Raw genomic sequence first — 139,028 nt, forward strand, 5'->3', positions numbered from 1 at the left:
TTGAAGATGTGATGGAACAAAGAGCGCTCCTCTTCCGCCGCGCTGCTTATGTAACTTCCATGTGAAAGGAGGGCGTTGGGTTTGTGTGTGTGTGTGCGCGCCCGCTCTCATGTGAAGCCCCTCTTTGTACGTGCGTCTCTCTGCGTTTCGGAGGTGACGGAGTGTGTGACGAGGACGGTTTCCCAACACCCTTTGCGGCGCTGCTCGTTCGGCCCGTGTCCGTTTGATCAGCAGGTGCAATCCCATCATGCCCTGCACTGTAGCGATGATCCCAAATATAGCTTCACCTGGAAACGTCGCTCAAGCTTGTTTTGCTTCTTTTGGAACTGAAAACCAAACAAATAAAGTTTTCAGGTTAACACTTGTGTTTAGCTTTTCACTTTCACTTCATGTCTTTAAAATATTCACACCACGTAATCTTGGATTTTTTGTTCGAGAGTTTATTAGCATCACTCTTGATTTAACTGTAGAACAAAAACCCAGCAAAATTACCATTCTTCTTCTTTCTTAATCTTCTTCATTTGAAACATCTCATCAGGTCAGGATGAGGTAAAAGTTAAGATCTACTAAAGCTCACGACGGCTGCCTTCTGCTCTCATTGCGTTCAACGTGTAGAACCTGCACATGTTCCTCAGGGTTTACGAGACTGTGAGTCATACACTAAAGTTATTTTGAGGGTTAGATTCAAGTCATAATTAGCTTGAAGTTGAAATTTTGGTCGGGGCTGTGTTTACGGTTTCAGTGGGATTAGAGTCGAGGCTCAAATATTCCGCCTTTTATACGCTTGAATTGCTACGTGCGTTTCAGTCGTCGTCATGCGTCACTGCCTTCACGCTCCTTTGCGTCCCTCATGTTTGTGTTGTTATCAGGCAGTACACCCAGTGGAGGGTCGCGCACGTTGCCGGTCTCACGTGGGAAGAACGTTTCTAATCCAAACGTCAAAGAAACGGGTTTAAAGATGCTGCAGCAAGATCGCTGCTGAATCTCGCTCATAATGAACAGAGGAGGCTCTGTCCGGATCCGATTTGAGGACAGGGTTCAGCTCAGGAGATCGGTTTCAGCAGCAGCGGGATCGGTCATGCGTTTCTGCCGTTTCCGTGGAAACAGACGTCATTTTCCAAATGTTGTCATGTAGAACCGAAGCTTTTCTGAAACAAAAAAAAACGGTCGTTTTATTTTTTACTTCTGGTGAAGAACAGAGCGGGGAAAGCAGAGGATATCTGTTCACCTCCACATGAACTTGAGGGAGATTCAGCTGCAGCTGTGAGAAAACGCCGTCCGGGCAAAGATTTGAACAGTGCCTTCAAAAAAAAAAAATAAAATAAAATAAAACGAAGCATGGTGGCTAAAACGCTTACACGGGCTTTGGTGGATGGTGGATGTGCATTCCTGCTGAAGGAAAAGTGTAAATCTCATCAAATCCCAGCTTCTCCCAACTCTCCCAAACCAAATCCTTTTCTTGAACAAATCCACTCCAAACCCCCCCCCCCTTCAAAGTGGAAACAAAAAAAAAAAAAAAGAAGAAGAAGAAGAAAAATCACTGCAGCTATAAGCTGTCTCGCGTTGTGCTCTCTCACCCTCGGACCCTCCCTTCCCACAATCCCCGGCTCCTGTTCTGGCTTTCTGCCTCTCAGGTTTCTCTCCCCCCCCCCAAAAAAAAAAAAAAAAAAAAAAAAAAAACCTCTACACCCCTGTGGCCCCCCTTTGACCCCCTGTTACCCCACATCCACCCCCTCGCCCTCCCTCTCCCCAGGGCAGGCCCACAGCTCCCAGTCCCTTTGTGCCTTCCTTCTCCCCCCCCCCCCTCCCTCCCCCCCTCCTCCACCTCTGCCTCCCCCAGCCTTTGTGTGAGAGAGGCCAGGAAGGGGAGGCTGCAGAGAGGCAGAGTCAGAACCGTGGCTCAGATAGAGACGGATCTTATAGATCCCAGTGAAACTAGACCTCCAGGCCTTTTTTCTTTCTCCTTCCTGCATGCTCTTACTTGACGCAGGTTTACTTACAGTAAGAATCCTGGGCAGCCTCACTGCTCCTTTGTTCACCCTTCATACATGATAAAACCTACAAAACATGTTGCATAATCTGATATGTTCATGTTTACTTTTTGGGAATGTGCAGTTAAACCATTTCAAAGAGCAGATTTTGTTGAAAATATGCAGAAATTCACTTGATTGAAGGTTTATATGTTTAATCCAAAAAGTGTTTAAATCAGTTCTGAGAGTGTGGATGTTTTTAAAAGTAAGAGTTCTTGTCAATGCATTTTTTTTTTTTTTTTTTGTTTCAGTAAAAATTCATATTTACACGCCTAAGTTGTGCCAACGACCTCAATAAGACCCCGGTCCTGGCTGCAGTGTTCTTCAAGCTTTAGACACAGGCGTACGTGCAACGTTTGCAGTACCCTGAATACCTCTGACCTGCCCTCCGCACACATTAAACACACGGGTTCACATGATATTGTAATAAGCTGCTACACAGAAATCCACTAAAAGCGGCGCTCTGTGAAATCACCCACACACACACACACCGTAAACACACAAAGCTGCATGACCTTGATGAACCTGTGCAGTTAAACAGAGGCTGTACTGTCGATCCCTATATATGAATATGTAGTTCATCCACCCAGGATGCAATAGGGGGCGACATGGAGCAAGATCAATATCAGAGAGGCCATCTTTCACACTATTAATATTCCTGAAGATGCAACAGAAATCACTTATATTTGATTCCAGTGTGTAATTACTGTATATACGCCTTTACTTCCTGTGTGTGTGTGTGTGTGTGTGTGTGTGTGTGTGTGTTTGTGTGTGTGTTAGTCACACATGCTTGGATCACGCCCGTTTGTTTTGCTGCGTTCGCCACCCCAGATGCTTTGGCGGCGCCGGCCTTTGGGCACTAAAAGCAGATGGTGGAGGATCCAAGAGGCTGCGAGCTTTTCCTTCCCCTGTCAACAGCTCGAGCTGCCACCTTGGTCGCGTGGCTGTGGGGGAATGTTTCCGCCGCCCAGATATTGAACTGATCGTGGTCGAGTTACTGTTCATTACTGCATCTGTTTCAGCTCCGACTGGAAATGCAGACAGGCGGGAATATTTATATCTGTCTCGCTTTGGATTTGGTGGCTGTAGCTCATCTTTTGGCGTTGGCACAGGTCCTACAGGTCAGTTAGGGCGCCGGCATGTGGTCATTACGGTCTTACGGAGGCTTTGGCGCGTGCTCGTGCTCACCGCGTAAAGTGGGCAGACAGCGAAGGCGTCGCTGACCTACTGACCCACCTAAAAGCGTCACAGACGGACAGACAACACGGGCAAATTTAAAGGAAGTGTGACATGTCCGCGCGTGGAAAACTGGAACTGATTAGACTTGTAAGAGAGTGAGTGTAAGCGTGTGAATGCAGCGATGAATGCGTTAATAGGCTTGTCTCCGTGTGTGTACATGCATTATGCATCCACTGTCCATAGACCCGCAGCACCACCCATGCATTTTTAAAACCCAGGAAGCAGAAAGGTAGGTCACGCTGGGTGCATTTCTGTGTGTGCGCGCGTGCGTGAGCGGGAGCGTGCTTATCTGCAAGAGAGTGTGTGTGTATGTGTATATGTGTGTGTGTGTATGTGTGAAATCCACTTGCTCAGAGTGCATGCTCAGTAGGAGAGTATATTCCTGGAAAGCCAGCTGCCACTCCTGTTATCACAGCTAACTCGATTAGAGCAGCTTCTGCCGCCAAGCCCTCTGCTCTGAGGGCTACACACACACACGCACACACACACACACACACACACACACAAGCGCACACACACACACACACACACACAACCTGGGAACTTGACTCTGGATTTAATTGAATCAGGAAAAATAACCTACAATGAATATCTAAGTAATGCAACATTGCAAGCATTATATACTGTAATATAATAGAAAACCTGTCCAAGATATCCAAAGTCAGATATGGTGAATTCTTTTTCATTTAAATAAACTAAAAAGCGAGTCATTTAAAAGAAAATTAAACAAACTTTCCAATGATTTATTATGTATTACCAATAAAAAGCATACCAATAACCAAAATAAAAGCACACATGCTCTCACTTTTGTGTCATTTTTATGAAACCGGTCCCAAAAAAAACACATGTCAAAAGCCAAACGCTCCATAAAGTGTATTTACGTTCCACAGCAGAATAAAAACTTCGCTTCAACCTTCCAGATCGTGTGGCATGAAGCTCTTCCAGGTTTTTTCCGAGATGGCATCTTAATTCGCACTCATCCCCGCCGTCATCGAAAACAACACTTTGCTACTGTTGCACCAATTAACGACAGCGAGGCGAAAACGCCGGTTGGGCGCCCAGCCTTTCATGCGAGGTGTTAACCTTTCCCAGTCATCACACTAATCATTGATCACTTAGATAAACACAAGCTACCATAAGGGCCCATTATTGTCCCTCCCCGAGCCTTCCTATGGACGGCACTTATAATTAGGCCCCGGGGTAATTGGCTCGCTAATTGCTGTTGGTGGGATACATACATCCCCTATCGTCAAAACCCAAAGGGAAGCTCTGCTATTACTTTTAATTACCTGCTGTTAGGTTTGACAACTGACCCCCGGAGCCGATCGGGCGCCGTTTTCCGGGAGGTGAAGGCGATACCCGATATCAAGCTTTTTTTTTTTCCTCCGAGTGTGGTCGCGACAACAATGGCCCAGATGGATCGCTGCCGCCAGGACACACATGCTCCCAAACGCACACACACACACACACACACACACAGACACACACACACACACACACACACACGCGGTGAACAGACACACTTCCCTTGTTGCCCTGTGAGCGCTGGTGTTTAGGCAGCAGACCCATTCATCATGTGTCTGTCTGTAGCGGAGCTGCTATTCATTGTCTCCCCTCCTGCTTATTGTCCAGGAGCCGGCCGCTCTCACACTCCTGCTCTCTACCTCTCTTTGTCCTTCTTCCTTCCTCTCTCTCGCTCTCTCTCTCTCTCTCTTCTCCTGTCTTCATATCTTCGGTGATCTCCCTCCCTCGCTCGCGTTGATACATCTCGCCTCACTCGGAGAACAAAGAGGACGAGGCTGGCGTGTCTGAAGTGATGTTGAGGATTCACCTCACAGAGGCTTCTGAGTGTTTTGTGGCGAAGGGTGTGAATACCGAAGGGACAATCTGCAGGTCACATCAACAGGTTATTCATCCGTAAATAAAATACATACCATCATAAAGCGCCTTATTGTTTCAGTTACTAGTTATTTATTCTCTAAAGTCTTTCATTTTGCTGTTGTAAGATGGATTTTCGTGCTTCATGGAGCTCAAAACTGTGATCAACAGTTGTTAATGGAGTGTGTTTTATTGCGTGTGTTTATCTTTTGGTCTGTTTGTCCATCAGGAATAGATTTGACCTATTGAGCAAACATTGAGTAAACACTTTATTTGGACTAATGCAAAATACAAAGGTTTCCCTCCTCAGGGAATCAACTGACTGAATGTAATTTGGAGTTGGTTACACCCTGTAACCCTGACCACCTGATTTTTTTTTCTCTTTTTTTTTTTTTTTTTATTGGTCTGAAGCCACAGTATTTCCCAAAGTGTTCTCCCTGGTGGAAATGAAATCAACGTGCTCCAGAAGGTCCAGAATTTTTGCCAAACCCCACTCCATTAAGTGTTCCATTCATAGACTGGTCCGGTCCAGATTCGCCCCAAAACAAAAGTTGTGATGTAATCCTCCACGGCGCTTTTTCCTTCAGCTCCCTCGTGAGTAACTTGATTACCTCCACAAAACTCCAAACTTTGTTTTTTTTTCTCTCTCACAACTCAGCACTCCGCTGCGTTTTCAGACTCTTTAACTCCGGCACCTCTGTATACTACTCCCCATAAACTTTTCCCATTAAATCATTTAAACTCTGCTGCTGCGTTCATGAAATACCCAGAGTGCTGCTGCTCTTTCACGCCCTTCGCCGTCCAGCTCCTCTGGCTCCAGATTCTTCTGCTTACCTTCAGATCTCCCAGCAGTCTGACAGCCTCCATCTTCCAGACCGAATCCCTTCGTACGCTCAAGCTTCCCCGCTGTCTGGCTTAGACGATTCACTTATTCTTATTAATTTTTACCTTCATACATGCGTTTCTATGCGTCTGCGATCAATTTAATCTTGATGTTTGGTGAAAATCATAAAAGAAATGCCAAAAAAAAAGGTTAACTGCTGCAGAAACCTTTATAGAGGTAGAAAAAAACCCCAGCTTGAAGTCGTTTTTAAAGGTGAGGCCAACATATAAATTTGCCAGAGTAATTGTACATGTGTGAAAGGAGGTTGGATTAATTCTTCCACCCCGCTCCGAACCTAAAGTCGATGTGAAGAACTGTGAGCACGGCGCTCTTTGAAGCTCCGGTTTGACAGTCTGCTTCTTTAATGTATTGTGAGATTCCCGCGTTGCCTGTCGGGTGAACTCGTTTTTTCTCTCTCTCTCTCTCTCTCTCTTTTTTTTTTTCCCAGCTCTTTGTATGCCTCACAGTGTGTAACACATGCAGTTACACATTCACAGGTGCTGAGCTGCACCACGGTTAGCCTGAATTAGCTCGTCTGAACGCTGTGAATCTCCTGCGCCGCCCCGCCGGAGCGCCGCCGTTTGTCTGAGCCCATCAAAGGTTCTGTCAACTTTGCACTGTATGTACAGTAAGGTGCGTTGCGTGTGTGAACGCAGCGCACAGGCCACGTCCAGGGCCAGGAGCAGGGCTGTGTTGCCATGGTGAAAATGAAATCCAAAATGCAGGGCTGCAAGGAAACCCCTGATTGGCCGGGGAGCCATGCATGGGATGGTGATGCATGCTGTCAGCCGGCCAATGGGACGCAGGCTGAGCCAGAGCTGTTGCTAAGGGGAGTAGCTTGGAAAAGAGTCAGCTGGGTTTTCTCTCTCTCTCTCTCTCTCTCTCTCTCTCTCTCTCTCTCTCTCTCTCTCTCTCTCTCTCTCTCTCTGTCTCCCACTCTGCTGGCTCGCTCACTCTCTCCGACTGCTCGCTCTGCCTTTGCCCTCATTGACTCCTTCTCCCCCTCCTTCCTGTCTCCCCACATCGCTCTCCCCTAACAATTTTTTTTTTTTTTTTCTTGCACTTCTACACGTGCAAGAGGGGAAAGAGCACATGTTGAAAAATTCACTGAATATTTCATGCAGCTTGTTGTTTGGGGCTGGGACCACAGCCGAACGGACGCAGCGCAGAATGTGACACTCCAGTGAAAGTTTGCATGTTTGCATGTGTTTATTTAACTCTGTGAAGAGCGTCTCTCCATTTTTTTATTTTTTTTTTAACTATCGGTTCTCGTTAGTGACCTCCCCAGGGACTTGTGGCTCTGTAGCTGAACTGGGGTGTGTGTTTGAACACGCGCCAGGTAGCACTGGGTACACACCTGCTCCAAGTGGAACCCCTGCTTATAGCATCTTTGCCCCGCCCCTTACCAAACTGCTGGATCAAAAACCACATTTGGCTGCTCCGCGTGTTGAAAATACATCTGTGCAGCTGCTCTGCATGGCTCAGCTCAGAAGAAATAAAAATAAACAGCAGAAACAATGGGGCTGTTGCTGATACAGGTAATAAAAGCATGAGTCCTTGCGGCTTCCAGGATTTGCACATCTCCTAGAAACAGTACATGCTGGCTTGTCTCCATGTGATAACTTGCAAGTGACCTGTTTCATCTCTCTTATCTCCCAGAATGCACGGCGCTGTGCGCTTCAGCGGTTGCCATGCCAACTTTTATACAAGCAAAGTGTGAATTGATGGTTCTGTTAGTTTTCATTATTATCATTTTATCATGTGTTTGTCATGGCTTTTCTTATCTACTGCAGTCATATAGGATCCATTATATATTGATGCATTTTTAATTTATTGGCAGTGGCATGTCTCAATAAAACTGGGCCCCTCGCAACATATGGCGAAAAAAATCTCCAAATTAAAAACAGGAGCGTTTTACAAACCAGTCATGTTAATCAGCAACAGGTTGATGAAAGAGGGGAAGGACCACCAAGCGTGTGATCAGCACATAGTTTAAAATAAAAACCTCCGATGGTATGAGGTCAGTGCTTCTGGCAACAAGTACATATAGATTTATGACATTTGCATGTTATTACGTTGAGCTTTTGTTTGCAACGAGCACATTGTCCAAACATTTTTATGATGGAAACAGTAGTAGACAGTTTGTTTGTGGCTTATTTTGTTGTTTTCCTTCAATTCGATTTTGACGACTCATCAAAAAAAATGTCAAACTGTGATAAACTTTTGTTTTATGGAAGTGAAGAATTGGCACCATAAGGATCCATTTATTCAAGGTTTGAAGTAAAATCAGCCTAGTGCTGTTTGGACATGTCACTTGCATTAACTAGTTACTTGGAGGACCTCTACTTTGTGATGTGTGTCGATACACACTGCAGAGAAGAATGCTGGCCATCATCACGGACTTCAATATTGCAGATGAGAAGAAGGAGATCTGAGATAATATACTGAGTCACGTTGCGCTCAGTCAGTGGTTGGAGTGTGCCAAGTGGCACAGCCGCACAAAGAATGCCTTTTTTAGTTTTTGGACAGGCAGGAACATGGTACGTCACCCGCCAGCAGACAGAGGCAGAAAACAAAGCATCCGCTCGCCACACACATTTTTCTGTCTCTCCCTCTTCTGTTTCCTTCCTACTCTCATTTCCTCCTCCCACATTTCCTGTTTCCTGACTCTCATCCTGTCTTTGTTCACTTTTTTTTTTTTTCCTCTCTCAGGCTTTTTTTTTTTTCTTTCCAAGTGTCCACTGTCGTTTCTCTCTCATCTACTCATCTATATGTGTGTGTGAGTGTGTGTGTGTGTGTGTGTAATGGATCTAATGCTGATGGCTGACAGGGGATTCACTGAAGTGAGGCTTCCTACTTATGAATCAAACTCCTCTATTAGAGCGCGGCTGCCTTTCAGATGACATAACACACAAAAACCACGGCCGTCCCATAAGCCCCCAATCATTCATTCATAATAATCCTCGCAGCGAGGAGAGACGGGGAGGAAAAAAAAGGGGAGAGAGTGGCACTTCACGTGAAAACAAAGCAATTACAGGCGTTATTAGTTGGTGTGTGTGTGCGTGTGCGTGTAAAGATGAGATCAAAAGCAGGAGCCGCAGCTGGCTCTTAGCTCTCCCACTGGTTTCATTTGGGTTATCACCACAGTCCTCTTATTGATACTTTCAGAGAGTGTGTGTGTGTGTTCCCTCTGTGTATTCACATGGCAGTAATGTACCAGCCTCACTCAAATGGAAACAACATATCAGAAAGACCACTTCAATGAAAGGTAGCATTCCACACACACGTGCACGATTCCCTCCTCCGGAACAATGGAAAACATTACACACTCGTGCTCGTGAGCAAAAAAAAAGTTTTCCTGGAGTGTGAGAGTCAGTGAGAGTTATTGAAACACCGGCAAGTTTAAAAATAGCAATAATACACACACATAGGAAATAGAAGACGCAAAATTGGCTGAGATCAAGCTTTTTCCCTTCTTCTTCACGGATGCTTTTCTTTCCCCTCTGCTTGTTTTTTTTATTGAGTGTTGAAACGTGCAGCAGTGCATCAGCTGTCTGCATCGCTGCTTTGCCACATTCTTGTGTTTCTCTGAATTGAAACGCTGAGACTCTGATGGAATTTCAACCATCTAAGAATGAGACAAGCAAGAAAGAAGTTGGAGGTTCAGAGAGAGAGACAGTTGGAGGGCAGAGCAGGTGTCAGGGTGAATAACACTGTCTCCGCCAATATTCATCTGTCGACACAGAAAAGTTCCCTCGCCGTCTCTCTGATCGCGGCGGCGGCGGTGATGAAGAAACAGAAAATTTGTTGTCGCAGAAGATTCAAGCGGAGGGAGGAGAGAGATGAAAGCCGAGGGGAGAGAGTTGCTCAGTTTAGGGAAATGTCGGCTTTGAAGAGGGAACGATGGGGGAGATGAAGAGAGGAAAAAGAGGAGGCTTTTCTCCACTGCTCCACCTGCACGTTTTCCTCGCGTCCCTCCGTCTCACTCTGATACTTTCCTCTGCGCTCTGCCTCTGGGTCCCTCGCTCTCTCTCGCTCTCTCTCTCTCATATGCAGTTATTTTTAACTTGGACTTTCTGTCTGGCTGCCTGTGAAGATTCCTCCATTGGAGAAAAGAGTCATGTATGGCATTTGGCTTCGCCTGCCCAAATAAGCCTCTGCAGCGACAAAAAGAAGATGAATTCAAGAGCAGATGAAACGGAGTGGCTGACGCTGGAGTTCAGCTGTTGGTGTTCTGCTGAAACTTGGGATTGAAAAGAATGGAATTAAGATGATATGAGAAGTAAATGCAATTGTTTTTTTGGACATATGAGTCTCTACAGCATATTTAGAAGGTTGAGATGTTTTAAAACTGTTTTTTGTGTATTACTAATGATACATTTTTCGAAAGTCGTACCGATATTTCTTCCAAAATGGCGATATTGACTTCTTTCTGCTGTCTCCTATACTTTGATGGGCTTCTAGATTAATAGATTATTCTTTAGATATTTGAATTTATTCTTGCATTTTCATTGAGTCCACAAGCCCACTTAATTCCTTTTAGATTCTGTAAATGTTAAGAAAACATTTGTTTAGCCAAGTTATTTGACACAAATCCTCAAACCCAAACAGATCCCCTTTTTTTGCTTATGTGATTCCGTCGTTTGATGCATTGCTTGTATTTATGATCCAACTAAATTTGGCCTGCTGTTTGATTGAACTGGTGGAAAGATTTAAATCGAACTGGTCTCAAATGTTGCACTTGAAGTCAGGAAAGCTGGTGTGCAATCAACTGGTCTACAATCGTCAGAAAGAATAAACTCTTGAGAAATCTCAAATTTCGCTCTGCAAATGGTGTGGTTACTGATTTGTAGCCTGAAGAAAGTTTCTTGCTGGCTGATTTGGTTGGATTAGCTTCCAAAAGGAGAAAAACACATCAAACACAGTGGTTGGTCCAACAGGGCTCCCATATAAGGGACATTTGTAAAGATCTGAACATCCGCCCAGGTTGGATCCATTAATGGAAGCCATTATGATCTTTATTATCAAGATCTGAGGGATGGAATAAAAACCATCTCGCAGCGTGGGAGATCCTTTGTACATCTTTGACTTGAGGCCCTGCTGCTTTGGCAGAACGCCAATACAGGTGGAGGCACAATAAGAAACTATCAGCCAGTGAATGAGTCGGCGAGGGTTTTGCTTTTTGTGCTGGTCAGAGCCGACAAAAGCCGAGCATTGCCGCACAGAGCTTTTCATACCAAATGAAGGCAACGAAAAACCGAACAATGACACCGGGAACCTCCTTTCAGCCTGCAAGTGGATCTACAGAAGAAAGTTTGGTAGATGGGTGGTTTACTGTTAATAATACAGGATAATAATCGATATAGTACTTTAGAAAAGCTTCAGTACGCCGTCTCTCTTGATATGCAGTGTAAATAGCTGACGAGTTCAGATAAACAGCTATTAAAGGCCTGACTGGAACCACAGTGTTGTGTGTGAAGGATCAGAGTCTATAAATAGCCACGGAAAGCAAACAAAGCCGGATCTGCGGTTCGACTTGATTTGATATGACGCTGATGACTAGCTGCTGGATTTTTCTTTTTTTTTTAATCTGCTGTTTTTGTGTGTTTTGAGAGAAAATCACAGACAAAACAAGCCTCTCATCGGATCTCACTGCCACTTCTCGTAAAAAAAAAAAACACACACACGGTGTCACACTGACATACATGTCGGGACGCTACGAAGTGCACGAGTCCTGCGCCTGAAGGAAGTTTGGTGTCGGACGTCTGAGTAATGCAGCCATAAGCAGCAGGACTTGGTGTTCGCCAGTGTTCTTTCCCAATATTATGCTGTCCTTAAAAAACTTTCCGCCCGTCTGAGGATTGCTCGTTTTCCTTTCGGGAGCCAGCACATGCAGTTCTTTCGGACTTGCGAAGCTGTGCTGTTTTCCCGTCCAAGAGCTCTCCCCTCGCAGTTTGACGGAGCCGATCTCTCGCTTGATCTTTCCTCTCGCTCCGTCTTCCCCCGCGCCGCTTTTTCAGTCTCTCCGGCTCTCCTTCCTCCGTCAATGGGATCTGACCTCTCGGCGAGCGACCTCATCAATACGGGGCTGGTTTGGGGGGGGGAAGGGGGGGGGTCAGAGGTAACCGTGTTTGTGTGAGCGTGACCCCCGACGGGGGGCCCCCCGGGGCGCTCTTCGACCGAGAGGAGCAGGAAGAGGTCGAGCAAGGCCCCGCGTCTTCCGCCGTCTTCGGTTTCCGTCCGCCGCCCGGCCGGCCCGGATCGGGTTCGTGTGCAGAGGTGGACAAGACAATCGCTTCTTCTCATCTCTCCTTCTTCCACTCCATAAATCTCCGCCTGTCACCCCCCCCCCCCCCCCCCCCATCCGGCCGCTGCTCTCTCATCCCTATATTCCTGCCTCCCTCTGGTCAGGTGAGAGGGATATGAGAGGCGGAGGAGTATTAGTCTCACTGTCTGGAGCCACTGGTAATCTTATATCTCAGCAGAGGCAGACAGAGAGAGGAGGACGGCCGGTAACTCGAGCCTCACTGATTCTACATTCAACACAGAGGTCATTTTTTCTCTTTTTTTGCAGACGCCGGGTGTGAGTTTACGCAGGGACTCCGCCCTGTGAGAATATATACGTGCAGCAGACACACATGCTAAACACAGACGTCGGTGATGTAATCCCGGTGCAATGTTGCCGTCGTCCTCTGCTGTCCTCAAGAAGCACTTTCTGACTTTCCTACCTGATTGGCTTGTCCAGGCAGCCGGAAAATGGAGTGCCCTGAAGCTGTTACAAGCTCACACACACACACACACACACACACACACACACACACACACGCAATAAATACAGAGGGATTTGTACCAAAGACCGGGCGGCAGACTTAAGTGAAAGTGTTATTTGGCCATTTCTCGTGTGAGTCTTGCGTGCTGACATATCAGCGAAGCGCTTCAGCTGATAAAAACATCTGTATAATAAAGAAGCGTCCAGGTGGAACCGAACATTGCAAATTCAGACGAGCAGAGAAGGGAAAGCATTCTCCGCTCTAACCTGAACAAAAAAGGAAGACTCTGGTTTTAAAGGTGTAGTTGCCGTTAACTCTCTTTCACCTGAAGCCTCGGCTCGCTCGCCGCTGCTTCTGTCCGCGTCGCCTGCAGCCTCCGGTTGAAGGTCTGCCACCGCTCGACGTGAACCTGAGGCAGGGTTCACCGAGGCGCCCCAGCCTGTCGTGATCCCTTCAGCAGCTTTGACCTGTTGAACTGTTGATCACTGTGACTTTCCCTTCCTTCTTTTTTTCGACGCTGGACCGAGCTGGTCGGATCACATTTGACTGACAGACCACTTTAGGATCACTTAGAGGGAATTCCAAACCTCTCAGCTGACTGAAGGCCTGTTTACTTGACACTTTCAAGTGAAAATGCAAACCTTTCGTTGCATTTTGGATGTCTGTTTGCCGAAAATGGTTCCCAAAGTGGAACTTTTCGAAAACGTTCCAGTTCCATCATTGTGTAAACAAAAAATAAGCATCCATATAATGGAACCTGCACCTGCTACCATTGGCAGCGGTTACATGGATTAAGTAATCTGGTTCAATGCCAACCTGATTAAATCATGTCATGAAAACATTTCTGTCTGTTCAGTTGAATTTACTGTCCGTCCTCGTAAATGGCACATCAGATTCGGTGTCGCCGCATGACTCTTGACATTTAGAGGAAAATGGCAGTGACACAACACAGCTAGGAAGCAACATGAGCATATTATATCTTACTAATCAGAGTCCTACCAACAAAGAAAACGTCTTTATTGTTGCAGGTTCAAAAGAACTTAAGCATATGTTGATTACTAGCAGGTATCCAGTCATCTGAATGATCCACTAAACCCACACATCAGTCTGGTCACTTGATCACAAGACAGAAACAATGAGATCTCTCACTCAGAAATCATCCAATCAGACTGACAATGTGAACACGGCTCCTCCTTTACTTTCTTACTTAGCGGAAATGTTAGAAGATTTCTCGTATTGATTTCTCCTTTTCTTGTTGATGCAATCTGTTCACTCTGAACACATTTTTTTCTCCATGCTTACCTGTCAAGAAGCCGTTGCTAGTTTTTAGAAAAGTGTTTTTTTTCCCCCCTAAACTGTGTGAGTATTGTGTGTTCTTTGGTTGCACTGTCTTTGGCATTTTATAAGAGGACGTGTTGTGGCTGCATTGTTTCTCTAGTTGGGATTTTAAGTTTCTGTGGCGTGATCGGCTCCGGTTCTGTCGCTGGCAGGCGTCAGGGTGAGCGAGTCCTCACCAGGCTGACGGGACCAGATGTGTCAAGTGGTTGAGCTGGGGGCCACAATGGCCCCCCCGGGGCAATTTCAAGTGCCGTTTGGGAAGGCCTGAACTTGGGATCTCTGGATCCCCCCCCGCCCCTCCGTTCCTCTCAGACCGGGGCTTTTCCTGGGCAGCGTGGCACAGTGTGTGGCCTGGCCCGGGGCCAGCACAGCCAGCCGCTGCCAGCCTCCCTCCCCCGGGACCGGAGACAAAGCTGGGACCCGGCCAGACACTCCACACTCTCTGTTTATCTCTCCATCATTTCACCTCCGTCTCTCACCACACTCCTGTTCTCTCCAGTCATTAAGGGCCACTCTGTCCTTTCTTTTCTTTTTTTTTTCTTCTTCTTGCTCCTTCTGTCAATTGTCCATTTAATTTTCTTTCTGTTCGCCTCAGCAGTGTTTGCTCCTTCACCCTCATCTCACCGTCTGATTTTATCTGCCTCACCTCTATAAAGACACACACACAAGCTGAACCTTCATATATATGAATGGGATTAACTTCAACTTCTCACAGCTCGACCACACATCCAAACTCAACTTCACACACACTCACACACACCCCAACACCGCCCCACCCCCCCTGCTCTCTGTGGTGTGAGTGTTACAGTTTGTCTGTCATCCTGTCGCCGTGTGTGGGCCCCACATCAAACCCGCCGCATAACCAATAAAGGCCGGCGCGAGCTACCAGACTCCGACCAGCCAGCACGGATCGCTCCGTGAGGGTGGGCGAGTGTGTGTGAACCCACTCCATCTTCCACAGCCACCCACGGTGCTACTGCCAACAGTTCTGGTCGGCCATCGCCAAGATGATTGATCCTTTCTCATTTCATCGCGCTTCTTGACTTTCATTCATTTTTCATTCTTCCCTTTATTTTTTCCCCCTCACAGTGTTTAACGTTATTTACTCTTTCTCTTATTCTTTCTCTCTTTTTTCCTCTCATGACTCTCTAATTGCCGCTCTGTCTGCCGCTCCGCCGTCTAACAATGACTCCCGACCACAAGCTTTACACCTCACATAAAAGAACAGCGCGCACGCTTGACGAGAGGCGATTTCATGCGAGTGTGTCTGTGCTCGCGATGAACTGGTGCCACACACTCTCTCGTTTCTCGGGATCGTTCCAAGAAAAAGAACAAAAAACTGTCACTGTGACCATGTGAGCTACAAAAATCACATTAATAGTATGAAAAAAAGTGAAAACTTTTACACACTCTCGTAGTTTTTTCACACTGAGGCCACATTGACACGCTTTCAAGTGAAAATGCCAAACTTTGGTTGTGTTTTGACTGCCTGTTTACACCAGGAGGGTGCTGGAAGACGCCGACAACTGAACTTTTTGAAAACACTCCGCTCTCAGTGTGAATTCAGCTTCAATTCAATTCAAATCAGCTTCATTTATATTCATACACAGTCACAGGGAATATGTACTTTTTCCAGAGTTGTGCACATGTGCACTGCGGCTGTAGTAAATATTTTTGGGTAGGTGTGGAACTCGTGAAACAAAAATGCAAAAATTATTGCCATTGTCATATGAATGGCGTTAGGATGCATCAAATTTTGACATTTTTCACACCGACAACTGAGCTGGTTGTAAAGCCTCGTTCAGTCAACGTATCAAGTGAAAATGAAAACGTTGTTGCAGTTTGGGTGTCTATGTTCCACTGAAGGTGATACTTTTTAAAAAAAACGCTCGGCTGAAGTTGCTGAGTTTGGATGAACTACCGTTGGCGCTGTTTAATAATCACATTTTGCAAACGTGGTTGAATCAAACTTTTAGGGTTGGCAATGGGTTAAACGGAACAGTTTAACTCACTCTGATTAACCATATTTAAATTAACCCATCAGGTTAGTGGGGTTAACAGGTGAGAGTGAAAATTGATTTTATCCGCCTTGAAGAGACTCTAAAACTCATCCTGAACTACCACCCTGACAGAACCATGACGTTAACCTAACCTCGTCCTTAGCTGCTCTACATGAGCGACGCAGGTCTCCATCACCACCTTGTTAACAATAATAAATCATTTTAGCACACACACGAGGGAAGGAGCCATTGTTTTTAATCCCACATTCCTCCCTGTGACCTGATCCTTTCTTTCAGGGTTTCACCCCCCCCACCTCTCACCCCTCGTAACTCTCACACCAAAGTTCCTAATTTAACCCCCATTCAAACATCTCCCTGCAGCTGAAGGCGCCGTTTCATTTCTCTACTTCGCTTTGCTATTTCACACCAAAGGTGATGAAAACTGGAGTAGCACTTCATTATTACCATAAAATCCTGTGTCTGCAGCTTATCTCACAACTGTACAACAATAATGAAGCAGATAGTTGAGCAGCTGCAACAACTGCTTCCTCATAACAGCCAGAAACCATATAACAACTTCCCATTTATTTCAGATATCTTGTCTTGTACGTATGTTGGACTGATTTTGGCACAAACTAATTCGGTGCTTTTGTTGCTTCATCAGCACTCAACACATCGACGCAGTGACCCGCAGCTTCACGTCTAGATGTTCCATCACAGCTCCGCTCAGTCAGATTGTGTGGCTGGAGTCCGATTCTGCTGAAGTTAACGTGTCTTCTCTTTTCACTTCAGTTCGCTTTATCTCAGTCCAGTTAAAAACACCTTTTTTGTCTTTGCAGCACAGACCGATAGATGAGAGTGTGTGAGGCTTCAGATGAAGGTGTGTGTCTCCCTGTCTGTTTCTCATATCCGTCCATTAGTCCGGGGCGGGCTGACCTCAGACCGAGGCAGAAATGTGTGGAGGCTAGTTTGAAGTTTTCCATCGGTTGACTCCAAACTTTAACATCAAACGGGCGGGTCACCAGCCCTCCCTTCATCTTTGCGTCCTCCTCTTCCTCCTCTTCCTCACATCACCCCTCCCCCCTCCTCCCCTCTCCGTTCCCTGTGTGATCTGGTCAGATGAACACAGGAGTGTGCAGCAGATAAAATAAGGGCAGGTCAGACGCACCAGAGTGCATTGACCAGCAGCAGTGTTTGTCCAGGGACTTCAGACAATGACCTTACGGGTGTGTGTGTGGGTGTGTGTGTGTGTGTGTGTGTGTGTGTGAGAGAGAGAGAGAGAAAGCGTGCACACAGCTGGCACAGCCAGTTGTTTCATCATCACTCTGCAGTTGTTTGACACACGGGGCTATTTTTACCCCACAATCCGACCCGCAACCCGCTCGATGACTCACAATTCGGTGTGTGCCAAGCACGCGCGCACACACACTCCGAGGATTTCCACCCAGATTCAGTGGTGGTGAAAAAAGTCACTCATTACTCTGCTGCCCCCGAGCTACAAAGAGTGTGTTTACCCTTTGTTGTTGCTATGGTTTGTGTGTGTGTGTGTATGTGTGTCGTGGTGCATGCATGCATATGTGTGTGTGTGTGTGTGTGTGTCTGTGTGTGTGTCACACGTGCCTTTCAGGCAGATGTGAACAGATGCATGTGGTTTGTGTTTGTGTATCTGGACAGCAGCCGCCTCCCTCCTCCCTCTCTCTCGCTCTAATCTCTCTCCTCTCTCTCTCTCTCTCTCTCTCTCTCTCTCTCTCTCTCTCTCTCTCTCTCTCTCTCTCTCTCTCTCTCTCTCTCCTCTCATGTCTGGACCCATGCTGAGCTGTCCTCCTCTTTTGCCAGCTATCAAAGCACTAACCAGGTCCCACACACACACACACACACACACACACACACACACACACACACACACACACACACACACACACACACACACACACTTCAGCGTTTACTACAGATACTACTTCTTTTGTGTCTTGGTCTAAGAGGAGCCAGATGCGAAGTAACACATGCGTGTGTGTTCCCCCACGCTGGAGTGCGAGTGTGTCTTTTGTGTGTGTGTGTGTGTTGTGTGTGTGTGTGTGTGTGTGTGTGTGGTGTGTGTGTGTGTGTGTGTGTGTGTGCCTTGTTTTCTTTGTTTCTGGGTGTTTCTGTTCCTGTGAACGTGCTGTGTGTGGGACATACTGTACAACATCATGGGGAAAGTTTGGCGCCGCGTGCTCCGTCTCCTGGTTACAGCCTCGTTGTTTTGTCTCAATCCTGGCGCTTTTTCTGTTTTTGGCATGCTGACTCAGCTGATCGGGAGCGTTTAATGGGGGTGTGTGTTGCGGATCCGGCGACGTTTAATGGGTCTGCGTGCTTTCTGGGCTCGGATTCCACACAGTGCAGTCAGCCAACAAGTCTCCGCACACTGTGCGTATCTTCTGCGATACCGCTTTAAGGAGTCATTATTGTGTGTGTGTTGGCAGAGGCATCTTAGAAAAGTGTGTACTGTATATGCGGTCTATAGGTGGACTTCACTGGTGTTTGTGTGCGCGCATGCACGGGCACGCTCTTGAGCATGTATACAATAATGTATTGACCTTGTCTCTCATTGCCAGTTCCCAGAAGGTTGATGAATAAATAAAGGCGTGACGCCTTCCAGCGAGCCTGTCTGCTGCTGGCAAGACAGAATGACACACACACACACACATACACACACACGCAGCTATCTCCCCCCACTGTTTGCAGGGACCATGTTTGCACAGTGGAATAATGTTGGTTCTCTGCAACAGTCTGACCTAGTATCCTACCTTTACGGCCCGTCTGGGTCAGAAAACTTCCTGTCCAGATCTTATCCACCGCACTGAATTTATTACGAGCGCGGTGTAACTTTCATTCATTTCTTTGTTCCACGGAATCATTGGAGGACAAAAGGACATAAGACAGATCAACCAAATGCGGTTAAACTGACTTGTGTACTGGTTTAGTGTGGGATTTCTTTTCAAACCTCTGATTTAGAAATAAACACTTGCTTAAAATTAAAACAAGACACATTGGGAGGACTCTCCGGTTTGGATCTGGGTCTCAGGAGCATTTTTACATCTATTTGAGGCAGACAGTTGACTTTTATTTGCCTATAGGTGTGAGTTTGAGTGTGATTGCGGTCTCAGCGTTTTCCCTGTGAAGAGCCAGTAACCTGTAAAGGGTTTGGTCAAACTGCACTGTAGTGTGCATGCAGCTCCACTAATAGGTGCTGTTTCAGCAGTGACATCACACTCCTCGTTAGTATAGTGGACAGTATCTCCGCCTGTCACGCGGAAGACCGGGGGTTCGATTCCCCGACGGGGGAGAGAGGAAACTTTTCATCACTGTAAATGTTGTTGTTTAAACGATGTTATCGTATCTATTATATCTTTTTCTGTCCTTTTTGCTTTATAAATGTTCATACAGTGGTAAATCTTGGGACTTCCTGCTTTATATTACCACTCTCTAATATCATTTCCAGTACTTCTCTCTCTTCTCTTCGATCCGTTTGCTGTTGTTTATTCTTTTCCTCTTCATGTAGAGAGTGAACAAAAGCGGAGGCAGATTCCTTGCTTGTGATGCACAAACTGTATAATAACTTGTAAAAATGTAGTCTCACTGTGTTTGTTTGAACCAGGGATGCCTTTTGAGTACAATATTGGGCTATTTCAGGCCATCTCTCTCTTTTTTCAAAAAGTGGTGGACAGCTGCAGGTTTTTTTTCTTCTTTCTTTCTTTCTCATGGCTGAGAAAAGTGCGCTCGGACACAGCTGGATTTTATCCCCGTCCCTTGGATATATCATCACCCACTGGGCTCCACTACATTTTTCATAACTTCTAAAGCCTCTCAATCTCTGCACAGTGTGTAATCTGTCAGATGGACGTGAAATATGTGTGTGTCGGGAAGGTGCTGTGTCTCAACTGTTTGCAGTCGTACTCTCACACAAGTCTCTGTCAGCCAGACACACACACACACACACACACATCATTTATGGGCAGTGACTATACAGCACTCGCGCTTTGTCTCACTCACTCATAAAAAACACAGTTTTTTTACGAGCAGTGGGAGTGGTGAGTAAGATGAAGTGTCTGGGCAGCGCTCAGGTCACAAGGTTAGCGCTCCGCGGGGTCGGAGGTCAGTCCAGATGGTAAGGCCCCTGCACGTGCCCTTGGCAGGTGTCCTAGCAACCGGATGGGAGGAGGCGAAGCTGAAAGATGCGCCGTGTAAATGGAATTCATGTAAAGGGGCATTTCAAGAAATGAGAATATGTCCAAAGTCCAACGCCGTCCAGATGCAGATCCAAACTTCCATTTTTGCGCGCGACTTTATTTCATGGAAGAAGACAACACGTCCTCCTTGAGTAGAAGTCTCATTAACAAGTAATGATCCGGACAAGTGGCTGCTGTAAAGCAGTAATGGTGGAGTTAAAGAGGAGGCAGCGCCGTAAAGCAAAGCTCTGCTTTAACTGGATCCCCACCCTTCACCTACGGTCTGGAACTCTGGGTGATACTGTAGCTGTCGCCTCCGTGACCCCTGTGGAGGAAGTGGTGAAGCCGAGACAGCCAGATGCACGAATTCAGAAGGAATTTGCCAGCTGTGCTCCACCATGTTGAACACAGTAGTGTGACTGTCTTTCCCACTCTGCTTCGTTTGGTCTTCTCCACCCAGCTGGAGGGAATTGCACGCCACCCTTTAATTAGTAAAACACAAACCCCTCATTTGCGAGGCAGCATCATCCATGTCACATGACGTGCCAGAGCACACACCACACCACCGCTGTCTCTGTCATTTCGTTTGTTTTGTTTTGGGTGAAAAACTATCATTAATAGTCAGGTTAGTTTGATTTCACATTAAACATCTGGAAAGGTTTTCACTTCCGACCGTTCGTTGTGTCCCTTCGCTTTTGTTTGCGACCCAGACGTGAGCCTCGGCTCTCATTAAGCCCACTGTAACTCATAATAATGGCCGCCATGAACCCGAGTGAGCCGAGACCTTATTAGCAGCCATAATCCCAAAGATGATGGGTCTGATCTGTATTTATAGCATCCGTCCGCGTGTCAAGAGTCCCTACAGAAACAATACGCTTCCTCTAAGAAATCTCGAAAGAGAATCCTGAAATCACAGTTGCTTGAACTGTGTTTTTATTTTTCAGATGCGTCTTTATTGCCAGCTGTCTCCTCGTTCAGTGGCCGTTCTCCTTGACACTTATGAAAACTCGACACATGGTATTCATAAAGATACATTTCTGGTTTCTCATTTAAAAAAGAGAGTCGCCACATGCAGTTGGTAGAAAGTGGACAGCTTTGATGTGGGCTTATTGGTTTAAGGTCAGAGTGATTTAAGTAAGCTATAAATTCCTTCATGCCCTGTCTGTGTCCCTGTCCGACACTCACTCACACACACACACACACACACGTATAATGACTTGTCCCGCTTGAGGTCAGGGTTGCACACATCAAAGCCAAAGCAGACAGCCAAGTCAGTAGCCACTTTAAGACGTGCACCTCACCCCGGGGATGTGCGGGCGGCTTTTTGAGTCCAGATTTTGTGTTTGGGGTGAGCGAAGGAAAAAAAAAAAATCTCAGTAATTCACTGTAGGAAGCCTCCTGGGGACAGCAACAGTGTAATCAATGATAGCTACCTGCTTTCAATTACACTACTGCATCACTAAGATTCATAACAAGAAGCTAGAGCAGAACTAATATTTATTTAACTCGCAATAACTCATTTTACATCTACATTTATTACCATAACTTACATCAGGAGGAGACGTTGATTCATAAACAGCATACAGTATTTTGGGTAAATCAGTTTAAGGGATGTTTTAGTCAAATCAAGGCCACATTTACAGTGTTTGAAGTGAAAATGCATTCGTTTTTGCATGTTCTGAGAGTGATGTCCATTTACTTAGGATCAGCAGAATAGCTGAAAATGATGTAATTATTTTCCAAAATTAAACATACACATGCACCACCGAGAACAATACGCTTGAAACATTCACAACATTGAGTACGCCGACATTGGTATGGACAAAAAAGTTGTTTGTTTTTTTTTACCCCTCCAGTCCAGAAATTTATTTCATCCATTCATGTTCGACACTGTGTGACCAATTCGACTGCGCTTCAGTCAGTCTCAGCTCCTCAGTCCACCACAGGCACAGAAATAAGGGAAAAAAGGCATGAAGCACCTCTGAAAAAGCACATGAAACTCATAACACAGAGAAAAAGAAAAGGGTCATTTGTTTGGACTAGCAATGAAATAGAACCAAATAATAAACCCAAAAATTAAACGAACATGTGACAATTTATCGTAAACAAGCTCGACAGTTCTTGTATTGTTGGTAGGGACGGGACTATGGTGTCAGTGATTCAGCATTTCTCTCAGTGAACGGTATCTGATCGATCCACTCCGGTTACCAGTTTCAGAAATAAGCGGTTTTGCTCTCAGAGAATGCCGACTCTGTGTGGTAAAACCACCTGTTCGATAAAAATAAACCCATCACTGGTTGGACGATGCCTGGAAGTCCCAGAGCAAACAAGACAGCACTTTTTTTATTGATTTGACAAAGTCAGTTTTTGTTGAGGGAGTATAAATGATGAAAATATCTCTATTTTGCCATACAATTACTTTGGGAAATAACTACGATCCCATCCCAATTTTGATGAAACCCTCTGGTGCAAAATACAGTGAAATGTCCCAAAACATTTCTCCCACAACTCTTGGATTCTTCAAGTTTTTACAAACTTGCCCTGACGATATCTCAAATAGATGATGTTAATCTCTTTTTCGATTGAGATCTGTTCTTCCAAATTAGATCAATTTAAATTTCTAGTTATTTTCAGAATAATTCTGAATTAATTGCAATAATTCACACTTTTCTTCTCCTTTTTAAAGTCCGGTCATACGGAATTTGTCGAGTGTGAATGCACAGGGCCTGATCACATCATGTATCGCAGTTCAGCGTCTCTATCTCAACAGTAATGTGGCCACATATTGCGCAACCCTGCCATAAACTTATTTTGTGCTTTGTGGCTTTGATGTCCTCCAGAAATATCAAGCTAACACTTCCACACATGTATTTCCTGCATTGTCTGACACTGTCACTGTAAATGCCTGGAAAAAAAGGTGGAAAAGGAATACAAGAGGTAAATAAGTCCAAATAAGTACGCCATAATCAAGATGGGGAACGGAAAAAACCGAACAGACGTGAGACTAGAAGGAATGGAGCATATGGATGGATCAGCGATAGAGCAGGAAGAGGGAAAACTAATTAAAAGAAGTGGAGTTTAGTTGGCTGTTAATTCCATGAGGAATATCGGTCCCAGGTGTGTGAGATGAGGAAAGGCGAGGGAATCTAGGTCCCCGTGTGCCATATGTTGTCTATCTTTCCTTCTTTCTTCTCGCTCTCTTTCATTCCCTTTCAGTCGAGGCTTGGGAGACGGGCTGACGTGGTGTTACTGTTATCCTCATCCTGCTCTCCTTCTCTGCTGGTCGTTCCAGTGATCTGCAGGTTAAGTAAGGTGACACACTGGTCGAGTGGGCGGCGCTCTGCCAATGGAGCCATTGTGTTGCTGTTTGCATAAGCCTTTGTGTGTATTTCAGACAGACTCCAGAGCTTCCATGATTTGTCTCCACCACTGAAGGTGTGTTTAGTGAGTGTTTTTGTTTGTTGTTCTCTCCGTGGATCAGGATTCCAGTGTTTGTCTTGCACATTGAGCTTTTGTTTAGCTGTTTAACTTCTACTCTGTTTACTTTATGCCGTGTTTGAATGCGAATTTCTCTGTTTGCTTTGCTTAAGTCCAAAACCTTGCCTATACTAAGTGAGACAGATTCTGGCTGCTTAAGTCTTCCAGCTTTTTTTTGCTCGGTCGTAGAGATTTGTGAGTACGGTACAGTCCGCGCATCTCCGCTCCCGCTACGGGCCTGACCGCAGTACGGGAATGTACCACCAGTTTAAATGACACGTCTAAAAATAGCAGCTAAACTCACTAAACTCAGCCCCACTCTGGCCGGATGATCAACACCCCCCCCCCCCCCCCCCCCCCCCACCTCCACTCCACTCCAGTGTGTAATGCAAGCTGCTCCCACTGTACATTCCACTCTAAGGAATGAGACAACTCCCAAGTAAATTAGACGGGGGGGGGCAAATCATTGTTTTCTGTTCAACACAAGCGGCAGGCAAATGAGAGTGGAGCAGCTTGCAACCGGTGGTTTGCTGGGCTTAACGGACAGAAGCTGCTGCTGCTGCTGCTGCTGCTGCTGCTGTGTCACCAGGTTGGAGTGCCTCAAGGCTCCGTCCCGGGGCCCTCTTTGGTCTTTTCTTTCTTCTGGGCCTCTGTTGTGACTGCGCGCCCATGTGTGGGCCCTCGGGCTGTTGTCAGGCGGATCACGGGAGCTGTTGTGAGTTACTAGCCCGGCTGTCTGCGTCTACCTTCATACCTCGGTTTCCCTAAAGAAAGGAGAAGAAGGAGAACGGAGGGGAGTCTGGGGATGAGGAAGGAGGGGCTACAACGGAGAGGGATCCGCCGAATTCCTTGACGTGCGCAAAAACATGTCCGCAGGGGGAACTGCAAGCCCAGCAAGATGCACAGACTTCTAACTTCTTACAAGACCACCCCCCTCCCCCTTTCTACACTCAACCACCTCCTCCATCTCCCCCCGTCCTCCAGGCCCTGAAGTAGTTTAAACCGAGGGATAATCTGTGGAGGAATTCCAAAAGGCAGAAATCCAGGGATTATCCTGAAGGAGAGAATGGCAGATGATGGAATTTTTAAGGTTTTGCCTGAAATGATTGCTCAGCTTTTGTCCATTGAGATATGAATTTGTGACAGTGTGACTGATTTGGCTCACAAACACATCGAGAGAGAGAGAGAAAAAAAAAAAAACGAACCAATTCATCAGCCTGAAGGGGAATGAGCATGATCCTCTTTGAGACACCCGGTGCGTCCGATTTAGCACCGGTTTTCACATTCAGACAGAAAGTGTTTATTTCTTGCATCCTCCTAATAAAGTAAATTTTTTTAACTTAATTTTATGAAATTTGAAGACAAATAGACTTAACAGCATGAGCACATATACTCCATCCAACCGATCCACCAAACTGTTTCTAATTGAGGGAAAAGGAAAGAAGGAAAGAAGGAGTTCATATAGTATATTTGGGAATTATTATACTTCCCCTGAATTATATATTGTGATGTTGTAGAGTAAAGATTTTCTGTTACACCTTTACTACCAAGTCAGTAAAGGTTGTTGATCCCCATTGAGAGGTATCATGATGACCGATTTTGGTTCAGTCCCATTTGAAAAAACACAGTTTGATCCACACGTTGATAGTAAATCCGGAATACCGTTGCCGCTGTGTTTCTGTAAACAAGCCGTGTCTTCGGGGCTGAGCTCTTCCTGTCCTACTTAACTGGTCGATAAACAGGCTTTAGCTTTAATTATGGGATGTCTGATATTGCGCCTTCTTACATCATGCCGCTTATCGTTGTTTGTGTTCTTTCTCGGCCCTCTGTTATTTTGCGCATTTGTGTTCGTCCGTTATTGTTTGTCCAAGCTGCCGTCGGCGTATATACAGTTTGGACGTCTGACGGCGCGATGGCCGTGGGTGTGTGTCTGGCAGCCGTGGTCGCTGCCACACGGCGCGCGTCGGTCAGTACATCGGGTTCTGTTTGCCTTCGTGTGTTTGAGTCTTTCTATTTTCAAATATACCAGGAGGGTTACATCAGATCTGTGTGTTTTTAACGCCACTACACATTTTCTGCTATTCTTTCTTCTTCTCTGCAGCGTTGATTAATATGTTGACTCTCTGAGCGCGCGCGTGTGTGTGTGAGAATGTGTGTGTATTCCTGTTGTGTGCCATATGTGAAAGTGTTTACAGGCTAATTATAGGCTAACCCCATTCACCGATGGCACACATATTAATATACCACAAATACTTACAAGGTCAGTTAGCAGAAATGGGGCATCCTTTGTTCGTTTGAAGATCTGCCATCACCGAAATACTTCCCGCTTCAACGTGGAAGCTGGTGGTCGTCTGTCGACATGATGGCGAGAAATCAAAATTTCAATTCATTTTGATGGCAAACTTTTGAAGCTTTCAATTGTTTAAGTGTTAGTTGGTTATATTAAAACTAAAGAAAACAGCTCTCCATCCATCTTCTGTTCTGTGTTGTGTTCACAGGCATCAACAGTTATACTATGAGCACTTAATAATCACTGATTCACACCAAAAGTGTGATTTTAGACTGTGACAGCTCAGTTGAACTCCATTTGAAGTTATTGTTGTGTTAAAACCAGCTTTAGCCACGTTTTCCGTCAACTTCCAGAAGTGTAGCCCCTCCCCCTCGTCCTGTTGTTGTCGTCTTGCTTCTGCTTTGAAGATGACCCCATTTTCTCTTTCACAGACTGGAGTTTATTCTCCTGACTTATGTGGAAATGATTCAGAAATATGCCATCAGGCAACGACATGGAGAGAGTTGTGATTTTTTTTTTTTTTTTTTTTGTTATTTCTCGGTTTAGGAAATATTTTTTCAGCTGTTTCAAAGGGATTTTGAACATGGCAGTCGCTCGTGCTCGACTCACATTCTCAGATTTCAATCAATCACGCGTGTGTCAATACGTCCTCCTGTTCCCTGCTGTATCTCCAGAGCCGCCGACTAAAGAGAACCATCTGGCTGTAGCGTTTTCTCTCTCGCGAGAACAGGTACCAGAGGTGTAAATTAATGGTTCCTAAAACATCTAAAACCCCAGTTACACGACAAATGAAAGTGAGCGCCAGAGATGCGTTTGTTGTCGCGTAAAAGGACACGAAAAACTGCTCCATATAGAGATCAATTCCAGTCACGGACGAGTGGAATGTCTGAGTAATGAGTCCGCAGCAGGATGATACAGTTCAATTAAAGTGCCACGTTGTGTAAAGCAGCCGTTTGCTCGGGTATAGCGCCACTTTTCACTGTGTGTGTGTGTGTGTGTGTGTGTTGTGTGTGTGTGTGTGTGTGTGTGTGTGTGTTAGCCAGTGCCACTGATAAATGGTGTGTGCGCATAATTTGTAATACTTGTTGTGTGCTTACTTTTCAGGTGCCGACTATGAGCCGCCGAGTCACAGCACACACACACCCGGTCTGCTCGCCAGTGGCAGGTAAGATAAACTAGAGAGCGTGTGTGTGTGTGCGTTTGCGTGTGTGTGTGTGTGTGTGTCTACCCTAATAGATTATCGATGCACTGCTGGCTTGGTGGCTGCAGCAGGACAGTGGAAATGGGCCCTGGGACTCCCCTAGGAAACAAGATATCTCCAGAGTCTACACACACACACACACACACACACACACACACACATACAGTAGCTGGAAACAGGCAAGATGTGACTTGGTATATAGAGAGAAGGAAGAAAAAAAAAATAAAAGCTCTCACGTGCAAGACTTTAAAGCACATTTTCCTCACACACACACACACTTATGTACAATTAGACACACCACACACCTGCTGGGTTTTCAGAGGAAGCCGAGCTCCACTCTGCCTGGATCTAAAGATGAAAGGAGGAGCAGGGGGGAGAAAAGGGAGGAGGAGGAGGAGGGATGTGAGAACAGAGGAGAGAGAAACAGGAGGAAAGAGTGAAGAGAAGGTTGAGGAGGAAGAAGGTAGATGCAGGACAAAGAGAGGGAGAGGAAGAGGAGGAGCGTGTGTGAGGGATGGTCGTCCGCTTTGTGAACAGATGGGCGGAGGTATCAGATTATAAAAAGGACGCCGGGACGGGACAGAGCGGCGTACACGCTGTACACACACCCCGACAGTCACGCGTGGCCGCGCTCACACTTCCACTGCAGCAGACAGATGTAACAGTTTACGGCCGCCGTCGCGTTTACACGCCACGCGGTCACGCCGTCTGCGTCTCGAGCCGCCGGGTCAGGCGGGTTCGAGGATGCGGCGAAGGCGGCGCGGAACATCCGCACCGGTCGGCGTTTCATCCAGAGGCGGGTGGGAAATCAGATGAATGAAGGCGAGGAGGAGATAAGGAGGGATGAAGTAAAGGCGGGATGAGAAGGAGAGGAAAAGGAAGGCATCAAACTCGCGAAGCCCCCACGGGGCTTTGCGTGCAGAGGGAGCCGTGGCTGAGAATTCAAATGTCTCGGTGTCAGCGAGTTCAGTCGGCGATGGATTCACTGCACATCACAGCGCACTGCTGCATGTGTTTGGACCTGATGACACCTCTGACTCGTGGTCTTGGGTTTTTAATGTCGCTCCTGCTGTTTTTCTGTGTCGGCATCTTCCGATGACGCTGCACTGACAAGGCAACAGAACCTTTACTACTTCACATGTCTCCAAGATTCAATAAACTGCACCAAGCTCTCAGACTCAGCAGGGAGGGACAGAGTTGAACCGGCTCCTGGTTTGAGAGAGTCTTGATACGAGAAATGCCTCGGTTGCAGCCCAGGTCTTGGATACGTCTGCGTGAGTGTGGCGACTCTTGAGCTCCAGTTGCAGTCCACTCCTTGTAACTATCCCCCACACTCCTGAAAGAACTTAACTCCAACCACACTTTTTCCTCCCACTTAAGTTTCCATTAACATGCTTGGAAACAGCAGACTGTGAACGACCAGCTTGTTTTGGAATGAACTTTTTTGTGGCTTCGCCTCCTTGCGAAGGCTTTCGATGGCGGAGGACGTCTTCTGGACGGCCGTTCAGTCGTCAGACTTTCCGATGATTGAGTCGTCTATTGAACCAGACCGAGAGAACATGTGTGTTTCAACAATGGGCTTTTTCACAGTATTCTAACTTTCTGAGATATTTGAGCAGCAGTCATCAATATATTGACTTGTGAGGTGGATAGTGGACGCCAGTATACACTTTATTTCAGCTTCATGCTTGACTCAAATGCCCGTGTGTGTTGTTCCATGTTCTAACTGCATTCTGCCCCGCGGCATGGCCTTTTTTAAAATTCTGCAGGGGTGTGGGCCCCCCCACACCTGACCCGCTAACCGTCTCCTGTCTCAGAGCCGGCCATCTCCCAACGCCAAGGTTAGCGGCCCGATGCCTTATCTCCTCCAGACCATATGCTGAAGTGCCCTAGGGCAAGACGCTGATCCCCAAAGCTGCTTTTAGTGAAGGGAAAGCACCTCGTGTAGCAGCTCTGTTATTTTGTGTTAGAAGACACCAACTTTGCGTGCATTCATGCGTCACACGGTGCAACTTTGATTTTCCAATGAAACAGTTGTTTCTAATTGATCCACAGCAACAGTCTCAAGAGACGCAGTGCAGCAGACGGGATTTCACATGCAGATTTGAGCTGCACATTTCACTGCATCTGGCACCAGGAAGCCTGGTTCAAAAATGTTGACATTGCACCTATTTTTCTTATAAAATACAACTAGAAAATTGTTTTTCTGTTCATCGATCTTCTATGAAACTTTATCCAACTTGGAGTGACAGGGGTCTGCAGCCTGTTCCAGCTAAATGTGGATGAAGGGTCTCATTTACAGGCAGCATATAGATATAAATTCTCCTAAAATGCATGTTTTTGGATTTTGGGAGCGAACTGAAGGAGCACCTGAAGAAAATCCTCAAGAGCATGCAAACAAATAGAAAGATCCTGTGGTACCACTTGAAATTTTTGAGGTTTTGTGAAGAAATTTAAACAAATGTGACGTGAAAAAGGGAAACATTTGAAGTACTTTATGTTTTTGTTGTACTGGTTTGGCCCACTCAAGATAAATTGGACCAGTATGAGTTAGACACAGCTTACCTTTTGGGTTCAGCAGGTATTTTTTTGGTGCAAACACTCCATATGGATGGAAATACTTCATTAAATACAGAAAATACTGCAACTTTTGATAAGAAATGATGTGCTCGTTTAGATTTTTTGCCTTTTTTGATCAAAGTAAGCAAAAAGTAATGAAAGTAAGTAGTAACTAGAAATTAAAACGCTGGAAAATGCACATATCTACTGTCATGCTGGAAGGTGAATTTCTTCTGAGGAAAACCACCGGCAGTGTATGGTATGGAGACTGGAAGCGGCGCGGCAACCAGCTGAGTTTTCAGGAAGCTCCCGGTCCAGGCGTAAGAAAAGCGTGACGCATTACCCGCCGTTAAAACCACAGCTTGTCACTTGTACTCTTCGTCTCAGCCGAAAGAGAAATGTGTTATTTTAGCCACGTGTTGCCGTTTGTTTTTACACGCCTGCGTCCGCACGATCTCCGTCATCACTGACCAAGTAACAGATTCAGATTCGCTTCCGTCAGTTTTTTTTTTTTTTTGTTATTTTAGTGAAGATTCAACAACAGAAATGGGAGGAGGAGGAGGAGGAGGCGAGATATCTGAGGGGCATAAAGAGGAAAGAGGGTGTCGGGAGAGACGGAGCCTAAAACAGTGCTAATTGAAGGCAGCTGTACCTTGTTAAACATTAATTGGCAATTAATCACCTCCCCTCCTGATTTGAATATACCTTTATAACTTCGAGCGAGGGAGAGAGGGAGAGTAAATTATTCACAGCAGCACAAGGAAAGCCTGTTCTCGCGCAGCAATCTCTCCCTCTGCACTTGTTCTCTCCTCCATCTTCTCACCCGTCCTTCCCCCTCTGTGCTCCATTCAGCCCATTAATCTAGTTTTCTGCCTTTATCTCCGCTTCCTTCCTCTCATCCGTCTGTACTTCATCCAGAGATGGAGGGAGAGGGAGCGAAAGAGAGATGTCACAACAAGGAGAAAGTGCCAAAGGGGAGAGTATAGAGCAGGAGGGAGGAGGAGGAAGAAGAACATTGTTAGAGTGTGTGCATGATCAGATCTGTTTGGAACAGAAAATTCACATATTTTATAAATTTGATGCTTTGCTATGAGTTTATGAATGCCTAATAATCTTAAGTCTGTTTGGTTTATTTATGATTTAATGAATTAAGTATACATACAGTATTTTTTTATTTTTCAAGAAGTCTGGAATCAAAGAAACAGATACGACATGAAGGAAAAGGTCTCAAATAGAATGAAACATTGAAGATAACAACAGAGAAATGAAGAGATGGCGTGACGTCCGGATGACTTTTAGTTTCCAGTCCAGTGACGCTCGGAGTTCGTCTATATCTGTAAAATGTTCATCATTTATGACTCAAATCTAACCGCAGCTGTTATAAATGCGTGATTAAATCGGGACCTGATTGAGATTATGTCACAGAAGTCGTTAGGTTGGCCTTATCTGAAATTACGACGGCAACCCTGACGCAACTCTGTTTACGGTTCAACCCGTCACCTTGGATCGCTTCCCACTGTCACAGCACTGAATGGGTTCAACCTGAGAGGAAAAACAGCAGTGGAGAAGCACAGCTGGTTGAAGTTTCAGGCATTTTAACCTGCTCTCCTGTGTCTGATGGTTTTCTTTTTACATACAGACCTGCACATCATTCTGTTCGCTGTATTCATGGAAATGAGGCAAATCGTTGTGATGCAGCTTGAGGCATTCAAAGAACTTCCGCATTAGAATTAAAACAACACAAAATTCCAACCAGGCTTTCTCTTTTTCCCAATGACCTCTCCTTGACTCGCCAGTCTCTGCAGAAAGTGCTCATGCTGTTTCTGAATTTTACACAAAGCGTGTTAGATGTTGCTCCCACTCTTAAATTCAAACTGTGTGAAGAAGGAGTTCACACCTGAAACACACACCAGTGTTTCAGATTTTGTTGCGTTTCTTTATTTGAAGCTCGGTATCGTCAGTAGAGCCAAGTGCAGGAGGAAAGGTGTATTTTTAAAACGCAACCAGTCAGAGGCAGAGCGGACTTGCTGTGAGAACGACTGGAGTTTTATATCCAGCATATGTGGCCACGGGCGCTTTCTGTTCCCACTGCAGAGTGTTTGAAGGCGCGCTGCGTTGCAGCGCAGCCGGTCCGTCCTGCTGATCCGGTGTGTCGGGCCGCTCCGGCCGCGGCCGCCCGCTCTTATATAACGCGGCTGATTACGGCAGCCGGGATAACCTGCCGTGCACTCACTGACACACATTCCTCTCCCTCGGCCCGCCCCTCGATCTGTCGCCGCCGCCTCATCCCGCCTTTTACACCGGTTTCGTCCTCGCCACATTTAGGCTGCTTCCATCTCGCTCGATTAAATGCTCTCTTAAGCGCTTTGTTTCCCCTCTGTCTCTTTTCATTATCTGCTGCTGCTTTCTCTCTTTGCTCTCTTTATTGGTGTCACTTTGGCTGGATCCCAAAATTCCCGGCTATTACTCACCCTTTCTCCGCTCGTACCTCTCTTCTTCTCTCTTTTTCACTGCCCCCTCTATCAGTCGCCATCTATCTCTGCTCTCTTTCTCTCTCTCTCTGTCTGGGCTCCGGCTCAAATATTACAAATGCTATTGCGTATTGGCTACGGGCCAAATCAGCACGGCGATAAATCAATACAGGGAGAAAATTATGTAACGTGCCACCGTATTGACCGGCCTCCGCCCCTCCTCCTCCCTTCTCCTGGGTGCTTTCCTCCTGAACTCCCTTCTTTCTGCCATCGACTCACCTTGTTTTACTTCCATTTACTCCATCCCCCCCACCTTCCTCTCATTTAGCAGATAAACTGTCAGAGTCTGATCCGGCCCCGGGCTGAGCTGTGAGGTGGAGGTGTGTTATTCGCAGAGGTGTGCGGGTTCACACGCGGCGCCGCTGTCATCTCTTCTCACCTGCGGGAGGCAACAACACATTCGCCGCCGAACATCAAAGTTTAGCCCGGCGTAGCGGCGCCTGATTACACGAGTGGCACATATGCTTTTTTTTTTTTTTTTTTTTTTTTTTAAACTCGCAGATTTCCTGTTTGTCTGTCAATTCAATAATATCTGCACGCTCAAAATTTTAAAAAATATTCAACATGAAGTGTCAGAGCAAAAGGAAGCCATCTTGAGCGGGTTGTTATTAGTGTAAACAGCTTCATTTGTTCTTGGGTAATGCCTAATTGCGTTCCACCCAGAGCCCCGGGCTCCACGCACTGTATGCCAAACAAACAGAAGCTACTGGTTGTTTTGCGAGCTGCGGCGTTGACGTGCGAGTAGAGCACTTAATCTGCGAGTTAAAGCTCCGTGCAGTAAAATAAACCCACAATGACCTTTTAAATTTTAATTTTAAGGCTTTTTTTTATTGTTGTGGCTCAGAGAATATTGGATGAAAATGTTTGTTTTTCTGCAAAACTAAACAATGATGACAAAAAGTGAAGACAGTCGCAATACAGTGCCAATTTTAATGATGCTTTGAGGTGAAAAAGTGATGCAGAATAGCGTCTTTGTCCGTTCCTGAACGCGCTCCTCAATGCAAGCGCTGGCTCGTGATTGGACCGGGGTCCCAGTGGGGCGGCCTGCAGAGCGTTACACTGGAATTAGACTGAGTAATTGCTGAGTAAAAACAGGGCAGATATGTGAAGTCAGCTCAGCCGGTGCGAGACTCGGAACAGGGAAGCCTTAATCCTCCGGTGAGCCGGAGAGCGCCAGGCCTGGCGGCGGCCTCGGGAGGTGGGGAATTAGACGTCGGACCGGTCGCTGCCGTCGGCCTCCTGCCACGGATCCGCCGGCAGGTGTGGGAGTCAACTTGTCAGCTGTCACGTCTTTTCCTCCCCGGCGCTTGGCCAACCTCAGACGGTGTTTGAAGAGGAATCAGATACGAGCTTTTGTGGCATTTAACCGTCTGCTGGCCTAATTTGACCCCGGTTGCATGAGAACCAGGTCAGAGCGTGAAAAACCTGTCTGCCAATTATTACAAAACCATCAAGAGGTTATGAAAGTCTTTACCTTGGATGGAAATCTAAAAAAAAAAAGGAAGGGAAGGTCTTGATCAGGAGGTTTAAAGTAATATAGGTTTCGGTGCCACACTTGAATAAATCCCTCAATGTAATTATGTAAACTTTCTCCGCTGGTTCTTTGTTGAACTTCCTTGTTGGATGGCGGCCAAGCTCCAGTGATATCTTTCCTTGCTCCACCAGTCAGTGTTTGGTAACCGCAGCGAATTCTTCTTTTGAAAAATAAGCTGTGTGTGTGTGTGTGTGTGTGTGTGTGTGTGTGTGTGTGTCTCCTCGATTCCTCTCCATCCCTGTTCCAGAGCCGTGTTTATATAAGCTGCTGTGCTTTTATGTGAATTATTTCACTGTATAGATTCATGTCGATGGTGATGGTGAATTCAGAAATGCAGAAAAATTAAAGTATAAATGTAATTTTTCCATGGAATGAGTTTCACATCCCTTATAAAAGCTAATCTTTTTAGTTATTACCACTTACAGTACAAACCACAGATGGCTTTTCAGCATTTCTACTGCTATTGTTTGAGTTTTATTGCTTGAGCGCAGGATGCACATGTCAACGGAAGTCGTCTTCACCTGAACTGAGACATGGAATTTCCCTCGCAGCTGCCATGATGGCAATCCTCTGAATGCACGTGCATCACATAATGCAGTTGTGTCTGCAACATGTAGGCGTTTGAGGTTTTCTTGTCATCATGGCGTCGTCAGAAAAATCTCAGCCTGGTCGAGGCTTTCAGGCAAAAACAGTGTGTTCATATGGAAACAGGAAGTAGTGACATCTAGCCCCGCCCACCAAAGACAGATTGTTTAACGCAAATGTTTCTTCCTTACTCGGTAACAAATAGGAACGTTTATAGTAAATTTCAGACTTATTGAACCTGTAATGTCGACAGCATGTTTGTGTGGTTTCATTATTAAAACAACCGTCAGCACCCACTAGTGGCCAGAGATGAAAACAACACCGTTTTCAGCATCGACGCTGCAGTGTAAACACTCAAAACGATGCGTTGACGTTGCGCAACGGGGGCCTCAGTGTTTCCCGCCGGTCAGAGTCCACCCGGTATCAGCAGACAGTCGGGCTCCTCGTGCCGACTGAACGCGTTCCCACCAGGACTGCTTAGAAATAGCTGTTTGCCGGGCCGGTGCGAAAACGACACCGGAGCTGTACTGATGCATTCTGGTCCCCTGTTCAGGTTCCGTCTCACACCTCTGCGTGTTACCTCCATTCTGGTGCCCCATTTACTGTCCAGACCGAGGGAGGGAGGGAGGGAGGGGGGCGGTCTATAGGAGTCAGAGTCAGCGAGTGCAGCAGTAACCGGGCCTATATTTCCTCCAGCCTGTGCCCTGGTCAGAGAGTGCAGAGGCTGCATGCTGTATTTTCCATACTGTCACCCCCCACCACCCCCCCCTTTCACGGCTTTCCGACTGTACTTTTTCTCTCCGCTCTGGAATTCCATCTTCCTGCACGTGGCCGGCACTCTAAAGGGCAAACGGTGTGTGTGTGTGTGTGTGTGTGTGTGTGTGTGTGTGTGTGTGTGTGTGTGTGTGTGTGTGTGTGCACTTCTGCGGGATAGTGTGTGCCCAAACGTGAGCTCTAGGAAACATCTTCCAGGGAAACACGGAGCGCATTTTTGTGTTGGTCTGCAACATGCCGACAAGTGGGCACCGCTCGCTCTCTTTTTCCAGCCCGAGCGCTGAGAGCAGCTCCGGTGTCTCCGCCGGACTGGAAATGCTGCACACTTTAAGAAGCAGACCTTTATTTGACTGTGTTAAGACTGTAAATGTCATTTTGAAGGGCTGGGGCTGTTCATTTGTCAGACTTGCACAGTATGTGGTATAGAACTGAAAGTAAATTCCCCACTTCTACCAATATCAAGTTATTTCCTGAAGAAATAAAACCTACAAGTTACAAGGGAAATTGATAAAGCAGTGCAGAAAGGACTCCCGTTCATTCTCAATGTGTTGCTGTTTGCTTTGGATTCTCTTCTGCTAAATACTAAACCTGTGGGTTAATAAATAAAATCAAAGGACAAACTATTAACATTGTTCATTGTAGCATCCCTAAGAGTGTAAGGCAGTCAACTCACTTTACAAACTAAAATAATGCATGATATCTTCTGCAGTGAGGGATCCATGTGAACTTGTTCAGTGTTCTCAATTTTACCTGCAAATAAAGGAAAACTCTTGAAGCGTAACATCAAATTATATAACACTTCATTATTTTAACCTAATTTTTAAGTTTATTATTGTATGATTGTCGTATTTACCTCAACCAAAAAAGCTTGAGGCTCTAAACGATTGATCTTAAGTGGATTGATCGTTACAGGGATCAGGTGCTTTGTTGACCTCGCTGCGCTCTGCCGACAAATTATGCATCGTGTGAAACGCTGGCCTGATTTCAAACGCGTGCTTCCCAGGTCGGTTTTTGTGAAAACTGTGTCAGTGGTTGTAATTTGACAGCAGCATCCTTTCAGCGACCGCTGTGGTGACTGAAGCTGAGGACAGTGTTATGACAAGATTATTCACAGCAAGTCAACGTGAAAATAGGTGATTTTTATAGACGGGAAAATATGTTTATGTTTATGTTTAATCGTTCGATCCAGACTAAGACTTAGAAAGTCTTATCCCGCTTTACCACATCCGGGTTCTGAACCTGGAAGCCATTGTTCTCGCTCAGCCACATGTTAGCCCGTCCGTAACACCGGCTTCACACATCTGTTGGTGCGAAGATGGCAGCGTAATAAATTAACATCTGCGTAGCAACGCACACACACACACACACACACTGCAGAGTTTCTACAACCCGACTGGAAGGTTATCTGCATGTGCTTCGATTTTCTTCCAGTTTTTTTTCTTTTTTCTTCTTCTTTTTAATCATCGGTGTGTCTATACTGTAGGTCAAAGCGCGTCTCCGTCAGGCTCACATCACACTAATGAAGAAAAGAAATCGAGGTAGAGAGCGAAACACAGAGGCTCCTTCTGCTCTCCAATCCCATCTGTTTGACACAGAGGGAGGGGAAGGATGGAGAGAGAGAGAGAGAGCGAGAGAGAGAGAGGTGGTAGACGAATGAGAACGAGGCCAGATCAGGCTGAGAGAGAGAGAGAGAGAGAGAGGGAGAGAGAGAGAGATGGGGGGAGGAGGAGGGGGGGTGTAAAGGGGGGAGGTGCTGTTTAGAGAAAGGCAGGGAGTGAAAAAAAAATCAGAGGGAGGCAGGCTGGGGGGTTGGGCTCCAAGCCTGTGCATGTGTATGTGAGAGAAGGAGAGAGAGAGAGAGAGAGAGAGAGAGAGAGAGAGAGAGAGAAAGCAGCCAGCAAATGTGTGTTGTATATGTCTGTGTGTGTGTGTATGTGTGTGTGTTTGTGCGCGTGTGTGCGCTCTCTCTGTTCCTTTCCTTTCTTTGTTTGACTACTGAGTGGGAAAAAAAAAAACGCGAGACAGAATATAGAGAGATAGAGAGAGGGTGAGAAAGAGGAACAGACAGAGGAGGGGAAAAAGAGGAGGATCTAAATCGAGAGTCACTTATATTAGAGAGAGAGGAAAAACAGACAAAGAGGATTTCATTTTATTTTGGGTTTTTTTTATTTTTTTTTTCTTCCTCTGCCTTCTGTTTTCTTCCTCGCAGGCTGTGAAATAAGAAATATACACAACAGCAGTGCTGCATGCTTTTGACAACAGTGTCAAATTGAAGAGTAGTGAGTGTTTTGTGTGCTGGCTCACTGTGTGTGTGTGTGTGTGTGTGTATGTGTGTGTGTGTGCTGAGGAGGTGGGGGGAGGCAGCCTGTGCAGTTTAAAGGGAAAATAGAAGGCACACACAAAGCTGGGAGAGCAGGCAGGGAAGGCAGGCTCGGGGAAGGCAGTGGGAATCTGCTGAGCTGGCTGACGCTCCGACCAGCAAACCTCTTTGGGATTTTACTCCGGCTGGCGAGCCGGTTCCTGCGTGTCTCCCCTCCTGCGCGGAGCCGGAGCCCGGCCACGGTAAGACCAGCTTCCCTCTCAGCTGTTTGACCACCGCCGCTCCGCAGACAAAAGCGGGGAGAAAGTTGCCCTGTATGTGTGTGTGTGTGTGTGTTTGTACGGATGGAGACGGGAGCTAAGCTAAGGCTAGAAGGCGTGAGGAATGCAGCACAAAGGGAGCTTGTGTGCTCCAGCTGGGGCTGTGTGTGTGTGTGTGTGTGTGTGTGTGTGTCTTTGTGGACAGGCTGGGATGTGTACGTCTGCAGGGCAACTCAAACTTTTGGATGTGTAGGATGTCCTGAGCTCGGGGCGGCCGAGCCCCTGTCGGGGAGCCGGTTGGTCCTGAACCTGGACCCTATTGAGAGTCTTGTACTGCTTTGCACGAGAGTCATCTTCCTGTAGTTGGAAAACAAAAGGATCCCGGTCCAGAGGAGTCCAAAAGGTCCCAGCGTGTGAGTTTAAAAGGCTGGTGTCACAGCGGGGGGGGGGGATCTGAACGCCTCCCCGGCCAGCTGCTTCCCCAACACAGCAAACACCACGCAGAAGTAGTTTCTCCAGCATTCCTCTGTCTCTCCCCTTCTCTATTCTGGATTCAAATGCCTCCGCTGAACACGTTCTGTGTAACATATACAGTAGGTGGCTGGTTTCCCTGCGCTGCACACGCAGATGCCGGCTCCCATTAGCCTTTAAAGCCCCTCACACACCAACCCACAGGGCTCAGCGGCACAGAGTGTGAGCTGTCCTGTCCGCTGAGTTGTGGTTTTGGGGGCTTACAGCTTGTTCTTTGGTCTGCGGTCAGCAGCCGTTTTGTTAATGCCCGTCGTCTCGCTGACATACTAAAGAGCTCGTATAGGAGCCGGCTTTCTGCCTCTGTGTGTGTGTGTGTGTGTGTGTGTGTGTGTGTGTGTGGATGTGTGTGTGCACCACCCTCTGTGAGTGTGAGAAACTCAACACTTGTGTCTGCCTGAAGCTAATATTGGTGTCAGTATGTGACGGTGTGTGTGTGTGTGTGCGCGTGTTTGTGTGTGTGTGTGTGTGTGTGTGTGTGTGTGTGCATGTGCATGTGCGTGAGTGCGTGTTCGTGCGCACGCGTGTGTGTGTGTGTCCCTATTCTAATTAAGTCCATGCCCCCTGTGTTCAAACCAGAACAAACATTCCTAGAAGAAAAGCCTGACTAGAAAGACATCTCACGCATACTACTGTAAACTGATCCCTACAGTACTCCCACACACACACATATACACACACACACATACACACATACACACACGTGAGCGCCCGGCCCGCACATGCGCACACACACATTTCCACACACAAGGAAAAAATATCACAGTTACTATTCTGTTTGTCGCCCCCACCCTTCCTGTTTCCCCCAGGGAATTTCCTGCTCTCTCTCCTTTCATTAGTTCATTACCGCCGGAAGTGGAGCATCTTCTGCTCTCTGACATTTCTTTATATTTTTTTTCCCTTTTTTTTTCCTCCCCCACTCCTTCTTTTTCATTCCTTTTTTTTTTTTTTTAAAATTCTCCACCACTTCCTGTCCAGCTGCGAATAGCCAATCGTGGCGTGCCAGGCGCGGTTCAGCTGGGGTCGCCTGCTGTGGGCTGGAAGACATCATAGCTTTGCGCTCTGGATCTGACATAGCCTTGCCCAATTAGGAAATACAGTATACAGGACCCAGCCTGCGCTAATGCTGCGTTAATCTGTTTATACTTGGCTGTTGGTTCCCATACAGGGCACGGCGTTCTACCCCAGAATGTGATATACCCACTTATATTGCATTAAGTTGTGGCAGAATCGATTATTGTAGGATGGATTACTCTCAGATGTGAGTCTGTACGTTTGATCGGTTCGGTAATTCGCCGTGAAAAAACGTGCAGCGCTGGAATATGGTGGATAGTTTTTGCCCAGTGAAAGACAAGACTGTTCAATCCACTGTACAATACAGTGTCTTGGATTTGAACTGTAGATATATGGCGATCAATACTGTGAAACATTGGACGACATGCTGGAGAACATAGAGTGGTGGTGGTGTTTCTCATATGGATGCGCCAGTAACCCTCAGGGTACCTTCAAGCAATACAAGGGGTGCTTCTAAGGTTCATTTTAAACTTATCTTGCGCGCATTCGTCAGTTCTTAGAAGATTCCACGCGTGTTTTGAAGAATGTAGAATGTAATTTTGAATAATTGCATTAATCTGACCATCGCAGAAGGGGGTGTGGAACTAAATCAATTGATGTGTGAATAAATTATTGAATGAAGCTTGGAAACCACTGGTAGACGGCAGAGCAGACCAGCGAGGCGACATAAACGTGCATCTTTAATGATTCATTTTTTTAGTTTATTCAAATACCAAACCCCGGAGTTTATTTAGATTCCCCCAGTATAGTGAGGCATCATCTGCATATGGAAACACCCGACTAAAACCAAAAGAATGTGCAGAGTTCTAATATTATGTGTTAATAATTGTCTCTGCGGTAACGCCAAGTCTGTGTCATTGAAATATCTCTCAAGATATTTTATACAATGAACACTTTTGATGTTAAACAATAAATGCAGCATGTAAAAAGCCATTCAAAGGATTGCCTTGATCTAAAACAATTCCAGATTCCATAACTTTTTTTTTTTTTTTATGGTGGCTGGTGTGTTGATGTGTTTTTGTTCCTCTGCAGGCCACAGTTTTGCATAGTCATTAGTTGGGGGAGGGCCGCCCCTGCCCAGCTGTGGGGGGAGCGTGTGTGTTTTTGCCGATGCAGATAAAATATGGGGATGTGGTCTGCGATGACAGTTGATTCTGGGGCCGTCTGCGTAGCAGCAAGCCATTTCCTGCGCCGAGTGCCATTAGGACACCACCCCAAACCTCCCCCCACCCCCAAACCAGTCATCCCTGTCTGCCCCCCCTCCCACACACACACACACACACACCATCCTGTGTTCCTGTGCAGATGTGCGCAGATACGCAAACACACACACAGCAGAGATGTTGGGGTGGAGGTGGGTGGGTGGGTGGGTGGGTGTGGGTGTGTGTTTTTGTGGATTGAATTTTTGTGTGCATGTGTATTGCTGTCGTCTTCACCCCCTCCTCAGCCCCAGGGCAGTCCCCCCCACCCCCACCCCCACCCCCACCCCCAGCTAAAGGGGGAGATTGTGCATTCATTGGAATGGAGGCTGAGATGGCAGGGGGGAGGAGGAGGAGGAGGAGGGTGGGGGTGATTAAGTGTGCTGCTGCCTCCAGAAGAAAAAGGGAGACAGAAGAGAGAGAAGGGGGGGAGGGGCGAGTCGCCTTGTGTTTAAAAACGGCGGGGGGAAAGAGAGGGAGGAGAGGGAGAGGAGCAGACAGGCAGGAGAGGAGGTGAGGGGAGGACGGCTGCTCGCCTGGCGCCGGGGCTGGGTTGTGTCTGTGTCGGAGGGGCTGGAGCTCCGCTAATAACAGCTCATGTTCAAGGAACAATTTCAGACTCCTTTTTTTTTTTTATGTAAATAAAAGCATCTTTGTTGCCTGTAATTGTTATTTAAACTTCTACTCTTTATTATTTGCATTTATAGTCTTGAAGTTTCTCAGACAAATCCAGCACTTTTCCCGAAGTCGGTTTCAAGTAAGCGATGAAAACCAGTGCATCACAAACTTTTGGCAGAATGTGCGTATTCAACATAAATGAGTCCAGACCGATGCTTTGTTTTTGTTTCCTGCCAAGTAAAAGTAGTTTGCTTTCAACACATGGTTTTGGTGGTAACAGCTGTGTTCCAAAACAAGGTGTATCTGCTGTTTGCAAGGAAAGTTCCGAACGGTATTTTCCTGCGTTTGCCAGAATGGGAGCCAGTTTTCAAAAGGAAACTGGCTCCCTGCTTTGGTTAAATAGTCCCATTCTTTATCTATCTTCGCATGAGTTATGATATTCAAAAGCAGAGTTAGTTGAGGCTCTGAGGGATAAGTCTTAGGTGGCTAATTCTATTATGCGGGGTCAAAGGACTCGGGCAGATTAGCTTTGGCCTTGGAGCTCATATCTACCACAGTAACGATTCTGTGTAGGTAGCTGTATATGATTAGCTGAGAGCAAGACAAAGACGGCGGCAGAGATGTGATGAAAGGCAGGGAGAGAGAAGCCAGCCAGGCGGCGGCGGCGGCGGCGTGCTGGAAGGTCAGATCCATGCGTCGTAACCTGACTTTCTTATTTATAGAGAGAGGTCTGAACCTGAGCTGCAGTCGGAGACGCTCAAAAGGAGAGAGAAGAAAAAAGGGACGGACGGAAGATGAAGAGATGTCTGGGAGAATGGAGGAAAAATAGCCATGCCGAGACTTTTTGAATGCGCGCGCACACACACACACACACACACACACACACGCTGAGAGAGACACACCGCTGGCGCAGGGAGTGTGCTGAGTGTGCACATGGCTTCTTTGTGTGACGGAGAGGAGTTTGGGGTTTGTTGATTTAAGGTAATGGCTTCCAGTTGTCTCAGTCAGGAGAAGGCTGTGTCACCACTGGCAGAGTGAAGACAAAATCCACAACCATACACACACACAGCTTGTGAGTGACTGACACAGGTGTGTGTGTGTCTATACGCACCAGTCTGGGCTGCACGGCTGATTTTATTACCGCTTCACAAAGGTCATCGGTGGAACTCTGTGTGTTTATAGTGTCTCTTGCATAAAGTGTGTCAAAGGTTGGCTTCTGCTGATGAGCGCACGGGTCCTAATGAAGGCTTCTTGCGAGTGAATCACTACACGGCATTCCAAATGTAAAAGCCGTCTCGTGTTTGTCCATAATGTTTGTCTTTGTTTGTATTTCTGCACCGAGCACACACACACACACACACACACACACACACACACACACACACACACACACACACACACAAAAATATCACAGATTCCTCCCCGTCTCTCGCATCGCCTGGATCCCTTGTTATATTAGTTAGATCATGCATCCAAGCTTATCCTGCTGTTGCATTCTGGGTAGGAGCAGCTGCCAGATGCCTGAAATGTAAACCGCACAAAATAGAATCCATAATGCACAAGCACTCAAGTAAACACACACAAACGCATGATAGTTGCTCCATGGCCCGTGATTTTACTGCTCTCTGTAATTGCGAGCAACAAATATGCAGACTCTTTTGAAGGTTTCTGCTCTGTCGTTGTCTCGGCGGCTGTTTATTTGCGGTGTCTCTCGCCGTGTGATGTGGTCCGGCACGGCCTCTCGTTGTGTCTGCGCGAAGATCGTTCCCAGTGTCTGCGAAATCCCGAGTTTTGGGAAGCGCGTGCGCCGGAGGCTGCTCTCGGCAGCAGAGAGTGTGTGTGTCTGTGTGTGAATGAAAAGGTGAGCGGGTTTGGCCAGAGCGATGATGCAAGAGTGAACAGCGTTCTGTCTTTCTCGCCTTACTGGTTTTTCTCACGCGAAAAATATTCAGACGGCGAACGCAGTTAAAGTCATTTCCTGGAAATGTAACAATCAGTTCCAACTGACACCTGTCAGGTGTGATGGATTTATTCTACTCTTACATGCAAAACTGCATCCTGCAGAGCCTGCATGCTGAACCAGTTGTGTGTGTGTGTTTAGCTCAGATAACACAGCAGCACAAGTCTTGAGCTCCAAAACACACACATTCATCAACGCAGTAACGTGAGTGACCCCGCGGCGACCTGCATTGATCCCGCCGATTGGCAGTAATGCATTAACCTGATTATGTTTCTAAGGAGACGCGGAATTAGGAAGAGGAAAGGACAGTATTTGTGTGTGTGTGTGTGTGTGTGTGTGTGTGTGCGTGAGTGTGTGTTTGACAGCAGTAATTAACTGATCAATGTGTACCTGGAAGTTGTGCCTTATACATTATTTGTTTATAGGTTGTTGTTTGCTTGTTTTTTTTTTTCTCGTCCTCTCTCATTTCATTTACTCTTCATTCTGGAACGGATAGGTTTTTTTTTTTTCCTCGCTCGCGATCGCTTATCGTCTTCCCTCGCTCCTGCCTGTGCTCCTGCGCGTTACGTCACTTGCGTGTTTCCTTAACCCAGTTCCATACTGAACCCTGACCCCCCCTCACTTGTGTAACTCCTATGATAACTGCGCTTTTGTGCATGCCATGCCCCACAATGCCTCTCGCTCCACTTCTCCTCAATGGGCGAGTCACAAGTCACAGTCAGGCCACACAGGCGTTGTTCTGTTCAGCAAGATTCCAGAGCAAAGCTTTGAAACTTCCACGTTGTTCCTAATTTTATTTATTTAGTTGATCTTTTTTTTTTTTTTATTTAGTGAATGTTTTAAGAAATGTGTGAAATCAGAACTGTCTGACTTGGATTGTTTACAAGGATATCTGTGTCTCTGCATGATGTGTCTGGAGGGCAGCGGGTGCGCCATGACCTTTATGTGTGTGAGTGTGTGTGTGTGCGCCCCCAGACCGGTAACATGATCCGTCTCAGAAAGCCGAGTCCTTCATCCCTCCTTGGCCTGTCTGCACCCTCCCTCACCTTCACAGCCTTCTCCCCTTTCCGTCTGCCCCCTTTCCTGCCTTTCATCCCCCCCTGTCCTTCGCCGGGCTCAAACCTGCGAACCTTGGTCAGCCGGGACCCAGAAGTACATCTGTCTGAACCCCACGGCTTTCGGCTTTCTCCTCTCCCCCGTCTCTCTCTCACACACACACACACACACACACACACACTGCGATCAGATGGCTTTGATTGCGAAGATCAGAGGGTGTCAGAAGCAGATGTGTGTGTTTTGGAGGGGCCGCAGTAACGTTGTAATTGATTTTCTCTGTTTTTCTTTGTTTGAGTGGTGTCGGATATCTGGAAGCACGCTGCCTACTGCCCATACTGTACTGCACTGACACGGGAATGTGTGCGTCTGCGTGTCGGGTTGGGCAGGAGGTCGCAGGACAGGCTGGGGCGGTCCCACCACATCGACGTATAGAGTCGCATGCTTTGTTGTAGAAGTACTCAATCACCTTGTTTTAGCTTCACGTTCTTCCTGTTCGCGCATCCGTGCAGACGCAGCAGAGGAGAAGCTTTAACTCCAGATGTAGAAATCCCAAGTAGCGGCTTTGGTCTTCGACGGGTCTTTCAGAAGAGTCGGCGGAGAAATTAAAAACTCCCACGCTTATCGGCTGACGGCCATAGGCCGCCGTGGAGGTGGCTTTCATACGCCGGCGTGGCGTTAAAGGCCGACTCCGAGTCCCCACACCTTCCCCCCCCCCCCCCCCCCCCCCGCCAACTGCCACGGAACACTCTCCCAGAAATTCCTCCTTTCGTCTGCGAGTTTGAAAAGCGGACCCACTCCTGCGAGGCTTTTTGAAGTGTGCGGTCAAACCGGAGCTTTTTAACCCTGCCTGAGTGATTTGTGTTTGGGCACCATATTTGCACTTTCCAGGTGTGTGTGTGTGCGTGCGCGTGTGTGTGTGTGTCCTGTGCTCTGTCGCCATATGGCAGCTGTATCAGGCCGCAGTGTAAACACAGCTGGCTGCCTCCCGTGGTCACATGGGTGAACAGCAGTCGGGCCCTGATAGGGGATCACATGCACCTCCGGTGCATTAAAATGGCTATTAGGCAGATGGATCCACGGCGGCGTTTGTTAGGTGCATTAGTGTCGATGCTGCAGCCTGATATCAGACCGGACTATTAGTGATGTTAAGCTGGTGATTATTTAGTCTCTTAGTGGCGGCTTGTGTTTACATTGCAGCGGATGATTACAATAAAAAAATAGAGAATATTGTAATCTGAGCATGACTCTTAAAGATTTTAATTAAAGCCGCAATCTTTTGAAATCGTGCATCCTTGACTTTTCTAATTACCCAGAAATCGGTGAAGGCAGAAAGCTGCACTCCATCAAATACCGGCGTGTCATTGGTTAGTAATTCATGCAATCTATCAAAGGAGCTGTGCATGTGTGTTTGTGTGAATCAGAGACACAAAGAGGGAGATAGAGCAGGGGAGAGCGAGCAGGTACCGAAACGGCGCACGTCATAAATAAAATGTCAGAAACACTGGTGCATGCTAGCCAGTGCTCAGGGTAGCGTGAAATCTGCTCTCGCCCCCTCCTTTCTTATCTCCCCTCCCCATCGCGCTCCCCCGCTCACTCTTTCGTGCATGTGTGTATGTGTGCGCGGGGTAATTGAGGTGTGTGACCTTGCTGTAGGCCTGGCAGGTGTACGGCAGGGGATGAGACGGACGGGTGGGGGTGACGGTGGAGGTGGAGGGGATGGATGGAGAGCTCTGCTATTACATGTTGGCAGGTTGATCGCCTGGCTGTGTGCGTCGCGCGTATACGTTTGGCATTTAGTGGTGGGGAAGAGGAAAAACCAAGCGATTGTGTACGTGTGGGTGGAGGAGGCGCGTTCTCCGGCTGCAGAGCCCTCTGCATGCGACTGGGAATTCTGATCATGAGTGTGTAGGTGTGCGTGTTGTCGAGGCAGATGTGTCTCCTGTATGCATCTCTCTCGAGCTGCATTTAAACATCAGTTTGTGCCATAAAGTATATTTACGACACAGCTTTGCTACGATTAAGACTGAACTTTTCTTTAATCAGTGCAGCGCTCTTCTGCTATAAAGATATATAACCAACACAGTGTTAGCAGTTCCTGTAAGATATCATAACCCAACAACGACCAGTTGCTCGGTATAATTGAAATAATTCAAACTGCAACGTTCCAGGATCGTTCGGAGGCGAATTAATATGCTTCCGCGTGAAAATCTGACTTTTCCCTGAGCTTTGCCTTCATCTTCCACATGAGGCGGCGAGCGCTCATGCAGCCCGCCTCTCCCGCTCCGATCCTTTCTGCACTGTGCACAGTAGCACCGCGCATCTGTGTCATGTCACTGGGTTCTGGCGTCCCAGAGTAACCCCCCCCCCAAACCCTCCCATAGCAGAGCAAGCTCTCTCTCTCTCTCTCTCTCTCTCTCTCCCCCTCTGTCCTTGTGTGGCACAGACTGTCATCTCCGATCTCTTCATCTCCTTTGCCTCATCCTTCCCCTCTCTGCTCTCTCTCTCTCGCTCCCTCCATATTTAATGTGTGTCACTCTTTTAATATTTCTCCCTCACTCCATCATGCAGCAAACACACCTTTACACATTACTGCTCTCTCTCTCTCTCTCTCTCTCTCTCTCTCCCTCTCTCCCTCCCTCTCTCTCTCATGGAGCATACACAAACATAAAACTGTCTCGGTGCATACATTAATAGATCCAAGCTTCTTAGCTGACTGCTGCATGCATAATCTATCTGCTCACAGCAAAATGTGCACACATTGTACTTATAAAGCTGTGTGTGTGTGTGTGTGTGTGTGCATGTGTGTGTGTGTGTGTGTTTGTGGCCTTAGGCTCCTCCCTCCAGAGAGAGCGAGACAGACAGGTGTGGACCAGATTGAGTTCCACCTCATTTCCTCTGCCCTGTGCAGCTGGTCAAGGACACACATTCACACACACACACACGCGCACACACGCACGCATGTACGTGCACGCACGCGCACGCAGACACCGGCATGTTCGACACATGCACACACACGCTCAGCGGTAAGGACGGGATGCACGCACACACTCCCAGTTCAGACACAATTCAAGACACAGATGTGAGAGGGATCAGATGCGGCGTGAGCAGAGAATCAGCGTGCTCGTGCGTGCTCGTGCATGCTCGTGCGTGCACGTGCATGTTCATAAGGCCACCGGCACTTGGATTCCTGTGGAAGAGGATTACAGCCGTGATTACACCACGATTGGCAGAGTATTTCCATGGAGACACTGACAGATTTGCGAATGGTGGAAATCCTGCTTCAGTAAAAAAACACACTAGTCCCTCCCACCGCATGTTATATTTATACTGTATCTGACACACATACAGAAACACACACACACACACACACACACACACACACACACACTATCATTCCCAGCATTTACACTGGCAGTTCATTCCTCATGCCGCTATTAAATGTATTAACAGCAGAGCCGTTACGACCGTGACACACTCGTAAAAACGCACACTCAGCAGCGCTGTCCGCCGACCTCAGCGCGCGACTCGGGAGCGCCGCCCGGCCGGCGCAGGATTTTCCCCATTTTTCACTTTCACTTGAGGACTTTATCTAATAAATTCCAAAGTGCTCCGGCGAAGTGAAATCCAGATCTTACATCAGCGGCGGCAGTGACGCACACCGGCAGTCAGACGTACGTGCGGCGTTGCAGCGGGCCGCTTCAGTCGTCCAGGACGCTGAAAGTTTAAAACCTGTGATTTGCTTCTTATCTCAGGCATCAAACACATTTCTGCAGAGCTTGATTTGCTCCGTGGCCTCATTTGACTGGGTTTCTTTAGGTCACTTCCACCTTGATAGATATCACATGCAGGGTTGGCAGGGTTTCACCGCTCACCGTGTGTGTGTGTGTGTGTGTGTGTGTGTGTGTGTGTGTGTGTGTGTGTGTGTGTATGTGTGTGTTACGGAACTGTGTGATTATTGCTGGATGTCTGACTGTGTTTGCTTCTACATGTGTGTGCCCGTCTGCCGTGGCGCCTGCCCAGCGCGCAGGAAGTGCGGGGTCACGGTGTCTGGAGGGCAGCCAGGCAGACTCCCTCCCACCGCAGACACACACACTCTGATAGGCCGCCTTTAAAATCTCAGCCTATGGGAAGAGGCGAGCAGGGCAGACGACGTCGGGCTTGACTTGGTGATGAAAATGATTGAGCACTTGTATGTGTGTGTGTGTGTGTGTGTGTGGTCCTGGGAAGATGGTATGAGCCGCCATGTGGAAATCACGTGTGCCGCAGTTGTATAAAGAAGTCTTTGTGAGTAGATGCAGAAGATGTGGCTCGTGTCGTTCTCACACACCCAAAACTAACGTGAGTATTGAAGGAGATATGTGGAATCAAATAAAATGATTGAAAAACATTTTCGTCGGGGATTTGGTTGGAACTGATGATAGAATCATCGATGGTTAATCTGGATTATTTTTTTCAGATCTTGTGCTTTTCACCATTGAATCCACTTTACTGATGAAGCAAGGTCTTCTACTAACTTTGCTGTTCCTCACCAAACTTCAGTTTTCCAGCGCGAGATGAGAAATTTGCATTTGCAGCCTTTTCATTAGAGGAGTCTAAAATCATTGTGGTTTGGAGCGGGCACGCACACACGGCACACACGGCTTTATAATGATAATAAAGTCCTGAGTCAGTCTTTTCGGTATGTGACGGTTAACTTAACTGGCATGGTGCGACTTGGATTGTACAGTTTAGCACCTCTGCTCAGGTATGTGGGCTTGGCGGGGCTTGCCTGACCGCTTTACAGCGTTACCTCACACACACACACACACACACACATACACACACACACACACACACACACGCACTCAACCCCAGCAGTAAGAGTGCATCCTGTACTGATACTCAGCCTAAAACACACCTTGTTCACAAACACCCCTGACTCCCACTGCATGCCGCATACTATCGCACACACACACACACACCTTGTACATAGTAACCTCTCACGGTACAGAGAGTACGGCTGTTTTGACTCATTATCACGGCTCCCACACTTTCATTTTTTTCTTTCTCTTCGGTGTTTATGCTGTCGGGGTGCCCGGGGCCATGTTTCTCAGACTGTGAGTTTGGGACGGCGAGCGAGTTCAGACCTGCGCCGCTTCGTCCCCCCAAATGTTGTTGTTGTTGTTGAGCGACCGGCGGTGCGTCAGCGTGCGGCGTAGACTTACTCCAGACTGTTGACAACAGCAGAGAACCAGTAGGATCTTCAGCACTTCTGCTTTTAAACACATTTTCTGAAGAAAACAGTTTTCAGGTGAAAACATCGTCAAGATGTTGAAGCACTCCGGTAGATGGAGTGCGTCTGTTTTTCTGATTTTCATGACAAAGCTGTATTATTCTGGTGGGATGACGTCGACAGACCATGCTGGCATCAGCTGCTGCGGCTCTCAGTGCAGCGGCTTGTGTGTGTATGTGTGTGTGTGAGATAGTGAGAGTGAAACTGGCGCCCTGTTTAAAGGGTTGTACTCATCAAACACCAATTTATGCACTCCTGCTCAAACATTTCACAAACTCTTACATACATAATCACACTGTTCGGTAGTTTTGGCAGCGGAGCTGCTTTCATTAGAGCCTGTCTAGACGCAATTTGTTACCAACTGTTCATTCTTGTCCTCTCCCCTGCTGTCTGTCTCGCCGTCCTCCTCGTCTCCTGCCGGACTCGGAGCTTGCGGGGTTTTCAGACGGTCCCCGTGTGTGCATGTGCGAGACGAGTCTGTCGCTATGTGGGTGTCGTTTTCTTACTTGTCCTCAAAGGGGAAGTCGGTCTGTGTGTCTGTGTGTCTCGCCATCCGTCTCGCGTGTGTGGGAGTCGGAGTGGGTGTGACGGTTTGTGAGCCACGCTCGGTTTTTGACCATGACCTTTCCACCAAAACCCATGTGGCAGAAGTTCAGCACAGTCAAACATCCCCGACCGCAGCCGGCCTGGCACTCCCCCTCACTGTCTGTGCGTCTCGCTTTGCAAACATATGCATATTTACAGGCAAATAACAGAGAAAACAGACCCGCCGTCTCTCCCGTGCATTAATTAAGAAACGGCGTGTCCTCCACCCAGTGTGAGTCCTGGATCTGTAGAAAGGTTCAGACGTGCAAGGTATTTAGGAAGATGTTTTCAGTGCAGTGAATAAGTCTCGAAGCCAGACAACCTCCAACCTCGTCACGCATATATCCTCGTCTGCCGCGGCCTCGTCTCACCCACACACTCAGGAAGTGGTGTGACAGGATTCCAATACAAGTCGCACGACAGAGGCGCTCCTGCAGCGAGTGCGTCGATCAGCCCCGACTTCACAGTGCTCACCAGGTATGAAGCCTGCGCTGCCCCGACTTGAAGAGACCCTCTGAATCAGCCGTGACTCAGGCCCGGAGCAAGCCTCAGAAGGGCGGCTCGACTCACGCCATGCGGGCTCACACACGCCGCGGTCGTGTGCGAGTTTGCCCATCGACCGGCGTGTTTATTGAACGCCGAGTCAATACAATCAGCAGAGCAGCGAGTTGATGTTGACCGATCCGCAGTTTGAACGGGAGATCCTGGTCGGTGTGTGTTATCTTCACCTGGTCGGCCGTTTGCCCCGCTGACCTGTTTGCCGCGGATGCACTTGGCACAGCGCTGCATTTTTTTCTGCAAGATTGCAAAGGCCTGTTTCGTAACGCACACGTAACGGCACGCAGCTCGGCGGTAAAACGATTATGCACTGTTGTTATATGCATCTTTAACAAAGCAGTTCAGACTCCACTTGCTTTTTTTTTTTTTTTTTGCTTTTTTTCAGCCTGTTTTTTTGTGCACCTCCAGGATCTCTGGTCCTCTCGCTCTCCCTGCCTCTTCATCTCTGGAGCCGTCTGGCGGTCTTTGTTGCTCCGCCCCACGGCCTCCCTCCCTGTGCTGGTTAATGTCAAAGGCAGACGCTCCCACTGGTTAACCTTTACAGATAAAAAAAAAAAAGAAAAATACCACTTTCTTTATCTTCCCGTCTCTTTCTTCGTCGTTCTCTCTCACCTCTCTCACTTCTTCTTTCCTTCCTGCTCACAGTTTTTTTTTTTTACGTTTTTTTTTGTCCTTCCTCAGTTCTCAGTCGAAGCCGTCTGGTTATGTCACACGTGGTTTTTCTCTTTCATGTCACAGTGCGTTTTACCTTTGCCCTCCTGGAGACGTGCGCGCTCGCACTCAGCTGTTCCACCTTTACAGTGCAGCCAGCTGTGACCCTCGAGGGAGAGCACCCTTTGACCTTGAGTTCAAAGGTTTGGGGGAGGTGGGGGGGGGTCCTTAACCACCAGTGAGGGCCTAGCCGGCTATTTCTGCCTCGTATTGACACAACTGTCACGCACATGCACGCCGCGCGCGCACGCTGGATGGGGAAACATATGGACGCCGCCGCCGTGTGTGGGCTTGTTTTATGTCGGAGCCCCGCAGGTAGAGGAGAAAGGCGGGTGTGTGGTCCGGGTAGATCATTCACCGATCAACAGGAGAGTTGTAGGAAAAAAAAAAAGTTTATGCAACTGGAGCAAAGTGGAAAGAGTCTCGTGCCTGGAGGTCAAGGGTCACATAACAGCGAGGGAGAAAGAAGTGATTGTATCATTTCCTGTCAGAACTGCATCTCTTTGTTCATTTCTGCGGCCGGTGTGTGCGCAACAACGCCACAACGATGCCTTTTTTTGTTTTTTTGCGTGCGAGCACATCGCAGGTGCTGTGTGTTCTCAGGGCATGCGTGGAGGTGTGTGTGTGTGTGTGTGTGTGTGTGTGTGTGTGTGTGGAAGTACACCAGCGTGCCACCTGTTCTCAGTCATGTGGCCCGGCACTGACTCCGTGAATCACTGAACAGGCGGCACACGAAGAACACACACACATACACACACATACACACACAGATGGCCACAGCATTGGTCCGCGGCCCGCTGTGCATTCTGGCTGACACACACATACACACACACACACACAAACACTGCGGTTTCATAAGCCCCAGCGAGTGACACATCTCCAACATCATGACCACAGAACAGTCAGCAGACGTCAAATGTGCAGAATAAGAGGAGTGACGTATTAGAGAGAGAGAGAGAGAGAGAGAGAGAGCTCTGGCTGGAGGAAGGTGTTGATCTTTGAACCTGTGATGAATTGACGACCGCTATTTCAACCCACGCTGGAATGTCACAGACGTCTTCAACCTAATTCTGACATATGGCGAAGACGGAAAGGCTCATTCTGACGTCTCACATCTGCACAGCGATCCCTCCTGCCGTCACATTGTGCAACGTCGCTTTATGAAAACTTGCATGCGTGCGACGTGGCAAGAGTCCGCCCGAAGTCGCCCCCCTTCTCCTCACTCCGGCGTGTGTGTGTTGTGTTGTTGATTGTGTCCAGCCGGAGGCTGACCTTTGCTCGTGTGTCTTGTGGTTCCAGGAGGGTGAAGGTGTCATGGTGGCCTGCGGCTGCTGAGAGAGGACGACTTCACCTGCGATCATCCGGTAAGGCCTTTCCTGTTTTTGCCCCGTTGATTCTCTCCTGGCTTCTCCTCGCCGTTTATTCCACAAACACGCCGCACCGATTCTTTAAAGCATCGTTATGATTTATGTTGTTGCATCATTCATGCAAACCGGCTGGTGTTTGAATGTAGGACAGGTAAGAAGGCATCAAGGTGAGCTGTGTCAACACAGCGTGAGTAAGACAGTCGTAGGAGGACACACACACACACACACACACACACACACACACACACACACACACACACACACACACATACTCATCACTTAAGAAGGCAGTGGGTTGAGAAATCCTGGGTGTGTGTGTGGACCACTGCTCCATCATAATGTCACACACACAAAAAAACACTATTTTTTTTCTTCTTTCGATATGTTTGAACGCGTCCTGAATGCGAGAGGAACTTTGAAGGCGTCTGAGTCAGATATCAAACCTCTCACTTCAAAGCCAAAAAAAAAGAGGTCAATGACTTGTTTGCTCATTCGTTCATCAAACAGTGTTTCATTGATCCATGAAGGGATGAATGATCATTCTTTAATCTCGCCTTCAGTTTAAGATGGCTTACTTTTCTCCTCCTGGATGACAATACAGTGCTGTTTATGGAGTGTCAAGAACGCCATCAATCTCTTTTTCACTATTGTTATTGATTCTGTTTAAATAGAGACCATTTCCTGAACTCCCTCTGCTCTTAACTGTCACTTTAGATCTGAAGTCGCTTTAGTAACTTTAGATCGCCCGATTAACCGCTTCCATTCAGTCGGTCACAGTATGAGACTTTCACTTCACAAACTCATGGGCAAAAAGAAAAAAAGTCTATGACAGAAACTGAAACAGTGAAAATATGTATTTTGATTGTTTTTACGTTTTCGTTTTGGAAAAGTTCGGTAACACTTGACTTGAAGCACCCCTGTATAACACGTTATAAGTACATTATAGCACTGTATAACTAGAGTTATAGACACTCATAAATGATCACAATGCTTTATAACATCAGGACCCATAACCCTAACCCTATGTTGTATAGTGGGTTATAAAGCATTGTGATCATTTATGAGTGTTTATAACTGCTTATAATGTGTTATACCAGGTGCTTCAAGTAAAGTGTTGCCAAAAGTTCCCCGCTTACATGTCAGCGTATTGACGCCGTTGTTGTTATTGTCAATCAGAGATTCAGAAAAGTTGCGTTTTCTCCCGTTTCCATGGAGATGGAGTCGGAACGTTTTCAAGGAATTGCATTTTCATCACCATTATTGTGTTAACGGACACCCAAAACGCAGCGAAAGTTTATTAAAATTCTTTTTTCTTCTTAAATGTGACACTAATCATCGATGCCGATGCTAACTCAGTCTGTCTAAACTTTACTTTCAGCCGCTGCTCATGACTTTGGGACGGCATGTTAAGCGGGACTGCGGTGCTTAGCTTATCGTGGCGCTCCAGTCGGGATTAGCTGGTCGTTTGGGGAACTGGGCGGGAAGCGGGGGCCTCTCTATCGGCCCCTCTCTCCTTGAATAAGAGCCCTAATTATCGGGGGCGCAGCGCTTCATTCAGCCGGCCTCAGAGCTGCTATATGTGGGTGTGTTAAGCCAGGCTGTCTGTCTGACTGCTGCCTGTGTGGCTCCGTCTCCTCAGTGTGTGTGTGTGTGTGTGTGTGGAGGTGATTATTATCGTGTCTGTCGGCCTCCCAGTGTACCCAAAGGCTGACTCATGTTATGCCACAGACACACACACACACACACACACACACATACAGACCCACACACTATCCTACATATCAGAGGCAGAGAAGTACCATCTGTACCAGGGACACAGTCTCCTACGTCTGTGCACGCACCACACACACACACACACACACACACACACACACACACACACACACACACACACACACATGCGCGCGGAGTCTGGACTCCATCAGCATCACAACTGTTTATTTTTTAAGTGTGTATATGTGTGTGTTTAGCTGGTATTACAGGAATTTTTGGGGGCTCATGGGAGAGGAGAGCGGCTATATATATTTGTGAGTGTGAGAACTGAGCTGTCCTTGTTCCTGATCTCTTTAATTACACACACACACACACACACACACACACACACACACACACACACACACACACACACACACGCAGCATATCTCCCATACATGATAGCCATACACAAGAACTGTAAGGACTTAAACACATAGTTCCTATCTGTTTGCCCTTACTGTTCTTTCCTGCACAATACACTCTGACACACACAGACACATACACACACACACACACACACACACACACACACACACACACACATCTGGGACCGCCGGGATGGATTATAAGGTTTTAGCTTCCCTTGTTGTGGGAGAGGAAGGACAGGAATTCAACTCTGACATATACAATAATGTTACTCCCATTATATACAGTAATTTGTATGAGAGGAGCGGTTGTGGGAGTGTGTGGGAGTGTGTGGTGTGTGTAGGAGCAGTGTGTAGGGTACTCGGTCCCGTCTGGGCCCACATCAGTCAGCACTCCTCTTCCTGTTCGCTCTGCAGGACTAATGGTCTCCCGCCACACTCTTTACCGTGCAATTACACACACGCCGACGAGCGTAAAGCCGAGCGAGATAACCATTTCTTAACACGCCCAATAGACGATACGGTGAAGGAGTCACACACACACGGCGTCTAATGAACGAGATAAAACAACAGAGAACACTCTGGGTGTGTGTGTGTCGGCTCTTTGTTTGCAGCGTGTCACACACTCTTTGGCGTTGGGGGATTTTAAAACTGGAAGCTGCAGTCAGTATAAATAGCGAGAATCCGGACACAACATGAATTCACTGGTTTACAGCTCTGTGGAGCGTAATTAAGGACCGGAGCAATTCAGACTATAATCGATCCCAGATGATGTGATAAAGCGCCGCTGCTGCTCACTTCATGTATTAAAACACACAGACTGATGATTACAGTACTTTTATTACCTTTTTTTTTTTCCCTTTAGCCATCTGCAGCAGTATAAACCACATTTTGACGTGATGTATTTCCATCAGTACAGTCTTGCTTTTCTTTTCTTTTTTTTTTTAATCTGAGCGACTATACAGCGCTGTGTGTTCGGTGTACGTGTCCTGATAAGCAGCTGACTCCTGTGACGGAGTGAAAACGTCCACAATATAAAGGCCATAAAGACCACCACTGTGCTGCGGCCCTCCCTCTTTCTCAAGGCGAACCACTGAGCGCTCGCTGTCACATGACAATAGAGTCCAGATCCACCCTGGCAGCGCTCTGACTTCATCACACACACCATCGACCACCCTGCAGATTATCTGCTTTAAGATAGTTTCATAATCCTATGGCTTTATTGTTTGTGTAATTTAATTTTTAATTTATTTCATCCATAAATGAAGCGTGTTTGTGTGTTCTTAAATCACCGCCTCAGCATCGTCCGTGACACACTCCCATCCTCCCCGTGGCGACTAATTTTGCCTCCTGTTTTCCTGCTGAGACATCGCTTTCTAAATATAACATGCTCCCGCATGTGTGTGTGTGTGTGTGTGTTTGTGTGTGTTACACGGCCGTACCAGCGTGGCTCTTTGGCGTCATGACAGAGTACAGGATGGCTGCTTTGGCGAGGAGGCGCTTTGACCAACGTTTCCAGCTTTATACACATAATTCTTGCACTTCAGTTCCTCGCAGTCACAATAACGTCAGCGGGCAGACAGGACTAATAAATTTCCCCCGACTCGTAAGTCTCAGATTTTTATGGAGGCCGTGTCACGTGTCTCAATGTTGATGTATTATCCAGCGATCAAACGTCCTCACGGCCTGTCAAACACTCATTACGTTTACTCAAAGGAAATAATTACTGCTGGACCGTGAATACATATATTAACTCGGCTGGAATCAAAAGTTCTCAGAGACGGGTTGACTCGCCCAGATAATGCAGCTGAAAGTGGATCCGAGGCAGCGTGATTACAGTAATGAACTGAACACACTCCCTTAAATATACCTGACCGTTCAAAAGGGCTTGATTGAGGTGCGCGTGTAAATTATATGGCCAATATTAATGCTTCGTGCACAGTTCTCACAGTCAGAGTGAAAGCTTGGTCCATGGAGGAGACGTAAAAGCCTCTGAAACTGGCTTTATGTTGAAATTGTAGTGATGTTCTGGCAGTAATTGTTTGGTTTTTGCAACAATATTGACAATTTCATCATCTACAACTGTTTACAAGCTGTGACTAATGTCATTATTGTCAGTAGGACTGTTGTGTCTGTGGCTGACACAGTATTTAGTGGAAGTAAATGAACAAAACCACAACCGAGAAGTCCTTTTTCTGTTTCTTTATTAGGCACTTGTTGTCAAAATGTGTGATTACCCGGTAAATGAATAGCACACTGCACATATCCTCTTTTACCAGCAAGTGATGTGTGTTGAAATATATAAATATGTATGTATATTGACGTTTGATAGAGAATAATAGAATGTTTACTTCTACTTATAGTGGATTTGACTTGTTAGAATAAGTTTTGTGTTGAAACTGGTGATAAATAAAGCCATTCATTCATGAGTTTTCCGTCTGTTTGATCTAAAAGTTTCTTGTTTTAGGCTTTATTAACCACAGATCAGAATCTGATTGGAGTTTATTGAGCTCTGTGTGGATTCATAACACTGCTCCACCGTGTCAGCCAGGAGGAGGAGGAGGAGGGGGGCTGAGCCTCGAACTCTTCCTCATCTGAAAATAGGAAACACGCTGCTGGCACTGTGCGGTCACGAGTCTGCCCGACATTGTTAAAAAAAAAAAAGAAAGAAAGAAAGAGACAAAGAAAGCGCCAAGGTGCGCTGAAATAACCGGGGAAGGCGGCTCCGGTACCGGGAGTCGGACTCGGTGCCGGTTTGCGCTGTCAGGGAATTCCGGGGCTGTCCGGTGACGTAACGTGCGTGCGTGCGCCCCCGCGTTCTCAGTGTGTGTGTGTGTTCGAGTGAGCGAGTGTGTGTGTGTGCGCGGCTCTGTCCCTTTAAAACTGCGCTCAGCGCAACTCGATCCCTGCCTGGCCGCTTCTGTATGAGAGCGCAGAAGGAAAAGAGGAGCTCGACGCGTAAAGAGCGAGCGCAGCCGAGCGGAGCCGCCGCACGGAATAAAACAAATATCTTTATCAAAGAAGAAGATTTACAAGGGGAAAATATACAATCCACGATAATTTATCAGCGCGGGACATCGCGGAGGATCCGTGGCCGTCTGGCAGCTCGACTTTCATGGCTGTTTTCGAGAGGAAGCGGCGGAGACTCTCCGGGATTATGAGGCTGTAGCGGCGCTGCGCTCCGCCGGCTGCCGCTCGGAATTTTTCTCCCCAAACTCGGGAATACGAGCACCGCGACGACCCGCTGGAAACCGCATACTACTTTATTCTTTTTTTTTTTTCCTTCTTTTTCTTCAAACGAGGATTAATTTATTTTTATTGGAGCGTTTATTTAAAGCCTCAATGTGAACGGTAAGTGCAGAAGAGGAGGTTATTATTATAAGGGGATGTTGTTGTTATGCATAAAATAGTTATTATTAATGAGATCGAGCTTTGTGTGCTTTCATGCTTTTACTGAAACAATGGCAACACTCACTCAGAACAATGAGTGAATTATCGTAATCGAGTAGTAATGAATGAGGTGGCTGCAACCAGGTAACTCTTTAATCCCACACGTGTTTAGGGGAAATATTCCCATCATATCCCCCCCCCCCCCCCCCCCCCCCCCTCCCCCGCCTGTTTAATCACTCAGTGCACATGAGTTTGGATTATTTTGGCTCCGATCTGATGATCTGTCTGAGTTAACTCGTTAGTTTAGTTGAAACTCTGCGCCTGTCTCGGTGGAGTTAATTCAGACATTTAAACGCGGCTTCAGGATGCGTTCAGGTCCCAGTGTGAACAGTCCGACATCACAGTTTTTAACATGTGTTGCCATGAAAACTCAGAGTCATCCCCAGGCTGGAAAAGGGGAAGGAGAGCTAGAGGACAAGGAGAGAAAATTGCCTGTGTAAGGAGATCTCACGCCATTGTGTGTGTGTATGTGTGTGAGAGTGAGTGTGTGTGTGCAGGAGTGGGTGGCTCTGCTGGACAGGGAGTGGGGGGTGGGCTGGATCACTGAGGTCGGCAGCCGTATAAAGTGAATGGATGGCTGCCGCCCCCCCATCACCCCCCAGTCAATCCTTACGCACACAAAGAGCCGGATTGAAAGGAAGTGATTTGCATTACTTCTCTCTCTGGGGGGGAGGGGCGGTGTTTTGGTTCTGTCCTTTAGGTCTGGGTCTCGGTGGTAGTCGCATCGTATTGTTTAGTCAGCATGGTCTGTCGCCTGGTAATCACTTTTTTTTGTTTTTTAGAAAGGCACTGGATTTGGTTGACTTTTTGACTTTTAACGTGGCAGTTTAAAAAAACCCCCACGATTCTGTCAGGTTTATTTGAAGAAAATTCCCCAAATAGCAACTTTATCCTTCCTTTTTTTTCTCACCCATCTCTCGGCGTGTCTGGACAGTTTTGTGCGTAAAATACGCAAAAACTCCGCGCACTGGTTGTCAAGTCACTTTAGGATTGTTTATATGAGCGATCCTTGTATCTTGACGATAATTGTCCTCCACTTTGTCCCCCTTGTCAGCGGGACAAGCAGTGGATGGGAACTTGTGTGTGTGGAAGGCTCATTTGTCACTTTATTGCCCGCAATAAACGTGCGCGCATCAGGCGCGGCGGAGTGTGCTGGCATGGGGTCGAGGGAGAGAGCGAGAGAGAGAGAGAGAGAAAAAAATCCCTTTGAAGGTTCACTTCCGATCAATCAGATCGATTGACATGGAAAACAGCGCGTTTTGTCCCTCCTTTTGATGTCGGGCTGTAAAAAAAAAAAAGAAAAGAAAAAGAAAAAAGAAGTGAGAGATCCAAATCACCCCAAACCACACACTCCTGACTAACGGCGTGCTGCCTCGGCTCTGCCCGCCTCCGTTTGTCCCGTGATCTCAACAGGAGCGTGTGTGTGTGGGGTGTGTGTGTGTGAATGAACAATCACCGCCCATTTTACTATGAGCGATGACGAGCATGGGGAATATTAAAGTGATACACGCGCTCCGGCAGGGAGAAGAGGGCTGAGCTGACGACAGGAGGGAGAAAGCTGCCAACTCAACAATTGTGCCTGACTCACAAATTGAGTAAGCAGAGAGCAGAGGAGTGTGTGTGGGTCAGGATACTTTCTTAACACACACCCCCCAAATTCATCCCCGCTCTATAACTTCAGATATGATCCCACTGGATCTTAATCGTTTCGGTCAAGTGGTTGAAAAGTGCTGACTCGTCTTTTCTTGGTGGTGAAACAGGAGTGTTTTTGTCTTTTCATGAATGGGATTTTTTTTAAGGGGAGTTAGAATTTCGGGACGCCGTGATGAAACGTCGCAGCCTTTCCAGTAAAAGGCGTCGCGTCTCCCGCTGAGAGCGGCGGGACATCTGCTTCGCTAAAACGCTCAGCTCCCGTCCCCCACCCTCCTGCAGGTCAGGTGTCAAAACATGACTTGCTTTACGAGTCTTGCCGACATGATCTTAGGAACCCGGCGAAGGAATTTCCCTTGACTTTTACTTCATGGCAGCAGAGACACTGAGCGTTGAAGTTAACCCACTTCCCCTACAGCTGCTGCAGCGACTCACCAACACCTGTATTTGTTGAATTACAGCTGTGCATAGTTGTGCGTTCATTTACTTGGATTAGTTCAAGTGGGAGTTCACAAGACCCGACTGGTGGAAGGTTTTTGAGTTCGTTCAGAGACGGTTGGCTTTAAAATCTTCGGTCAGCCGGGTGTGGAATTCCACCGAGCCTTGTGAGAAGACCCCGCTGTGGACCCAGCTCTCCAAGGCCACGTTTACACGGCGACCTTTCAAGTGAAAAGGCATCGTTTTTGTGTTTCTCATTCAGAAAAGTTTAATGTTTTGAAAAAGAAGTCATTTTCATGTTGGGCCTTGCTTTACTGCAGCTGTTGTTGTGTTTTCAGTGACTCTGAGCGCAGTTGTGTAAATAGTGACTGGAAGAAGCACCTTGCTCCACTTTTATAGCATCTTTTGGCTTCAAAACAGTTCAGAATTGGGCCAAATGTCATAAAAGTTTAGATAAATACATCATAAATAAATGTACAGTTCTGTTTTTCGGTGATAGTGTTGCATCGAAGGCTGTAGTTATACTTTTACATTTCCAATATGGCACAGTATTTTTGGATGCTTGATATCGGACTACATCAACATCGTCATCCGTACTGCTGATTCCCCACTAGTCTCCATGGACCGGTTGGGTTCTGCGGCGCCGCCAGCCTCAGTCGGCCTCTCCTCAGCCGTGTCAGAGAGTGTGGGACTGTTTCTGTTACAGTTTGAACCAGGGGGAGAGCGAAATGAAAGTTTCTCCCCATGAGATCACTTTCTCTGTTATCTCTGGCTCATGGCCACTGATGATGCCAGAGTGGAAGGGGTGTGTGTGTGTGTGTGACTCATAGCCAAAGCTGCAGGAGCTTCACACACCTTGGAAAGAGTTATTCTTCCTGTCTCCCACCTCAACCGTGCTGGTGGAAGACACGAGGAGGTGTGTGTGGCTCGTCGCAGATCCTGTTACGAACACGGAGCGGCAGCAGCGGCGGCGGCTGCGGTATCTGAGGAATCTGTAACTGGCCTTGGATCTGAGATGAATAAACTGCGGCGTCATAACAAAGCTGCTCTGCCTGCGTCACAGTTGTTCCGACCAGGTCAAAATCATCCCCCACCGTAAAAACAGTGCTGCACCGGCCAGCTGTACACATGCTGTTATTATCTCTGCATATAGCACACACACACGCACACGCACAGTCTTGTATTTCTATCCTTGTGGGGACCGTCCATTGACTCCCATTCATGTCTAGCCCCTAACCCTGACCCTTACCCTAACCCTAACCCACACCACAACAAAGCCTAACCCTAAAGAAATGTTTTTGCACTTTTACTTTTTTCAGTAATAACAACATGGTCAAGAAAACACTGTTTCTCCTACTTAGGACCGGAAAAAGGTCCCCACAAGGCACGTCGTTCCACGTTTTGCTATCCTTGTGGGGACATTTGGCCCCGACAAGGATAGAAATACAAGAACGCACACGCACACACACACACACACACACACACACACACACACACACACACACACAGACTGCTGATGAGACATAATGTGAGTCCAGGGAGGAAGAGGAAGAGGACGGTGTGTGAGGTCAGCCTGTCCTCTGTCTCAGTCCACATGTTGGTCAGTCATCTTACATATCGCTCCCTCTCTCTCTCTCTCTCTCTCTCTCTCTCTCTCTCTCTCTCTCTCTCTCTCTCTCTCCCTCTCCTCTCTCTCTCTGGAGCGTTTCTTCATCACTGTTGGTTGAAGACGCGGCCAGTTCCCCTGGCGACCGTTGCCAAGGAAGCAGAGTCTCTCGCCTTGCTCGGAGTATTTCTGAGAAGGTCTGCGTTTGTACGTTTGCCCTGAATGTCTCATCGAAGCACCTGGAAAAAGAGCGAGCCGTAAATGCGTTCATTTCTGTTGAATCCCGCGTTGGTTTTTTTTTTTTTTTTTTTTTTTTTTTCCTTTCTTAGATTTGTTATTGAAACTAATCATCCGAAGACAAAGCGAGAAACGCTCGGGGGCTTTTGAGGTTTTTCAGTTGTGTAAATCGAGAGTGTTGATCCACAAGCATTTTTTTCTTTTTTTTTTGACTGTCGGTGTGACGCCCACATCCTCTCGGATTTCGGGTTTGTTGGGATTAAACAGTTTGCTCCCTTTGGGAGTGTAGAGCCAGGTGTCGAGCCTCTTTGTGTCTTTCTTTTTTCAGGTCACTCACACCTCTGTTCAGATGTGCCCCGGCAGTGTTTGTTCAGTCTGAAGCAATGGAGACTGCTGTTTCCTCTGAAGCTTTATAGTTTCTCTGAAAATGGGCGAGGGAGAGGGAGGAGTCGCTGAGCACAAAACATCCACACACTCACCCTGCCATCACGTTTGCCACTCACTCTTACCAGAAGCTTGAAGAAACGGGGAAAACGAGACTTTTCACTCAACTCCCCCACAGAGCTGAGTAAATGGCTTCTGAAGTCGATTGACTGTCTTGTTTTTCTTCTGCTGAAGATGCTTCAGTGAGTCATGAGTCCAACACGTGCTGATCAGACAAGACGTCTGAAGTGTGTTTCAGGAGACGCTTGTGGAACAGGTCAGGGTGTGCAACTGACCCCTATAATTTCAAAGACTCAAATTAGACATTAAAGATTTTTTTTTTTTGTTTTTACTGTCAGAAAGTGAGAGCAGCTATATTTTGAAACAGTTTTTTTATCTTTTCCACAGGAAGCTTCAGTCTTCAAACCCCTCTTCACTACTCTACTTTCTCTCTCTCACACACCCCTCTGGGAGGCCTGTTTCCTGTGGTGTGACGACAGTTTCCGCTCCCCTCTGAGCTCGGTTCCCCTTCCCTTTAACGTCACATTGTTGCATCCGACTTATTTTTTTCTGCACGGGTGTGTGTGAGAATGTGATGCGCCGCCCTAACCAAGCCGTGTGTTGTCAGATGTCAGGGCGCTGAGAGGAGGGGCGAAAGGGGGCCTCAAGTTAGATTTTTTGCCCCGCATAGATAAAAATATGGTACAACTGCTGCTCGTCGGTTTGTCACAGACAGTCAGGAAATGTCTCGAACGCAGCTGTGACCTCCGACGGCGAGCTCCTCTGCTGTTGTTGGAACGTTCGGTGAAGACGCTCCGGCCCGCGGAGGAGTGTGTGGCTGTGCTCTCGGTCACGGCCTGAATGTAGAGCAGATGTGAGAGAGTTCACAGAAGACACACAGTAAGGTAAATAGGAGCTTTTATCTGGCCTGTTATGGCTGGCTGAGCGGAGAGGCCTGCGTGGAATTGGGTGAAGGGTCGGGTCAACGTTGCGCTGCTGAAATGGATTATTGTCCAGCGACTTGCGTCTGGAGTGTCTGCGCTCACGTCAACAATGTGGGCTCGCCGCGTCCTGAGCTGACCCCCACGCTCCTCATTCTTTGTGTGTGTGTGTGTATGTGTGTGTATGTGCCGGGATGCGGACGTGATGAAGCAAGCCCGCATCATCGTCTTGGACCGGCGTGCGCTGACGTTCGCGGACGCACAAACAAACACACGTGTGCACGCAGACGGCCAGGGAGCTTGGCAACCGGGCGAGGGCGGACGGATGCAGGGGCCGGCTCTTCCTCTGTTTGTCTGCGTATGAAAGGGAGAGAGAGGGAGAGCGAGAGGAGTGCACAGTCTCTCCTCCAGAACACGATCTCTATCAGGGGCTGGTTATGTAATGGCCGAAGGGAGTGGAAAAGCTGAGAGAGGACAGAGAGAGAAAGAGAGAGAGAGAGAGAGAAGACCATGCATGGCCTTTCCGCTTTCCTCCAGCAAAAAACACAGAGCTGCCTCTGAGCTGTTTTCTCCCATCAGCCCCTTCACCTTATCTGGCCTTTTTTCTGCTGGTGGTTCTGCACGTTGACTTCACTCCAGCAGTAACGCTCCCCAGCTGCCTGCTCGGACCCCCCCATACCCCCAGTGCTGCGGGGACTCTGGTGCCAGGCGAACATTTCAAGCTGCATGCAGTCGGATAATTGTTTTCTCTGTACTTATTGAGTAAACTACACAGAAAAAAGCTTGTTTTGACATCTGTTTCCTGCAGAGTGTTTCTTCTCCTCAGTGTGTTTCGCCGTTCTGGCCTCAGTGTGGTTTTCTGGCCAGAGATCAGCGCAGGCCGGCGGTTGGACAAATGAGGGACGGTGCACTGAAACAAACGTCATCTGACCGTCTTAATGTCAGCCATTTTTCTTCCCCCTCCGGCTCTTCTTGGTGACTCAGCAGTCTTTTCACCGCGAGAGGCGCAAGCTCGGGACTTCGGTTTGTGTCACGAGGCATAATTGTAGATGTTTTTAATGACTTTGTGCATATAACCCCCTTCAGAGTTCATGTATTTTTTTGTTTTTCTTCAGCTTCTGGGTCGATTCTGCTCGGTAATGGTTGACGCAGTTTTCTTCCCGACATTTCTACCAGCTGATATAAACAGGCGCGGCCCCACCTGCAGAGGCGTTGACAAGAAACCGGCCTCTGATGTGGGCTCCCTGTGCGGGGGGGGGGGGGGGGGGGGGGGGGGGGGTTCTCTCGAGCTGAATGTACTGTGGGGGATTTTTTTTGATTGAACAATCCGTTTTGTCATTCATCCTGACGTATCGACGCGACGGACAGATTGATTAGATTGACTTCACAGTTAAATTTCCCTCCTCGTTTCTCTTGAACCCACAGTTCAGTACTTTCATTGGTTTCTGGGTGATAAAAACCCCACATGGCTCGTCATCACATCCTGTTTGTGTGTCTAAACACACACACACACACACACACACACACACACACACACACACACACACACACACACACACATATACAAATTAACCCGAGCCGTGGAAGAAGCAGAAATGACATAATGCGGTCCGTGAAATTCCCACCGTTGTCTGGCTCCGGCAGCCGTGCAGAAACACGCCCCCGGTCACCTGACCGAGCGCGAGTCCCGGGTGGGCGGGCTCCGAGGCCACGCGGTTTGGGGTAAGCCCTTCTTTTCTCGCAGGGCGCTGAGTCACCGCACGGGGGTTCCCCGAAAAAAAAAAAAAAAAAAAACTAAGCAAGTGTAACACTCTCGCTGCTCCATCTATCGCTCGCCGTCACCTTACCCCACATTTCGCCGCTCCGATACGATCCGAACAGAACTCGAGCCTGCGTGTATCGCTGTCTGCGTGCGCTATCTGGTTTCTCACGCCGCGCTGGTAGAAAAGCTGTTAGATATGCGATAGCCGGGATGGCAACCAGAATAGATGAATGTTTGGTCACGGCAGACATAAACACACACCCTCAATAAAAAAAAAGAGTGGTAATTACAGCCCTGCCACCGTGTCCCTGTCTGAACTCCTCACTCGGTCTCGGCTGGGTTTTCTTTCTCTCTGTTCTTCACATGTTTCCTCACGCTGCCGTCTCTGTCATGTGTTTTCGTTTTGCTGTTTCTCTTTCTGGTGTGATGGTTGACTTGGCCTCTTCCTGTCAGAGTGAGTTCAGGCCTGTTTTTGTGTGTGTGTGTGTGTGTGTGTCTGCCCGCCTGCTAAGCTGCACAGTCAGTCTCGCCTCATTGTGTCCGGGGTGAGAAAGAATGAGCGAGCCGGCCATCGAGAGCCCCCATCGCTCCCATTGTGTCAACCCCCCCCCCGGCTGATTTAGCCCCCTCCGCCCGTCAGCCAAGTTCAGGTTTCTCACACTGCTCGGAAACCAGACGTCACCTCGGTCAGGAAGCCGGGAGGGGGGGGTGTGGAGGAGTGACGACACGCTGTCTCAAAAGTCAAAAAAAAGAGGGCAGGGAGGATGACGAGGGTCTGGGTTCATACCGAGACAGAAAGACCACCTCCAGACTCTGAATCACAGAGGCTCTGACTCCCAGCGTTGTTTACCATGACTTCACGTTGTTCCTCATGACAGCTTGACAGCAACGTGTCTCTGCTCTCTTTTCTTTTCAGGGTTGAGGAGACCCCAGAGAGATGATTGGCAGCTGAAGCGGAGACTTACCACAACTGTGAATCAATAACTTGGTGCTACTCTGAAAGGTACGCTCAGCGGGAGCGCACTCATATCGCTGTCTTTTGAGGCGTGCGGAGCGCAGGCCTGACGGTTAACCCCAGCCTATCTTCACTCAGCAGCATCTCCTGCTCCAGGCAGGAGGAAGGAGATAGACTGGGTGGCGTGTGTGTGTGTGTTTGTGTGTGTGTCGCCGTCCAGCAAACCCTCCCCTCACGAGCGAGACGTGCACAGCGATGGAAATATCCTCTGCCGGGCTTTAAATAGAGGCAGAGCGATTCAGAGTTGGTGGGAGGACAAAGGGAGGAGAGGAGGAACTGGTGGGAGGAAGTACTGCGTACGTCCAGAGCTAATTTGGGAAAACTCGTGGAAGAGTGCCGCGCTGAGCAAGAGGAATGAATCATGACCAGAGTGTGCAAGTCTGTGTTTTTCTGACTGATGTATTATGCATCACTTCTCAGTCTGTCGTTCCTCTTTGTATTACACCATCATCGAGGCTTTAAATTTGACCATCAGATGAAATAGATGGATGATTTTGGAAATTTCAGCTTCCTGCTGATTATTATATGACAAATGAAGGCGGTGTGTGTGTTTCAGAAAGCAGGAAGAGAGAGAGAAAGAGAGTTATCTCCAGGCTTCCTTTATGTGTTTTCCCCACCAGTGTTTTCCTTTGTGTGGTGTGTGTGTATGTGCGTGCGAGTGTGTGGGAAGGTGTGTGGGCGTTTCATGGCACAGTTCCCATTCTCCACTCCACCTCCCTCCATCCCGTCCCTCTCCTCCATCTCCTCTCCTTAATCTATCCTTCCATCCTGTTCAGACCGTCTGTCGCGGCTGCCCCCCTCTTCCTCTCCATCACGCCTGCCGTAATGAGATTAAACCTTAGTGTATCCACCAGGCACACACATGTACACACACATACACATACACACACACACACACACACACACACACACTCGTCAGAGTGCTGCAGTACACACACATAATCATCCACTTAAAAGAGAGCGCACTGTTCTCCCTCGCATGCACTGAAACAGCACAAGCCTGACACCCCTGTGCAGCTTGCACACTTGGATTGTTTCCACTTGTGCTGCTTCCAACATCACACACACACACACACGCACGCACACACACACACACGCACGCACGCACACACACTTGGCATGGGACCAAGGCCTCTCACTCTCCGTCTTTCCCTCTGTCTCTGGCTATCAGGAGGCCCATGGTAAGGATTACAGTAACCCCAGGTCTGTCCTCATAGGTGAGCTCCCCACTGAGCCATCTGGGCCTCGGAAATAATCTGATTCTGTGCCGCCTGCTTCATTATCGCCTCCTGCAGGCTGACCCATGCATAGCAGGCAGCAACACAAAGAAATGTAGCTATGTAATGAATTAGCTCTCACAGCAAGAACATCTCCGGTTTGGGTTTCTGTGAGGAGTTTGCATGTTCTGCCTTTTCCCAGGTAGTCAGGTTTCCTGAAAACGTACTTTTGAGGCTTATTGGTGACTCCTTAATATGTCTGTACATTAGTGTGTGTGTGATCTATTCTGTGTTAGCCCTGTGATTGGATGGTGGGTTGAATTTCAGCCTCCTTGGCCCTAATTTTAATAAAGTGGCAAAAACAATGGATGGATTCGATGAATTGAAGTGTTTTTGGTAAAAGGTGCCCGTAGAAAAAAACTTGAATGTAACAAAACCTTGAATTAAAAGCCGGGGAAATGAATTCAGTTTGCCTCCCCGGTTCTGAATTCGACCAATCAGCACCCTGCTTAATTTATTATTACACTGTCTATGCTGGCAAGCTTCCCAACTCTCTCTCACTCACACACACTCACACACACCATCATATGATGGGCCCAGTGGTCTTTGTTGTCTATTTAGTGTCTCCGTTTCACTCATTCTCACAGCAGCTTTTGTGTTTTTCTCTCTCTGCAGCCTGTCGGCTTTTAGACTCTCGGTGCTGAAGACAGAAGTCGGACGTTACAGATCTTCTCAGTGTTGGAGTGAGGCCCTCTCTGTGCTGCAGTGGAGGGCTTCACAAATACTCGCTAGTCTGGTAAGGATGATCGCTACCTTGTAGTAATGAGTTTTTGCAATAATTTTGAAACACAAATTACTTGTGAAGCTTTTGAAGGCTGTGTTGTGACTGAGTGACTGTTCGACGCAGGCTGGATGCATCACGCAGTAGAGCAGTTTGGCGGGCGAGGCACACGGGACTCCTTCCCTCTGGACGGACTGAACCGGGGGCCATGGCCTCCCGTGGGCGGCCGCGCCTGGCAGCCACCTGCCAGGTCTGTAGTCATGGCAACACAGTCAGAGAAAGTCACAACTTTCCTTTTTCGCTTGAGCCGCAAGGCGAAAGTTGCGTTGAGCCGTGAATTGTGGCGCTTCGTGGTAAAATACTCAGTCTGTTTGGAGAAACGGTGTGTAACTGGACTGCGTGTGTGTGTGCTGGATTTAGGTGTTCACCTGCAATGAACCAACACCAGCTACTTCCCCATCTACCTCCTGGACATATGGGTGGACTGAACCATCACAGTAAATACTTAAGCAATGGGTAAGTCAACTCAGCCACATTCAGAAATGAAACAGTGAAATGAAACTAGACGTTTGTGTGATATCTGACGCTTGTGTTCGGTGATTCAGGCCCATGCGAGGAGGCGACAAGCTTGAGCTCCCTCAGGCAATGTTACCAGGTATGCAGAGGGAGCAACAGAGACCTCCTCCTCCCCACCATCTCCATCCTCCACCGCCCCACAGAGCGTGGGAGCAACTCGGTCAGCTCTACGAATCCCACCTCCCCTCCCAGGGGCATCCTGTCATGCCCCTGCCCAACGAGCACTCACTCCGTCTCCACAATGGAGGTTATCCAGGCAGCGGTGGACCTCCTCCCAACCCGCATCACCCTCCCAGCAGGACAAATCAGCTGATGAAGGTGCAGTAGAAAATAAAAAAAAAACCCTATATGATGTGATTTCATATTTGAACGCATGTTTTTATCCCTGAGCAGTAGAGTTCACAGTTGCCCTGTTTGTTTTGCTTCAGTTTGGGGGTCCTCAGGAGCAGCATGTTCCCCGGGGTCCACCGCTGCTGGGAGATGAAATGTGGGCTCAGGTGCACCAGGTAGGAGCCCTCTAATGAGCCGGCGTCATGTTTCATCAGCCACATATCAGAGACGCAGAGTAGTCCATATCCTGACAGAGACAAACCTCAGTTCCAGCGACTGTCACTCCTCTGTGGTTGAATTTTTCATCAAAAACTCTTGAACGGATGCTGCAATCGTTCGTTTCATCTGCTGTAACACAGATCCCTTCATTTTCTGTTCACAGCAAAGAGCCTACCCTGGAAAGATGCTCGGCGGTCAGTTGAAGAGACCTGGCCCTCCGTTGGGAGAGCACTCTGTTATTCAACACACTCCTCAGCTCCCCCTGCACCCACCGCCCCGCCCCGCCACCGAAGACTGCCCCAGCCCCAGCAAGAGGAAGAAGAGCTCAGATCAGGTATCAGAAGGCCACGATGTCTGTCAGAATGATGCTTCTCTACAGTTTTGTTTTTGTTGAAGGGTAAAAGATGGTATTGCTCTGCCTGTGTAGGTATCGCATCCTGGGCTGCAGCGTTTCTCCGGCATTGGCCAGCCTGCGTTATCTCATCAGCAGACTTCAGGTCATCATCTCCCCCCAAAACCTGCTTTCTGGAACCCCCTTCACAAGGACAACAGCGGCCCCTGGCAGCCCCACGCCTCTGAGCGCAAAAACCAACAACCACAGGAGTTCCAGGTCAGACAAATAATGAAATACTCCCTCAGTGCATGTTTTGACTTGAGGTAATGAGTAAACATTTTTTAGGTTATGTTAAATAAATGTCTGCTTTTCTTTCTTTTTTTATGGTTTAGCAGAAAAACATCAAGCAAGGAATGGGCAGCCACATCCAAAAGTCCCCTCCTTCCTCATCTAGCCTCTCCTCACCACCAAACTCTTCTCCAGGAAGTTACAACCAGGGATGTGCTCCCCAGCTCAAGAAGGATGCATCACAACCGCAGGCCGTGAAGCATCAGTCTCCTCAGTCCTCCTCGGCCTCCCCCTCTTACCGGAGTCCAACTACCAAGCTGACTCCGCCCTACCAGTCCATAGAACCGTGTGGCCATGACAGCCAGAGAGGCCGCCTCTCCAGCAGCCAGGGTGGCAACCAGGCTACTCCGACCAGGGGGGGAAGAGATCATCAAGTCCACGCCCACTCGTCACCAGCAAACACTTCTGCAGCCAGCAGCAGCAGTGTGCCTTACAGCCACTTCCAGCCTCATCCTGGACTGGGGCACCAGGGTCCCCCTCCCCCTGCTCCTCCTGCTCCCCCTGCTCCTCCTGCCAGCAGTACCTCAGTTCCTCAGCAGCAGCAAAGTGGCCCCCATGAGGCCTGGAGGTACCAGAGCAGGCCCAGCAGGCACCCCCAGGTGAGTACATGTCATTCTGGATTTATGCAGGTTCACATCTCCGAGCAGTTGATTCTGGCTGGAAGCCAGCGTAGTCAAAGGAACAGCGTGAACTCATGAAACCACGTGGATACGGTTCAAAGCGTCTTTCCAAGACGTATAACCAGATCTGCTTTGGAATTCATCAACCTCTTCATTCACTATCCTGTTTGAAGTGACTGATCATTTTTAATGTTTTTTTTCTTCAGGAGTCAGGCATCTACAGGCCTCCAGGTCTGCTACCTCAGCACCAGCAGAGCCACAATCAGGTTGTGGATAGTCGGCTTCCAGCTCCCACACAGCATCCCCATCATGTCAGCCCTCCTCCGCCTCCAGCCACCTCCACCCGAACGCCCGTCATCATGTCCAACCTCCCCATGCCGCAGGCCCCCTGCTCCGTCGGCCGCTACGGCAGCGGCGTTACCATGGCGGCCGTCTCCACAGCGACCGCGTCACCCCCTGCTGGCTACCCTGTGCACAATGGCAGCTGGCAAAAAGTCAAAGAGCCAGGACCTCAAAACTCCACCAGCGTTGTCTCGAGCCCCAAACCTCAGGTGGAGGCTCTGCTGCAGCCCAGCTGTCGGAGAGACCAGCCTCCCCCCGCCAGGGAATCTCACCAACAGGGACCCGTCAAAGCCCAGTCCGCCAAGGAGAAGGCGTCGTTCTATGCTCAGGCCCAACTGAAACAATCGCCTCCCTTTCCCTCACCGTCTCCTTTGTTCTCCTCAGCGCACCAGAGGACAGGAGACAGTGTCATTACAAGCAGGGTCTCGCATCCCATTCCTCGCTCCGCCGCCAGCTCTGCCCTCCTGCCAACAGGCCCCGCCCTCTCCTCCAGACTGGGCCGTCCCGTAGAAACTCAGATGTACTCTCAGCCCCAGATCCACCCACAAGCTCCAAAGTCTGTCCCTCAGTCCATCGAAGAGGCTCTCGACAAACTCGACGCCGAGCTTGAGGGACATATGCAAGCTGAGGAGAGGAGGAAGAGGGACCGAGAGGAGCAGGAGAGGAGGATTAGAGAAGAGGAGAGGAAGAAGAAAGAGTGGGAGATGAGACAAATATTGGAGGAGGAGAGGAAGAGGAAAGAGCTGGAAAAGAGGAACGAGGAGAGGAGAAAGAGAGAAGCGGAACAACAGGAGGAGGAGAGGCGGAGGAGGGAATGGGAGAAAATGGAGCAGGAGAAAAAGAAGAAGCAAGAAGAGGAGAGAAAGAGGAGAGAAATGGAGAGATTGGAAAAGGAGAGGAAGATAAGAGAATGGGAGAGGCAAGAAGAGGAGAGGAAAAAGAGAGAATGGGAGAAAAAGGAGCAGGAGAGAAAGAAGAGAGAGTGGGAACGACAGAAGGAGGAGAGGAGGAGGAGGGAGGCGGAGCGGCAGGAGCAGCTGAGAAAGGAGATGGAGGAGGAGGAAAGGAAGAAAGAGTTGGAGAGGCGAGAGAGGGAGAAGAAGAAAATGGAGCAAAATCTCGAGGCGAAAGGAAAAGAACTGACCGCTATCGAAAACCTGGAGAAACTGCTCTGTGTCAACACCTCCACGGCGCCTCCGCCGCCTCCTCTCTCCTCCAGTACCACACCTCCTTCAGGTCCCTCGCCGCCCAGTTCTCATTCCCCTCCAAACTACCCCTGGCTGAGCCGTGGCGGCGTGCCCCCCTGTCCGCCAGGCCAGGCGCCGAGCGCGGCGATGGAGAGGCTGCGGCCGCCTCCGCTCACCCCTCAGACTGAGTACGCCCGAGAGAAGCAGAGGCAGAGGGAGATGTGGAGCAGCAACGGCGGAACGACATTCAGTCCCTCATCAACACACAATACCTCAGGGATGAACCAGCCGGTGTTTCCTAACAAGCCCCCGGCAATGCAAGCAGCACCCAACCAATCCAAAGACTCGGCTCGGGAGAGAGACGGCAGCCTGCATCCTCTCCCTACCGTGGCACTCCGAGAGCCCCCGAAGCTGTACCAGGCCTTTCCCCCACCTGCTTTGTCCTCCATCTCCACCAGGGTAATCCCGAGCAAGCAGGGGGCGGACGGCGGTTTGGAAAACGCCGGCAGCGCTCAGTTTGAGGAGGAGACGTCCGAGCTGTCCGCCCTGCTGCCGGACGGTCTGGCTAACATCATGGCGATGCTGGACGAGTCCATCAAAAAGGAAGAGGAGATGTACAACAGCGAGAAGACGAGGTCTTCCGGCCTTCTTGAGAACTTCTCGCCAAGCGTTGATCCCATCAAGAGCTATCTGTGCGCCCCAGACCTGATACCAGCGACAAAGCATCAGCCCAACCAGGAAGATTTCGGCTCCAACGCCAGCCCTCCTGTACTCAGCCGCCAAGGCTCTCTGGCGTCTCCTTGTAGCCGAACGTCGTCTCTGAACGAGGAGGACGAGGACTATCTGAAGCCTTCTCCAAACGTTCTGAATACGAAGCCGTCGATGGACATTGGATCGGGAGTGGGGAACACCAACTATCGCCACAGTGACTTAGCGAAGCTTTACGGCCTGCCCGAGCAGACAAAAAGCGAGGCGGACGAGGACGACGACGAGGAAGATTCTGAGGCTCCGTCTTGCTCTCCACCACCTCAAAGACCCCACCTCCATCAAACAGGGGTCAACAGCATGTTCAAGTCTCTAGCGACAGTCATAGAAAGCCAGAAGTACGCTTATCGTGGCGGGCCTTTCGGAAGACCTCCTCCGTCGGCTCTGGTTGGGGTCAAGTACTCGTCTTCTCTGTCTCTGGGCCCCGACATCTGCCGCCAGCAGCAAGGGGGTTCCCCAACCTCAGATTCAACTAATCCGCCTTTCAGTCCTGCTGTCCCACCGCTGAAGTCCTCTCCCCGTCCTGTACTGGAAGACAAGAAACTAAAGTTGGAGGACAGCGACGTCTGGACTGATGAGGGGGAAACAGAGGACAGTGTTTACCCCATCAAGAAGAGGAGCTTTCCCACCATAAAGCCCATCAAGGTGGTCAAGGAAGAGCAGCAGCTGACGACCATCTCGGAGTCCTCGCTGGCCGAGCTGGGCAAGAGCTGCGAAGTCATGCTCAGCCGGCAGTCGCTTCCAAACACCAGCAGCCACCTGGAAGACAGACACAAGCCCGAGAAGGTGAAGGAGCACCGGGAGAAGGACCGGAACAAGGACCGGGAGAGGGAGAAGGACAGGAAGAGAAAACACGGCCACGGCAGCAGCAGGAAGCACGAGGACAGGAAGGAAAAGAAGAAGCATAGAGAACGAAGGGACGAGCTGGTTCTCTCCTCTTCCTCTTCATCTTCATCATCCAGCCATTCCAGCTCAAGTCACAAGCGACACAAGGATGGCAGGAGCCACAAGGAGAAGAAGGATCGCAGGATTCTCGGTGACCTTAACCTCCAGAGGAAGGAGGGCTTGGAGAAGAATCGCAGCCATTACGATTCAGAGAAGAGGAGACACAAGGAGGCGTCGGGTTCCAGCTCTACCAGCGACGGGGAACATGCAGAATGGACCTCCAGTTCTAGAGACAGGTCTTCTGAGCATAGAAAAGGCTCAGATTCTGGTTCGCTGGGACCAACGGACTTCTTGAAGCTGAAGGCGCTGTCGGACGGGCCTCCCAAGGAGCTGAAGATCCGTCTGATCAAAGTGGAGAGTGGCGACAGGGAGACGTTCATCGCCTCTGAGGTGGAGGAGAAGAGAATCCCACTGGAAGAAATTTGTATAAAGAACACCGCAAGTGAAATTATCCGGTCCTGCAAGTAAGACTCCAAATTTAACTCCTTTTTTTATTATTATCACATCGAGTGCAATAAAAGAAATGATGTTTTGTCTTTGCATTTACATTTGCTAACCTATCTTCATTGTTTCTTTGTTGCAGGGGAGCCAGAGTTAAAGGAAAATTTAAAGAATCTTATTTGCTGCCAGCGTTCTCAGTGAAACCTATCATAACCACAGAAGAGCCCATTCCTCGAGAGAAGCTCAATCCTCCGACACCCAGCATCTATGTAAGTCAGTCAGGCGGTTCTCTGTTCTCTACCAGAAGCATCTAAAGTGATTTGGACTACCATCATGCACGTACCGCCCTCTTGTGGCGACTACCTGTATAACGTAATGAATTTTTTTTTTCTCTTTTCCAGTTGGAGAGCAAGCGGGACGCCTTCTCTCCTGTGCTGCTGCAGTTCTGTACAGACCCCAAAAACCCTGTTACTGTTATCAGAGGCCTGGCCGGATCTCTACGACTCAGTGAGTTCACAGTTACAGCTTTCTTACTCTAATTTCTGTCACTAGTACTTCTAAAACACACTTTTTTTCTTGTTTACAGACCTGGGGCTGTTTTCTACCAAGTCCCTGGTGGAAGCTAACGCAGAGCAGGCAGTAGAGGTGAGGACACAAGTGCAGCAGCCCGCCGACGAGAACTGGGACCCCAGCGGGACGGGCCAGACGTGGCCCTGCGAGAGCAGCCGCTCACACACCACCATCGCCAAGTACGCCCAGTACCAAGCCTCCAGCTTCCAAGAGAGTCTGCAGGTAACAGAAACGATCGATTTTTCTATTTCGAACACGGCATTAAACCAGATCAGAGTTCTAATGATGAACGTTTTGTGTCTTCAGGAGGAGAAAGGCAGTGATGAAGAGGATGACGATGATGAGAAAGAGAAAGAGAAAGATAAAAAGCCGCCAAGCAGTTGTGACACTCCCAGCAAGGACGGCTTGAAAGACAGCAGCAAGTATGTATGAAATAGTTTAAACTTTCAATCATCGCCAAAGTCTTTTCCGGTCTGTGCTAATGGCTGAATGTTCCATTAGTGGCGAGCAGAAACCACTGGGGAAGATCATCAAATTTGGCACCAACATCGACCTCTCTGATCCCAAGAGGTAGGCGACTTTAGCATCGAGTTTTATGAAATGCAGATGTTCAGACGAGAGCAGAGTTTTTATTCCACTCCGTCTCCGCCCAGGTGGAAGCCCCAGCTCCAGGAGCTACAGAAGCTTCCGGCGTTCATGCGCGTGGCGTCGAGTGGAAACATGCTGAGCCACGTGGGGCACACCATCTTAGGCATGAACACGGTCCAGCTGTACATGAAGGTCCCCGGGAGCCGGACCCCCGGTAAGACACACCCACAGACCGGTGGCAGATCACAGTTTATCTTCAATACACTTATTTATTTCTAACACATGATGTCCTGTCCGCCTCTAACAGGTCACCAGGAGAACAACAACTTCTGCTCGGTCAACATCAACATCGGTCCTGGAGACTGTGAGTGGTTCTCCGTCCATGAGAACTACTGGCAGGCCATCAACGACTTCTGTGAAAAGTGAGTTTGTCTTCTGGTATCTCTTGTTCAGTCAGTAGAACCTGGAAATAACCTGAAAGCGCTTCTCTGCTGTGTCTTCAGGCACGGAGTGGACTACCTGACGGGGTCCTGGTGGCCGGTGTTGGAGGACCTGTACAACGCCAACATCCCCGTGTACCGCTTCATCCAGCGGCCCGGAGACCTGGTGTGGATCAACGCCGGCACCGTCCACTGGGTCCAGGCCGTCGGCTGGTGCAACAACATCGCCTGGAACGTCGGGCCCCTGAATGGTGAGTCAGGCCGCCTCCTGCCGCCGTGAGCAGAATATATATAACATCCGGAGTTCATTAACGACGGCGTTTCTTATGTTCGACGTCAGGTTACCAATACCAGCTAGCCCTGGAGAGGTTCGAGTGGAACGAAGTGAAGAAAGTCAAGTCCATCGTGCCGATGATCCACGTGTCCTGGAACGTGGCTCGCACGCTGAAGATCACCGAGCCAGACACCTACAAGATGGTCAAGTACGTGTAATGGATTTCTCACCGGCCCTCTAATGAATCCCATGAGAGCGTATAGCGTGTTAAAACTCTACTTTTCTCTCCAGACACTGTCTGCTGCAGTCCATGAAGCACATCCAGATCCTCCGGGACCAGCTGGTGGCCGAAGGCAAGAAGATCTCCTATCAGAGTCGAGTCAAAGACGAGCCCGCCTACTACTGCAACGAGTGCGACGTGAGTAGCACCTCTCTTCACTTTCTCAGCGTTCGTATAAACCTGCGGTTCTAACGTCGCTCCACCGCTTGTCTCCGGGCAGGTGGAGGTGTTCGACCTGCTGTTCGTGACGAGCGAGAACAACAGCAGGAAGACGTACGTGGTCCACTGCGAGGACTGCGCGCGGCAGCGCAGCCCCAACCTGAACAACGTGGTGGTGCTGGAGCAGTACCGCATCGAGGAGCTCATGAGCGCCTACGATTCCTTCAACCTGGTGAGCGAGCGCGCACGATACTCTCCTAAAGCATCTATTTTATTTATTTATTTATTTTAACTCTGGCTCGTCCCTCGTCTCCGCAGGCCGCCTCCTCCCGGTGACACAGCTCCTCACCCGTGTCTCCTCAGCCATAACCAAAACTCCTGCAAGTCGGGACAAAAAAAGAAAAAAGAAAAGACAGCTTCACCTTGGCGTTCCAGCCTACCCTCTCATTATCCAGCATCTTTTTTTTTTTGTTTTTTTTTTTTGCTACTACTACTACTGCTACTACTTGCCGAACAGCCAGTTGAAGACGTTTACTCACGATTACTGTTTACAAGAAGAAATACCAAGCCGCCAATTTAAGGAAAAAAAAAAAGAACAATAATAATACCAGTTTACTCTCAGATGGTGCTTTTTTTCAACCAGAATCCCCGGCAGGCAGCGGTGCGAGCCGGGGCCCGGGGCCAGTCGGTGCTGCCATTGAACAAACTGTGGAGGGTAGTCGATGGTTTCAGCGGCGTGTTGCTGTCAGTACCGGGGGAAAAAAAAAAGAAGAAAAGAGAAGAAAAAAAAACACGTTTCTGTTGTTGTCTTGAATACTGAAATTTGTACATGCTGTTTGAAATTTTTTGTGGGGTGCTGTCTTTTTTAAATAATTTATTGTTCAGTTTTTTTCTAAACTAGATCAGCCTAGATATATACCACATTGGCCTTGTATTTAGAAAAGAGAGGAAATGAAAAATACTAATAATAGAGATATGAACATTTTTCTAAAGCATTAAGAATTTAAAAACAAAAATACAATTGTTTGGAAATGCTTCAAAAGATACGGGTTTTAGCAACTTTGGTTGTTTAGGGGGGCGTTTGATTTTTTTTTGTTTTTCAGAATCTTGTATGTGTTGTATTATTTTTTGTTTTTTTTTGTTTTGTTTTAATGAATTCTACTTTTATTTCCTCGTCACGTCATCAGGTCTTTTTGTTCATTTCTTCCTTTTTTTCTGTTTGAACTGAAAAAAAAAGAGAAAAATCATCGTCATCTGGTGTGTGTGTGTGTTGTACCTCTGATTGATTGTTCCAATATGCAGACTTAGTATTTCCTGGATTTTTTTTTTTTTTTTGGCATTGTACATTTAATTTAAAATGTTTCCTCTATTTATTGGATATCAATGTTCTCCCTTTTTAAGAGGGTTGTACAATTTTTTTGCTATGTTTTTTCTTTGTTTTTTTTATGGTGACTGATTGCTCTTTACGAACAGAAATGTGGAGGTTTGTATGTCCGCCGGAGTGGAGGCTGCTGTTTCTGTGGTGCTCGCCTCTCCGCTCCCGCCTTTTCTCTCCTGATATATATTAAATTATATCTTTATCTTGAATATAACACCACCTTTCCTGTAGACGATAGGCACACTGCTCACGTAGAGAAGAGGACTAATGGAATGCTGTGTTTGTATGCTCATTATGGGGGAAAAAAAAAAAAAAGAACAAAACGACTTTTTTTCCAAAGTGTTTTGAGAAATGGTAATTTTTTTTTTTTTACTCTGTAGGGGGCTTTTAGATAAGATTTTAATGATTTTATGATATCTGTTGAATATGATAACAGGATAGATGGTGCTAAATGTTCTCTTTGAACAACTTTTTTTTTTTGGTTTTTGTTTTTCTTTTCGTCTTCTTAAAAATGAGAATTCTATTTTTCCTGTTGCAATATTACACTTTTCCTTCTCTTTGTGGTCATTTATTTATAACTGCACTGTTTAGAGAATTCACACAGACATACTTGCAGACACACACACACCAAACTGAGCCAGACATGTCTTAAACACTTGTGAATTTGTGTGACATTACTATGACTATTAATAATAAACGCTTTTTGATAAATGCAGACGGCGGCGGCAGTCGAGTGATTGTTTTTTTTTTTCTCCTTTCTTATGATCTAGAATGTTCCAGATTTTTTATATATTTAATTGAAGCCAGTTCGCAGCCTGTAGCTGATATGAGAATTTCATCAGGAGACAAAAAAAATTTCCATTTGTGCTTCGAGATAAACTGAGGAAGGAGATTGTGGAAGCTGGAGCAGTTCATGGACAGCGGAGTGGGAAACAAGAACCGAAGTCCAGTTTCCTCCCTGATAAATCGGAGGGAAGTCAAGTCTTTGGAAGTTTAAATAAACTTTGATTTTCAGGCATTATCGACTCCACTGTCATTCAAACTCGGTAGTCTGAGCACTAATTTACATCATGCTGTGCAATTTTATAAAAGTGTTCCCATGCAGACTTTCCTTGGCCCGTTGGCCACATCCTCGGGTCAAACGGGAGGCAACAGGACAGACCGAAGGAAATCCTGCCTCCAAAACACACAGGAAGACCACCTTGGTCTGCCCTCTGCGCTGCAGTGAGGGAACGTCGTCCCATCCACCGAGACCAAATGCTGGGGCGATCCAATCAGCCAGCATGTGGCGTAATCACGATCAAACTTTGAAGTGTGTTTATGATGGAGGAAGAGGCCAGGGCCCGAGCTGAGACGCCTCCTTTAATGTTCTCAGGTTTATTGGGTGACTGGGGACAATGTTGGAAGCGAAGAAGGAGTGGAAGTAAATAAACTCTGAGAGCTCAAAGGAAAACGGGTGGAAAATCAGGATCAGACGAGGATAATTATTTTGCGTTGTGCTCTGATCTTTTATCATCCGATTACTGACTTCCTCAGACCCCAGGGAGCTTCTGCTTTCTCTCTCTTATTTAATTTTATAGAAAAATATCATAAGTTTAATCTATTAACCCTCCATTTATTGCTTTATTTTGAAGATCTCAAGTCAAGAAATCTAATCCATGCTGGGAAGACAGAAAGATTTGATTTTTCCAAGAATCAAATCAATGTCAGTATTTTCATGGACAGATTGAAAAGAAAATAGAGTGAAAATCACACATATGAGCCGAATAAAGGAGGTGATGCAAAAAGGCACGTTCTGGATATAATGACATCAAAATAAATAGACAAACTGGAAACACGCTTTTTTTTGTTAATGAGTAAATAGAAGGCATTATTAGTGACTATCAGAGTGCAACCAAGGTCCTTCATAGTGTCAAACCAGCCAAATAAAGCTAATAAATCCTCCTTAAATGAACTGTAGTCAGCCGATAGTGATATTGTTATTTAACCTTCATTTCATAATGAAGCCACAACACTGTCCTATCATTACTGGGATGCTCAAATTGATTTTTTTTTTAAAGCTATGGAGTTAAATCGACAATAGACAATAGTACAAGCAGTTATTAAGTTAACAGGGAACCAATATATAAAGAAAAACAGATTTATCATGCTTATGAAAGTTTGAGAATATTTATGTATTGTGTGATCAGCACAGTCCAATCAAAAAATATATCAAAAAAGCAAAATCCAGTGAAAATCAGTGGATCATAAAAGGATTCATAAATGCATGTAAAAAGAAAAATCCACTATACAGGGAATTTATAAAACAAAGAACCAAAGTTATTCCTCGACAGACACCACTTCACAAACTACAGACCTGTTTCCCTTCTCCCACAATTCTCTAAAATCCCCTAAAAATGTTTGATAATAGATAAAATAATTTCAGAGAAGGAATCAACTTACTGTCAGACAGTCAGTATGGATTTAGAGCTAAGCGGTCAATGTCACTTGCTTTAACTGAATTCATTGAAGAAATTACAAATTCTATAGACAATAAAAAACTCACAGCAGGAGTTTTCACTGATCTGGAAAAAGCATTTGATAATCAATAAACTGGAGCAGTACGGAGTCAGTATGTATTGAACTGGGAGAGAAGCTCTCTGGAGGACAGGAAACAGTTTGTGAAGTTTGGAGACTGTTTCTCTGAACATCTGGATATTGTGTGTGGAGTCCCTCAGGGTTCAGTGTTGGGATCTAAACTATTCATAATATACATCAAAGACATTTGATCTGAAATTTTATCTGAAATTGTGAAATTTACATTATTTGCAGATGACACAAATATTGTTTGAACTGGTGAGAATTTGCAGCAACTTTTGGAGATGATAATTTGGAGTTGAAAAAAATTACGGTTTGATAAAAACTACTTAACTTTAAATCTGTGTAAAACAAAATATACAATTTTTGGAAACATCTAAATCTAAAGAATGAAAAGTCATCATCTGAGGGGAGAGTTCCAGTTTAAAGTTAAAGTCCGAACCACCCTGAAGAGTTTCTGTGTCACGATATATGGAGGAAAATTATGGAACAAATCATCAGTGGAAACTAGACAAGGCTCAAATGCAACTGAATTTAAACGGACATATAAGGAAGTTCAGGAACTGATCTGGGTAAGATATGATGAGAGTGTTGTTTTGTTTTGTGTGCCACTGAGTGATGGGTGTTGCTTAACTGCAGACTTTTGGCTCATTGAGGCACTGAAACCATCGAATTGATGAAGATGGAATGGAGATTCAATAAGCTTTGGACTTCTTCCTCCTTTCGGACATGCATAACAAGAAGACGTATCACGTTATCAAGCAGTAATCTAGAGCTAAATAAGCAGTCTTAACATGCGTTACATGATAAATCACAATTAGTTTGCATCCCAATGGCAAACTTAAACAGTACAGACAGGGGGAAGGAATTGAACCAGCAACTTTTCGGATAGAAAAGGACTTTCAACAGTGGAAAATGTATGAAACTGTTGAAATGATCGAGCAATTTTAGGGGGAATCAGAAAGAAAGACGTCTGCATCAGTGTTTCAAAGAGGCAAAAGAAATAAAGAAGATAAAGAAATAAAACTTTTTAACGACCTCCTCTGTCGTCCAACATAAACTCAACAGGCTGAACAAAGTGAGATGTTTTCTGTTCGTCTGGCCGCCCTCCCCCCCTCGATGGAGCCCTCCCGAACCTCAACTTATCAGGCCCGCCGCCTGGCTCTGACCCCGAACGCGCAACACCCAGCCCCCACTGCGGCGGCGGCGGCGGCGGGGTGGGGGGAGTCAGGGGGGTGTAGCATGTCCTGGATAGGAGAGGTGGAATGTGTGCGCTGAGGGGAGTAGCTGGAGGGAGGCAGGGGGGCTGATAAGTCTGGTGGGTGGATGCAGGGAGTGCAGGAGGAGGGAAGAGACGGCACTCAATGAGATGGAGGGGTGGGGGGTAAAAAAAAAAAAAAAAAAAAAAAAAAGAGGAGGAGGAGGAGGGCAGACCTCAGTTTGACATACTTAAAACAAAGACCACAAGCAATTGCTGATTTTTTTTCACTCGGTCTGCCGCTGAGCGAAGAGGGTATCTCTGCTCCTCGGCGATATCAGCCAGCGTGTCCGTTTGATACCGACTGGAGGACAGGAAATAAAGGAGGCAATCAGCTCTGCTGACAACTGTGGATGTAAGAGAGGAGAAGCAGCAGGAGAGCTGAGCTGTGGGAAGCCGGCATACCAGCATACCACCGGCCCTACAGATAAGACCGCAGCAGGGAACGTCTATAAACACCCCGAAAACGTCCTCCGCTGCAGAGAGGCAGGGAGCATCCGAGCCTGAAGGGACTGGAGAGAGCCTTCAACCGGCAACCTGGAGGAGGAACAGCAAGAGGTCCACCGGGCCCCACAGCACAACGTGAGTACAAGAGGATCTGCACACACACTTCAGCTCAACCATCTTCCAATCTGAAGAAATGTGTCTGAGGAGCTCAGCTTCTCAGAAAGTTCTGAATTCCTCACAGAGATGGAGTAAAGGAGGAGGGGGGGTCTGCGGCCACATGTGTTCGCTCCATCAAGCCCACTGCTCAATATTCCTCCCATGCTTTTCAGAGAAATGCTATTCAGGCCCTAACAGGAGCGCTGAGTTAAGGCGGGCGGAGCGCCGCGGTGTATTTTCAGAAACCTGCACAATGAGTGGTCTCACACATGCACACTTTCCTGCCAGTCCTTCCTGTGTGACCTTCCACCTCACGACAACAATGTGACTGTGGAAAAGAAAAGGAGCGGCGCGAGCAGGAGTCGACCATAAATCTACAGTGACTCAGAAGCAGGTTCAGGTGCTTTTTTTAGTTACTCTGATTGCTTTCCAATGACACACAGGTATGTTTATACCTTCTGTGGTTCTTCATTTTGTACCATGTTGGCCGAATAAACAGACTGAACAGTTTGGTTGAACCTTTCAGAGGTGCGGATATCCTGGACCAGCTGCAGCTGTGCACCACATCAGGCATTTAAACCGGGTGTATCCAATGAAGATTTTTACCTATAACTCTGATTTAATATTGGTAGAAAAACATGATATGGCATACCAGATAAACCAGCTTGTATTTAGAGAAGGAAGCCAACAGTCAGCACATTTTCTGGAACTGTCCACTCATTATTCCTAATAACATCCCATTTTCATGTGGCGCCATATATTTAGGTGATTTTCCTGTTGATCAGGGGAGTAATGATGATAAATAAGTGAGTGAATTCCACTAACAAGCAAGAAGGTGATTACAGGGAAGTGGCTTGAGTCGTGTCCACCTACTGCTGATGACTGGATCAGCATCATATATGAAAGACTGTTTCCTCTCAAAGTAAAAAAAAATATATATTTTTTTCAATATTTGGACAAAATGCACATAGTATGTAAAAAAAAAAAAGATTTTTTTTTTATTTGAATGGAACAAGATGTTCAAATATTGGCTCACGGCTAAATCAATCTGCTTTTTCTATATTTTTTTATCATTTGTTTTATTTTATGTTACTTTAGTACATAATTTACACTAATATTTTGAATGTAAACCAAAATAAAAGGGAATAAAAATTGATGGCCAAACCAGATCTCCATCGATGCTTCAAATTAAACATGATATTAAATATTTAGGGGGAAAAAAAAAAATCATGTGAACGTCCGACCTTTGCTGTTACATAAATACACAACCACGTCAACAACAACGAGCACACGTGCAGAAAACACCCACTTTGATCATCGAGAGCCTTCATCTCCACGAGGTAATTACGGGCCCCTTTCCTTCTGGCCAATCAGCTCGCTGATAATCATCAGCATCACACAGGGCTCGCTTCCTGACAGATAAGACCTCTGACCTCTCCGTGAACCCTCCGGGGTTTGACCTTGACTCCTTCCTGGTGTGTGTGTGTCCGCAGTTCGCCATGAGTCTGAGCGGCACCCTGGAGAAGGGGGCCCACCACCAGGCTCTGGACCTGTCCGAGGAGCTGCCCCCCCACCACCACCACCACCACCACCACGCCAACCACCACCAGCACCTGCACCACTCCGGCTCCCTGGCCTCCACCACCGCCGTGGGCGGAGGCAGGGAGACCCCGCCGCGCGGCGTGGTCGTGCCCCCGCCGTATTCGGCGGCCGAGAGCGGCGGCGGGGGCAGCGAGGCCCCGCTGGAGCTGCGGGGGTCCCTGGACTGCTGGGCCTGCTCGGTGCTGGTGACGGCCCAGAACCTGGTGATCGCCGCCATCAACGCCTGCCTGGCCGGCGTGGTGTTCGGCACCATCCTGATCCCCGCCATCGCCATGGTCGTGTTCGGCTTCCTCTGCCACTCCACAGTAAGGAAAGAGTTCTGTGATACTTTAACACTTTTGTTTTGGCCTCAAAGTCATTCAGACAACATAAAACCTACTTTAAGAAATAAAATCATTATAAAAATAATCAGTTCTTCAAAATTCATGAAGATGAATGAACATCCCTCAAAATTTAAACTGTGGCTAGTTTTAATACATTAAATAAGACATGTTTAAGCAGTTATATTCCTCTCTCTAAACCATGTAAAACATAAGGCCCATGGGGCAAAAACAGCCTGCAAGACGCTCCAATCTGGTCAAGTAAATCATAAAAATTTTCGAAGAAAACACTGATTTTAAAGCTAATTCTTTGTGCCTGCCTCTGGGAGGGCACAAAGATTACTATCCATTAAAAGAAAAAAAAAAAACTTGAGAGCAGCACCACAAGAAGTACTTTGAAATGTGCGGGAAATTCGGGAATGGTGTGCGTTCCAGCAAAACACATTCCGAGAAATTCCCCAAAACTGGGCATTTTTACCCCATGTAAGCAGATGAGGGCCGATTGAAAAAAATTTAAAAAAAATTGCCCCGAACAAGTAAAGTAGCCTTGCATGTGTGAATTTTTGTCCTCTATCCAGATGGGAAACCTCATTTCAATATCTTAAAAAAAAAACATAACAAACATTTGTTTGAGGAGAGTGCAGGACTTCCTCCCATCCGCTCCAAAGAGAGAGATTTTCTCGCTGAAATCCAAAAGTTCACCCATTTTTACAAACTCGCTGTGGCTATATGGATGATCCTACAGACATTAAAATTTCAGGATGATTCCAAGAAAGGCTTTTGACGCTGACCGTGCAAAAAGAAATTTTCAATTTTGCCCCTCGGTTCTCGAGAAATGACATTTCTTCAACCATACAAACTGGGTAAAAAAACTGGCGATTCACTGTCATGGCTGCTGAGTGCAGTTGGTCTCGCCTCAAAGCCATACTGTCAGGGTGGATTTGTAAAAACATGCATAATGCAACAGTTATTGTGGAAGTTTTCACTGAATTTTGCATCAGAAAGTTTATCAAAATAGGTGTTTTGTTGAAATTGCAGCAATTTTGGGTACGAATTGTGAAACATATTGCAGAAACATCACAGACGTCAATGAAATGCGTTAATAATATATCTCAAAATTTAACTTTGTGGCATCTGCAACAACTAAGCAAGAGATAAGTGAAACTGGGAGACGGCTATTGGCATCAAGGAGTCCTAATCTCATAACTTTGATTCAGAAGGTTTAAATATTTGTGCTTGGGGCCGAGGGTGCGGCCGGGCTCCATCGCTGATGAGAGGCTTCGCAGGGAGATAAGTCCGAAGATCGCTCAGATGTTGAGAGGACAGAGAGGTCGAGGGTTCAAGAGTCTGGGGAGCCAAACTTTAAAAGACTATAGCACTTAAAGATGGAGTTAAACTAAACAGTCATGTGATGAGAAACAGCTTGGACTGAAGCGAAGTGGCATCGCGGGTCAGAGACTTTAATACTCACCGATGGCGTTTCTGTGGACAGACGACCGCCTTAACGACCAAAGGAACCTGCATTCTCCAGGCTCTCATATTCTCTCACAGTCGGGCCTCATGTGACAGCGGCTTAGAGGGGATTAGCTCGGCTCTGGAAGGACGATCTGAGAGGGAGAAATCACAGGAAATAAAAAGAAAAGTTCAGGTTTCATCAGACCGAACGGACAGCAGGAAAATATCTCACCAAACCAAAACAGTATAAACAGAACCTGGGTGTGTTTCACCGTGTGAACCAAACACACTCATACTTGTGTGAGTGTTTTTATCAGAGCTCCCCATCCCCCGTTGACTTTCAGTTTCTCACACATATATACAGAAGCAAAGCTGCGGTTTGACCTCTGCCTTTTCCAGGTCAATGATGATCACCTAAAACCTTTTAGTCTAAATTTTATATCAACTGGTGTCCGTCCTCACCTCACACATACATACCACAGAGGATACGTCACCTCCTGCTCTTATCCGCTCTCTGCTGCTGGAAGGGAAAGGAGAACTACTGACACTGAAATCCCTAAAGTTTCAAACATTTGTTCAGACTCTATTTGTCCCTCTCCGCAGGTCCGCCCTCACGGGACGACCCCCTACTGCTCGGAGCTGCTGACGGACGGCGGCTGCGTGGCCCTGCTGGTGGTGGGCTTCCTCCTGGTCACCCCGCTGCTGGTCCTGGCGCTGGCGGCCTACTGTCGCCTGGCCCGCCACCTCCAGCTGGGCCTGTGCTTCATCCCGTACAGCCGGGCCGTGTACAAGAACCTGCCGGCCACCCAGCACCGCGGCCTGGGCGGCGGCTGCTGCGGGGGCCGGGACGACGGCAAGGGGAAGGTCTGGGTGTGAGGAAGATGAGGATGATGAAGGGATGATGGAAAAGCTGATTTAACTTTTGAGCAAAACACTAAATTTTGAAAGGACACTCAAGTATTGAATATCTTCTAATTATCTCGTCTTTAAGTATCGACCAAAAATACACTGTAAATAACAGAATATACAGTTAATCCAAGAATTATTTTAATAAAGGGACTTGTGTTCAACAAGTAACAGTAGTAATCTGACAATAGGAATAAAAAAAAGGCGTTAGACTCAAACTACGCCATTAATTTTCTTGAAAGAATTACAGGAAGCTGGAAAGTTGAAAATAGCACAAGCGTGTCTTGATGCTAAACATAACTGTATTTCATCACATTTTATTATATAAATAACACACCGTGCCTTGAAGATCTTTTCTCGTTGGACACGGTGTTGTTTACTTTTTATAAATAAAGTTTTGTGGATTTTGCTGGAGTTTGTCTTGTGTCTACTTAGCAGAAGGGACTGTACAAGGTGGACAAGGAAAAGGAAAAAGTTTAACAGAGTCAACAGGGTTAAAGAGCAGACGCATGAAAATCAGATTAAAGCAATCATGTACTAACACTGAGATTCAGATAAATCCTTTATTTTAGAAGATGTTTCCACAACTAGTCCACAAGAGGCCCCCAACTGGCCTAAAGAGCCAAGCAGATTTCAGAAAATTCAGATAAAACATTCTTTTGAAAATAAGCAAAAAAAAATAATGTCTGTATTTCTGTATCATCTACCACACCAGAACAGCAGTCACGCTTAAAAATGAAGCCAAGAAAATACATCAGGAAACTATGTCTGACTGAAAATTAATTTTTAAACATGTAGGAAGTATCAACTTTCTGCTGGGATGTTACCTGAAAAATGTCCCCCTCAAATTACCTGTATTTCATCACAATACTGGGAAATGATCTATAAACAATTATATTTTGTTTTTCCTCCTGAAATTTAACACACATTCACAGAGAACAAACATGTCACTGAATCTCATAGATTGTAAAAAAAAGAAAAAAAAAACATCTTTCAAACAAGCGGTACATTTTAATTGTTGTAATCCATTCAATTATTATTTTAAGTGGAGCAAAAGTAGAAATCAAACAATAGTCCAAGGTCCAACTGAAGAATAAAATATACACAAATATATATACAAACTCTGTAAATGTCTGTTTACATGTCTACATGTCTGTAAACGTCTACAGAACAAAGCATATGATGCTCATGATTCACCTGAGGATAAACAAAGTGGTGATCAGAAGAGCCCCCTACTGGTGAAAACTCAATACTACATCTTCACAGCAGTCCTGTTTAGTCTGTGCTGAGAATTCCTCACTAAATGTTATGAAGTTAAGACGATCAAGAGAGGTGGGGTTCTGGAAAATACACCATATCTCAAGATATCTCAAGACCTACGGAAAGTAAAGTCAGTTGCATTAAAAGTTCATGATTCCAGTCAGAAAGGTGGAACTGAGTCTGACAGAGTGGTGTAGATTAGATTGAATGAGAAGCTGGACATTCACTCATTTTCTGAACTGCTCATCCTGTTAAGGGTCGTGGAGTAAGGGAGCCAACAAACAAACACTCTCATCTAAGAGCAATTTAGAATCACCAACTAACCTCTCATGCATGTTTTTGGACCATAGGAGGAAGCTGTAGGAAGAACATGCAAACTCCACCCAGAAATGCAAGAGCACTACTCACTGCACCGCTGTGCAGTCCTACAGTGAAAAGTATGAAAACCATTAAAAACTACGGTGAAGTAATTTTTTTTCTCAAGCTAACTAATGTAGTCGATCAATCAATCAATCTTTTTGTCATCAAGTTACTTATGTTATCGGCCAAAAGATACACTTTTTGGTCCTTCATCTAATTTCTTCCCATCTATCTATATAATTTGTCCTGTGCATGTCTGAACACCTAATGTCTTTCATGCCTACGCTTTTCATATTTTCAAGAAAATGTATTTCACTTAGAAAAATTCAGAAAACCATATACAATCACAAAACCACCATTATACGCATGACATTTTGAAATATATACAAATCAAACACCAAAATAATAAAACTATTCCCAACTATATACACATCAAAACAACAATAGCCCAGCTAAAGCAAGACAGCTTCATGTAACTCTTGGCATGTTTGGTGAAACCATAATTGTTTCCTGTCACAGCTGACATGAAGTTGAGGAAAAAAGGAAATTAAAAATAGAATGGAGAAAAGATTATACAACAAGCAATAGTAAATTTGCTAACTATTAGTTTAACTAAGGAATTATCCAGTTATTGTCGCCATCCTGTTCCCCACAAAGATGACACCGGTCAGTTCAGTCCTCTGCAGAAAAAGGTCTACATTTATTTTCTCAATACAACATTGGATTAAATTAAGAACAATTTAAATCATTTTATAAAATATATACAGCAAAACAAAAAACATGCTTCCATCCAGTCTAAAATGATATGATATCTACATGTAGAATGTTTTTATAAGACACTTGTGCTCTTGAGGAGTGCCTTATTCTTTAAGTTACCTTTCTGAGCAGTGGAAGGCGAGAGGAACGCCATCCCAGATGCAGCTACAGAACTTTCAATGAGAGAGACAAAAATCATTGTGAAACCACATTTAAAGCGATACTTCAACATTTTGGCAAATTGGCCCATTTAGTGCAATCCCTTAGGGCCAATCCCAATTCTACCCCTTACCCCTGCCCCTATGATATGCGTGTTCACGAGGCTTAAGGGCTATCCCAATTCTACTTTTTGAATAGGGGTAGGGGGAAGGGGAAGGGCTATTTCACCCCTTTCAGCGAAGTCTGCATCGATGCTCCCTATTCTCTATAGGGGTAGGCGGAGTTTCACATTGACCAGAAAAAAACAACATGGCGCCCACCACGGAGTCCCACAAATGTAAGCTTGCTTTCTGTATACTACTTAAAAAGCTATAAAAAGTGTATTTGCTTCACTGAAATTTATAGATAAACTAGCGTGACAGTGTCCCCGTCATGGATCAACGTTTAAGCGCTGCGTAGCACCGTTTCCAATCGTAAATTTGTAACTTCTGAAGAGCGCTAATCACTGTATTAACGTCATCTTTTATCATGTTTTTAATGTAATATGTTTGAGACAGGGTCCCCCGATGAAACCCGACTTCTGATTCAGTTTAGAGGTGAAAATGAAGAAAAGTTTTTGAAATCAAAATACAGCGCCAAAACACAATGGGAGTAAATTATATTATTCGTCTAAGCTCTAATATGTTAGTAATAAAACGTGTTTATATAACCATATATGTATTACTTTAGGAAATTCATAAAAGAAAATGGCTTGGAAGGGGAAGTTACAGCCCAGCAAGCTTCAAAAAAGTGGGAGAACCTCAAAAATAAATATAAGGTAAATAATTATACCATTATTAAAAAATAAAAGTAATTTGTAATGTAATTTCTATCATTTCTAATATCCATAATTTTTTGTTGTGATAGGAGTGCGGCGGGGCTTAAAGGGCCAAGGGGTATCCCAATTCATAGTGCTGCAAAGATAGCCCTAGCCCTCAGCCCTACTCTAAAAGGGGTAGGAGAATGACAGGGGTAGGGCTAAGGGCTAAGGGGTAGGGGTAAGGGGTAGAATTGGGATTGGCCCTTAGTCATTTCGAACAGCATACTTACTTTTTTTGTGAGGGCGAGCTGTTGTTTATTCAGAGGCGAGTCGGGGAAGGTTTTCGGGACGGACACAATGGAAGTGGATGGTATTTTTGGTTTCCCTTCGTCAAACTCATCAAATACAAACTCCAACAACCCCAAAACTCTTTGGTGGACACGTTATAATCCGCACATTCACTACGCTGTGGAACACCAACAAATAATATTGTAGCGTTACGACACTGAAGCAAATACTGGGAACTACTTTTTCTTTTGAAATCACTACGCCCAGACGCCATGTTTATGTTTAGTAAGTAGTTCCGTCTTGGCAATCTTCACATAAACAACTCAATCTCGTAATTTTGCATTAATATTTCACAGCGTAGTGAATGTGCGGATTATAACGTGTCCATCAAAGTGTTTTGGGGTTGTTGGATTGTGTATTTGATGAGTTTGACGAGGGGGAACAAAAATACCATCCACTTCCATTGTGTCCATCCTGAAAACCTTCCCCGACTCACCTCAGAATAAACAATAGCTCGCCCTCACAAAAAAAGTAAGTATGGTGTTCGAAATGACTAAGGAATTGTGCTAAATGGGCCAATTTGCCAAAATGTTGAAGTATCGCTTTAATGTTTTAACTGAGACAAAAACGTTGCCACACAATCAATAATGAATATCTATAATCACCGTTTCTGATTTGTGAAAACTTTATGGGATATGTGAAAATTAAAAAAAAAACCAGCACGTTACTGTGTTTTCGACATCTGGAACACTTTAGACCAGGGCCACAGTGGCAACCACTGGACCGAGACTTGTCAAATCTGGACTAGGATATTCCACAGATGTTAAACTTCCATTAAAACACTGATTCTTATTTGTGAAACCTTTTTTGGATTCATGAAAATGGATAAAGTACAAGTCTGACTGTTTTCCACATCTTTGAAATAACCTAGTCCAGATTTGAGAAGAGCAGGTCCAGTGGTTTATAGTCTGGACCTGGTCTTAAGTGGTCCAAATGTGGGAAAACACAGTCAAACATGCACTTTTTCCATTTTCACAAATCACAAACAGTGTTATAACAAAAGTTTAACATCTGTCGAATAGCCCAGTCCAGATTACAGAAGTCTAGGTCCAGTGGTTTTCGATCTGGACCTCCTTCAATGTGTTCTAGTTTTGTTGGCTACTGATAAATGTGCTCTTTTAATGATTTTCACAAATGTAATAAAGGTTGTAGACATTCAATGACGGTTGTCTGGCAAAGTTTTCATCTCAATTAAAATGTTAGACGTGGTTTAAAAGTAGACTAGTCCAGAGAACGGATAGCGCTCCAAATGCCTAAGTATTTTACCCTTCAATGCCGAAGCTGTGAATCGGAAGCTAACTTCAGCCTCGTGCCAAAATCGTTATTTCTTTTTGCAAACAATAATACTAAGGATTTCCCAGAGACGCACCTTTGCTGCTACCATGTACATACAGTTTTGTATATTTGCAAATTATGGCTGTAAATCCTGAGTCGCCAAACCGATGTTTGGCAGACAGTCGTGCGGGACCCTGCTAGCCTACCATGTCCATTTCCGGGGCGGGGGGGGGGGGGGTAATTAGTTGCAAATACACATATTGTCAGGATTTGTACGCAATAGAAATGCTAAAATATTGTGCTCAAAGATGAGAATATACTTACTTATAACTTTGTGTTTCTTGTTGGTTCATTTTCTTCCAAAATATTTGATACTCGACGTTTAGCTCAGCGCATCCGCGGATTCCGAGTCCGACTGACAAACACGACGGAAAAGGTTTTCAACCCTTTTATAGTGAACTGAGTGGACTGTACCAAGTATGAAGAAATTAGAGGGGTTTTCACTGAGGGTACACTGTTTGATTTCCCTGTATTGATGCTATTTCAAGATTTCAGTGCATGAATTTCTAGCTGACAGTATTTGTAACACATAAAAATAAGATAGAGAGGGTACAGGGGTTGTTTTTTATTTGTTTTTCTTCTTTTTGTTTTAAGTTATTGGATTTGCCAAAGTTGCTGGCCATTGCTATCGAGATATCATGAGTTATTTGGATTTGACTTAGTCTGAGACTTGGCGCCACCTGGTGGGAATTTGAAAGAAGTGCGCATCGTGGGTTTGGATCTGCTTCCTGGAACTTTCTATAAAATCACATGTAAATAAATAAGACTATCCTAGTTTAATTTTCATTGCACAACAGAAAATCAAATGGACATTTATCTTTCATTTTGAGGTCGCAACCTAAGACAAGATGCATTTGATGAATTCCTTCTCTAATCTTCCCAAAAACATGAGGACCGCTGACACTCTCACTTCTGATCAGATCATAAAGCATTAGTATTTGCTCATGTTTTCCAGTGAACAATAGATGTTACTTAAGAAATAAACTTGTTTTGCTTTTCACTGCAGGTGTTGAATGTGAAAGTGTGACTAAGGATCACAGTGTGAAACTGAGGTGCACAGTGCTGTAGTGAGTTGCACTAAACTTGAGTTAGTTTAGTCTGTTTTACTCATAAGTATGAAACTCATCACAAAGGGTTGCTGTGAACATGTGCGGCTCCTTCTAAGGAGGATTCATAAATCTGGGTTCTGAAGCACCTTCCCAAGGTCAATCCATCCAGTCACGCTGCTGCTTCACGTTGTGCTTTGTAATTGTTGGCTGCACGTTCGGCCAGGTAATTACCCACTAAGCCTCTCTGGTGAGCAGGAGGTCAAGAGGAGACGCAGAACCAGAGCGGATGTTGTGCCGTGCCGCCATTCACAACAGAAACAGAGCACAGCGCACAAAGGACCGGGAAACAGGCTGCAGTTTTGGCTTCTCTCACTGGATTTTCTGCTTTTAGAGGTAAGAAACTGAAGACAGAGATCGGAAATCAAGCTTTTCAACATGATTTTATTCAATCAGAATGTGTGTTTTTATCCAGACATTCATGCATGTGTAGTTACTAAGTTTGGAAACACTGTTTGTATGGCTGTTCACAGTATGGCTGCAGAAGGATCGAGGACTTCTTCCACATCTTCTGTCAACTCGGCTGCAGAGGGGTACATTCAGACACATCACTGGCTTCACATTTACAAAACGTCTGATGCTGATGCATGTAAAATCCCACAGTCTGCTCCTCATTTCATGATCTTTGTTTATTTTCTTTAAATTCTGCAGCAAAGATGCTGCAAAGGAGTCTCCATCGGGTTCCGTCTCCGAAGCACCCAAGAAATCTTCAAAGAAGTCCAAGAAAGGCACGGACATGAACAAAGTCTACAACTCTGTGATCAACAGTGTTTTCGGGGCGGTAGGTACACGGACACTCATGCACCATTTTGACAGTCCTTCACATCTTGCAGACCTCGATTCCTTTGCATGAATCTGAAATCAAAGTTGCAAAGCGGCGTGATAAAGTTCACCGGTGTCACATGTGAAGGAGTCAGAAGTGAGGCGGACGTCAGGCTGTGTCTTTACACATTTTGTTCCTGATCTCTGTGCTGCTCCCGTCACTAAGCCTGGTGTGTCTTCCTGCAGCTTTAGAGCCTCATTAGTCGAAGCTTAACGTCGTTTCTCATCAACATGATCCACATGAGGAGAGCCGCAAAAAAACTGGGGGTCATTCAACTTAAAATGTTTCGTTGCTTTTCTTTTTGGTAACTTTGTTCTGGTCTTGAGTGATAGTTTGAATTAAATTGTACTTTAATGACAATATTTGTTTGATTGCTGTCTATTGCAGGAAAGAGAACTGGCCCAAGCTGAATTAGATGGTGAGTTTTGATCTTAATAGAAAATTATTAACTTCAAAATTAAAAGGTTTTGTTATATTGCAGTCATTAGACAAGAATCCAGAGCCAAACTCTGCTGTAATCTCTTTCCTCAGAGCTGCAAGAGGCCTTCAAGGAGTTTGACTACGACCAAGATGGCTACCTGAACTACAAAGACGTGGCGGAGTGCATGAGGACGATGGGCTACATGCCCACGGAGATGGAGCTGCTGGAGATCGTGCAGCAGATCAAGATGAGAAGTGAGTGTGTTTCAGGAGCGCTCTCCTGGAGGACTCCGTGTGGCGTGGGGCTAAACTGTGAAAATGTCTTCTCCGCAGTGGGCGGACTGATGGACTTCGAGGACTTCACTGAGCTGATGGGACCCCGGATGATGGGGGAGACGGCCGGCATGCTGGGGCTGAAGGAGCTCCAGTCGGCCTTCGTGCAGGTGAGGAGATCAGCGTCACTAATACAGAATAAACATGTTTTTTTTGTATCAAAGAAATTAAGTTTACTAACATCTTATTAACCGTCACCTCCAGTTCGACCTGGATGGAGACGGAAAGATCAATCAGGACGAGATGAAGGAGGCGGTCAAGACGCTCCTGGGGGAGAAGCTCAAAAAAGGCGAGCTGGAGGAGATCCTGAAGGAGCTGGACATCAACGCGGACGGAATGATCGACTTCGAAGGTGGGAATCGGCAGACGAGGACGGCCGCTGCCGCGACAGCTCACGCTCACTCACGGCTTCCTGTCTCCTCTCATTCAGAGTTCGTGATGATGCTCTCTATTCGCTGACGCCTGGGAGGAGCGTCGCTGAGGAACGCATCCTCCAAAGAATACACATTTTACTCACGTGTTTGTGACTCCATAGACTTCTACCACAAGATGTGTGCCTATCAGAATGTTTCAGAATTGTAACTCTCATCCCTGAATGAATGCTGGTAGAACTTCCTGATGTTATTTACCATGTAAATAAGAATTAAATGTTTTGCTATTTTAATAAAGAAACCATGCTCACTTGTGTTTGTCTCTGAAATAAGAACAAGACATACATTTACCACTCAAACAGACTTTATTCCAAAATCTTTTATTCTCCCCAGCCATTGTTAGACAAAATAATAGTGTTTCTACTGTCATTTAGATCATATAAGTTAAATATAAATAATAACAGTGGTTAGCGACAATGCAGCTTTGAACTTTGTCAGGAATATCTGGCTTAAGAAATGGAATCAGAAGCAAGTCTGTCAGGAGAAATTAAAATTTAAAAAAAAAAAAAAAAAATCACATTTCAGAACCAAATCCCAACGTCAGGCCGACTTCAGATGGCGGCGCCGAAAACCAGCCATCAGGAAATCACCTCTCCTATTTCGAAAGCTTAACACTACTGGTAACTTCTTATCGCCGTCTTCCCAAACTATAACGGAACTCAGTTTGGAAAGGTGTGCAGCATGCAGCACGGGCGCTGGAGTTAAACTCGGCTCATCGTCAAGCAGGAAAAAAAAAAAAACAGAAGGAGAAATGTTCGGGACATGCAGTTTCAAAGTTAGGTTAGAGATCAGTCCCACTAAAAACACACAGCTTTTCACTTGAGAGCTTTTCGACTGAGTGGCCCAAAATCTCAATTTTAAACACGCTTCCTAATGTTAGCAGGTAGGTAGTTTGTGCGCTTTAACTTTGAGTTTTAAAGAATTTCTTCAAAACCTTCAAACCTCCCTCCGCGTCTCCTCACCGGGGAATGTTTCTAACTTCTGTAAACTTCGTGACAACCACAAATGACACTCAAAAAGTCGATTTTGTAAACAAATTCATACAGGTCCTTCTGATAATTTGACGCCCTTTGAGAGGCGCTCCCGTCGGCGGGGCTGGCTGTGAAGCGGCGTTTTAGGAAGCTGCTCTGGACTGAGGACTGGACCGAGAATCGGGGGACGCTGTACCGTCTGTGTTTGAAGCAAGAGGACAATTAACCACAACATGCTGCCAAACCACTTACTTCTCCAGCGTCTCCCAGGCGTCTCTTCTTCCTTCAGTCCCAGTCGATAGCAGATAGGTAAAGACGGACGAGTCTCCTTGCGTTTTCTCCTACGGCTTGCCGGTCGGCTCGTCCGCGAACTCGGCCATGATGTCGTGCACCCAGATGTCCTTCTCCTCCTGCGAGGTGTCCACCAGGAAGACGGTGACCTTCCTGTCCCACGGGCTGGCGGCGTCCTGCACGGCCTCCATCTGAGCCACCAGGGGCTTCTTCTCCACGTGGTTCCTGAAGACCATGGAGGCCTCCTCCGACCACTGCCGCTGCTTCACTCCTGATGGAGGGGGGAGGGGGGAGGAGAGGACGTCAGATTGGATTGAATTTAAACGCCCGCTAATGGCGCGGTCCGCACCTGCCAGCTGAGCCGTGACGCCCTGGACGGGCAGCTGCCGGAACTCCTCGATCAGCGGCCGGAGCTGGGTGCAGCTGACCAGCTCGTGCTCGCCGTAGTCCAGCTCGTACACCGACACCAAGCCGTTGTTCAGGACTCCCTTCAGCAGCACGCGGTACCAGCTGAGGAGGGGAAAAAAAACAAGCGTGATCCACCGGGAGGCTTCGAACTGATGGGAATCACAGACACTACATTGTACTGACCTGTTCTCTACTTTAGCGGCGTATATCTGGTTGGGCTCGATGTTGAGCGGCTTCTCTTCGGTTTTGTTGTAGTACAGTATCATCTCTCCCATCAGCACCACCAGCTTGTACATGTCTCTCCACGGCTGCAGCACGAAGTGGCCCGGGTGGCACGCCACCGACACGTACACATCCAGGTTGTTTCCTGACAGAAATACATCCCTCAGAGCGATGTAGATTTGACAAGCTCCGTCCAGTTTTCGTCGTTACCTGCTGGGGGCAGCTCCAGCAGCGGTGGCATCTGTAAAGAAGGGGAGGGAGATTTGGGTGTTTCCGACTGGCTCCTGGCGGCGGTGTTTCCTCCCGATCCGCCTCCTCTGGGCCCGGAGAGAGCCTTCCTGAGGTGAGGCCTGGTCGGGACCGGGTGTGACGTGGGGCTGCCGTCGGCAGACTCGCTATTGCTGCTGGACGTCTTGGAGGATAAGCTCACTGTGGAATTCTTGCCGGGGCTGTGGAATTAAAAATCAGTTTGATTTTAGCTGCGACTTTAAAGGAGGCAGCCGAAGTGAAACGGCGAGCGGCGACCTGTGGCTGGTCAGGAAGACGTCCGGCTGCTGTTTGAACAGATCGGTCTGAGCCATCTGGTGGTTGAGGCTGCGGGCCGGGTCGTGGAAGTTCTTGTCAGTGAACAGGTGAACGTAGACGCAGCGCTTGGTGTCGTCGACCTTCGCAACCTTTAGAGGGAAACCACATGAAAATAAATAAATAAATAAACATACATAAAGATGAAGGAGGAAGGAGTCTCGCCTTCATGCTGCAGTCTGAGATGTTTAAGACTTTCTCTCGAAGCCACTGGATGGCGTCCGGCGTCCAGGACCCCACACTGACCGCCAGGTCCGCCAGACAGCACTTGACAGCCTGAACACAGGGAGCGGAGGGTCATTTTCACACTTCCCGTCCAGCGGGCGGGCGTCCGTCGGCGCCGGCGCTGACCTGCGGGGGGATTGCCATCAGGTCGCGCAGGAACGGCGGAGGGATCTCTCTCAGCTCGAACACTTCCACAGAAGCATGAACCCCCACGTCGATGAACATGATGTCCAACACCCGGCTGCCGTGCAGGTTGGTGATCTGAAGATGCAGATAAAGACACGCGGTTCGATGATTCCAGCAGTGAGCTAAACAGGCATCAGTTTTCCAGCAGTAGATGTAAAGATACGTTTAATTACAGGCCTGTGAGGCCAGAAGTGTGACCTGAAGTCGCTGCCAAGAAGTTTAAATCATAATGAGCCGGGCAGCGTTGCCGGTTTGTAAAGGGATTAAATGCTTATTGCATTTAGGAATCCCAATCCAGGTCAATGTGCCAGCTGAGGTAATCGTGACGAGCATATTCTGTTGGTTTGTTTACATGTGAGGAAGAGTGACTGAGATCGTATCAGTGACGATCAGTGTGATCACATTCAGCTACAGAGATCTTTGTGCTCATGACCTCGATACTCTGATCTTTCGTTTCCAGATGTCCTGAGTCAGAAGTTAGCGTGACGCTCAGAAGCACAATGTGGACATTGATGGTGAGTAAATATAGCCAGTTACAGATACTGGAATCCCCCTTTAAGCTTCTCTCTGATCAGACAGTCACAGTACTTCAGATGGAGACACACAAAGATCAAAAGGGAGCTATGTCTGAAATGTATCTAAAGAAAAAAATACCAATTTAATTCCACCAATTCAATAATTCATGGCCTGCAGCGCAGGGAAAAGCTCCAGCCTACCTCCACACGGGACCATTTGCCTTTGTAACGAGCCAGACAGCCCTTCCCACAGAAGGGTTTGGACACAAGGAACTCGGATGTTACCTGGAATAAAACACATTTATTCAGCTTATTCGTAAAAATATACATGATATGAGAGCAAGAAGAGACGTTTTATTAATATTTCACTACATTCTGCACCACAGTGCAGCATCACAATGGGCTCTATGTAGAGACCATAGTCATTTTTCAGGAGTAACTGTTTGGTTTTGGCAAAAATAACCAACCAGAACAGCTTTGTTTTTTAATTCTTTTTAAGGTTTTAAATTTCTTTTGTTTGGAACCTTGAGGATTAAATCACTGCTTCTCTGTAGGATCGCAGTTGGCCTTCACACTTGCAGACTTTACGCCGTTGTTAACTGCAGCTCTGACGTCGGGTGTTAATGAGCTGGGACTACACGTTTAAAGGACGGCCAGAGTAGAAGCTTGGGCTCCTCTGCCGCCCCGCCAACATATTAAGCGGTTTGGCAATGTCTTAACTCCAGATTATCACCCTAATCTCAATCTGTCCACAAAGCAGCACGGCGCCGACGCATTCACAAAAAGTTTTGAAGATGAGTGACTCCTTATTCCTTTAGAAGGATGCAATAGTTTGAAAACCAGCGGTGTTCACCTGCGAGTGAAAATAGGTCTCGATGTTTTCCAGAATCTCGTTCATCTTGGCCAGACCGCGGGACGGCAGCTGACAGTAGATGGTCCCGTCGGAGCAGACGCTGCTGACGGTCACGTTCATATAAGCGCTGTTCACCTGGAGAGAATCACGGCACAGGTTCAGCGGGTTCCCGCGCATTGCCCGTGAACGCGCGGTTCCCGCCGTACCCGCAGGGGACTGGCGAGCGTCTTGTCGTGCAGCTCCTTCATGCAGGCGGCGTTGATGTTGACGTCGTCGTCCTGCGACGTGTCGTACAGGACGACCAGCGGCGTCTGCCGCCGCTCCAGGATCTCGGCCAGCAGGATGCGCCCGCTCGCCATCGCCTCGAACTTCTTCAGCACCGCGGGCTCCTGGCAGAACGGCTCCAGGCCTGGCGGAGGAACGCCCGTGTGATAAAGAGTGGAAGGGGACGGCGGGGGTCGAGAAGAGTCTCTTTAGCGTCTCACCTGCGAGTTTGCACTTGGTCGCCTGGAACGGCAGTTTGAAGAACTTCTCATGCAGCTCGAACACTTTCGTTTTGTTGATCACCTCTGAGAAGCCGTGATCCACGTAGTAGACCTAAAAAAAAAACAGCATTCACTGTATTTCTTTTCCTTCCTCTCTATCCTTCACCCTCTGTGTATGACCTCTCACCTTAACCTTGTCTGACATGACCTCGCACACCTGGGCCCTCAGAACCTCCTCCTCCTCCTCCGCCTTGACGGCAACGAGCTGGCCCGACAACGGAGACGACAGAGGAGTCTGGCTGCTTTTCTCCACGCCGTAAAACTCCCTCATGTCGTCCTCCATGGACTCCTGGGCCTGAGAGTAACCCTCGCCGATGTACCTGAGGGAGGAGGAGAGCCGGGCGGTGAGACACACCGGAACAATCTCTCTTATTCCTGAACGCTTCCTCCATACCTGAGTATGACGCCGTTGGTGTTGGTGGCCTCCACCACCAGCACAGACGGGTACTCCTCCTTGGGGATCTGCAGCAGAGGCACCTCCTGGCTGCTGAGCCGGCGGCCCAGCTCCTGCCTCACTCTCAGCTCCTCCTCACTGGCGGAGGAGCTCCTCCTGTTGCAGTTCTCATCGTCACCTCCGCCGCCGCCGCCGGCGCTGCTCCTCCTGTACAGGATGGCCCTCTTGGGGTTGTCGGGCATCGGGTAGTCGATGGTGCAGATGTCTGAGAGGAGGTCCAGGTTCTCCAGGACGTGTCCGGGAAGTTTAATCTGAAATAAAACGGCGTTACAGCGTGCCACTGATGTGTGTGTGTGTGTGTGTGTGTGTGAGAGACAGCGTGTCGGAGTGTTACCGACCTTGTAAGTGTCCTGGAAGAGTTTGGGCAGCGCGTGAGCCCACAGCCCGTTGGAGTACTTCACCAGCAGCTCCTCCAGCTTCTGCTTCAGATCGGGGCCGAGCGACGCCGGGGAGGAGGGCGGGCTGGGCGACCAAGACGACGGCGGCGTGGAGCGAGGGGACTGGGAGCCGGAGCGGGTCAGGGGAGGGTTTGGGGTCCTCTGCTGCGCCGGGGATCTCAGAGACTTGTCTGAGGGGATAACTGAAGTCGGGACATGGGCGGCGGAGGGGTTTGGGTTGAGCACGGGCGACACCGAGGACGAGCCGCTCTGTTCTTTGGCGGGGTAGAGAAGGAGCTCTGATGGGTTGCTGCTGCAAGTTTTTTCCACCTGAAAAGGAAGATACTGAATAAAACTGAACAAAACACACACCACACACACTGAAGGACACATCTACTAGAGCATGATCTGGAGGACATACGGTACATATGTGAGTCCAGGTGTCCAGGTCTTTGATGGCCTCCGTGGGGAGGTCCTGCTCATACAGCTCTTTGTAGATCTGTGGCAGCTTCGACACCCAGAACCCGTTACTGTACTTCCCCAGGATGGCCTTGATGCGATCCTGGACCAGCTGAGGGTTGTAGGGTTTTCCCTTCCCTGAACCAGGACTCTCATTTGGACTTAAGGGAGCTGCAAGAAACAGGATGTCTTTGTCACTGAGAAAAACAGAACTTTCAGAAGCCTGGGATGACCGGCTTCAGCAGTGTTTCTGCTTCTGCTGAGCTGCGCGGTTTATTAGAGGCCACTGTTTGGCCTTAGGCTGCAGACAAATGGCCTTCCTCAACAAATAGTTGAGTCTCGGCGAGGGGCTGCAGGAGAGGCATTCAGGAAGCAGAGGGCCGGCTCTAATAACAGACGTACAAATCACGGCCTTCCCTGACGCGAACTGCACTCGGAATGTAAAATAACAAAGGAGCCTGTCCTACTTACGTCTCGGAGCTTGGGCGTTTTTGGCGAGGTGAGCTTGCACCTCCTTCTGAAAACGAGACGGCAGGGGCATCCTCTTCTCTGGCCTGGACACGAGAAGACAGCGCATGCAAAAAACATTCTCTCTTAACCAGAAATACACACTAACTTCCCAGTCAGAAACTGTAGCTCTCGATCTTTGGTGTTAAACTCTCCAGTCTGCAAATGATCAAACTGTTTGTGACTTCTCCATCTGCTTCTAAACTGTCTTTAAAAGGCTTGATTGATTTCTACTTCCTGTCTTTGCATCTCAAAGTTCAGCCTGATACCTCATGAAGTGGTTGCTAAGTGTGTCTACTTTACACAGTTAAGGTAATCAGTGAAAACTGAATTTCCAACACACTGTCAGCGTGGTTTGTCTTGTTAGAAAGGCATTTCTCCACCTCAACCTCAGGCTACATATTGTCTGACTTGTGACCTGAATAGCATTTACAATCCTAAGACATTTTTTTTACACACAGAAGGATCTCAGACCATAATAATGGTGCGTGAATGACATTTGTTACAAAACAAAACATGTTGTGAACTCAATGAGTTATTGTAGCAGTTGCCAAGCCCATAAAGAGCTATTAAAATCTATTAAAAACAGACACAGAGTACTGAGACACCAGCAAGGTATTACTTCAGTTCAGTATGATCTGTGGTGTGGCTCTGTACTTCACATTATGAGAGGGAAACCTTGAAGCAGATAATAAATTCGGAGCACCTGTGTGTCAGCAGATCCAGGTGTAGATGAAGTTAAAAGATTCAATCTAATTCAAATATTGAATCACTGTTTATATAGTCCAACTCCTTCCTGAGGTGATCAAATTTGTGTCTGGAGTCCAAGTCATGTGACTCTGCTATGAGGCGGGGGTGGTGACTATTACACCGCAAAATTCAACTGAGCATTTTGTCAGATTTGATGAAATAGTTGTGGACTTTTCTGGGGAGTTGATTAAATTCAAACAGTGCAGCATTTACACGGAAAATTTTGCCCATCGTCGTAGCGACTCAGAAATGCTGCATCCCAATACTCAATACTCCAAAAACACGAGCTCTGATCTAATCAAGGCCACAGTCGACTGCTGCCAAAGCACTGATATGAAAGAGTGAGCAAGACTCATCTACTGACATGGACTCAATACCTGAATATGAAATGAGCTTTTCTAAAAGCTACTTTTCAAAGTAGACCTTTTTTTTTTCCTTTGCCAGGCACCCCATAGTACACTGGTCGGCCTGTGCGTGTGCACAAACACACCCTGACACACACACAATTGGCATATGCAGAGGGACACAGAGAGATGTGCTGATTCACTCTGTGTCGGTTTAGAAGTGTTAATCTACCGGTGAATGGAGCGGGGATTAAAACGGGCTCGCTCCGCTGCTCTCGTGCTCCGCTTGTGTCCCCCCCGCCAAAGCGCCGGCCTTCCCACCCCGCTGCCCCATTGTGCGGCGCGGTGCGGTGAGGACTGATGTCAGTTGTTTTCACAGCGGACGGATGGAAGTGACGGAACCAGCCAGTGAAATGGAATCATCTTGACTATTTGCTAACATTTGCAATGGACTTTTTTTTTTAATGACCCGAAGACACTTTATCTATACTTCATAACAAATTCAAAAGTTTTCACTTCCTGTTAAAAAAGGTATCTTTCATTAGTCCTCTGAAACAAGGGTATAAAACACATTTTAGTTCACATTTAGTGTGAAATTGTCTAAATTTTCAAAAAAACTGAAAAAAATACGACTGAAAATGACTTTATTCTTAACCTAAAGACCAGACTGGAGCCTCTGGTGGGCCAGTTTTGGCCCACGGGCCTTATGTTTGAGCTTTACTATCAAGATGTGGACTGTCGTGGGGCGACAGTAGCTCAGTTGGTAGAGCAGGTTGTCTTATAAGCAGGTTCGATCCTTGCTCCCGCAGGCGTAAAACTGTCGTTGTGTCCTTGGGCAAGACACTTCACCCACCTTGCCTGGTATGAAAGTTGTGAGAGTGAATGGTTGGTGGTGGTTGGAGGGGCCGATGGCGCAGATTGGCAGCCTCGCTTCCGTCAGTCTGCCACAGGGCAGCTGTGGCTACAGTAGTAGCTTGCCACCACCTGGTATGGTGTGAATGAATAATGCTATGTAAAGCGTCTTTGAGTGTCCTGAAAAGCGCTATATAAAACCAATGCATTATTATTATTATTATAATTGCAGCTCATGTCGCGGTGAACTGCATTGTGGTACCTCAAAGGAAAACACAGTTCAGTCATCTCTGTCAGGTTGCCTCACTCACTTGTCAGTCGGTGCGTTTCCCTTCCTGCTGGGCGTGTTCTGATTGGACATCTTGTTCGGATGCCCCCCGCTCTTGCCCTCCGACTGGCCATCCCTTATGTCTCTTGCCTGCCTGAAGTCTCCATGCCCGCCGCCGCGACCGCCGCCCCCTCCTCGACCGCCACCTCGCCCGCGGTGGTTGGGCTGCCTCAGAGAGGTCTGAGGTTTGGCTGTGAGAGAAAGAAAAGAGACAGAAGATGACTGACTCAGCTTGACCTGATGCTGGGACAAGTGACAGAATAAAGCTGCCACGACACAATCCTGCAAGTCAGAATATCTTTGTCTCGAATGTTTTGGGAGTGACCGGGTGAAACGTCCGTTAGGGAGCTGCTTCACTTAGCAGAAAGTCGAGTGCAGTATTAACCACGAGAGTCACAAATTCATTTATGACAATAAAATCAGAATTTGTCGTATTTGCTTCACCTGGGACACAGAATGCACTCAGGAAAATACACCTATGCTGATATTCAGGTCCCTTTAAATTCCATGTAGTTCGTGCTTAATCTCAGCTCGTCCTCTTCCATGTCTACAGAATTAAAAAGCTACTTTTTACTGTATTTTATGATGGAACATGAAACTACAAGCTTCCATGCAAAGAAAAGGAAAGTACATGTAACAAAAGTCACATTATTGCTTTAATGTGAACAAAAATAGCCAATAATACAGTTATTAAAAAGTAACTGTCTCATCTCTTTGTTATTACGACGCCTGACGTCACATTTCCTCTACCTGGCATCACCAGCTTACCTTACTGTGCACAACCATGAGTCATTTCCACTCCTACACACTGTCTTTTTAAGTTCCTCCTCCCACGTGTCTTCTCTCTTTTATCCACACTATTTTTTTCTTTTTCCTCGACCTTTTTCAGTCTCACTGAAATCTGGAACTTTCTCCTGCTTCATCATCCTCTCTCTGCTCTCGAAAAACGCAACAAGCAGCCTCATCGGGGCTCGTCTTCAGAAAGTCATCGACGGGCAGTTTTTGGTGACTCAGTCTCCGCTCAGCAGATATGAAATAACCAAACTGCGCTCGGTCATCGTGGAGAAACATGCACGCTCATCACAGAAAGTCAGCATTCACAGGCATAAATCTACATGCAGATAAAGGTCGAGGACAAGACACTCTCTCACACACGGTAAGAGCAGACGCCGCATCACCTCACCGGCATGGACACACAGTCCCTGGTCTGTCTGCCTGAGTGTCAGTGAAGCCAGGCGGCGAGAGAGAGAGAGAGCCGTGAATCAGCTTCCTCTTCGCTCGCAGCTGAGTCTCAGCTGCTGTAGGATGTATTAGCCTCAAATATCAACAGCAGCCCCTCTCTCTCCCTCTCTCCCTCTCTCGCTAACTCCCTCCCTCCCCGTCATCTGGCTGCTCCCCTCCCTCCTCACCATTTCACCATCCCAGTCTTCCTTTTCCTCCCAGCGTCTCACTGCGGCTCCTCCTCTCGCCTTTCACCCCTTTCTCTCCCACTTCCTCCTCTTGATGCTCGCAATGTTCTGCAGCATCGGTCTGGCTGAGGTGATTAGTATGCGGAACACAGACGCGGTTCCAGCGTTTCATTTGTGTGTCTGAACGTCCCTGTTCACATCGCTCACCTGAACGCTGTGTAAGCGTGTGTGTGAGTGTGTGTGTGTGTGTGATATTATTAGTGACAAAAAGACCTCCAGGTCCCCACAGAGCGACGAAAGAGGCCAGTCATTCATCCACAACCTGTCTGGTGGCGGCACACAAAGCATTCTGCTAATGTAGCACTGTCCCAGTGGTGGCACAGCCAGCCGACACGAGTTGTACTTCTCTTTTGCTGCAGCTCTGCCGCACTGTAGCAGCAGCAAAGTTTAGAGATCAAGTATGTTAAGTCTTCAAAGTATCTTAAGGAAAAACTCATTTCTTGGTCGTCCCGAATCGTACCGTTGAGAACGAGCGGGGCGGCCGGCTTGACCCGCATCTGGGTGTTGACCAGGTGGGGTCGCCCGGTCTTTTTGGAGCTTCGCTGGCGAGCCACCACCTTGGCGATGTGTGCCGTGTCACCCGCCCCGGATGCAAAGCACACCGTCTGCAAATACAGAGCAGGATGAGCACACAGTCAGATCAAGAAAAAAAATATTTGCAAAGCTGAAGAAGATTTTAACTCCACCAGTATAATCAGTCTTTTGATCATAGGAGTTAAAGGGGCCAATCAATATATCTTAAACTAGTGCCAACTCTGCAGGTGTCCTGCCTCAGACTCACCTCTCCTGACCGGCCGCGGTCCACGCGGACTAAAGACGGCATGCTGGCCAGCAGACCATCCAAGTGGTTGTGCCCCATCTGCTTATGTGGAATCTGCTCCCCTGTCAGCTCCTTGTACTCGGACTGCAGGCGTGACAGGGAGACGCCTCCTTTGTTGGCCTGGAGGACGGCCCGCAGCATCTTCTTCACCAGCTCTGCATCAGCCATCTAAGATACATTTCAAAAGATAAGACTCAAACGAAGTGTCGCCCTACATGGAGGGTAAATGCATGCTATACTACAGCCGACTGGTTAGGCAGGTTTTTATGCACAGTCGATCAGATTTCCAGACTTCATCTGGGTCATTGGTCATGCTAAATCCCTTTTATGGGTTGAAAGTGAAGTCATCTTTAGAAAAAATTGGATGAAATTGTGAGTGTACGTGCCGCTGAAAAGTATCCCCACCATACTTGCATTACTAGTAAGTTCATATAGCAAAAGCTCTGTCATTGTGAGTATGAAGAGAGGGGTGGGGGGGACAATAATGTGTAATAACCACAGTAATCGTGAAAAACTATTAATAACAGCAATTGTGAAGAAGTATCAACAAAGTACCCGTATAGCGAGCATAGTTTGTTTTATGGAATCACAAGTTTTGCTCTTTAGAGTGACCAAAACAAACACAGAGCTCTCAAAAGAAAGAGCAGATGCTTTAAATTCCACTGATGCTTTAGTTCATTTGTGTTTTTTTTAAGGCCGTGTGGTTTTATACAGAGTGCCACTTCAATTAAAATCACTTTCACTTTTGATATGACTTAAACAAACCTTAAAGAGATCACAAACAAAACCTACACCAGCATGTGCTCTTGTAAGAAAAATCCCATCATCTCTTTTATTGATCCATTTTAAACCTTCGACCTCCTTTTAAATAGTCAAAATGTGGAATGCATAAGCCACACTGTTGTTTTTAACAATGACAATGAAAATTCTAGATTGTAATGATTCTAGACTTCACCCCTTTTTTTTCTGTAACAGAAAATGTGTTGACACACCCTCAGCAGGCAGCTTCAGGCATCTATTCCAACACTGGTTGTAGCTTCAGCCACTTCTAAAATTATAATGCGATTTTAATTTAAAGACCTTCTGTTCAACTCAGGCTTTTTTAATTCATTTTTTTTATTAGTTTTTTTTTTTTTTTCTGAATATACCTCTTGAAGCAACTCAAAGTAAATGTTTAGATGAATTGCAAACCGAGAGAGAAACAGTGAAATTGTTCGCTCAGGCAGTTTCAGACGCAGGTCTGCCTCTGATCACTTGTTGATATCAAAACTTTGAACAGCCGAAGAAGGAAACTAAATGACGTAACGTGCCACACGGACTCCACACCCTCCACCGGGACCGGGCTATTTCCCTCACGTTTTCCTTCTCTTTCCTTTATTTTACCAAAAAATCCGCACCAATTTGCTAAAATCGCAGATTTAGGTCTCGGACTTGGTGTAGAGCCAGTTTATGCAACGACATTACACGCAACATGGAGTTAAATCCTCTCTTCATCCGAGGCGAAATTCAACAAGTCAGCGATAAAACTCCGCCGACACTCCGCTTCCTGCCTTCAAAACAAAACACAGCCCGCATATGACGTCGTGTTTTATACGTTCACTAGCGTTACAAAATTTTATTTTGAATTTTCTTACCGGAAAGGTCTATATATACAAACGCTAATTTGAAAAGTTTCGGACCATCCCGGTATGGAGTGTCAAAACAAATTTAAGAGCCGCAATGAGCGTTTAAAACTCCAATAAAGTAATAAGGAAAGAATTAAAAAAAAATTCTACCTTGCTCTAAAACGGACGCGTGTGTGAAGTCGAGACGTGGAGGAGCGGCTGTCAGCGCTGTCACCGCCACGGGGCTGAGCGGCGGCCGGAGCTCTGTCCCCGGGGGGAGCGTCTGCCTGCTGCCAGCCGGTCCGGGCTCGGCCTCTCCAGGCTCGGCCTCTCCTCCGCTTCCTGATTGGTCCGCGGTGCACGCTCCCGGATTATTGCACGTCAATCAATAACCCCATCCCGTGTCCGCCAACACCCAGTGAAACTTTTTTTTTTTCTGGGTTAATGTGTGTCAGATTATTCGCTACTGTTCATAGCCCCGGGAAAATGCTTAGAAAACGTAGCGTTTGAACTTTTTCAAAAAATTAATAATGACCTCCACACCAAAGTATTTACAACAATAAATGTGTAACCTTGGCATCAAGAATAAAAGCTTTATCAGATAAAGCATTATTAATTCTTAATTGATAATTAATAATAGAAAATAACAAATATCAGAAAGTTTGGTTGTGTTTAAAGTTTATTCATCCCAAACTTCAGTGATCAAGAGTTCAAATAATTAAAGTGCCTTTTCAGAAGTATTAAAAAAAAAAAAAAAAAAACTCAAGTGAATAAATATTTGATCACAAATGCAAATCAATATAGATCGATGACTTAACTAGTAAATCATGTCACTGCTTTATTATTGTCATATCAATGTCAAAGACAAATATTCATGAGGTTTTCTTTACACAGCCTTTCGTTTTCAATGAAAAGAAAGTGGAAACATTTCAAAATAATTTCAGTCAATGTAATTAAACTGAGATGTGCATTATTTATCTATTGATAAATGTATAATAAAAATCTATAAATGTAATAAATGTGTCTAAACTGGAATTCCACCAAACTTGCGGAATGATGGAAACAGAGAAAAAAACGTAGGAGCGGAGGAAAGTGCACTGCAACAGGGGGCGCTACTTCCGCCAACGTTCCGGAAGTGACGTATAAGAACAGGAAGAGAACGGTGTCAGAAAAGTGACAACAGGATAAATATTTGTGTGGCCGCTTCAAAGAGCTGAATACAAGGTCAGGAGTCTCGGTGTACCTCAGGTAAAATACTTTTAAACCAGGCGTTTGCTCCTTAGCGCCGCGTCTCTCTCTCTCTCTCTCTGCGCTGTAAGCCGGATGTTGACCACCGGCTAGCCGGAGCTGTAAATACATTAGCAGGAAAGGCTCATCGGTCAGTTTGTGCACAGAGAATCATAACAGATTGGGCATGTTTGGCGACGTTTCTTATTTTTATTCCTAATTCATGATGTTCGTGGAGCAGTGGTTATCGCTTTCGCTCCACAGCGAGAATGTTCCAAGGTTCGAAGACAGGCCGGGACCTTTTCTCACTGGAGTTTGCATGTTCTCCCCTGTGTGTGCGGAGTTTCCTCCCACAGTGGGAGCAGATCGGTGATGACGGCTTGTGTGTCTGTCCGTGTTTGTCCTGTAATGGACTGGTGATCTGCTCAGGTGTCCACAGATAGCTGGGACTGGCTCCTGCACAGTACACACAGCGATATAGAAACAGGGCTTTTTCAGTAAATTATGCAACCAATTTACCACCAACGTCACAAGAAATATTATTTCAGAAAGCTATCAAAAGCTCTCATCAGTGACATTTTTAGTTTTAATGACTGTCCATTGAATTAATAACTCATGAATTACAAAGAAACTAAAGCAGTAACCCATCTTACTCATCATTTCTTCTTAAAATGAATTTGTAAATGGGATTAAAGTATATGCCAATTCGCTAACGTTTGCATGAGCATTTCAGAGACTCAGTAAACTTAGTTTTCCCCTGTCTTAGTGTAAATGAGCTGGGACGTCCCTCCCTGAGATCCCTCCCCTCATTCTCTCCAGAGAAGAGGAACAGTTGTGAATGTAGAGGAAAATAAGCTCTGGACCTTTGTTTAACACTGAACTGGAAAACATTATAGTTTTTTAAATATGGCTTTGAGCAGACGGCACTCCTATACCCCCAGGGTGAGTAATACAGACACTTGTCTGCGATCATTTAGGTTAATGTATGCGGTTAAGGTTATATCAAATGACAACTTTATCATTAGAAGATAAGTAACTTTGTTTAGTCATTTACCTTCTCATGGATGTAGGAATCACCTCCTCGCATCTTGAAGCTTCTTCAGATGGAATTACGTAACATATCTATATCTTTAAGACAAATCTAATATACTGTCGAGATAGCATCACTGATTTAGTAGGTTTTGCCAATTTAAATTGTTTAAAAGTAGCATTTTCTCCAACCGAAATGAGCCAAATCCTGCAGCGCAGTCGCTGCGACAGCGATATAATCGACTTTTTCTGTCTGGTCAGATGCCCTCTGGTTTAAATTTGCAGGGAAGCATGAATTCACATGTTCCTGCTTCTCACAGTTAGGCCTAGTTTGTACTGAATGAGCAGCTTTGTTTGTTGCATGGCTGGTTTATTTGGAGATGTGTTGTGGTCCAGGACATATGACTACACGAGTGTGTTCCCCTGCGCTGCCTGAAGACTCTCCTGCTGTTGAATACAATTTGCTTTTATTAATGCTGCTCTGAACTGTTGGAGCAGGGAGAAATAGTGAATATTACTGTCACACATAAAACTAACCTTCTTCAGGTCTATTAAACATTTATCCACGTCTACTAGATCGAGGATGCCATGTCTTAGGAATTCCTTAAATTTAAACAATAAATTCTCTGGTATTCACTGACCTTGCCTTTCTTTTTTTTCCCTCCATACCTTGCGCTCCCCATGGTAATAAATCACCCCCGTCCTCATCTTTTCCCCAAATCCTGCAGCTGACCAGCCCACTGATCAGCAAAATGAGCAGCAGCGGAACAGTGGAGAGCGGTAAACCTCCGAAGGTCGGTCGGCGTTCAGTGAAGATCTGACAAGAGAGTCGGTTTTTCATAACTCACGGTCTTCTTTTCCGCTCCTCACCTCGCAGCTTGGCTCAATCGTAGAGGTGACAGGAAAGGGTCAGCGCGGAACAGTCGCCTACATCGGCACAACCCTCTTTGCCACCGGGAAATGGGTGGGCGTCATACTTGACGAGGCCAAAGGCAAGAACGATGGCACCGTGCAGGGGAAACGCTACTTCACCTGCGAGGAGAATCATGGGATATTTGTCAGACAGTCTCAGGTTAGTAAAATCTGATGAAATGATCAATGCATATATTTCTATTTCTCTTTATTATTTGTTTATCATGTCTAATGGCCATTCATAAGCTGCTCTTTTTGAAGATATATTACTTTAAATGCAGCTTCAGGTAATAGAAGATGCCACCTCGCCGGATACTCCTGATTCAGGCACGGCAAAGCTTCCGAGGCAAAAAGGTGAGCGGAGAAAAGACGCGCGTGAAGCTGAACCAGAGCATCAGAGAATAGATGATAAAGTGTAATTTGTGGTTTTTCTAGATATTCCTGAAACTCCCAGAACAACCAAGCAGGTATGTAACCAGATCTCGGACCTCACTGTTTCCGAACGATTCCCTTGGTTATTGATTGGTTTCAAAATGTATTTAATTTTATTTAATTTTTTTTTTTTTGCTCTTTTGTACAATACCACCGTTTTATTTTTGTTTCTCCAATGAATCTTTGCAGACACCATCGAACCTTAAGAAGGTAGAAATATTCCAATTCAGCACATTTGCTTTGCTGTGGTTTTTGTTAACTGCACTAATGCGACAAATCATCTTTTGAGTTACCCCTTTTTCCATCTGTGGCCGTTTGCACGGGACGTACAGACATTCCTTGGCTTTGTTAACACATCTCCAGTGTGTTTTCTTGGTGTATTATGTGCTTTTTTTTTATTCTGGTAAAGGCATCTTGTGTATTGTGACAGGTTCAGGTCACCAATGATGAGATTTCATCATTTCTTGAGTGACGGTTTTGGCATGAATTCACATTCTGTTTTGCTCACATGCCTGGAGTCAGCATTCATTAAGTCGCTGTTAAATGGTGCATGGGATCAACAATTATATAATCTAACCAGTCTGATTATTACGTGCTGCTAATCTCTTATCTTGCTTCACCGCTGAATGTGTTTGTGTGTGTGTGTGTGGGCGTGTGTGTGTCATTCCTCCTTTCTGCAACTTACCTCCTCCTCCTCCCCTCCAGTCCTCTACCCGCCGCTCTGGAAAGGTGAGCCTGGAGAGGTCTACAAATATCCAAATTAGATCATTTCACATTAAGTCAGAGTTTCTCGGCTGGTTTAGATGATTTTTTCCTGCTAATTTTGACCATTTAGAGCAGATTTCTACCAGAGGATTTAGTCTCTGTAAGCACATACTTCTTGTATTTTGAAATTTAAATTGCTAGAACTTAGTCTTACTAGTAATTTTAAAATAAATAGAATGTCTGGAAGTTTCAATCCCCCATTTAAGATTCACACGTAGCTCGCTGGAGGCCTGACGCAGTGTGTATGATCAAACTGTGACAGTGGGGTACGCCATGTCGCCTCGCCCCTGCCTCCTCCCTCCCCTCCCTTTTGGTGCGTACGTCCCGGCGCTCCGGCCACGCGCTCACGGTACGCTCTGTGAACGTCGCCCGTCGACTCACGGGGAGTGGTGTGTTGAAGCTGTTGCGGATCAGGGTAAAGGTGCACTGGTGTGTGTGAACACTGGGAAGGTGTATACTGTACTTAACCCTGCAAGGCACAAAGTCTCTCCCTCTCTCTTTTTTGAAATCAGACTTGCATGATCACAGTATCTCTTTTGTTCTTTGACGTCTTCCAATCACCTCCTGTCGCCGCCTGATCCCTCCTTCTCCCACTCGTCAACAGGCGTCGCGTGACAGCCTCTCGGCCGCTCTGCCCGATGTCAGCGAGGCGGGCCTGCCCTCCCAGCAGGGCGCCCTGGCGGCTCCTGTCGTTCCTCAGCCCAGCGGGTCCCCTGCAGCGCCGGCCGCCTCCGCTCCGGCCACTCCGAGCAAAGTAGGTCCCCGTCTGTTGGAAGAAAATCGTGTTCAGTGTCGGCGACGGAACGCTGTGGTTCACCGTCAGTCTGTGACGTCTCTGTTTTTGGCTTTATTTTATTTCCACCCCGCTCATCATTCGACTCATCTTTCATTATTTTTGTCCTGTTCCATCCTTGTAACTGTGTGACCAGGCGGAACCTGCCATTTCCAAGCAGGTAGAGTTTTCTCATGGCCACATGCATGCTGATGGCACCTGGCATGAGTTCACTAACAAGCTCAGCGTTGGCCTCTCCTCATCTAAAAACCACACTTTTGAAATAACTTCAAGATCAGTTTAATTGATGATGGTGCATGGTTTAAAAGACACTCCCACGGTGGATTAGGGAAGTTATTAATCATGTTTTTACATCGGCTGGTTATGGGTCTTTATTGTGGGTGCTTGATCTGTTTTGACATTTCTTTGGTATTTTACAATATAATCTGAGTAATTCTGAGTTTCTCACCCATCTGTCCTTCATAGGAGGAAGAATCCATGCGAGCCCAAGTCAAGGACCTGGAGGAGAAGCTGGAGACTCTGAAGATGAAGCGAACCGAGGACAAGGCCAAACTGAAGGAGCTGGAGAAGCACAAGATCCAGCTGGAGCAGCTGCAGGAGTGGAAGACCAAGATGCAGGAGCAGCAGGCCGAGCTGCAGAAACAGCTCAAAGAGGCGAAGAAGGTACGATGTTCGGTCGTTGTCTCGGTATCGACGGTCTGATGTTTCAAAGATAATTTTAAAACGACTTTCTTTCTCCGACGCAGGAAGCCCGGGAGGCGCACGAGGCCAAGGACCGCTACATGGAAGAGATGTCGGACACGGCCGACGCCATCGAGATGGCCACCCTGGACAAAGAGATGGCCGAGGAGCGAGCAGAGTCGCTGCAGGTGGAGGTGGACTCGCTGAAAGAGAAGGTGGAGGAGCTCTCCATGGATCTGGAAATCCTGAGGCACGAGATCTCAGAGAAAGGTGGGTTTGAAAAGGTAACTAGCGTCTCTCCCATAACATCTCTTATTCTAGACTAATCTTTCTCACGTTTGTTTGTGTCTTTCGCCGCCGCAGGCTCAGATGGAGCAGCGTCGAGTTACCAGGTCAAACAGCTGGAGGAGCAGAACGGCAGACTCAAAGAGGCCCTGGTCAGGTCAGTTAAAGGCACAGCTTTTAATCAAGGTTTCAAAACTTTCCCTGCCAAGAAACAAATAAAAAACCCACTTTCCTGTTTCTCCTCAGGATGCGGGACCTGTCGGCTTCAGAGAAACAGGAACACGTGAAGCTGCAGAAGCAGATGGAGAAGAAAAACACCGAGCTGGAGACTCTGAGGGCTCAGAAAGAGAAGCTGCAGGAGGAAGTGAAGACCGCCGAGTCGACTATCGACGAGCTGAAGGAGCAGGTAAAGAAGCCAGGAGGAGATGACGCCCGACAGTAAAATCTGAAGCCGTGTCTGAACATTAAACCCGGTGTGTGTTTGACTGTAACAGGTGGACGCTGCTCTGGGGTCGGAGGAGATGGTGGAGATGCTGACTGAGAGGAACCTGGACCTGGAGGAGAAAGTCAGGGAGCTGAGAGAAACGGTCACCGATTTGGTCAGTGTGTGTTTGGTTTATTTTTTTGAGCGCATGTGGTCGACTGCAATGACTTAAAAGGGAAGGGTCTAATGGACAGAAACGTTAAAGTCTGTTTTCCCCGTATCAACAGGAAGCCATCAATGAGATGAACGACGAGCTCCAGGAGAACGCCAGAGAGACGGAGATGGAGCTGAGGGAGCAGCTGGACCTGAGTGCAGGGAAGGTCCGCGAGGCGGACAAACGAGTGGAAGCCGCTCAGGAGACCGTGGCCGACTACCAGCAGACCATCAACAAATACAGAGAGCTCACCTCCTCGCTTCAGGTGCGTCGACAGGACTGATGCCGCGTGGGGTCTGCGGTTCGATGCCGTATAAAAGGATCTGTCTGTCCGTTAGGAGGCCAACAGGGAGCTGGTCAGTCAGCAGAGCGCGAGCGCAGAACAGGTCCAGCAGCCACCTGCAGAGCTGTTCGACTTCAAGATCAAGTTTGCTGAGACCAAGGCGTACGCCAAGGTGGGAGGGCTTCGCTGAAACGTTCACTTCTCGAAGATGAACGCCGGTTTGTAAAATGTCCCAACCTGTCGTCGTTTCCAGGCCATCGAAATGGAGCTGAGGAAAATGGAAGTGGCTCAGTCCAACCGACAGGTCTCCCTCCTCACCTCCTTCATGCCCGACTCCTTCCTCCGCCACGGAGGAGACCACGACTGCATTCTGGTGCTCCTGCTCATTCCCAGGCTCATCTGCAAGGTATTGGTCGGCGCGACACTGCATTTGAGTCATTGTGGTTGTCGTATTGTGGAATTAAAGTTTGTGTTTCCCTGCGCGCAGGCTGAGCTGATCAGCAAACAGGCCCAGGAGAAGTTCGACCTGAACGGGAATCTGGCTCAGGGAGCAGGTCTGAGAGGAGCTCCGGGGGAACAGCGCAGCTTCGCGGCCGGACTGGTTTACTCCCTCAGCCTGCTGCAGGCCACCCTGCACAAATACGAACAGTGAGTTCTGCGTTTAAGGAAGTAAAATAAAGCTAATTCTAAAGCTTTCCGTCAATTCACTCTTTGTCTCTCTGTTTCTGTCTTCTGCTTTCAGGGCTCTGAATAACTGCACCGTAGAAGTGTTCAAGCGGATGGGTACGCTCTACTCTGAAATGAGCTTCCACGAGCGCTCTCTGGATTATTTCATCGACTTGCTGCATAAAGACCAGCTGGATGAGACTGTTCAGGTGGAGCCACTGACAAAAGCCATCAAGTACTATCAGGTAACGACATTTTCCACCGCGCTGTAGCCTCTGCCTCGCTCGGTTAAACGTTTCTTGTACAGAATTCTCTGAAAATGCACAATTATATACAATTGTCCAACAGTGGTGAAAAAGTTAAAGTATATCCTGCTGAAAGTTTTGTCAAACATCTTTGTTTTCCAGCAACTGTACAGCGTTCACCTGGCGGATCAGGCTGAGGACTGCACCGTGCAGCTGGCCGACCACATCAAGGTGTGTGAGAGGCTCGTTCAAAGAATACACCTGGGGGAAAAAACAATCAGGGTAGATTAAAAGGAAAAGTTTTGTTTTGAACTCTCAAAGCACCAACAACCCCTTCCTCTCACCTCCAGTTTACCCAGAGTGCTCTGGACTGTATGGGCGTGGAGGTGTCTCGCCTGAGGGCCTTCCTGTCCGCCGGTCAGGAGAACTCTGGACTCTCGGCTCTCCTGAAGGACCTGGACACGTCCTGCTCTGACATCAAGCAGTTCTGTAAGAAGATCCGCCGCCGTATGCCCGGAACCGACGTGGCCGGCGTCCCGGCGGCTCTCAGTTTTGGACCGCAGGTACAGAAAGAAGCGCGTCACGGGAGTGTTTCGGCGATCACCGAGATGCGGTTGGCCTGACGTGTGTGTGTGTCGTCCGAAGGTGTCGGAGACGCTGACGGAGTGCAGGCGCCAGCTGACCCGCGTGGTCGCCGTGCTCCAGGAAGTGGCCGCGGCCGGCGGTCAGATGATCGCTCCCCTGGCGGAGCAGGAGGGTCTCAACGCTCTCAGGCTGGAGGATATCGTCTGCAAGGCTGTGGAGCAGGTGGCTGCCGCGCCGTTCACAAATCCAGAAGCTTCTGTCGTTGCTCTTTTGTCACGATCTTTTTTTCTTTTGAAGGTATATGGAACTCAAGGCGTGAACGGCCCCGAGTTCCTGCGGCAGTCCTGCAGCTCCGTCATCGCCACAATGAACAAGATGGCCACTGCCATGCAGGAGGGAGAGTACGACGCCGAGAAACCACAGGGCAAGGTACGGATGCTTTCAGCACGTTGATATTTTGCACTGTTAAGATGCTTTAAACTCGCCCTCCAATCCAATCCTGCCATCAGACGCCTCCGGTAGAGATGAGAGCCTCCACCGTCAGGGCGGAGATGACCGACGCCGAAGGCCTGGGAGCCAAACTGGAGGACAGAGAAACCGTCATCAAGGAGCTGAAGAAGTCCCTCAAGATCAAGGTATCAGACGAAACCGAGAGTTTCGAATTTTTAAGCTGAAACAAAAGCCGTAACGTGTCCGGGCGTTCCTCAGGGCGAAGAGCTCAGCGAGGCCAACGTCCGCCTCAGCCTTCTGGAGAAGAAGCTCGACACTTCCACCAAGGACGCCGACGAGCGGGTGGAGAAGATCCAGACCAAGCTGGACGAGAGCCTGGCTCTGCTCAAAAAGAAAGAGAAGTAAGAAAACTCTTTTCGATTCGACCCCCTGCCTCCCGTTCCTCCGTCGCACATTCACTTCCTCACCCGTCCCTCTCTGTTCTCTCCTGCAGGGAGTTCGAGGAGACGATGGACGCTCTGCAGGCCGACATCGACCAGCTGGAGGCTGAGAAGGCCGAACTGAAGCAGCGCATCACTAACCAATCCAAGATTACGATTGAAGGACTACGAGGCCAACCCGGCATGGGGATCGCTTCTATTGTTCAGGGATCTCCAGGAGGTGAACTCCTGTGGTTTTAATAATAATCTAGACGGTTTAAGAGGATCCTTGATTGTCACGGTGGAATGTCTCCCGCTCTCTTCAGGTGTGCCTCCGTCCATGGCGGGACCGCTGCAGGTGGTGGATTCCCCTCTGCTCCGGCAGCAGGTGGAGGCTCAGCGGCTCGGCATTAAACACCTCAAGAACGAGAACAACAGGCTGAAGGTACGCTCGGATCAATTCCCCACCTTCTTTCTACAGAAGACTGCTGTTATCGTGGAAACCAATCACCTTTCTCTTCCAGGCAGAGAAGATAAAAGCTCAGCTGGCCTCCCTGCCGCCGCTCTGCCCTCCCAGGCTTCCACAAGTGCCCAAGGAAAGCTCCATGCCTCCAGAAGGCCTCAACACGGGCATCTACCGCCGGACCGACCAGCTCCTGGCGACCCTGCTCAAGCTCAGCGCTGAGGTTAAGGTGGTGGACATCACCGGGAAGACAGCAGGTGAGCGCGCATGTCTAGCCAGGACAGTCTGGAGTTTTCCCCCTCTCTCGCCACATCGACTTAATTTTCCCTTGTTTTCGTTTCCGACAGTGAGCGCCAGTGCCCAGCTGCTGGAGCAAACCGCCCGCCTGCAGAGCCTCAGCGACGCTCTGGACAAACTCAAGGTCAAACACATCCCCCGTAACACGCGCACCAGCATTTACCCGAGCCCAGAAACTGAACCGACGCCGTGTGTTTCAGGGAGAAGTGGCCGAACACGTGGTGTCGTATCATCCCGGCGCAAAGGCGACCTCCGACTTCGCCACATTCCCCGTCTCCTCCTTTGTTAAGGTAGCTGCACTCTGCTCAGCTGTGATGCCGCGTTGGTTGAGTAGATGATCACACGCATGGCGATATGATTTCCAGGCGAAGGACGAGAAGCAGGGAGGAACAGTGTTCGTGGGACGCGTCGCCATCCCGTGCACCCGCGGCCAGGAGCAAGTCCACCGCCTCGTGCTGTCCCAGCAGCAGCTGCAGCAAGTGCACCGCCTCCTCATGGTGTGAGACGCAGCCGCGTCCACCATCTCAACTCTAACATTCTTTATTTAACCATCTTTGCTTTGCACGTCCCTCAGGAAACAGTTTACACATGAATAGCATTGAAGAGAGCATCTGTTGGTTTTGTTTCCATAAGTCCATGACTGTCACATTATGAAGGTAATGTGTTCCAGAAGTCTGTACCAGTTCTGCCACCTCTGTCTGGAAATGAGGAACCCCAACAAGTCATTTCTGTTGTAATAGTCTCCTCCCCCTCCTTTGTACCTTTTTGTATTAGTAATAATTCTGACAATAAAAATATGCATCACTTACAAATTTAAATCTAAAATCATTGAATCATCTCCTTGCGCAAATTACCCAATTTGCTGATGTTTCGAGAGTAACGTAATGATAAACCTATAAAACGACTTCTGAATCTATCCAGATAAATCCAAAGTTGCTGATGGTCCATTCTTGATCTCTTCCTGGTGCTTCTTTACAAATGACAGGACGTAATGAAATGATAAACAAACTTTAATGATCTCCAGCAACTGTCTAAAAGGTTCCATATACGTACTCGAACCAAAGCCAAACGTCACAAAATGACTCGTCTGTATCAGAGTGACGCGCAGTTAAAACAAAAAGCTGAGTTAGATGCAGAACGCTGTGGTGAAACAGATCAGGACGCCATGTGAAAGTGTGTGAGCTGAATCTGAGCATCTCTGAAGAAGAACAACACTTCAGTAGTTGTATCGGTTACGTCTGCCGGGGGGGTACGGGGCGTAGTGCTGCCTGGTGGTGAGCTGGTTCCTCAACACAGACTGCCTGAACGGCCTGGAGGCAAAGTCTGCAAAACACCAGGGGCTCGGTCAGAGGCTGAGGCAGGAAACAGACCTCAACATGGCGGCGCCGCGGCGCTTACCGTCTCCAACAGGCCTGTTCTCATATGGAAACCTGAAAGACGGTGAGGGTGGTGGAGGGAGGGGGATGCGTCCGTACAAGGGGGAGTAAGGTTGTGGCGCTGGTGGGGCATGATAGGAAAGAGAAAGAATAAACAGTATGTCATTCCCTGCATAATTATCTTTAGTCTTTACGTTTTAAAACCAGTTCAATGGAATTAATCTCAGCCCACACGTCGTCCTCATGTGATTCTTACCAGTGTATTTTGGAGCTCCGTTTCTGTTGAAGTGCTGAATCTCATCCCCATTGTGCTCTGAAAGCAATGAACAATACACGCTTTAATACAAGGAAAACACTTGTCAGAGCAGCTTCAGTACATAGAAAACTAGGGACCGACCGATATTGGCTTTTTTTGAGGCCAACGCCGATTCTGATATTTGACAGAAAAAAATTCTGATGTCCGATTTATCAACCGATTAATTTACAAATTATTTCATGGATAAAATTTGAAGATATAATGGTCACAAATAGTCCGACCTATAATATTACTGCATAACACACACGCGCGTGGATCAGTGCGCATGCTCCAGAGCGGACACGGAAACGCAGACACGTGAAGCGTGGACGAGCCCCTCCGACTACTGAGAAAACAGCAGTGAGGACTGAGGATATGAATGAAGTCAGAGCTCCCTCTGGTGGACAAACGGTGCAAGGACATTATTCTGCACGACTGTGGATGGTAGATATCCGTGCTAAGCAGGTTTGCCTTCAAAAACAGGAAGTGACAAAACAAGCCGTTTGCAAACATTATATGCGTTCACCTGAGGCACCGTCGCACCGACGTGAGTATCTGCAAAATGTGTCTCCTCTCAGGACTGGAAGTAATGGATTTTCAACTTTTTTTTACCAATAATAATGAAATCTACCTGCCTATTATTAGATTCATTTAGATCAGCTTTCTCTACAATTTTAACAATTTGCTTGGTGGGATCGTGGGCCACATTGAAGCCTCTTGCGGGCTGATTTTAGCCCACAGGCCTTATATTTGACAACCCTGATTTTTATCGGACTATAAATCTTTATGTATGGCATCGTATCATATTGTGACTTTCATGATGATCAAGCTTAAACCATGAGGGTAGGGAATGAAACTGAGTCTGGGAGGAAAACGTACCGCTTGGAGCAGGCCTGTTTTCATAGGGAAACCTGTAATGTGGGGAGGGTGGTGGAGGAGGGAGGGGGACACGTCGGTACATGGGGGGATAAGGCCGTGGTCCTGGGTGGCGCTGGACGTCGCCGTAACCCTGGGAATCAGTGAAGAAGATCTCCCTGTGGTCGCTGTAGTGAATCCTCGTTGGGCGCAAATCTGCCAAAGATGCCGAAGATTAAAGATCCTTAAAGATGCTTTCATACAAGATTTGTGTTCTAAATGAAGTTCAATCACAGTCTGTGTCAGTGCCCGTGAACATACTGATGTGTCCATGCAATGAAATGAAAGCAAACGGTTAAGAAAAGAATCTATATTCTTCTACTTCAGTTAGTCATTGTGTTGATTCATGTTTTATCATCAGCTAAACAGAACTAACTTCAGCCCACCTTCGTGTTTTAGACCACCGTTTTTGTTGATGTTGGTCGAGAGCTTGATCTCCTCCACACTGCGCTCTGGAAGCAAAGAACAACACACATTTTAGAGGAAAGGAAATACTTGCCAGAGCAGTGTCAGTATATAGAAAACATTAAGCCTAAACCAGGAGGATGGGGAGTCATATCTGGAGTATATTGTGTGTGTGTGTGTGTGTGTGTGTGTGTGTGTGTGTGTGTGTGTGTGTGTGTGTGTGTGTGTGTGTGTGTGTGGTCTTATTCTTGCCACTAGCATCCAGCGGACTCATCAGCACCACACCCCAGGCGTCTGCGGCGTGCTGCAGCAGTACGGATGTTATCCTGCGGTGGGCCACGTTGTCCCAGTGCACGCCGTCGTTGGTTCGACGGTGCAGGGAGAAGCGGAAATGGAAGTGGAGGTCCACAACATCCAGGTTATACGCGTCGGCCAGCGTCCCGCTGAAGAAGTTGGCTTCGATCACATCAAAACGCAGCTGCGGAGCCATGTGCTGAATCTGAGGGGAGTGATTCAGAGACATTAAAAACATTTATAAACACGTGAACGAAGTAAAAACCTTTCTAAATTGATGCTATGCCCCAGTAATAAGGGGTATGGACGATTTCTAAATACAATCAGTGTGAAGCTAATCCAACAAGAGCAGATTTCCGTAACCATGTCAAATGCAAATGACTGTGGAGGACGCACCTCGGGCACCAGGAACCCTCCTTTGATCTTCTCTCCTAAAGGCAAGGTGAGGTTCCAGATGACCAGCGTTTCCTCCGGCAGGATCGCTTTTAGCTCCTCAAAGAATGTGTGGAGGTTCTCCTTGTAATCACCGATCCAATTGCGGGAGTACCTAAAACATAAAAAAACTGCTACATCAGGTCCACTTGCACCATTTAACGGGATCTCGCACCATAAATTCAACAACAGTACAAACCATCTTCCCACCTTGAAATATCCCAAACGCAGGAGTTGATGATGACCACGTCTGGTTTCAGACCCTGCCGGAAGTCCTCCAGGACACTTTCCATGTACCGCGAGAAGATGCGCGTCAGAAAGTAGAAGCGCACCAGGTGGTGGTCTGACTGGAACTGCCGGACCTCTCTGTATGCAATCCCGTTGTGCAGCTTGTTCAGACAGCCTCCCTCCACCAGGCAGTCCTGCTCGAAGCTCATCTCCCCCTGGAGGAGGAATTTGGAAAGGTAAGGCCCAAAGGAAAAACAAATAAAGATGTGTAAGCTTTTTAAACGTTTGTCTTTTCGTCCTTGCCTTGGTTCGTAGTTGTTTCAGGGTGAGAAATTTGTCTTTTTGGAGCAGCAGAACAAGATCTTTATATATTGCTCGCTGATCTGATGGGGAAATTTCAAGAAAGAATTTAAAATCACAATAAGGAAACACCACAGACTCAAGCAATTTACTGTGTTAAAAATTATACCCTAAACAGAAAACTACCTCTGTGTTCTTTTAACAGTTCAAAAGATGTATGAGAGGTTACATTAATTGCCAGGAGGTGTGAATGCTGATGTGTGACAAGTTCAAGTATGATACTGTCCTTTCATTTATGAACTGAAGGTAATTTAAAATATTTTAATCCGAGCTGCTCTGAACAAATCAACACTTGAAAAGAATATTTATAGGAGGTAAATTTAACTAGTACTCACTGGAGTCTCCCAACACCACCACAAATTTGTTGTGGAGCAGCTGGCTGGCCTGCTTGTGGCTCACAAAGCTCCTCATCTCTGCCTGTTGATTTGGGGAGGGTGGATATTGATATCATTTGACTGTCAGGCCTTGATTCAGAATGAAAACGCAAATAAATCAACACATTTGAAAATAAAAACAGTTTCACTGCATTTGGCTGGTTATGTAAATTAATCCAGCAAAAATTTACCGCGCTTTCAAATTAACTGGCTTCCCTGTTAACTGGTGACCAACTTCCTGGTGCTAGCAAGAGTAGAACCTCAAACTAAAAACTCAACAGCAAACAAACCAGCAGCTGTACCAGAGAATGCTGTTTGGTCACATTTGCAAGAAAGGTTTGAAGTTTTATAGCTTTTGTGAGTCACTTTTTAAACAGCTGCAAAAACAAGACACGCTAAATGAAGTTAACACTAGTTAACAAGGAAACCAATTAATCTGAAACACCTACTCACGAGCGACTTGGTTCCCCTAATTTGACAATTGTTTGTTAGCTACCGAACAGTAAGATTTGAAGACTTTAACCATCAGCTCCAAACTAGAGCCTTCACCTATAGAATTTAATTTATCGAACTTACCATTATTGTACTTTGAAGCCGCCGCTCGATGAGCACTTAGCGCCGCTAGCTTAGCCTCGGTTTCCTCGCTGATGTTTATTAAAACATGTATTTTGCCAAGCGGTTGTCCTGTTCCTCTGAAGAGTGGGATCTTTCAGTTGGGCAATTAGCGACCAGGAATAGTCACTCAGGTCCAAAATATTTCGAAAAAGGAAGAAATTTTAAAGGCCTCGCGCCAACAAATGGAGGGGAAAAGACAGTCTGAGGACACAGGTTCCTCTGAGCTCGCGGCGCGTTCAGGGACTGCAGGAGAAAAGACCTTCAAGGTGTTTCTTTATAGAAACCTTGAGCTCAGCTTTCTCAAACCATCTCCCCTCTGTGTTCCTGAATTCCCGCAGTCTTTGAAGTATCTTCTTCTTATATTTCAATATGAAATAAACGTAAATTCGCATATCTTACACTCTGTCTAAAACAGTGAAATAAATATATAGCTTTTTGTTGTATATATATTTATTCAAAATTATATCACCCATTATCTGAAGATATCTCCACTTCTGGGAATCTGGACTTTAATCTGGACAAAGTCGAGATTTCAGTCATCCAGCAGCAATAATAAATTGTAACTCTGATGTTGAAACACTCATTTATCCGTAGACAACATACGAAACTATACACAATTACTAAACAAAAAACTTGCTCCTTGGTTTTTGTTTTATTAGTTAATTTAAGCATAAATAAAAAGACAATTCACATTTTCAAGTCCTGAGTTTGTAGAAGGAAAAGAAGATACACAGTAGGTGACCTGGATTAAAAATAAATAAACTGGACATCAAATTTATAGAATATTCAAACTGGTGCAAACAGCTATTTATGTCTGTCCAATAGATCACTTCCTTCTCTTTGGTAATACTTCTGAAGCTATGAATGCATAAATAAATAAAATCAGACAAAGTCACTGTCGTCATCATAATCTATCACTTGAATCTGATCTTTTTTCTTGTCTCTTCCTGGTTCTTCCCGCTCCTCCTTCTCTTCTTCCTCCTCTTCGTCAGTCTGGTCTTCCTCCTTGGGTTCCTCTCTGCGGTGAAACTCCTGGTATATTCCAGTCAGAGCCTTGGCTGCTTCCAGAGACACTTTCAGGTTTCCGATCACCTCCTTGTCCTCATCCACACTCACAACTGAAGGAAAGATTTAGAAGTTGTCATAAAACTCTCCACCAATTTATAAAATATTCCCAGCAACAATATCTGGAAAAAAAAAATCTAAAGCTAAATTGATTGATTGATATAATCACACAAACACAACACTTACTGTCAATTTGTTCTTCAATGACATCGTTTCCCGAGAGGAGGAGCTCCTTCAGGTCGAGGAACGCATGTCCAACGTCCACACACTCGTCATCGTCGTCCATCGGCTCACTGACCACGGTGAACTTCAACCTTCCGCAGAACACAACTCTTGTCATGCTTACAGTTTGTGACATTGAAGCGAGTTTGAAGTTAGACCCTACCTGCCCTGGTTGGGATCAGTTCCCTCCAGCATGGTGTAGAGATACTGTCTGAGCGGAGCGGCCTGGGAGCCGTCCACATAAATCACTGCAGCGGAAAAAGACGAAAGGGTTAATACCTTCAACAACTTCATTCACAGAAAAGAACATATCAGTAAATCTCACCTCGTGTGAAGTTGTAGTGAATCTCCTCCCCCTCTGTGGGTTTGCGGAGCGACATGGGGGTCTCTGTGGTCTCCATCGGGACCCCCAGCAGCCGGTACTCCACATAGACCCGCTGCACCGACTCGTCCAGCGCCACGTGTGACGACGGTTCAAACGTCAAGGACAGAATCTCAACTCGGAGCTTGTCACCCTGGAACGCATTTACATCGTTTACGCACAAATAACCAGACCTTTTCCCGCACGTTGTTCCGTGTACCGTACCTTCCGCATCTTCCGTTTTGGAGATACGATGATAACATCGCTCTGTGAGGAGCTTGACTCTGAAGAGTCAGGGCCTTCACCGTCTCCAGCAGCAGCTACAAAATGAATTTTGTAAATTCATGATCCATCAAGTCGTTCAAGAGAGAAATGGAATGTGTGTAAACTACTTACCACTCACACTCTTCTCCTCTTCCTCCAGCTTTTCAAACACTGACACCTGATCCACAGAGGGGAGGTCCTGAAGCAAAGCAAGTGATATTTGAGCCAATCCACCAGCAGGTTCTCGGCTGGATTCTTACAGTTCTGAATCACACATGTTGAAGTTTTTAAGCCTTTTCAGCGGCATGAATCTGACCTGAGCCCGGGCGTCGCTGGCGGAACTTTTCCTCGATAAAGCTGTGAGTGATTGCCTGGGAGATCTTCCTTCTGAGGATCTTCAATCAGATGAGATACGTTTTGGTGAGAAAATAATAATTCAACGTGACAACAAAGACTTATTTTCGAATTGTTTTTCATGAAACTTTGTGAAAATGGAGAAAATATTACAGGCTGAAAACCTACCTGGTGCTGTGTAAATGTGAGGGTGTGGTCAGCCTCGGCTCCGGTGTGAGAGTCGGTGTTTTCTGGTACGATCCAGACGAGCTCTTGGTTGATCTCTTCCTGTCTGCGGACTTACGAGGAGCGGAGACGCTTTGTTCAGGTCGCAGGTTCTGTGAGCTTTTCTGTTTGACCGGTGGAGGCCGAGGCTGTGAACGAATGGCATAAAAATCACACTACTGTGTCCCGAAAACACTGAATCACCTGTGATGCTGCTTGAAATTTACACGGCTTTTTACCTCTTTCTGCACCGCAGTAGTCTCCCTGGGCTCAGGTTGCTGAGTCTGTGAAGAACAGGTATCAAACTTGGTAAATAAACTGGGTTTTTTTTAACCTTTTCAAAGCATTACTGGTTGTTCCTCAGTGTTTTTAGATAAATGGCACACCTTCACCCTGGGTTTGGCGACCGGCCTCTGCGATGCCTCAGCCTCCTCCCTCCTGATTTCCATGGCTTTGCTCCCCTGTCGGCTCAGCGAGACGTCCGCCGGGGGTTGGAAGGGGTACTTCCACCTCATGGTGACCCTGACCATGCCCCGGGGTCCTCCGGCCGCATCTCTTAAAACATAATCGCCTGGACGAGTGGAGACGAACAGACACACCTCCTGGTTAGTTCAGTATAGATCGTCTGGTTCTGTCGACATGATTTAGAATCACCGTGAACCTTCTTTTCTCGACTCCTCACCTCTGATCTCTTTCCCTGTAGCCAGGGATCGCAGCGGGACGGGGGTCTTGGATAAATAAGCCGGCGGTACCTGGTCATCGCTGTCATCGAACACATAAACCCACAGGCTGCTCGACCTGCGCGATAAAGCAGAAGACCATTTTTATATAACACCACTTTCACATAAATTGTCACATAAACATCCCGCTCTGTGTTGAGATGATACCTGAGGTAGTGCAGCACGTCGGTGGTCACCGCCAGCGGGTAGCTGGCGGCGTCGTTGAACACCGGATCGGCAGAACACTGGACCGTCGGGGAGACGTGGGGCGGGAGGTCGTAGAGCCGGTACGTCAGGTAGGCGTCGGGGAGGACTCCTGGCCAGCGGGCACTGAGGCCCACGCAGTGCTCCAGCATCACCAGCAGCTCGTTGGGGATGCCGCCGCCGTAATCATGCAGCTCCTGTCGCGCACAGGAAAGGATGGTCTCGACACACATCGGCACACATTCAGGAAACTAGAAGAGGTTGGTTTATTCTCTGTGGTTCACCTCCTGAAAGCTGTGCTGCCAGCCGAGCGTCTGCTGCAGAGGACTCCTCGACGGCGCTCCGCTCCCCAGCAGGCCGCCCAGGGGCTCGGCGGGAGGGAACAGGCGCACCCAGAAGTCCACAACACCAACGATTTCACCCTCATGTCCTGAGAGCCAAACACAGAACATTTTTATTCTAACAGAAGAAACAAGGTCAACAATGAGGATTATTCAGTGTTTCATGTTTGCAGGACTCACCAGTGATGTTGACACGCCCACCAACGCGCTCGCCTCTCCTCTCCATCGCCCCCATCAGACCAATCTGCCCACTCCCGTGGGTGACAAATCTGACTCCCCCTAAAGCCTGGTGCATCTCCACTCTGACCCTTGACCCCTGACCCCCTAGCCTTCCCAGATCTCGCGCGGTCAGGGTGTAGCGGGACGTGAAGCCGAAGCTGGGCTGGCTCCCCAACACCAGAGGGGTGGAGTGAACCTCGAAGTCCAGCAGGGAGTAGGTGCAGAACGTCACCACGCTCTCCGGCCGGTCTCCTTCAGGACAGATGCTGCTCATGAGTCGAAGCCCTGCTGGGGTGAAGGTGGCGGCCTTCAGATGGATCTCCAGCAGAGACTCTCCAGCCCTCAGCTGAGAGAAAGACCTGTCGTCATCGACGGGCTGAACTGCCTCCTCGTCTCCAGCGGGCCAGATGTATTGGGTGGGAATGGTCCGCTTGGAGCTCCTGGCGCCGTACGCCAGCTCTTTCAAGTGGCCTTTAAATGTCAGAACATCAAGATAAAAATCCTATAAACAGTTACACTAATTTTACTTTGGTTCGTTTCACTACAAATACAGGCGTTATTTTATCCATACCTTGCAACGTGTTGATCTGTAAAGCTCGTTTAGACAAAAGTTTATTCTTTTCTGCCATTCTCCTCTTGCTCTCTTCCTGTTCTCTCTCAAACTTATGCTTGATGGTAACTAACTCCTCCTTTTATGTGACAAAAAAAAAAAAAGAAATTTTTGCAGTTTAAAAGATAAAATCCCATGGAAATATCATGTAAAAGACGTATTTAAAGTTTGGGTTGCACCTGCAGGTCTTTAGTGATTTGATGCTCCAGAACTAGAAGGTTTCTGGCTTTCTGCAGCTCAAGCACAGTCTCGGCGTGCGATGCCTGCAGATGGACCTGCTCCCGGGTCGATCCGTCCCGCGTCCCGTCAGCCTGGAGGAACTGCAGAGCCTGTCTGTTCTCCTGCTGGATCCTGAAGGCCTGGAGTTGGAGGGACAACGTGACATAAGGCTTTTCCAGCTTGTATCTTTAGTTAAAATACATAAATAAATACAGTCCAAACCTTGATCTGCAGGAGAGTCTCACTGAGATCTTCAACGCTCATGTCAAACTCCTGCAAAAGAGGAGAGAGGAGGAGAAAATGTGCTGAACAGGGGATGAAGTCTGCATTGAAACAGCGGCCCAGCAGCGTCTTATTGTCGTCAGAATGACCGACCTTGGTGACGGAGTCTAGTCGCTCCTGAAGAGCAGAGATCTGCTGCCTGGACTGGAAAACCTCCCGCTCCAGCTGCTCTTCTTTGTCTCTGGACAACACAGAAATCTCTGAAAGCAACAACAAAACACAGGAATAAATGCATAAAAGAGAATTATTGATATTGTAGTTACTGAAGAATCTTCACAGTTATCTACAGAAATGAGAGCACGCATAGAAATATCTCATCATGGAATTGACTGTCTTGATTGATTTGCTGCTCGCCTCTTTCTCGTTCTCTCTCGTCCTCCAGGATTTCCTTCTCCTGCCTCAGTCTGTCCCTCTCCTGCTCCAGCCGGACCCGCTCCTCCCTCTCTGCCTGCAGCGCTTCCTCCAGACTCTGGATATCCGTCCTGCAGACGTTTTCACCCACACTCTCCTTCTTCTGGGCCACTTCTCTTGGTTTTTCCACCACGTCGTCTTGACTGTTTCTGACAGATAAGGTTCTGATGGACAGAGCAGCATGGATTCCATTTGTATTTTGATTTTTACTGTTCAGAACATGGTGATAAGTTAAATGTTGCCATTTTACAAAAGCCTTTCTGCTAAATGTCAGCATAATAAATAATTAAGTTGTTTTTGTTTCTTACCTCTCTAATAAAGTGTCAAAGTTTTCTTTTATCTGATCCCTCTCCCCCTCCAGGTCTGAAATCCTGTCTTGGAGCTGAAAAAAAAAAGTGAATCTTCTTAAAATTTGACATCATGGTGTCAAATACATAACATTTTCACAATGAAGGTGTCTTTCTAACACATCTGGTCCAGTACAGGTGATATTCTACCTTATCCAGAGTCTGCAGAGACACCGTGTTGGAGGCCAGCTGTCCCTCCAGTGCCAGAGCTCGGTGTCTTTCCTGCTTCAACTGTTCGGCCAGCTCCTCCACCTTCTGCAGCAGAGCTCCCTGGCTTTCCCTCAGAGATCTTTGACTCTGGTTCGACACGTCACACAGTCAGATTTACTACAGCCAATGAAGGAATTCGTATGAACTTTCAATGATCATTTTGTGCATGAGCAAAGCTTTTACCTCGTCTAGCTGCGTCTCGTAGGCCTGGTGTAGGAAAGAGGATAAGAGATGGGGAGGAATGACTCGTAAACCATAAACACACTAATGTAAAATGACAGAGAAGCTGGTTTCCAGACCTCTTGCAGATCAGTGAACTTCTCCTCAGAAACTCTGAGGGCTGCGCTCTTCTCCGAAAGCTGCTTTTGCAGACGGATCAGATCCACATTCTCTCTGATGTTTATTCTGATAGACGGAGGAGATGAGAGTAGAAAATGTTAAAAACAGTCGCTCTGTGCTGGTTTCTGAGCAGAGATCTGAAAGCTGTTCTGTAGCTACCTGTGTCTGTCGGCCTGCTGCCTCTTCATCTCTCTGACCGTCCCCTCCATCTCCCTCTCTCTGTCCTTTAGGGTGTCTCTGAGCGCCTGGGCCGTCAGCTCCAGCTCCGCCATCCTCACCTGCTCGGCCACGCCGCACCTGCTGGGCGGGATCCAGTGTGGAAACAGTGGTGGATCTTTCAATGGGCTGTCGAGGAGGGTGTGAGCTCATGTTGTACCAAACAGAAAACAGTCTTACAATCTGTCCATCTCCCCCCTGGTGTCTTCCAGCGTGGGGCCGTATCGAGGCGGTGCGGTCTGCGTCGTCCGCCTGATGCCGCCTTCCCCTTCCACATTTTTACCTAACAACATAAAGATGAAGAAATAAGTACAGATTACAACAGTCTCTGTGTATAAGCTGGACTCCTCCAGACCTTTGCTGAGCTTGTATGGCGTCCGGGCGCCCAGGTCGACGATGTGCTGCTTGGCCAGGCTGAGTTTGTTCTGCAGGACGCCCTTCTGGCTCTCCAGCGTCGCCACGCGTGCCTCCAGCTCCTGTATGGTGGCCTCCATGTCCCGGTCCTTCAGCCCGCCGGACCCGGGACGGGCCTGGCGGAGACGGCTCAGCCTCGTGGACATCCTGCAAGGAGACGGGAGGTCAGCCCGGCCGCAGGAGGACTTTTTAGAATAAAACAGATGAGAAGATGAAGGCGTGTGTGTTACCGGCGGAGTCTCTGCTCCTGCGTACGCGTGTGCTGTTTCAACACGCTGTTCTCCTCCTGCAGCCGCAGACACAGGTCCTCCAGGTGCTCCCTGGGAAACCGGAACAGGCGCTGAGGATCTGCTGAACAGAGACATTCGGAGAGTGAACGCAGACAGATGAAGAACTCAATACAGGGATCTGATTAGCTGAAAACTGATTTAAATCCAATATGTCTACCTTTTGACCTGATGACATGATGCCTCTTCCATGACTTTACATCTCGTAGCGTGTCTGTAAGAAACAGTGGAATGCTTTTTCTATTTAACTGTCTCCAGCTCAACACCAGGCCTCTGTAAATATTCATTATTTATCTCAACGCAGAAATTGAAAATTAACCTCGAGAAAAATTACATGTATCACATGATTGTAAAACGCATAATGTCTTCACTGCACTGTCCCTCTGTTGACCAAATTAATTATGTCAAATCCTAAACACATTAAAACTAAGAAATAGATTTATGTAGCTGAGGTGAATTATCACAGAATTTTAGTATCGAAACAAACCTGGCATGGTCGGCATCAGTCCTCCTCTCATCAGCCCCACGTCCCTGACTGGGAGGTCCCCGGCTGTCTCGTCCACAACTGGAGACATGTTGCTCTATTCAGAGCCAATCGGACAAGCTCGAGTTTTACAATCTTTAAAAAAGAAAAAGGAAAAAAATCATCATCATTATTATCATCATCCACAAATTTACCTTCTATGTTATGAGTGACCAGTTAAGGGATGCTCGGCACTGTGTTCACACCGGACAGTCACACACACTTAAATTCACATCTAAAGGCTATTTACTGTCATCAGTTAATCAGAAATGCAAGTTTCAGACAGGAGAAACCTCATTTTGACCCCAAAATACAATAGAAGGTGATGAAATGTCTTGAATATTTAAATTATGCCTTAAACACACTGGAATAATAACCTTGCAGTCTGTCTCTTATCAGTGTTAAAGCAGCAGGAGGCTTCGTCTCTCTAATTTCAGCTGCAGAAGACTGATGTCTGTGCAGCTGCTTGTTGCAGTATTAATTCTACACAACGGCAGGATTGTGGCTTTTAGTGTCTATTTTTCTCTCATCCAGACACTGAATAAAAACAAAGCAAACTCACCTTCTCCTGTCGGCCATTCAGACAAATCCTGCCTCCAGTAAAGCAATGTGCAGTGTGCTTAGTGGCCAGTATAAGCTGCAGACTCAGGAAGTGTGTGTGTGTGTGTGTGTGTGTTTGTCTCCGCCCTGTGTTTAGATGACCACAGTTTTAATCCTCCTCCAGTCTTTCTTCCCTTCTTCTCTGTCTCTATTGTATGGGGTTTAAGATGTGTTTCTTCCAAGATTGTGCATCATATTTTGTTTTCTTTTTCTTTGGACTTTTTGTTTTTGTCTCGTATTCCCTTCAGCACGGCGACGTACCTGAGTGTATTTGTTCATAATGCCTCCCACCAAGATTCAGTCTCTAAATCTGCCCAACTGCTCCATCTGCTTTCAGCCTAATCCGATTTCCCTGCTAATCTGATTAACAAGCGTCAGGTTGTGTGCCACCCAAAAGATCTGTCCTGGAGTCAGTTTTGAAGTTCACACATAAAGACTAATTCTAGCCACTGTTGGAGTGAGGCTGGTCCATGATCTGTTATTATATTACACACACACACACACAAATTAAAAAAGCAAATAAGGAAAAGGGGGGAGGATGACGACTGTGAGAAGGTTTGAGACATGAGATATGAGAGGTTATTTGAAGAGGGAGGAAACGAGCAGGTGCATGAATATCCAATATTAACAATAGTTAATCTGAGACATATTTCAGAAAATATCATTTATTTTTTTCATACTGTATTTATTGAGGTGAAATGAGGACTTATTGATTCAGACCAACACTATGATTTGAGATTTTGAAGAAATCAAAATCTAAATTTCAACATAGAATGAATTCACATAGGTTTTGTTCTTGTATTTTTTTCAATTTAGAATACATTTTTGTGATTTTCACAATAAAATATGAACTGTACAAAGAGCTGACGTTAATTTTCCATCATATAGTAGCAATGTCTTCGTCATTATGTAAGTTTTTAAAAACGGCGCTGGCCGAGCGGATGACTAGCGGCGACTTGTTGCCGCTGTCGCTGATATCTGGGTTGAGGAAGGGAAACATGGCCTCGGTGAAGTGGCACTGCGTGAAGGAATACATGAGCGACTTTGCCGCAGCGTCGTAGAACGACACGGTTCCTTCCTCGTAGTCCAAAAACAGGCCGATGACCTGCGGCCTCTGAGGGAGGTACAGCAGCTGGGCCTGCTCGGCGCAGGCCCGGTACTCCCTGCCCCTCCTCAGGCAGATGGCCCAGTAGCCCTCTTCCGGGCTCAGCACCACCACTCCCTTCCTGGTGACCGACTTCCTGGCGACGCCCAGGTCCCACGCCGTCTTGTCGCCCACGTCCACCTCCCAGTAGTGCCTTCCTGTGGTGAAGCCCTGTACAGCCAGCAAGACTGGGATGATGCTATGGATTTACAGTGAGTGAATCTGGAAAAAACGTTGAGGATTACCGTGAGGGCGAGAACACAAGGAGCCGTGTCGAAACGCTCCGGGAGATCGGGAACTTTATGCTCAACGTTTCCATCCTGGACCCGTCTGCCGTCCTCCGAGAGAACAAGCCACGGGTTGGCTGTTCTGGGGTCCAGACGGACATCAGCTGGAGGACAGATAAAGGAAGATCATGAACTTTGGCAGTCTACTTTGGAATGATATTATTTTTTAAACTTGATTTTGTCATTTCGTAAAAATATTGAGAAACGAAAGTTTATAGGATGTTTTCATGTCTGTAAAAAAGATGTGAAGCTGTACCTGCATACTTCTGCATCCTCTCGTATTCTGAAATATAATAAACATATTTGCATTTAAACATTCCTTTTCCATGTGGATGTTTAGTGACAGCAGCAGTTTGATGATGTGGTGCAGCATTCACCTCTAAAGGAAAGCTTTTTCAGCTCCGACTGGAGCTGCTGTTCGATGCTGGCCACCGCTCTCCTCACACTTCCCAGGCATGTGTCTGCATGGACGACGATATCAGAGCAGGACCTGCCTGACAGCGCTGAACTCAGGGCAGGAAACCTCTGAAATCAAATAGGTGAGACGTTATTTAGATCCACTATAGAGTTTTCTTTGGAAAAAAAAAAACAAAAAACAAACTTCAGGTGTTATGTTGGGACATTTGAACATTTCATAGTCATTTTTAAACACCTTTTGGTTCCATGCATGTAAAAACATGCCTGAAAAATGCTGATTATTAGACATTTACATTTTATTTTTCCAGGAAATATCATCAACATTGGTTTTATGTTGAGATAGGGAGCTTTTTTTAATCTATGTGAAATATTTTGAAAGAACTTTTTTTTTCTTTCAAAAGTGCTATTTTAACTTTAAAGTTAATGTTTAAAAGTTATTATGGCACAATTTTACTGGTCGACTCCACTGTGATTGACACTTCCTGCTTTAAAAGTTTGTTTAATTCTCAATGGATTTCTATAAATGATGGCTGCATGCTATTGAGTACCAAAATCCTCCTGTATATTGTAGTATTTGTCCAAAATTTGCCTTTTTTATAGTTGTTTTTTGAATTCACTGGAAGGAAAGCTTGAAATTTAAGATGGCAATTTACCTACATATTTATGTTTGTCATCAGTTCAAAAGTAACATAAATAAATGAAAATGAAATCTGGTTAATTGTCCAATTGAGGGTTAGAAGCCACCAGGACAGGACATCAATGTGGCGAAACGCCTCCCATCAAAAAGGAGCGAGGATAATGATAATAATCCATATGAGTCAGAGGTTTCCTGACCTGCAGGAGGTGGAGATGGTCTTCCGTGTGAAAAAGCTGCTCCAGTTCACTCCTCCTCCTGTGAAGCTCTGAGATTTCCTGTTGCAGCTCTGAGATGAGCTTCTCCGCCCTCAGCTCAGCTGCAGCCTGCTCTCTCTGGATCCTCTGCTGCAGCTCCAGCTGGCATTTCTTCATGGCGTGAAACAGATTGGAGAAAACCATCCCGCTTTCCTGGATGTCCCTCTTTGAGTTTTCCTGCGGAACGTAATCCTGTCAATAATTATTCGGCTGTGACGTGTAAAATTCCCTCACCAAAAAATTTAAAGGAATACTTTGAAGATTTTTGACCCACACCCTATCCCTATCACTGACAAAGTTAGACAAGCTCATAAATACCTTTTTTGTGTCTCTGCGTCCAGTGGCTGGCTCCCAGCTGTTAGCATCGTAGTTAGCTTAGCTCAATTGCTGGAAGTCAATTGGAAACAGAGCAGGACTGACTAAAGTGGACAAAATACTCCTTCCAGTGGTCCAGGTGATGGCGTATTAGCATGTGAAGTAAATCCGAATGGTTATAAAACATTTTAAAAAGTGCTCCGCGGAAGGATATACCGGTGCACAGTGGCTGAGTCTATGGCTTCTACTGCTGTGCTCCGGTATATCCTTCCGCGGAGCACTGCGCATGCGCAGGTCTGTGTGTATCAAAATGTTATTTTAACAGATTGAAAAGATAACATGTCTTTTATAATGTTTGATAACCATTCAGATTTACTTCACGTGCTAATACGCCATCCCCTGGACCACTGGAGGGAGTATTTTGTCCACTTTCGTCAGTCCGGCTATGTTTCCAATTGACTTCCAGCAATTGAGCTAAGCTAACTACGATGCTAACAACTGGGAACCAGCTACTGGACGCAGAGACACAACAAAGGTATTTAAGAGCTTGTCTAACTTTGTCAATGATAGGGATAGGGCGCGGGTCAAAAATCTTCGGAGTTTTCCTTTAATCTGTTACGTGTTAGTTTTAAAAACTTAGTCGATGTTTCCACTGATGTAACTATTTGATTTTATGTCTACTTGCTTTACTGAGCTCCACAGAGTGTTTGATCTCCTCCACTTTCTGCAGTCGTTCCTGGATCATCTGCTGAACGCTGGCCTCCATTGATTTCACCTGGTTCTGATCATCAAAACAGAAATACAGGATTCACTAATCTACACAACAGGAATCACAATAGCAATGGGAAAACACTGGATCTCACCTTCTTCTCCTGGCTCTCCCGCTCCACCGGGACGGTGTCGTGGCTGCGGTGGTCTGTCTCAGTGCACAGCACACAAACACACCGCTGGTCGCTCCTGCAGAACAGCTCCAGCAGCCTCTGGTGCTTTCCGCACATCCTCTTCTCCAGCATGGGCACCGGCTCGATCAGCTTGTGGATCTTTAAGGTGGCGACTCGCAGGTGAGGCTCCAGGTGACTCTCGCAATACGAGGTCAGGCACACGAGACAGGATTTCAAAGCTTCGGTACGCTCCCCCACGCACACGTCGCAGCGGATCGCCCTTCCTGACGCTGACGGCACGCCGCCGTGCTTCCGGGCCCGGATCTGCTCGGACATTTCCTTGGCGAAGGAGTTCTCACAGAGTTCTGGGAGGCCCTCGTAGACTGCGTGACACTTGGGGCAGGTGACGCTGGCGCTGGCGTCCCAGTGCGACGTGATGCAGGTGAAGCAGAAGCTGTGGCCACAGGGGATGGAGACCGGCTCCGTGAAAACATCCTGACAGATGCAACACTGGAACTGCACCTCCGACAGAAGGACGCCGGGGGCAGCCATGGCTTCAGGCCTCAGGAAAAAAAAAAAAAAAGGAACATTATCCATGGATTAACAGTAAAAGTGATAAATGTTTCATGATTCTGAATCAGTGACCTTTGAACATCTACGTTTTGTCCTACAGCGGCCACTGTAAGCCCTGTGATCGGTCTTATCATTAACTGGAAACAATTCTGAACTGCCCACTGGCCAAAGTACAGCAGCAAGGCCACATGGGCCGGCCTGTCCTCCTCTCTGTCAGATAAAAACATGGACTGCATAACCATGACAGCTGAGACTTCCCTTTTCCAACAAGTGCAGCTCATCACTGTGTGTACACTTTGAGAGGTACACACTCCTTTAACACACCACTCACAGCACCGGGGAACGCACTCACGGCTTCGCATAGGTGCCTGCCTGCATTGTTTTGCAGATTTGTTTAATTAAAAACCAAACAGATATGTAACATAACTATAATCAATAATACGGAGTAACATTTTTATCTATGACTGCGTTTGGCTTACCTTTTTAGTAACCTGTAACTTGACCTTATGAGGCAGCCGAGGCAAACACTGGCATTGTGGTTGTGAAGCCAAAGTCCTCTTCATTCAGCTGTTACCACTCCCTCTGGGACTTTGTTTTCTTTTTCTTTTTTTTTCCTGCTCTGCAGAGCTTCAGCACATTGTTCCACAGTGGGAGGAGTGAAGCCGGGTTCAAGTACATTACTGCATTTGTATTGTCTCCAGTTACTTCAGATGTCATCCTTCACGTTTGGATTAAAAATGGTTACAGATGTGAAATTCACTACTTCACCTTTTCAACAAGATTGTACTCCTTTATGCTTTCACTTATTTTTTATTAAAAAACCCCAGAAAAGTCCCATTGACATCAAAAGTCTTATTAGTATGTAGTGAAGACAAATTCAGACAATTCAAATTCACATTCATTAACTGTAATCTTAATTACTTTAATATACACACAATAAAACACAGGAGCTACATTATTACACAACCATTTTGTAAAACTATGCATAAAAAATCTGAGCGAGAAGGCTTTAATATGGTAATGCAAATCAACTCTGTACGCCATCTTATTATTTAGGGTATTCTCTTCCTCTGAATTGACCGAACTCTCAAGGAGAAAGTATGTGGTGGCAGCCCAAAGGTTTCCAAGCTCTAGATCGAAAAGAACAAGACAAGAATGTTATACAACAGCAAATTAAATACTATTTCAATGTAAGATTCTTCTTGTTGACAATAATAAAAAAACAAAAAGAAGCTATTCTCACCTGGGCCACGATATTTTCAATGTCTAGATCTGACAGTGGAACAGAGGACTTTATTCCAGCATTTATCCCAACAAGATAATCTGTGTGCAGAAATACAGAATCTGTGACAAAACATACAAACACAGCTGTGTTGTGAAGAAGCTATTCTACATACGAAGCATTAAAGGTGATTTTGAGTCTTATAAGCACATACACCTTGTTTGAACTACAACATCATTGTGTGGCTGTAACACTTAGGAAAAAAAAAATGTCTGTCACTATGACAAAAACACACACACACACACACACACACACACACACACACACACACACACACACACATATATATATATATATATATATATATATATATATATATATATACAGTGTTGGGCAAGTTACTTTAAAAAAGTAATTAGTTAGAATTACAATTTACTTCTCCCAAAAAGTAATTGAGTTAGTAACTCAGTTACCTCACTGAAAAAGTAATTAGTTCCTCAGCAAAGTAACTGATGTTATTTTTCATGTTCTACACATTACCACATTCTATAACATCTATAACATCAAAGATGTTTATATCAACTGATTGAAGAATAAAAACACTTCATACAGTATTTTAGAACATTTAGTATTTATTTGAACTAAATTGCAGCCTGTTAAGAAAACACAAATGTAAACTTCTGGCCATTAAGTATTGCAAATCTCTGTAACTGTACATTAGGCCTACTGTGTTCCAGTGGACCTGCAGTCAGTGTGTTCAGCTCGGCTCTGGTCGCCTGCTGGTTGCTTGTTTTAACAGAGCGGCCCCTCTCCCACCTGCTGCGTTTGGACTCGGGGTCGGGTTAGCAGCAGCAGCAACAAGTGTCATGCTGGCATGTGGCAGACGTGGATAAAGTCTCCAGTGAGGCTTCCAGTTTCAGAACGCTACCTTTCTATGTTCTGGGCTCGAGCTCCACGACATTGTCTCTGTCTTGTGTTTACCGGTCAGCGCGTGCAGCGAGTGAGACACGTGGACAGGGCATGCCCGCCCACCAACCAATCAGCATCGCGTCTTCATCACCCCCCCCCCCCCCCCCCCATTCCCCTCTCCCCCGTCCTCCCTGCTCTCTCCTGCAGCTGATGTGTGCGGCAGCAGCGGACACTCGCGCTTCATTCAGTCAGTAGTAACGCGCCACTTCATATTTTTAGTAACGGTAACGGCGTTGCAACGATGGGAAAAGTAACTAATTAGATTATTCGTTACTGAAAAAAATAACGCCGTTACTAACGCCGTTATTCCCAACACTGTACATATATATATATATATATATATATATATATATATATATATATATATATATATATATATATATATATATTCTTTAAAAACATTAATACTTTAAGTATGGATTGTGACTTTGAAATCACAATTTTATATTTACATGTACCCAACAGTAGGAAAATTTCAACTTACAAGGTTCTTTTTGATGTATGAGGCAGAGTCCAAGGCATTTTTGAGAAAATGAGGTAATTTATAGAAAGGAAAAAAAAAAAGAACAATTTTAGAACTGGTGAAAAAGAATTAAACAT

At 46.8% G+C, this 139,028-nt stretch overlaps 8 protein-coding genes across 16 annotated transcripts; 4 read left to right on the plus strand and 4 right to left on the minus strand.

The window, feature by feature from the left end:
• The first annotated feature begins 27,235 nt into the window (after positions 1–27,235).
• On the plus strand, positions 27,236–78,894 carry kdm6ba (lysine (K)-specific demethylase 6B, a). 3 transcript variants are annotated; one of them, XM_030088280.1, is made up of 24 exons: positions 27,236–27,278; positions 52,738–52,802; positions 66,349–66,435; positions 68,340–68,460; positions 68,572–68,695; positions 68,866–68,961; positions 69,051–69,339; positions 69,450–69,527; positions 69,734–69,904; positions 69,998–70,180; positions 70,300–70,851; positions 71,079–74,575; positions 74,695–74,821; positions 74,954–75,059; positions 75,139–75,344; positions 75,429–75,544; positions 75,624–75,692; positions 75,776–75,924; positions 76,018–76,132; positions 76,214–76,401; positions 76,491–76,632; positions 76,716–76,842; positions 76,925–77,095; positions 77,182–78,894. In XM_030088280.1, exons 5-24 carry the CDS (start codon positions 68,577–68,579, stop codon positions 77,197–77,199), a joined length of 6,519 nt encoding a protein of 2,172 aa, XP_029944140.1. In that variant the 5' UTR covers positions 27,236–27,278; positions 52,738–52,802; positions 66,349–66,435; positions 68,340–68,460; positions 68,572–68,576; the 3' UTR covers positions 77,200–78,894. The 3 variants fall into 3 exon arrangements, with proteins under 3 accessions (XP_029944140.1, XP_029944142.1, XP_029944141.1); XM_030088282.1 differs by lacking the exon at positions 27,236–27,278 and adding an exon at positions 37,348–37,859; XM_030088281.1 differs by lacking the exons at positions 27,236–27,278; positions 52,738–52,802 and adding an exon at positions 57,594–58,276.
• A 3,429-nt stretch (positions 78,895–82,323) lies between these two features.
• On the plus strand, positions 82,324–87,376 carry tmem88b (transmembrane protein 88 b). The gene is made up of 3 exons (XM_030088324.1): positions 82,324–82,658; positions 84,173–84,586; positions 86,660–87,376. Exons 2-3 carry the CDS (start codon positions 84,179–84,181, stop codon positions 86,930–86,932), a joined length of 681 nt encoding a protein of 226 aa, XP_029944184.1. The 5' UTR covers positions 82,324–82,658; positions 84,173–84,178; the 3' UTR covers positions 86,933–87,376.
• A 6,362-nt stretch (positions 87,377–93,738) lies between these two features.
• Positions 93,739–95,132, plus strand: LOC115386109 (calcium-binding protein 4-like). The gene is made up of 6 exons (XM_030088325.1): positions 93,739–93,866; positions 94,296–94,326; positions 94,440–94,583; positions 94,662–94,771; positions 94,866–95,013; positions 95,092–95,132. Exons 1-6 carry the CDS (start codon positions 93,822–93,824, stop codon positions 95,118–95,120), a joined length of 507 nt encoding a protein of 168 aa, XP_029944185.1. The 5' UTR covers positions 93,739–93,821; the 3' UTR covers positions 95,121–95,132.
• A 259-nt stretch (positions 95,133–95,391) lies between these two features.
• tdrd7b (tudor domain containing 7 b) lies at positions 95,392–112,145 on the minus strand. Of its 2 annotated transcripts, XM_030088294.1 has the most exons (20): positions 108,026–108,159; positions 106,212–106,418; positions 105,891–106,035; positions 103,945–104,152; positions 101,652–101,734; positions 101,143–101,351; positions 100,683–101,051; positions 100,285–100,595; positions 100,018–100,210; positions 99,831–99,942; positions 99,552–99,754; positions 99,346–99,480; positions 98,694–98,777; positions 97,918–98,052; positions 97,732–97,842; positions 97,510–97,658; positions 97,195–97,433; positions 96,946–97,129; positions 96,704–96,864; positions 95,392–96,625 (listed from the first exon to the last, which is right to left on the minus strand). In XM_030088294.1, exons 2-20 carry the CDS (start codon positions 106,416–106,418, stop codon positions 96,405–96,407), a joined length of 3,459 nt encoding a protein of 1,152 aa, XP_029944154.1. In that variant the 5' UTR covers positions 108,026–108,159; the 3' UTR covers positions 95,392–96,404. The 2 variants fall into 2 exon arrangements, with proteins under 2 accessions (XP_029944154.1, XP_029944155.1); XM_030088295.1 differs by lacking the exons at positions 105,891–106,035; positions 106,212–106,418; positions 108,026–108,159 and adding an exon at positions 112,140–112,145 and having other exon boundaries at positions 103,945–104,095.
• Positions 108,990–118,832, plus strand: LOC115386091 (dynactin subunit 1-like). Of its 6 annotated transcripts, none has more exons than XM_030088288.1 (31): positions 108,990–109,102; positions 110,839–110,904; positions 110,988–111,182; positions 111,304–111,376; positions 111,458–111,489; positions 111,644–111,664; positions 112,160–112,183; positions 112,824–112,973; positions 113,149–113,172; positions 113,478–113,675; positions 113,759–113,963; positions 114,057–114,135; positions 114,225–114,384; positions 114,473–114,577; positions 114,690–114,881; positions 114,955–115,071; positions 115,153–115,305; positions 115,387–115,547; positions 115,642–115,810; positions 115,973–116,041; positions 116,161–116,373; positions 116,456–116,617; positions 116,693–116,824; positions 116,905–117,030; positions 117,104–117,246; positions 117,339–117,505; positions 117,591–117,709; positions 117,789–117,984; positions 118,075–118,148; positions 118,225–118,314; positions 118,390–118,832. In XM_030088288.1, the coding sequence occupies exons 2-31, from the start codon at positions 110,863–110,865 to the stop codon at positions 118,525–118,527; spliced, it is 3,729 nt and encodes a 1,242-aa protein (XP_029944148.1). In that variant the 5' UTR covers positions 108,990–109,102; positions 110,839–110,862; the 3' UTR covers positions 118,528–118,832. The 6 variants fall into 6 exon arrangements, with proteins under 6 accessions (XP_029944148.1, XP_029944151.1, XP_029944150.1 ...); XM_030088289.1 differs by having other exon boundaries at positions 109,001–109,078; XM_030088291.1 differs by lacking the exon at positions 113,149–113,172.
• Positions 118,833–119,240: 408 nt separating this feature from the next.
• Positions 119,241–122,740, minus strand: LOC115386220 (PC-esterase domain-containing protein 1A-like). The gene is made up of 7 exons (XM_030088444.1): positions 122,665–122,740; positions 122,273–122,352; positions 121,952–122,184; positions 121,706–121,856; positions 121,301–121,514; positions 120,997–121,062; positions 119,241–119,347 (listed from the first exon to the last, which is right to left on the minus strand). Exons 1-7 carry the CDS (start codon positions 122,738–122,740, stop codon positions 119,241–119,243), a joined length of 927 nt encoding a protein of 308 aa, XP_029944304.1.
• Positions 122,741–124,200: 1,460 nt separating this feature from the next.
• Positions 124,201–131,197, minus strand: rpgrip1 (RPGR interacting protein 1). Its single transcript, XM_030088286.1, has 29 exons — positions 131,094–131,197; positions 130,767–130,820; positions 130,550–130,670; positions 130,261–130,466; positions 130,086–130,188; positions 129,849–129,989; positions 129,650–129,755; positions 129,534–129,557; positions 129,291–129,437; positions 129,102–129,175; positions 128,737–128,957; positions 128,476–128,582; positions 128,323–128,373; positions 128,061–128,240; positions 127,843–127,960; positions 127,233–127,742; positions 126,996–127,141; positions 126,676–126,908; positions 126,471–126,586; positions 126,175–126,359; positions 126,016–126,072; positions 125,753–125,937; positions 125,547–125,625; positions 125,372–125,429; positions 125,192–125,286; positions 124,931–125,120; positions 124,769–124,853; positions 124,570–124,697; positions 124,201–124,436 (listed from the first exon to the last, which is right to left on the minus strand). Exons 1-29 carry the CDS (start codon positions 131,179–131,181, stop codon positions 124,201–124,203), a joined length of 4,044 nt encoding a protein of 1,347 aa, XP_029944146.1. The 5' UTR covers positions 131,182–131,197.
• Positions 131,198–132,609: 1,412 nt separating this feature from the next.
• LOC115386228 (E3 ubiquitin-protein ligase TRIM21-like) lies at positions 132,610–136,216 on the minus strand. Its single transcript, XM_030088459.1, has 7 exons — positions 135,647–136,216; positions 135,469–135,564; positions 134,412–134,645; positions 133,538–133,685; positions 133,417–133,443; positions 133,119–133,264; positions 132,610–133,044 (listed from the first exon to the last, which is right to left on the minus strand). Exons 1-7 carry the CDS (start codon positions 136,214–136,216, stop codon positions 132,610–132,612), a joined length of 1,656 nt encoding a protein of 551 aa, XP_029944319.1.
• Between the last annotated feature and the right edge of the window lie 2,812 nt (positions 136,217–139,028).

The sequence above is a fragment of the Salarias fasciatus genome, chromosome 3, assembly GCF_902148845.1.
Source record: "Salarias fasciatus chromosome 3, fSalaFa1.1, whole genome shotgun sequence".
Taxonomy (NCBI): Eukaryota; Metazoa; Chordata; class Actinopteri; order Blenniiformes; family Blenniidae; genus Salarias; species Salarias fasciatus.

Coding starts and splice junctions, on each gene's coding strand:
- kdm6ba (XM_030088280.1), top strand. CDS start 68,577: ATGCATCACGCAGTAGAGCAGTTTGGCGGGCGAGGCACACGGGACTCC. Junction 68,696..68,865: donor GCCTGGCAGCCACCTGCCAG/GTCTGTAGTCAT, acceptor TGCTGGATTTAG/GTGTTCACCTGCAATGAACC. Junction 76,402..76,490: donor GAACGTCGGGCCCCTGAATG/GTGAGTCAGGCC, acceptor GTTCGACGTCAG/GTTACCAATACCAGCTAGCC.
- tmem88b (XM_030088324.1), top strand. CDS start 84,179: ATGAGTCTGAGCGGCACCCTGGAGAAGGGGGCCCACCACCAGGCTCTG. Junction 84,587..86,659: donor GCTTCCTCTGCCACTCCACA/GTAAGGAAAGAG, acceptor CCCTCTCCGCAG/GTCCGCCCTCACGGGACGAC.
- LOC115386109 (XM_030088325.1), top strand. CDS start 93,822: ATGAACAAAGTCTACAACTCTGTGATCAACAGTGTTTTCGGGGCG. Junction 93,867..94,295: donor TCAACAGTGTTTTCGGGGCG/GTAGGTACACGG, acceptor TGTCTATTGCAG/GAAAGAGAACTGGCCCAAGC. Junction 94,772..94,865: donor TCCAGTCGGCCTTCGTGCAG/GTGAGGAGATCA, acceptor CGTCACCTCCAG/TTCGACCTGGATGGAGACGG.
- tdrd7b (XM_030088294.1), bottom strand. CDS start 106,418: ATGGCTGATGCAGAGCTGGTGAAGAAGATGCTGCGGGCCGTCCTCCAG. Junction 96,865..96,945: donor GCCGCTAAAGTAGAGAACAG/GTCAGTACAATG, acceptor TCCCCTCCTCAG/CTGGTACCGCGTGCTGCTGA. Junction 96,626..96,703: donor CGTCACGGCTCAGCTGGCAG/GTGCGGACCGCG, acceptor CCCCTCCATCAG/GAGTGAAGCAGCGGCAGTGG.
- LOC115386091 (XM_030088288.1), top strand. CDS start 110,863: ATGAGCAGCAGCGGAACAGTGGAGAGCGGTAAACCTCCGAAG. Junction 116,825..116,904: donor CCGAGAAACCACAGGGCAAG/GTACGGATGCTT, acceptor TCCTGCCATCAG/ACGCCTCCGGTAGAGATGAG. Junction 117,985..118,074: donor CATCACCGGGAAGACAGCAG/GTGAGCGCGCAT, acceptor CGTTTCCGACAG/TGAGCGCCAGTGCCCAGCTG.
- LOC115386220 (XM_030088444.1), bottom strand. CDS start 122,740: ATGAGGAGCTTTGTGAGCCACAAGCAGGCCAGCCAGCTGCTCCACAAC. Junction 121,857..121,951: donor TGCGTTTGGGATATTTCAAG/GTGGGAAGATGG, acceptor TTTATGTTTTAG/GTACTCCCGCAATTGGATCG. Junction 121,063..121,300: donor GCACGCCGCAGACGCCTGGG/GTGTGGTGCTGA, acceptor CTTTGCTTCCAG/AGCGCAGTGTGGAGGAGATC.
- rpgrip1 (XM_030088286.1), bottom strand. CDS start 131,181: ATGTCTCCAGTTGTGGACGAGACAGCCGGGGACCTCCCAGTCAGGGAC. Junction 130,189..130,260: donor GCCATACAAGCTCAGCAAAG/GTCTGGAGGAGT, acceptor TTATGTTGTTAG/GTAAAAATGTGGAAGGGGAA. Junction 124,854..124,930: donor TCACTACAACTTCACACGAG/GTGAGATTTACT, acceptor TTTCCGCTGCAG/TGATTTATGTGGACGGCTCC.
- LOC115386228 (XM_030088459.1), bottom strand. CDS start 136,216: ATGGCTGCCCCCGGCGTCCTTCTGTCGGAGGTGCAGTTCCAGTGTTGC. Junction 133,686..134,411: donor ACCATCTCCACCTCCTGCAG/GTCAGGAAACCT, acceptor ATTTGATTTCAG/AGGTTTCCTGCCCTGAGTTC. Junction 133,045..133,118: donor CTTGTGTTCTCGCCCTCACG/GTAATCCTCAAC, acceptor CTGGCTGTACAG/GGCTTCACCACAGGAAGGCA.